Source organism: Ochotona princeps, chromosome 8 (assembly GCF_030435755.1).
Source record: "Ochotona princeps isolate mOchPri1 chromosome 8, mOchPri1.hap1, whole genome shotgun sequence".
Taxonomy (NCBI): domain Eukaryota; kingdom Metazoa; phylum Chordata; class Mammalia; order Lagomorpha; family Ochotonidae; genus Ochotona; species Ochotona princeps.
In genome coordinates this window covers 82,359,305-82,500,532 of record NC_080839.1, presented here as the reverse complement: position 1 = coordinate 82,500,532, position 141,228 = coordinate 82,359,305, and the positions used below count along the sequence as shown (strand labels likewise).

General features: G+C 56.8%; 3 protein-coding genes and 1 pseudogene across 6 annotated transcripts; 2 read left to right on the top strand and 2 right to left on the bottom strand.

Annotated features, from left to right (window-relative positions):
- Positions 1-13,423: 13,423 nt before the first annotated feature.
- Positions 13,424-19,524, bottom strand: TMEM18 (transmembrane protein 18). Of its 2 annotated transcripts, none has more exons than XM_004582821.3 (6): positions 19,351-19,524; positions 18,412-18,532; positions 16,600-16,654; positions 15,933-16,026; positions 15,765-15,849; positions 13,424-13,754 (listed from the first exon to the last, which is right to left on the bottom strand). In XM_004582821.3, the coding sequence occupies exons 1-5, from the start codon at positions 19,405-19,407 to the stop codon at positions 15,766-15,768; spliced, it is 411 nt and encodes a 136-aa protein (XP_004582878.2). In that variant the 5' UTR covers positions 19,408-19,524; the 3' UTR covers positions 13,424-13,754; position 15,765. The 2 variants fall into 2 exon arrangements, with proteins under 2 accessions (XP_004582878.2, XP_058523422.1); XM_058667439.1 differs by having other exon boundaries at positions 18,412-18,529.
- Positions 19,525-27,758: 8,234 nt separating this feature from the next.
- On the top strand, positions 27,759-52,905 carry TPO (thyroid peroxidase). Its single transcript, XM_058667378.1, has 14 exons — positions 27,759-27,809; positions 37,053-37,222; positions 38,694-38,823; positions 39,341-39,547; positions 41,613-42,119; positions 44,544-44,802; positions 45,848-46,018; positions 46,303-46,540; positions 46,924-47,132; positions 47,759-47,929; positions 49,906-50,037; positions 50,443-50,542; positions 51,455-51,551; positions 52,748-52,905. Exons 1-14 carry the CDS (start codon positions 27,759-27,761, stop codon positions 52,784-52,786), a joined length of 2,481 nt encoding a protein of 826 aa, XP_058523361.1. The 3' UTR covers positions 52,787-52,905.
- A 23,291-nt stretch (positions 52,906-76,196) lies between these two features.
- Positions 76,197-136,527, bottom strand: PXDN (peroxidasin). 2 transcript variants are annotated; one of them, XM_058668325.1, is made up of 23 exons: positions 136,192-136,527; positions 115,221-115,292; positions 114,381-114,452; positions 110,875-110,946; positions 107,150-107,221; positions 106,837-106,908; positions 105,132-105,301; positions 104,390-104,507; positions 103,223-103,392; positions 98,583-98,855; positions 95,078-95,194; positions 94,433-94,591; positions 93,350-93,462; positions 92,223-92,379; positions 91,359-91,467; positions 90,725-90,882; positions 88,509-90,012; positions 83,185-83,319; positions 82,295-82,503; positions 79,976-80,096; positions 79,596-79,734; positions 78,481-78,594; positions 76,197-77,936 (listed from the first exon to the last, which is right to left on the bottom strand). In XM_058668325.1, the coding sequence occupies exons 1-23, from the start codon at positions 136,389-136,391 to the stop codon at positions 77,817-77,819; spliced, it is 4,446 nt and encodes a 1,481-aa protein (XP_058524308.1). In that variant the 5' UTR covers positions 136,392-136,527; the 3' UTR covers positions 76,197-77,816. The 2 variants fall into 2 exon arrangements, with proteins under 2 accessions (XP_058524308.1, XP_058524307.1); XM_058668324.1 differs by lacking the exon at positions 110,875-110,946 and having other exon boundaries at positions 136,192-136,505.
- LOC105941674 (vacuolar protein-sorting-associated protein 25-like) lies at positions 128,827-129,916 on the top strand (annotated as a pseudogene). Its single transcript, XR_009246006.1, has one exon. The product of XR_009246006.1 is annotated as a vacuolar protein-sorting-associated protein 25-like (transcript).
- Positions 136,528-141,228: the final 4,701 nt, after the last annotated feature.

The following is a 141,228-nucleotide window of genomic DNA, read 5'->3' as shown; positions in this document are numbered from 1 at the left end:
AAAAGGCTGAAAGAAATGGAAACCTTCCATCTACTGGTTCGCACCCACATGCCTGTGATTGCGGGGCTGTGGTGCCCAGTGGTGGTTGGGGGGTGGGTGCTAGGACTCCAGGGACCAAGCACAGGGGCCAGAGCCCCCACATCCAAGACTGCGTGCACTCCAGGCCCAAGGGAGCTGGGACTCAGGCACAGGCACCCTGGTGCAGGCTGCAGGTGGCTCCGGGGCACCCTCATCACCACCCCAGACATCTGGCTTGCAATCACACCAGGGCAGACACAGCATGCGTCTCCTAGCGAAGAACAAGACGTGTATGTTGATGTGCGGGCTGCTGGGACGGGGCCTATCCACCCTCACTGTGGACACTGCTCAGCCCCACTCCGGGATTCCAGGCCAACAACAGCCAAGGAACCACAGGAGGAATGACCTGCTGCCCGCCAGGCCTGCTCCCAGCCCTGCCCTCCAGTTCTTGCTGCACCTAGGGGCTGAAAGCGGAGACCCTGACGGGGATGCCAGCTTCTGCCTGTGACCTCTTGACCCTGTTGGCGGTTGGACAGAGGGGGTTGCTGGTCCTGCAGGTGAGGCTGACCTGCCTTGGAGTTTGGGAGGTGAGCCTGTCCCCCTCCTGGCGACCAGAGGCAACATGTAGAAGCACTTCAAGCCCAGCTGTTATTTGCATTTAATTCTAAATCTTTGCAACAACTCGACATTTCTGTCCCTTGGTGGGGACTGAGTGCCTGGGCAGAGTGTGCCCAGAATTGAGTCCCCGGGGTTTCAGAGGAATTCCTGCCCATCTCAGTCTCATCCAAAGCGGCGTTTGAAGGATGACATTCTCCAGGTGACTAGCCGTTTATCCTTCAGAAATTCCAAGGCATAATTGGATCCAAGTAGTCAGAGCATTTTCTTCCATCTGAAACACACGAGGAAGTTTGAAAAGTTCGTGAGAAGTTTGCACTGTGCAGACACTACACAGAGAGCTCAAAGTTTGCTCAGCAAAATCGATTTACCTTTAATGCTGTTTTCCACACCTTTCTGGGGAGCCCTCCCACGGCCAGCAGGATGGAATAATTACGTTGCATGCACTGGTTTCCGTGTGCTTGGCTAAGGAAGAGTGGAGTGAGGCTAAACTGCCCACGAGCCAAGCAGGAGGTGGTCCCTGTGTCCATCATGCTTCCTGGCAGCCCTGGGTCCACACCACGAGGTTACATTTCCCAAATGGATCTAAGATACACTGCTAATGAATCTCATCCAGGCACAGTACATCAGAAACCAAGCAAGTGGGCATCTCCACTCCAGTATTGTGTGTACCCATGGAACACCTATTGCCTGGCATGGGTGGAATCCCCCAATGCTGAGCTTGTAAACTGCAAAAGCCCAGGGACAGGCAACTGAGGCTGCCACCTCTCACACTCGAGTGGCTTCCATCCATAGCCCATGTGGGCCTACATGTCCAAGGTCCATGGCATGAAGCTCCACACCCATGCAGGGGTCCAGAGGGCAGGGTCCAGGCCTGGCTGAGTCCCCTCCTGCCATGGTGGTGGACTGGACAGTGGATGGCCATCACTGCGAGCCACTGATCAACACTATCCATCCCGTCCCCCAAGAACACCCTGTCCTTGTTTCACCAAAGTAGGACTCGGAAGGTCCTGCAGTCAGAAGTCCAGCTCTGGTGGGTCCCGACCTGTCCACTTCTCCAGGCAGGCCACCAGACCTAGGGGTAGGCCCTGGAAGAGACAGAAACAACAATGTAATTTCACTGCAATGGAAAGAAGAGAAACAAGGAACTGACGGGGAAACAAGAGCTGGGTAGCCTGGTGGGGGAGCAAGCGAGGCAGCGGGGGGGGGGGGGGGTTTGCAGAGGAGGGTGTCCAGCTGCGGCTGGATGGGGCCCGTCCACACTGAGGGTGTGGGCTTGTGTGTTGCCAGCCCCGGGCCAGGCTGAGGGGCAGCATGGGTCAGGAGGGCAGCAGGACAGCCTAGAGGCAGGGGATGTAGGGCACCAAGGCCGGTGCCAGGGAGGAGGCACTCGTGCTCCCAGGGACTGTGCTGCAGAGTGAGAGGGAAAACTCCTGGGACTGAGTGAGGGCACACCCAGGCACAGGGGTGCCAGGGTGCACGAGGTGCCAAACTGACCAGGGAGGCCTTTCCTGGCATGTGGCCCATGTGACTGTAGGGTGACAGGGGCAGCACCTTGCTGGCGCAGCCCAGCAGCTTGTGTGAACAATGCAGCCCTGCAGACACTGCTTGCTGCTCGCAGGCAGGGCAGCCCCGCGGTCTGGGAGAGCGATTTTCTGGAACATGTTAGCAGCTCTGGGGGTGGTGTTGTCAGGCTGCTGGGCGGTAGGGGAGGGAGTGATGGTGGAGCCGGCAAGGCAGATGAGTTCCACATGGCGCTGCGTTCAAGCCGCTTATCACGCCTTTGCCACTAAGTGGCCCTGACACATGGGGCTCTGCCAGCCCTTCAGCAAGGGGCAGTGCAGGACAAGTCCCGGCTGTCCACGGAGCTGCCCCCAGTGGGTGAGGAGTGAGGACAGCTCAGACCTACCCCTGATTGGCTCTTCAGGGGCCATGTCACCCCTGGCTGCTCGTCCGGGGTGTTGACAGAGCAGGTGACTGAGGACCCACCTGCCTGCCCGTCAACCCGTTAAGAACCTGATCTGGGCAAATGCAGGCTTTGGAACACGCCCGGGGCTGCATTTGGACCTGTCCTGTGAGTGCCCCTATGCTCACAGCAGCACCACAGGGTCCTCAGCTTGTGTGTAGCTGCCGAGACCCCGACCCCGGGAGCAGGATTCACAGGCCGTTGCCTGTCTGAGCATGTCTGCGGGCACACGGGAGGAGCATGACCATCCTGGTTCCCAGCACAGGTAACACCACAGGCAAGGGGCATCAACCCCGGTTCTGGGCCAGAGACATGATCATCCCCACAGGCCCACGAGGATCCCTCCTGCCAGGGTTCACTCCATGCCCTGACCTGAGAATAGCTGGTGTCTGCCTCCCACCTTCCCCCAGCACTGCCCTGGGACGTGCTGTGGACACATCTCTATGTGGCATGAGGCTCCTTTATGACCACGTCACCCGGGGCTGGGACTGACTTCACCCCAGCCAGGGGACGAACTTGCCTATCCTGGCTTTCCTATCAGGTCATCCTGGAATCTGTCGGACAGGTTCAGGCTCCCCCTTGACCAGCGCACACACCTCAGCTGGTCAGCTGACAAGCCTGGCCGCCTGCTTCTCAGGGCCAGGTGTGTGGAGACTAGAGCTGTGCCAGGAGTTGGCTTGTTCCAGAAGCTGAGGAGATGCTGGGCCTTCTGGTCCCCAGGCCCAGCTCACACCACAGGGGAGCACCAGGGACTCTGCTGGCTCAGAAAGAGAAAGGGAGAGCTGAGGAGCCAAGGGGCAGGGCCAGGGGCAGCGTGTGCTGGCATTAGCCTCGCAATATGGGCAGGAGTCCCTGTGACGCGCTAGCAGGTTGGCGAAGAACAGGACAGCAGGTCAAGGCTGTGTTCCGGAGTAACCAAATACATGACACCATAAAGGGATCTGAGTCTGAGAGGGCGCACAGCCACAGCCGGTCCTGGAACATACCAGCCCTGGTATATGGTTGGAGCTGGCCATGGTACACAGTTGCAGCCAGCCCTGTCACACAACACACAGTTGGCCCTGGCACACAGCATGCAACTGGCCCTGGCATGTGGCATGGTGTTTGAGCTGCTCTTGCCTGAGCAGCTACTGGGAAGCCTGCACAGACCGCCCTTGGCCAAGTTCTCTTACCCCGTATCTGTCCTTCAGATGACCTTGAGATCGTACACCCCTCAGACCCTCTTCAGGCACACCACTGCTGTCTGTCCACACCTGGAGCTTTCTATGTGGAAACCCTAACCCACATCTCACTGGGAAGTTTTGTTTAGGAAACGACTGTGTGTGGCTTTTGGGGTTTCCCTCTCACTTCCAAGGAAGTCTGTGTTGTACCTATCTGTGTGTTCCTCGGATTTCTGTAAGAAACCTCCCCCAGACTCCCTCTGTCAGACACAGTGTCCCTCTGTGGAAGGCCCCACTGCTGGGCTGTGTGCAGGGTTCTCTGCTCCCCCAAGACCTCCTTTCCCACTGCCTTCCACGGTGAGTTGTTGGGGCCCATGGTCACTGCTAGGGATCCAGGCCACCACTCGGGGTCGCATGACCACTCGGGGTCCGTGGTCACCACCTAGCTCCCTGCCCCATTTCTGGCCACTCCCACCCTGCTTGGGTATCCCCTGGGTATAGCTCTTATCTTTGTCAGGTGTCAGGGCTAGCTTGATTTTTACTCCCTAGTTTTAGTATTTCTCACCCCCAATTTTTTTCCTGGTTTTCTCTTCAGGCACCCCGGGAGCTGCTCCAGGAGAGCTTGTGCCACGATGACAAAGCTCCAACAGAGCTTGTGCCCTGCAACCCCAGTGGTGAGGGTTGGTGGCTCCAGGACCACGGCCCAACCCAGGCAGCCCCGAAACACAGCATCTCAGGGATCCCAGAGCAACAGGGCTCTCAGTCACAGGGCCAGGCCTGACCTGGGCAGCCCCAGGAATATGGCTTCTCAGGGATCCCAGAGCAACCTGACTGCCCAACCAATCAGGCTCAGTGTGGCTCGGCCTCAGTGGACTTGAATTCTGGCTCTGCTCCTGAACCAGCAATCTTCTAACATGCACCTTGGGAGGTGGCAGCAAGGCCACGGTGTGGGTCCCCACCAGTCATGGGGGAGACCAAACAGAGCTCCCAGCCACGGTGGGTCCCCACCAGCCAACAGGGGGAGACCAGATGGAGCTCCCAGCTCCTGAGCGGCCCCCGTCTATCACAGGCACCTGGGGGATGGAAGGGTGAAAGCCTGTGGGCGGGCTATGCCACTGCCTTTCACACAAATACAAGGAGGAAGTGTCCGGAAGAACCTGGGGCAGATTTGAAAAGCAATCCATCAACTTTTCATTCATTCTCCACAAATGTGAAGGAAATGATAAGGGGCACCCAGCACAGAGCGATGCTGACCCTTCGTGCACCTGCTGGAGCCACGCTTGGCCCCGTGGTGAACTCCCTCCCGGTGGACCACCCCCACCTCACCTGTCCCGACTTGCAGCAGGCTGTTAGGAATGCTCAGATGGTAACTGTTTTCTTAGCTGTGGTGTCATCCAACTCACCCTCCTCTGTTGGCACTTGTACATAGGGACCCAGCCCCACACCCCACCTCCCCTCTGCTGGACGAGCCCCACATGCCAGGATCCCACCAGGCGCCCTCAATCCTGGTTTGGGGGCGACGGGGCAGCTTCTCACGGAGGCCACTGCGTGCCTGCTGCTCTGGCTGCCCTGGGTTTGCACTGCTTGGGGTTTCCTTCTGAGGTGACAGGCCCAGTTGACTGGAATGTAAAGGCGTGTGTGCTGAAATGCAAACACCGAGAGGATTAACCTGGGAACAAAGCACCCTTGTGCTCCCCCACAGTGCCTGCCAGGGCCCCTCAGGGCCCTTCAGCTTCCTGCCCCCTCTCCCCATCTTCTGTCCCCTAAGGGACCACTTGTGGTTATGTGACCTTTGAACTGACCCCAAGCTAAGGTGGGATGAAGTGCCCGTGCTTTGATGAGGCAACCTCAGCCCAGCCCAGCATAGACGACACAGAGTCCTGCCAGCCCTGGACTCTGGTACCGCTCAGCACCCACGCTGGCTGTGACCTCTGTGCCAATTTCCGCATCTAAAGGTGCCAGAGCCATTCTCATGCCCTGCAGCGGGTCGTCTCTTACATCAGCTTCCTCCGTCCCCAAGACGCAGGCAGCTCGATCCTGACCCAGAGCTCCTGCTTTGTCAAGGGAAGCCACAGGAGGACGATGGACCAGGGAATGGACAAGACAGACACACAGCAAGAGGCAGAGACACACTGGGACAGGACCAGCTGCCTGCACCCTGAGATCCAGGGCAGGCGAGGCAGCTGTGCCCTGCACAGGAGGGAACAACTACAGTGCCTGTCCTAGAGCCCAGGGCAGACCCCTCAGCCTAGGAACGTGTGAGCATATCCGACAGAAAGGTGAACTCAGGTGCCTGCACACATGTGCCTATGTCTGCAGCTGCAGTTGCTTGTGGCCACATTAAAGCTGATCCTACACATTCTGCACGTTAGCCTGCTACACAGTGACTCAAGACACCCACACACTGCTGACTCCAGGTGCTGCCCCTACCTCCCTACCCCATATTCCAGCTCACTGAGCTCAGTTAGAAGGACCACACTGTTCAGCAGGTGGCCAGACCAACTCAGGCCCTATGGCTTAGGTGACACGGTACTTGGGCGCCCCCTGGAGGCACAGTTGTATATGCGCTCTGCAATGGTGGAAGGGTAGTATCCAGAGATGACCTTGCAGCACCCAGGCCTCCAGGTGTCCACATTACGTACAGCTCAGGCGGCTGGCTGTGCCAACAGGCCAGCTCTCTCCCTATCCAGACATGGCCTCTACCCTCCAGAGGGGCTCCCAGAGACAGCTCATACACAGGCTGGGCCGGTGTGGCAGTGGGGTACCTTGTGAGCACCACAAGAGATGCAGCAAGTGTGGCAAATCTGACTACATGGCTTTCACAAGGGGAAACAGGTTCAGGGAAAGCCAGAGGTTTCTAGAAAGCTAGAATTGAATTCCCAGCACATCCAAGCGATGAGGAGGCAGTTTCCCAGAACTCCTCCAAGGAGCCTCGGGGCTATGGGAGCCTGAAGCTCCCCGCCCCACGCAGCTCCTGGACACTGTGGTGGGCCACGTGAGGGCAAGGCTGCGCTGTGACTGTCCAGGGTCGTCCCTGCAGGGTCTTCCCAGTCACAGGGTGGCTGTTTTCGAGAGCACGAAGATGTGCTGATATGCGCAACTCTGTGTGTGTGTAGCTTCATTATGGAAACCCAGGTCGCGGGGGGGGGGGGGGGGAGGCAAAGTGCTCGACTCCCTGAAGCAGTGGGAACCTGAATCTGCCCAGCCTGGGTTTTCACTTCCATTCTGTCTTGCTTCTGGAGTCCGTCTCTGCTCGGGATCTCCTGCCCATCACGTACATCTGCTGACTGGCCAAGGCCACACAGCTGGCAGAGGAGGAAAGTGCCGAGTGCCAAGCATGCTTGAAATTCAGAATTCACAACATTGTATACCACGTGCACTTTCATAAATCCGAGGCTAAAGGTTTCATCAAAATGTAGATAACCTAAACTACACTATTGATTTAATAATGATCACACTGGTAATTTAAAGTGCAGACAGCCCAGCTTGAATACATTTGCAGATAAATAAACCACACACTTTAGCAAATTATCAACAGGAATTCTGGGATTGTGTAGGCAGTCCTGGAAGCTGGTGGAGGTCATGTGTGTCACTGGGCGAGTGTGTGTGTGTGTGTGTGGTGTGTGTCACTGTATGCGTGTATGTTGCTGGCTGTTTGTATCACTGTGTGTGCATCACTATGTATGTGTACGTATGTATGCTGGCCGCATGTGTCTAGAATACTGTGTCACAGCTGTGTATCACTTTGTGTGCTACTGTATCACTGTGTGCATGTGTTACTGGACATGTGTCTCACTGGGTGTGCATGCATACTACTGGCCATGTGTACATCTCTGGATATTTATGTGTGTATGCATCACTATGTATTTTATCACTGTGTGTTTCTCTCAGTATCACTGTGTGTATCACTATATTACTGTGTGAGCATCACTGTGTGTGTGTATGCATGCTGTTTACATGTGTCTGTATTGCTGCTTGTGTGTGACACAGCTGTATATGCATGTATATCACTGTGTATGTGTGCTGTATGTACATGTGTATCATTGTGTGCTGTGTGTACATGTGTATCACTGTGTATGTGTGCTGTGTGTACATGTGTATCATTGTGTATGTGTGCTGTGTGTACATGTGTATCATTGTGTATGTGTGCTGTGTGTGCATGTGTATCATTGTGTGTGTGTGCTGTGTGTGCATGTGTATCATTGTGTGTGTGTGCTGTGTATACATGTGTATCATTGTGTGTGTGTGCTGTGTGTACATGTGTATCATTGTGTATGTGTGCTGTGTATACATGTGTATCATTGTGTATGTGTGCTGTGTGTGCATGTGTATCATTGTGTGTGTGTGCTGTGTGTGCATGTGTATCATTGTGTGTGTGTGCTGTGTATACATGTGTATCATTGTGTATGTGTGCTGTGTATACATGTGTATCATTGTGTATGTGTGCTGTGTATACATGTGTATCATTGTGTATGTGTGCTGTGTATACATGTGTATCATTGTGTATGTGTGCTGTGTATACATGTGTATCATTGTGTATGTGTGCTGTGTATACATGTGTATCATTGTGTGTGTGTGCTGTGTGTACATGTGTATCATTGTGTATGTGTGCTGTGTATACATGTGTATCATTGTGTATGTGTGCTGTGTGTGCATGTGTATCATTGTGTATGTGTGCTGTGTGTGCATGTGTATCATTGTGTATGTGTGCTGTGTATACATGTGTATCATTGTGTATGTGTGCTGTGTATACGTGTATCATTGTGTATGTGTGCTGTGTATACATGTGTATCATTGTGTATGTGTGCTGTGTATACATGTGTATCATTGTGTATGTGTGCTGTGTATACATGTGTATCATTGTGTATGTGTGCTGTGTGTGCATGTGTATCATTGTGTATGTGTGCTGTGTATACATGTGTATCATTGTGTATGTGTGCTGTGTATACATGTGTATCATTGTGTATGTGTGCTGTGTATACATGTGTATCATTGTGTATGTGTGCTGTGTATACATGTGTATCATTGTGTATGTGTGCTGTGTATACATGTGTATCATTGTGTATGTGTGCTGTGTATACATGTGTATCATTGTGTGTGTGTGCTGTGTATACATGTGTATCATTGTGTGTGTGTGCTGTGTATACATGTGTATCATTGTGTGTGTGTGCTGTGTATACATGTGTATCATTGTGTATGTGTGCTGTGTATACATGTGTATCATTGTGTGTGTGTGTGTGTATACATGTGTATCATTGTGTATGTGTGCTGTGTATACATGTGTATCATTGTGTATGTGTGCTGTGTATACATGTGTATCATTGTGTATGTGTGCTGTGTGCATGTGTATCATTGTGTATGTGTGCTGTGTATACATGTGTATCATTGTGTGTGTGTGCTGTGTATACATGTGTATCATTGTGTGTGTGCTGTATGTGCATGTGTGCTGCTATGTGGCATATGTGTCTCACTGGGTGTGCATGTATGTCACTAGCCACAGGTCTATCTATGGATGTGTGTGTGTGCCACTGAAATGTGTGTGTGTATGTGTGAGTTAAAGGGTGTGCATGTGTTGTTGAGTTGAATATTGCTGTGTGTGTGCACATCAGTGGGCATGCGTGTACGCTGTGGGTGTCATGAGTGAAGTGGGAGGTGCTCGGCCCAGCCATGCCTGCAGGCGCGGTGGCCTGTGAGCCGACTTTGCCATTACACTGCCCTTCTGCCAGTGCACGGAAAGGCAGGATGCTCACTTAGCTGAGCAGGGCACAGAGCCCAGCCCCTCGCTGCTCAGGATAGTGACTAGGAAAGAACAGGGACTTTGCCAAGTTTTATAACTTTCAAAAAACTATTCATTTATTTGAAAGGCAGAATTACACAGAGAGTGGACTGAAAGAGAACTGAGTGCAAGCCTGCTGAAATCGTAGCCACACCTTCAAGTGGTGGCACAAGGATGGCCCACCGGTTTCCTAACTGGCTAACAGACCACCACTGGGGAACCTTTTACTGCAGGTTACCGCCCAGCAGCAGGCGTCAGGCTTCAGTCCAAGCTGCTTCCTCCAACCTCCGGTGTCTCTCCTTTCCAAGGCACCCCACCTTGTGATGCTCTCTCTGGACTTTCCCTTTCCCTTTTTCCCTGCTCACCTGGTCACTTTACAAATAAAATGTCTGTCTGCAACTGATTCCCAACTTTTTATTTCTATGTTAAGCTGAGGAAAGAACCCACCGGGCTTTTCTGGTAACATCTCCCATCTTTTGGTTCAATTCAGATAACCACAATAACCTAGGCCCGGCCAAACCACAACCAGGGGCCAGGACCTTCTTCCAGGCCTTCCCAAGCACTCGGTGTCTTCCACTCCTTAGCAAAGAGCTTCACCAGAAGAGGAGCAGCCAGGACTCAAACCTGTACCCATCCGGGATGTTGGCACTACAGGCTGTGCCACAGCTCTGGCTCCAAGGCCAAGTCTAACCAGGCTGGAAATCTCCTACATGTGCTACTGAGTTTAACATGCAGAAGTAGAAATACAATTTTTAAATTGTTATACTGCAAGGAAATATGTATGAATTAATACAAAAATGTAAGATACCAATAATAATTAGAAAACATTAAACCTCACGAGTAGCGAGGGGCTGCAAGATGGAGCTCAATGTTCCACCTGTCAACAAGAAAACTGTTTTCAATGCTGCAAGGGTCACAGGAACTGTGTACAACATCCGTGCACACTTTCTGAACATCAAGTTAGTGGTGCTTACCAACTTAGAGGAGGAAAATCCAAAGCATCTGTGGACAAACAGCTTTAAAGGGCAGATAAAAACGTGTGTGAACTATTTCCCCAACACAAGCTTCAAGACACTTGGAGACCAAGACAGAAGAACAGAGCTCACCCCAAGCACCTGAGGCTCCTGAGCTCAGGAGCGGAGCAGTGCTCTGCCATCAACTCAAGAAAGATGGGGAGCTTCCAAAAGCTGTCTGAGAGGAAGAACAAGAGGTCAGAAGGGCTGAGGAAACTGGCTCACACCCTGGGTGTCGACACCTCCACACCTCCCTAACCTGGAGCTGACAACCCCCACGCCCATCTCTAACCTGGAGCTGACAACCCCCACCCTCCCTAACCTGGAGCTGACGGCCCAAGCACTCCTCCCTAACCTGGAGCTGACAACCCCCACCCTCCCTAACCTGGAGCTGATGGCCCAAGCACTCCTCCCTAACCTGGAGCTGATGGCCCAAGCGCTCCTCCCTAACCTGGAGCTGATGGCCCAAGCACTCCTCCCTAACCTGGAGCTGACAACCCCACCCTCCTTAACCTGGCGCAGGCAGCCCCCAACCCTCCCTAACCTGGAGCTGATGGCCCATGCACCCCTCCCTAACCTGGAGCTTCAGGCACCCCCACAAGCACTGCCACACTGCAGGTATCCGACCCAGGAGAGTCCACATCTCACTTGGCCTTCTCCACATGCGGATTCCAATCACCTGGCCCCTCTCGGCCCAGCAGCCTCAGGGAACTCTCCAGCTCCTCCCCGTTCCCCCAACAGCAGCCACCCCTGCTCTTCCTGTCCCCGTCCCTCTTTCTTGGCTAAACCCTTTACTCCCTGTGGCTGTGGTTTCCAGCAGAGGCCAGTTTAAACATTCTTTTTCTCTTTGTCAACTCCACCTCTGTACCCTTTAGGAGGGGTGTGCTGTGGGCCATTTAACATCTAACACTGACTTTCAAATCCTGCTGCTACTTACCCAATTTGTTCTCTCACTTGTTTTAACAGAGTCCACCAAAGCAATGGCTAATCAGCTCCCGTTACATATCCCCTAGAGAAATTTTTTTCAGTTAAAAATTAGATAAATGTTTTCTAAATGTAAACTTAAGAATCCTTAGCCTGACACTCTATGAACAACATTTGTGCATGATCAGTTACCCAAAGGTCCCAAACCTGCTGTAAATGTGAAACAAATTACAATTAGCAACTTAAATCATACCAAGGAAACAAAATGTTTACAACTTTTGCTGAACAATTTTAGAAACTAAACTATACATTAGAGAGCACAATGAGAATACAGCATGAACAACAGCAGGGAGCGGAGACAGGAGTAGAACTGGAACATTCTCTCCCAACATCAGGTGTCCTGCTCCAATTCTGTGGCCACAAGACGGCTCCACTGGGGCCACACCCAGTCCTGGTTACCCTGCAGATGCTGGGGGACCCTGGCGGCCTGAGCAGGGACAGTAGTGGAGGTACTCAACAGGGTACACATGGCAGTCACTGTATAACGTGACAGGGTGACCACTACGCAGCACACACCCGGGAGGTGCTCCACAGCCGGCAGCCAACAACCTGCATGTCCCAGGTCTGGACCATGGAAACACCTTGTTTTGAACCATGAATCTCCTTCCTCTACTTGGCTAAGGAACACTCTGAAAGTGCTGGTGTTAAGTCCATCAGAAGATCCCTCAGAGCCCTTCTGCTTTCATGGACATATTTTTTAAAAATATTTATTTATTTTTATTAGAAAGGCAGATATACAGAGAGAAAGATCTTCCGTCCAATGACTCACTCCCCAAGTGGCCACAACGGCTGGATCTGAAGCCAGGAGCCAGGAGCTTCTTCCGGGTCTCCCACACTGGTGCAGGGTCCAGAGGTTTTCCCAGGCCACAAACAGGGAGCTGGATGGGAAGTGGGGCCACTGGGATTAGAAGCGGAGCCCCTATGGGATCCCGGCAAGGCCTTAGGAGCTATGCTATCGTGCTGTGCCCATATTTTACAGAGCTTTTGTTTCAACCTTGCGTTTCACACATGTTCAAACTGAAGTGGGGCCCGTGTGCACAATCCGTGAATTTCAAGATAGTCAGATGTCTATTAAGAATGCAACCGAAGCCACCAACATGTGAACTGAAACGTCTGTTTGTCTGAAATGCAGAGTGGCTAGCTCTCTCCCTGAGCCTGCCACAGCGGGGCCATGGGATCCACCCAGAGCTCCACGGGCATCTGGGCACCATCTGCTGCTTCCCAGGCAAACCAGAACCTGATCAAGCATTCCAATATGGGATGCCAGGTGCCAAGGTGTGGCTCAATCCACCTCCCCACAACTCCCATCCCTGCCTTCATTTAAGTTAAAAAACAGTGAACACAGTAACTGCTCCAAAGCATGCACTCACAGAATGAAAACCGTAACATGCCCAGTGCACACCAGCCTGGCAGCTGGACAGGCTGACACCAGACTGGGCAGAACGAGCAACACGTCCCACATCTCCACAGGAAACCACAGGTCAGTCACAAGGTCCGGCGTGTGGCCCATAAACACAGTGCAGAGGGTGAGGATGCAGCACCGCCCGCTGCTGCACGGCCGGCCCTCTGCCACACTGTGCTCGGCGTTTCCACCTCTGTGGAACCAGTGTGCGCGCAGGAACTCCCACGGACCTGCACCTTTTGTGACCTGAGCTGCGAGAGCCACAGTGGGACCGGGTCATTCATTTAACAAGCACAGGATGTTGCTTCCATACCACTCTCTGCGTTTAATGAAAAACCAACCAAGCAAGACAGGAAGGAGAATTCCAGCCATAGACAGGTTCCACGGGTTCTTCCAGAAGGCTCCATTGTGCAACTCCTTGTCAAAACCAAGAAACAGCTCCCCTACCAAGAGCTTAAAATTACATCAAACTATAAAATATGACAAATGTGGACTTCAAGGAAATTTTGTATTCCATAAAACTGTCAACTTCCAGTCTTTTAAATCTAGATGCATTCATCTGCATATTTTTTAATTAAAGAACAATTTGCTTAGTAGAAAAAGCCTCTTACGCTGACCCTAACTAACCATAAATTGGCAATAGGTCACTGGACCAATCAGGAGTCGCTGGAGGTGGTGGTTGGGAACCTGGTGGGCAAGAAGGGCCTTGCCCCCCATTAACCACATGGTGCCTGGTCCTTGGGGGATCACAGGACATGGGATGGTGCCCAGGCCGCTGTCAGCCATGTGGTGTCCCTGGCTCCTATCAGTGGAGCACTTCCTGTGAATAAAATCACACATGATGCCTGTGAGTCAGAGGAAACCAGTCCAAACCAGAGGGAACTGCCCCAACGGCTACGATGCTAAAGCAGACGGGACAGGCAAGAGGCAGGGAATCACCCCATTCCTCCTCCTCCTCTCACCTCAGCCCTTCCTCCTTCTCTCTCACCTCAGCCCTTCCTCCTCCTCTCACCTCAGCCCTTCCTCCTTCTCTCTCACCTCAGCCCTTCCTCCTCCTCTCACACATCAGCCCTTCCTCCTCCTCTCACACATCAGCCCTTCCTCCTTCTCTCTCACCTCAGCCCTTCCTCCTTCTCTCTCACCTCAGCCCTTCCTCCTCCTCTCACACCTCAGCCCTTCCTCCTCCTCTCACACCTCAGCCCTTCCTCCTCCTCTCACACCTCAGCCCTTCCTCCTCCTCTCACACCTCAGGCCCTCCTCCTCTTCCTCCTCCTCTCACACATCAGGCCCTCCTCCTCCTCTCACACCTCAGCCCTTCCTCCTCCTCTCACACCTCAGCCCTTCCTCCTCCTCTCACACCTCAGCCCTTCCTCCTCCTCTCACACCTCAGCCCTTCCTCCTCCTCTCACACCTCAGCCCTTCCTCCTCCTCTCACACCTCAGCCCTTCCTCCTCCTCTCTCACCTCAGCCCTTCCTCCTCCTCTCACACATCAGCCCTTCCTCCTCCTCTCACACCTCAGGCCCTCCTCCTCTTCCTCCTCCTCTCACACCTCAGCCCTTCCTCCTCCTCTCACACCTCAGCCCTTCCTCCTCCTCTCACACCTCAGCCCTTCCTCCTCCTCTCACACCTCAGGCCCTCCTCCTCTTCCTCCTCCTCTCACACATCAGGCCCTCCTCCTCCTCTCACACCTCAGCCCTTCCTCCTCCTCTCACACCTCAGCCCTTCCTCCTCCTCTCACACCTCAGCCCTTCCTCCTCCTCTCTCACCTCAGCCCTTCCTCCTCCTCTCACACCTCAGCCCTTCCTCCTCCTCTCACACCTCAGGCCCTCCTCCTCTTCCTCCTCCTCTCACACATCAGGCCCTCCTCCTCCTCTCACACCTCAGCCCTTCCTCCTCCTCTCACACCTCAGCCCTTCCTCCTCCTCTCACACCTCAGCCCTTCCTCCTCCTCTCACACCTCAGCCCTTCCTCCTCCTCTCACACCTCAGCCCTTCCTCCTCCTCTCACACCTCAGCCCTTCCTCCTCCTCTCTCACCTCAGCCCTTCCTCCTCCTCTCACACATCAGCCCTTCCTCCTCCTCTCACACCTCAGGCCCTCCTCCTCTTCCTCCTCCTCTCACACCTCAGCCCTTCCTCCTCCTCTCACACCTCAGCCCTTCCTCCTCCTCTCACACCTCAGCCCTTCCTCCTCCTCTCACACCTCAGGCCCTCCTCCTCTTCCTCCTCCTCTCACACATCAGGCCCTCCTCCTCCTCTCACACCTCAGCCCTTCCTCCTCCTCTCACACCTCAGCCCTTCCTCCTCCTCTCACACCTCAGCCCTTCCTCCTCCTCTCTCACCTCAGCCCTTCCTCCTCCTCTCACACCTCAGCCCTTCCTCCTCCTCTCACACCTCAGGCCCTCCTCCTCTTCCTCCTCCTCTCACACATCAGGCCCTCCTCCTCCTCTCACACCTCAGCCCTTCCTCCTTCTCTCTCACCTCAGCCCTTCCTCCTCCTCTCACACCTCAGCCCTTCCTCCTCCTCTCACACATCAGGCCCTCCTCCTCTCACACATCAGCCCTTCCTCCTCTCACACCTCAGCCCTTCCTCCTCCTCTCACACCTCAGCCCTTCCTCCTCCTCTCACACCTCAGCCCTTCCTTCTCCTCCTCTCACACCTCAGGCCTTCCTCCTCTTCTTCCTCCTCTCACACCTCAGCCCTTCCTCCTCTCACACCTCAGCCCTTCCTCCTCTCACACCTCAGCCCTTCCTTCTCCTCCTCTCACACCTCAGGCCTTCCTCCTCTTCCTCCTCCTCTCACACCTCAGTCCTTCCTCCTCCTTCTCGCACCTCATTCCACCTTCCTCTTCCTCCTCCTCTCGCGCAGGCTCCTCAGGTCGGCCATCACACTCAGAGTCTTCCGGACCCACAGGACCTGGAAACAGCAGCGTGCTGGGTTACCAGTGGGACGCATTAACAGGAAGCAAGGCGAGCCGGTTGTGAGGTGAGGGTACATACCACGATGATCATGGCGTTGAGCAGCAGCGGTGCAGAGAACACCACCGAGATGAACATGCCCCTGGAATCAAAGTACTGGTACTTGGAAAATAACCTGTTTGAAGAAAAACAACCATATTTAGCATAAAAATAGTCCCTTCCATGCAGTGAGGAAGGGAAGATGAACAGCCATGCGTTAACATCTGACACCCATCACGGGCTGCATGATCAAGACCACTGATGGGCGACCCCAGGGCTTTACAAATGGCCAAACAATGGGTGCAGGAAGGAGAGTGTGTGGGTGTAGGGAGGAGTGAGCGGCTACAGAAAGCCAATCGGGAGGAGGGTGTGAGGATGCAGGAAGCCTCCTGATCCTCACAGGAGGCACAAGGAAAACTGAGACCACAGTGGAGGTGGTCACAGAAGGTCACAGGTACCAGAACCCAGGGCTGTGGGCCTCAATGCGTGGCTCTGCTTCTGCTCCAAGGGTCTGGAACACTCAGAAACATCTAGGATGACTGAGGGGCCAGGGAAGCAGGAGACACCCAGGAGGCCACTGCATAATCCAAGCCCCACACAGCTATGGGCCAGGGACTGTCCTGAGGGACAGACCCAGTCGCTCTGGCCGGCTCAGGCCTGTGCCATCCTCAGCTGCTCCCGAGGCCGCAGGGCAGGGATGTGACCTCACCTCCAGTTCATCGCTGCCACTTCATTGATGTACTCAGCACAGTAGACCAGGATCACTGCAAACAGAAACCCCGAGCTAGCCTTTCCAGAACAGAGCATGCATGCTTCACGGCATCTCAACAACCCCAGTTCCCAGACCACGGGAGCAAACTGCCCCACGTCTCCAGTGAGGACGAAGGCTGGCACTGTAGACTGGGGCAAGCTTCAACCACTGGTGTTCATCCGTCAGCTACATCAGGACGGGAAAACTTGCAGTCTTCCTGACCCAGAGATTCCTGGGAGCAGGCAGTGGGGTATTGGGGTTCAATGAATCTGAGCAAGACTCCAAGGCAAGTGAGATGATTTTAACTTCTAGTCCAAGGGGCAACCTCTTGCCGTAAGCAAGAAGCACCTGAACAAAATAATTGTGGGTTTTTCATAGTAAGAATCAAAAGCTACTGACATGAGCAAGTACGTGATCAGCGGCTGACAGTGACACCAAACAGATAGCATGCAACAGGAATTTACCACGTACAGGCCTGGGGTCCTGACCATATCACTTCAATGCAGACAGTGATAAAACAGCACGTCTCGGAGGCACCTGTCTTTCCCATAAATCCCAAAACTGCAAGGTTCTCCCTATCTCCTGCCTGCCTCCTGGTGCTTCAGGAAGCAGGAGCTTTGCTCCTAACAGGATGCAGGTGTCTCTTTGGAGATTCCAGACTTCCAGGAGTACAGTCACCTGTACAACTAACCCTTTCAGTGGGTGCAGGCAGCTAAGGGGTACTCAGTGAGAGGAGGCACGGAGGCCCGCCCCAGGGACATCACGCTGCTCTGTCTCTACACACTGCACATGTGAGATGGCGTGAGAGAGACCCAGCTCGGGGGCTGAGCACAGGACACAGCCCAGCGGCCATCCTTCTCCCTGGTGTCACAGCAGGTCCCACACACATCAGCTCGCGTGATGAGGCTGTTCTCTGGACTGCTGTAACATGACGCAAGACAAGATGTGACAAGCTGAAGGTCCAGTCTCGCCTGTGGCGGCCTAGGTAGGGCTAAGCCAATGAGACCGTGCGGCGGGATTGTCTCATCCACACTTGGGGCTCCCGGCAGCCTTGGCACACAGGACTCCAGGCATGGCGTGTGCACCCCAGGCCTCAGACACGGCCTGGCTAACTGCTGCATACCCTTGACCCCCGCGTAAGGGATGCTGCGCCATGTCCATCAGGCCTCGTCACGCCTCACTGCACTCCTCTGCCTGCTTAGGTCTTGTCATGGCAGACAAGAGCAAAATCAGGGCGTGAGTGTTCATGCATGCGGGGGAGCCCCGTGGGGCTCTGGCTCCACAGCACCATATACCAACACTGCTCTGCACACGTCTGCCAGACAATCCACACGCAGCAATGAGAACACGGCCGCCCTGTGTGCACTCGGGGCAGCGAGGTGATTGCAGTCACAGCCCACGCGCTGCGCCTCAACTTCTGGGAAATCTTCCCCACTACACAGCTCGGTTCCCGCTGTTTGGGCAATTTTTCATGCTCATGCTTGGCCTCCCAGTACCCTTCCTCCTCCCAGCACAGGCAGCGCAGGAGGAGTGGAGGAAACACCCTGGGTCAAAGCCCGTCAGTACTTAGTACGCCAAACGCCTCCCTGCAGAGCCAGCACTTCGCACCTGCCCTGGTGGACAGAAGGCACTCGGCAGATTCCCGCAGGTCACGGCTCTGCCTGCCCCGACATCCAACTGGACTCCTCACGGCCGCACTGGGAGGCCTGTGAGAGCACAGCATATCACAGGCGGGATGCACTCACTAGCATCCCGGGCGCAGGAACTCACCAAGACACAGGAAATGTCCGACCTGCAGGTTGTAACTCTGGGAGGAGCAGCAGGTGAGCAGCAGGCAGAGCAGGTGGAAGAGGAGGAGCCCCAAGAGCCATGGCTCTGTCCAGTCTGTCTGCTGCAGGACACAGACACGGGTGGGAAGGGGAACCCACCCAACCTGGTGACTGAGCAAACCCAATCCTACCTGAAAGTGATTCTCACGCACTGAGATGAAAAAGAAGTTCGGCCACTTGTCCCAGAACAAGCATTCGTTAGTCTGTGTCCAGGATCCCCAAGTGCCTCCTCTCAGCTCCAACCCTCCCACAGCACCCCGACTACTCCCCAACACCAGACCCTTCAACATGCTCTCAGCTGTCCCCGAGCGCCTGCTGGACAGGCAAGCTCCAAGTTGGCCTAGGGGACCAGCTGCCTTGGCAACCCAGCGCAGGGCATTAGCAGACCTGGGACACTCCCACCCATTCACTCAGACCCACCAAACTGACCCGCCCCACCACAGCCACACCTCAAAGCCTCAGCCCCGCCCACATAGACCAACAAACCCCGCCCCTAGAGCCAGCTCACCTTCCGACCCCGCCCCTGGCCCATATCAGTCACCTGGCCGCCCTCTGGCCCCGCCCATCAGCCCACAGCTCCGCCCTCGGGCAGGACCTCCGCCTGGTCCCGCCCCCGGGCATGACCGCTGCTGCCCCGCCCACCAGCCCCGCCCCCGGGCCGAGCCGCCGCGTGGCCTCGCCCATCATCCCACAGCCCCGCCCCCGGGCAGGACCGCCGCTAGCCCCGCCCATCAGCCCACAGCTCCGCCCCCGGGCAGGACCGCCGCTAGCCCCGCCCACTAGCCCCGCCCCCCAGCCCAGCTCCCGCAGCTCCGGGTCCGCCCCGCAGCGCTGCGGCCCTCGCGCCCACTCCCGGGCGGCCAGAGGGGCTACGAGTTACCGTGATCACAGCGGGGATGCTGACGGGGAAGGAGCTGACGGAGAACGCCGACGGCATGGCTCGCCACAAGCCCGCCCTCCACACTGCCCGCCGGCCTCACCAGGAAGAACGCGGTCCCGTCTTCTCGCGAGAAAACGACGGGCCGCCGACGGCCACGGGAGTACTTCTCGCGATAGTTTCTCGCGGTGTCTCGTGGTTTGAACTGGTCTAGGGGCGGCTGTGTGGCGCCGTGGACGGTACGTGGGTTCGAGTCCCGGCTGCGCTCCGCGACCCGTCTGGGGAGCGAGCGGGGGCGTGGGTGTTCTCTGCCTCAGCCTTTGAAATACAATGAACTCTAGTCACCGGACTGCTTAAATAGAGTTGTTGCGGCCGGGACACGGCTGGTCGGAGGTCTCGTCGCTGCGGGAGAACAGTGGCAGCCACCACACTGGCGCGCGGGCGAAACTGCCCGCAGGCTCCGATGCCGCAAAATCTTCCCGGACCGTGTTCCGCGGGACAGGCCTCCGTGGCTCCGTGGAGGCGTGTGTGGTCCCACGAGAGCTCAGAAGGGCCGCTCTGCCTATGGGCGCAGTGGACAGGAGAGTGACTGCAGCCACTCTGCTACTGTGGGGACTCCAAACGACCTTGCCACCAGCACAGTCCTAGCAGGAGGGCTGGGCAGGAGCGTGGTGTGGGGGGCAATGCGAGTGAGTTGGTTGCTGGGTTCTCTTCCAGCGCCTGAGCTCCTGAGCTCCTGAGCCCAAGCTTCCACCTCCGGGGAGCCAGCTGTGCCAGGGGCTGCCCTGCCGTGTCCTTCACCCTGACTCACACCCATTCTGCAGACAGCCTGTAGACACATGGACAACCCGGCAGGCCCACGCACAGCCCCTGCCCACCCTGAGCTCCTGTGCCTGGCAGGCCCACATAGCCCCTGCCCACCCTGAGCTCCTGTGCCTGGCAGGCCCACATAGCCCCTGCCCACCCTGAGCTCCTGTGCCTGGCAGGTCCACATAGCCCCTGCCCACCCTGAGCTCTGGTGCCCCTCCCTGTGCCCGGCAGACCCACACACAGCCCCTGCCCACCCTGAGCTCCTGTGCCCGGCAGGCCCACACAGCCCCTGCCCACCCTGAGCTCCTGTGCCTGGCAGGTCCACATAGCCCCTGCCCACCCTGAGCTCTGGTGCCTCTCCCTGTGCCCGGCAGACCCACACACAGCCCCTGCCCACCCTGAGCTCCTGTGCCCGGCAGGCCCACGCACAGCCGCTGCCCACTCTGAGCTCCTGTGCCCGGCAGGCCCACACACAGCCCCTGCCCACCCTGAGCTCCTGTGCCCGGCAGGCCCACACAGCCCCTGCCCACCCTGAGCTCCTGTGCCCGGCAGGCCCACACAGCCCCTGCCCACCCTGAGCTCCTGTGCCCAGCAGGCCCACACAGCCCCTGCCCACCCTGAGCTCCTGTGCCCGGCAGACCCACGCACAGCCGCTGCCCACTCTGAGCTCCTGTGCCCGGCAGGCTCACACACAGACCCTGCCCACCCTGAGCTCCTGTGCCCCTCCCTGTGCCTGGCAGACCCACACAAGACCAAGTCCACCTGCAGCTCCAGAGCCCGGTGCTCCTCCCTGTGCTGGCTTGTGCTCTGGCCAGGCCTCTGACCCTTCTGGGAAGCTCTTGGTCCTGTGCTGTATTTCCTGTGTGTTCGGTGTGCTGTGCTGTGCTGTATTTCGCAGTGTGCTCGGTGTGAGGTCTCCCACCCGGGTGCTGTCACCTGAGCTGCAGGCCGGCAGCTGGCCAGGAGGCATCCTTCTGCCTGGGCAGTCCTGTGGGGTCACCTCGTCCGTCCCAGGCATGGGTGTCAGTCACTGAAGCAAGTCACAAGGTTCCCACAGCTTCCCTGGCCTGTTTCTTGCTTCCTTGTGGGGTCACTGCAGTGAGGGTAGAAAATTGCACACCCAAGGTCGGTGTTCTCTAGGCTGAAAACTGCATTGTTTCTCCTTCACTCTGTAACTCTTCGAAATAATAATGAGATAAATCTTTAAATTACAAATGTGTCTCTCCCTGACTGCCTGCCAGGCTGTCGGCAGTGGCACAGCCAGAGGAATCATGCTCTTTGCCACTCTGGCCGTGGGTCGCTGAGACCTGAGGCAGGCTCCCTGACTGACTACCTAGCCCTATGTCCCTGGCCCCATCCAGTGTCTTCTCAGTTGTGACATCTGGTCGCCCAACATTTACATCTTTAGTATTGCTAATGCGACTTAGCCAACTGAATGTAATGAGGATTTGACGAGGCTGCTCTGCCAATGAAGAGCATGAATTAAAGTCATAAAATGTTGATGCCCATGCCCAGCCTGAGGCTGCCCCATGTCAGCACAAGTCAGCTCCTGGCGAGTACGTTTAAGATGACAGGGGCACAGAAGGGGCTGCACTTAACTTGATCCTTTAGAAATCCTCACTCTTGGGTCACCGAACGTTCGGTTGTTGGAACTCAGCGGAGGAAGAGCATCGTGCCTAGGGCGAGGACTGATTGACTCTGGGCTGGCTGGCAGATTTTAATTACCGCGGATGAAGACGGGACTCGTTTGGGGTGAACTCGCAGCCCAGTACTCACACACACAGTCCCCATCCAGCTGCCCCTTGGTCCCTTTCGTGCTGAGGCCACCCCGGTCCCAAGCTGTTACCTCAGCCACTCACCCATGTTACAAATAGCCCTCAGATGCCATGTGAACAGCTTCTCCAGCTTCTCACAGCTTGCCCTCCATTCCTTGCTCTAAATGTGCCAACGTGAGCTCACGAGCCTCATGCAAGTTCTCAAGTCCGTTCTTTCTCACATTTAATGAACGAAGTCCACCTTACTAGTCTGTGAGGAGTCGTCTGTGGCTGTTCCTGTGAATTACCATGTGATGGGTGGCAACACCAAAATAAATAGTCAATAGGAAAAATTCCTAATGTATTGTATTTGCATAAATATAAATCACAAGATTGCAAGAAATGTGGAAGTTGCTAGTCTAATTGTCTTTATCCAGGAATCAGATGGGGTGAAGGGCTACAAGTGGCCTCACAGCCAAGGTGGGGCTGGCACCTGCAGTCACACACCTGACGGACACTGGTGTGCACCTGAGCCCAGGCCCCCCGGGGTTGAAAACAGCACCCTGCAGTGCCTTCTGTTGATGCTTTTAAATGGTTTTGACACCAGAAATTGTGACTCAAGGAGCGAATACCTCAGCTTGATCGAGGGTTCAGTTTAGGCAGCAGCGTATGAGATGAGGATGTTGAATAACGTTCTACGCTAAGTAATAACTAGGGCTTTCTCCGAAAAGAAAGTTAAGCAGCTGTTTGAATATGTTTCCAAGGCTTCTTGCTTTAAGACTGTCTCCAAAATAGAGACAGTTTTAAAGATTTTGTTTATCAAAGTCTAGACATGCCATTCTCCTGAGCTCCTTAGGAAACGATTTTCTTTGAAAGGTTATAGAACCTTTTTTCCCTTCCATCACACTTCTCTCAAAGTGTTTGGTTTCAAAGAACAGACACATATTTCACGTGTGTTATAGAAACTCCTACCTTTAGCAACTGAGGTATTCTACTTTTATTGTTGATACCATTTCCCAGATGATATGACAGCCTGAAAATTCAAAATGGAGTCAGCTACGTCAGGCCCTCTAAGTCTGCAAGAGTTTCAGGGCAAGCAGAAAAACAAGTGCAGTTAGGGACACATATGCGGAACCAGGATATTAGAAAGGCACCTACTGTCTGCTTAAAAACTTGGCCAACTGCAAAACTGACTTGTATAAACCGTGCTTGCTTGTTTGCTTGCTTGCTTGCTTCAGCTGCTGGCTTCTAAACAGGATGTAGCTCTTAGTCTGTGTAAATAGTTGCCTGTCAGATAGTTTATAATACACGGTACTTATACTAATCGGCCTCCGAAAGAGGTTACAGGTGGGCCAGAGGCCACAGCAGACAGGAGACGGAAACACAAGAGCATGTCAAACAGTATGACCGTTTCTGCTAGTGGTGCCTGGCAGTGGGGTTGCAGGTGGTTGACTGTCCCCTTATCCTTGGATTAGCACTCAGCTACGAAGTTTCCCGACAGCCCAGGCCAAAGCACAGGTCTTTACAACCCTGGGAGGAAAGAGAGCTCAACCTTGACAAGAATTCCTGACTGTTCCCCCTCATCATGTTGCACCAATAATAGTTTATTGGATATTTTGTCTTGGCTGTGTGAGTTTAAGGGCCCCTAACTGCGGCCCATCTGGGCTGCCCCCCTCTTCCACACACAGTGAGGCAGGACAGTCTGCCGGCTGTTGAATAAAGGCTCCAAAGCTTCTGAGAGTCTACCTTTGGGATAGAATCAGTCCGCTCATGAACAGTGGCTATTTGTTGGTATTGTATGCTTGCAAACACACACACACACGCCCATGTCTTATACATTTGATTTTTAAATTGGTGCTTTTAGAAATTTAGATTTTTGGAATATAGCATTTCAATAAATCAAAACGTTCACTGTGAGTTTCTGAGTGGAACTTTACAGAATGCAACCAAGAACATGAAACAGCATTTTCAGCCCCTTTTCTACTCACTCAAGCCTGCACCAGTTTCTTTGTGGTTTCATAATATCTTTCCACAACTGGACCACCTAAGAGTGGAGGGAATAAAGAAGCGAAAGCTAGAACCACTAGCCTGGAAGGATTTCATCACCCGTAAACTTCATAATCAGCCCCCAGTCTGCTCTGAGACAAGGTCACTGGAAGAGCGAGCCCAGAGCAGACAGTGACACACCGAGGTGCAGCCAAAGCACAGGGCTGCTTGGAGTGCTGACTTGCCAAGGGCGTCAGGAGCCCGAAGTTCGCTCCCTGCTTTAGAAAGCAGGCACACAGGGCTGGCGCCATGGTGCAATAGCTTCAGCCAGCATCCGCATGTCTGCCCGGGAGCTCCAGTTTTCATTTTCTGCTCATAAGTCACAAAGCCCAGACCCACCCAAAATTTAAAATGTTCATCCATACTGTGGGAACTGTGAAAATGTCCTTATTAAAAACACCGTGTTGTAAAGATTCACTAAGAATGAGGAGAGGAGGAGTCCAGGGCACACCTGGGACCTCAGGTTAGCTTACATTTGTGCACATCCACCATATGTGGGTCTTTCCCAAAGCTGTGAAACATCTTCAAAGGGAAATTCTCCAAAGGTTTTTCTGTCAGGCCCTGGTAGAATGAACACCTGCTTGTCCTCCTGGTACTAGTGCCTGCCAGGTACTGCTCCCCATGCCAAGAGAGCTGGGGGGGCGGGGCACAGGGAGGCCTCCCTCCTCACTGCCTCAGCCTCCTCCATGTGTATGGAGGAGTCAGGGGGCGAGGGCACAAGCAGGGTGAGGGAGGCCGCCCTCCTCACTGCCTCAGCTTCTCCATCTGGGGGCCGAATAGACTCCTGTAACTGGAGATGATTAATCATTAAGAAACCGTGTCCCGGATCCTGCTAACCCTGCAGCTGCCTGGAGGCTCCGGGATGAGGGTGCACTTGGCTGTGGTCAGCTGCGCTGGGGCCGGGCCCATGTGGGAGGCCCACAGCCTTGCCAGCTACCAGGACTCCTGACCCTGACTCACCCCCCCATACATTGTGAGTCGTTCCCCACCCCTTCTTCACAGTTCGTATCCTCAGATGAACAAGAATTTTCTATGAGTTTAAAAACTTGCAACTCTTTTAAAAAAAGAAAAACCTTTTTATTAATTGGGAGAAATCTTAAGTGTCTGATTGTTCCCTCTTCTCTTCCTGTGGGTGTCAAACACCAACCTCATCAAGGTCTCCCCAGGTCAGCAGCCGGCCCTGCTGGCTCTGCTGGCCTGGACTCCAACTTCCTGGTAACACACAACTTTGGCTAATGCACTGGCCATGCTAACCTCACATAGTGCCATTCAGATGGCTTGGCTTGGTATGTCAAATGGGACTTTGGAAAAGATCTCTTCTTGGCTGAAGCAACATAAATAGCCTTCGAAACACCCCACTCTCAACTGTTCAGTTCCTAGAGTGACTGTGGATCCCAGGGTCACCACCTGTGACTCCGCTCAGTTCTTGGGGTGCTGTGGACTCCAAGTCATTGCATGTGAAACTCAGGGAGCCCCATCCACAGGAGGCTGAGGCGTCTTGCACAGCGTCAGGGCTCCATGCCTTCCAGATCGGCCTTGCACTGCAAACAGAGCATCCATCATGGACCCTCTGATGGACAGACTTCCAAGGAAGGGCAACTGAGTCCCTGTGGGCAGTGAGGACTCTGTGGATCAGGAAGAGCGAGAGCAGAAGAGGCTCCCCGAGCTCCACCAGTGTGTGAGGTCAAGATTTTATGTGCAGATGCCAGGCAGACTAGGAAAGGACATTTGGCTGGCTGATGGTTGTAGCAAGAGGATACAGGGAGACTAAGTGTGTTCTAATGGAGGTTTCTAAGGGGATCTCGGTGAGGGACAGTGCAAAGGTTGGCTTCAGGCTTGTACACGGAGGCAGAAGGAAGACTAAGAAAATCCATCTGTAGATAGTGGGAGGACGTGGAAGTGAGGTAGTGCGTGTTTTGGAGGAAGGTTTGTGGCAGAAGTTGGGGTTGGACTGAGTGTGTTTTCTTGTTTGGAAGCTGATAGGAGGAAGCAGATGAAAGACTAAGTGCGTTTGATGTGTTGGGGTTCACAGATGGAGAAGAAAAGATTGCGAGCAGGCAGTTGGTCTGCATCATAGGAGGAAGCATGTTTGGCTCGGTGGAGGTTTATCTGAGGACATGGAAGTAAGGCAAGTGGTTTAGGTGGCTGGAGGTGTGTAGGAGGGTGAGGAGATAAAATTGAGTACATTTGGTATTTGGAAAGTTTATGAAAGGATGAGGAAATCGGTCTAAGACTGTGCGTCTGTTTGGTTGTGGTTTATAGGTGGATGTGGGAGGAAGACAAAGAGAGTGTTGTTTGGCAAGGGAAGGTCCAGTTAGGGGCAGTGGGCAGTTTAATCAAGTTCTGCTTCCTTCTCCTGCTTACATGCTCTTGCATCTGTTTACACAGCAGCCAAAGCCCTGGAGTCTTCCCAGCCCAACAGCCTCCCAAATAGAGGATTTTCCAATCATTTCCAGAAATGCCACACAGCATGGTGAGGCCAGCAGCCTCCATCTCACAACCAACTTCTGTGTCCACAAGAGCAGAGTCTGTGTGGCCGCTGTCCCTCTCCATGCCTCCCTAAGGTCAGCTGACATGACAGCACAGGTGCTGCTTGGCATCTCAGAATAGGCCCTTGGCTAGGACCCTGCTGACTCTGGCCCAGGGAAATGCAGCAGAACACCCTGACTTACCCTTAACCCCCACAGCTTCATAAGCATCCCGTGTGATTGCGGATCTGCTGGGACACCTGACTCACCCCTTGACTGACCTGTACCTGGGATCATTTATCCAACTCTGAGGATGCATCCGGATTGAGGCTGAGACTGCTGGGGTCTGGGCAAAGCTTGGAGCCAGGTGGCAAAGCTGGCTTTCCTGATCCCTGGTCTGAGTCAGGGAATGGTGCATGGACTCAAGATGCAGGGACAAGAGCTGTCCCCACTACACCTTCTTTGAATTCTTGTGTTCAGTGAGAGGAAGCTAACATGTCTTCATATGTGGTTGACCCACATCCCACTCAGGGCTCACCAGTAATAGCCCTATCCAGCTTACTGGACCAGTATCATCCCCAAGGACAGGGAGCCAGAGGATGGCACTACACAGATGGCCCAGCATGCATGGTGCCAGTCATGCTGACCAGTGGCCTATACCAGTCCTGAGGGACCACCAGAAGGAGCAGGTGCTGAGTGTGTGGGCCCCACCTGGAAGTAGGCATGTGGGACCAGGAGCAGGAGCAGAGGAGAGCAAGAGGTTCCTGACCTGACTGGCTGCACTTGTGCATTTCAACAGCACCTACTGTCAGAGCAAGTCTTTCCCAGGAGTGTCACTTGCTTTTCAGTGACCCACCTGCAGGGCCCTCAAGTCGCTCCCCATAGGAGCAGAAATGCCCTCCAGGCCAGCCTGACATTTTCCAGCACGGAGCACTCACCGCTTCATTGTTTGTACCCAACTGCTGCTAGCCACTTTGGCTGTTGCTTTGCAGTGTGATGTTGGCCTTTCCAAGCCTCTCTATGCTCTGGTCTCCCACCAAGTGGGCAGGAAGTCATCTGGAACGCACCCGAGAGCACAGCTGGGCAGGAAGCCTGGGCTGGAGTGGGTCTCTCCAGGCAGCTCAGACACTAGATGCCTGTGGCCACTCAGCCACATCGCTGTCGGCAAAGGTGGAGACCAATAGAATGAGTGCAAGACTGAGCAGTTCTGAGGACCAAGGGCCCACAGCCCAGCACTTGCTGGGTCTCAGTGCGGGGGTGTGCCCACAGAGATGCCCTATACTGGGACGGGGTCACCACCACAGTCCACAGTGACCACATACCAACAGCAGCCATGACCCCTCTGGACATCCGTAGGTTCTGCTTCCCTGTGCTCTCAGAGCAGGTGAGGCATGTCCACCAGATGGACTTTACTGAGTGACACAGTCACTGCCAGGACAGTGCTGCCACATGCCAGCCTGAGCCTGGGTGGCCAGAGAACAGAGCCTCTGAAAAGAACTGGCACTGAAGCACAAGCCAGCCACCCCACTGACCTGCTCTCAGCTCCAGGTGACACACATGGTCTGGGGAGAGTCTGACCCTCCTACCAAGCATGAGGAGCTAGGAGTTTCCCAAGCACACATCATGGCTTGAGGTAGATGTGAGCAGCGTAAGACTGGGGCATAAGAATTAGGGTCAGGGTAACTCAGGAGACATGGGGACAAATGTGAGGACACAGAGCAATGGTGGAGGTCCACGTGAGGACACGGAGACATGGGGAGGACCACATGAGGACACAGAGCCATGGGGAAGACCACGTGAGGACACAGAGCCATGGGAAAGACCACGTGAGGACACAGGGCATGCCAGGGGGGAGGACCAGTTGAGGACACAGGGCATGCCATGGCACCCGTTCAGGAGACTTCAGGTGGATAATAACCCCACCAGTGTTGTTCTCAGGCTGTGGCCCCAGAGCTGTAAGGAGCCCACCTCTGTCACTTCTGCTGCCTGGCCTGCAGGACTTTGATAGGGCTGCTCCAGGAAACCCATCCCTCCTTCTGTCTTCTCACCTAGGAGGCCACTGTGCTGGTTTTAGGTTAATCCTTCAACCAAATCTATTTCCAAATTGCTACCCTTTAAATGTGATCTTCAACCTTTTAAGGTTAATTGTATTTATGTGACTCTTAATCATTTCCTACACAGCCTGTTCACAATGTTCTTGTTGGGCCTCTGAACTGCAGATGTCACTCATTCACCCACCTCCTCTCTTCTCTCCACCCACCTGTCTATCTCCACCAGTTTATTAACTGTCGTCTGTGTATTCTATCATCTATACATCACCTATCATTAACACCATCCACTTTCTGTGTGGGTCCCTGCACCCTTCCTGTGGGACTGTGTCCCCTGTCTGTGTGGGTCCCCACACCCTCCCCGTGCACACACATAGTCCAGCTGACATCACGGTGGGGCAAAACTGCCATATTGCTACTGCACAAAGGGTCTTGTGTGTCTGTGGTTGAGGACCCTGACTCCCCAGAGGAACATTCTGTGACTCTGATGTCAGAATGGAGTCAGCAGCTTGTACCTCCTTCAGCAGCTCTGTGAAGCGTGAAGAACCCTTTGTACTACTTCAAGCATTGAAGCAGCTTCTGTGATGTTGGTTACTCACATCCCAGTCCCACAGGAAGGGTACAGGGCCCCACACAGACAGGGGACACAGTCCCACAGGGAGGGTGCAGGGACCCACACCAGGCAGGGGCGCCTGTCTGCAGGACGGTGCATGGACTCCACACACAGAGGACCCAGTCCTATGGGGAGGGTACAGAGCCCCACACAGACAGGGGTCACAGTCCCACAGGGAGGGTGCAGAGACTCACACAGACAGGGGTCACAGTCCCACAGGGAGGGTACAGAGCCCCACACAGACAGGGGTCACAGTCCCACAGGGAGGGTGCAGAGCCCCACACAGACAGGGGTCACAGTCCCACAGGGAGGGTGCAGAGACTCACACAGACAGGGGTCACAGCCCCGCGGTGAGAATGCAGGGACTCCACTTCGGACAAGGGAACCTGTCTATGGGAGGGTGCATGGCCCCCCAACAGAGGACCCAGTCCTATGGGGTAGGCGCAGGGCCCACACATAGACAGGGAACTGTGTCTACTGGGTGTGTGCAGGACCCCCCCCACACACACCCACACACACAGAGGACTCAGTTCTATGGGGAGGGTGTAGGGCCCCCCTACATAGGGGATCCTGTCTACTGGGTGGGTGCAGGACCCCCACACACAGAGGACCCAGTCCTGTGGGGTGGGTCCAGGGTCCCCACTCCAGAAAGGGGACTCAGCCTCCAACTGCTCATGGCCAGCACCTTCAGCTGGTCCCTTGCTTGCAGCCTCCCCACACTCTGTGCTCACATGTGAACACGCAGGTGCCTCTGCTATGGCTTCAGGGCTCAGTGTCACTTCTCCAGGGGGAGGAAGCAGTCACTCACATGAGTGTTAAAGAAGGGAGGGAAAGAGAAGGAGGAACCGATGGGTTTCAAAACCGTCAGACTTTCACAGCCACAGAGAAGCTTGGAGTCTCTGATTAGCAAGGAGCTGGGATGAAACTTGCTACAGAGGTGGTGCTATGCCCCCGTACCAGCAGCTGGGCACACGACCACCAGTGTTCCTTAGCAGTAAGTGGCCTGAAAGACTAACTGGACATGGGCCCTCTCTGGCCCATCCTATCAGGCATCTATCAAGCTGGTGGCCTCTCTGGACTCCCTGATGGCACTTGTCACCCCCCCACACACACAGATTCACCTGTGGGTGACCAGAGAACAGCTGAATGCCATCCCTAAGCTGCCACAGGGTTCTGCAGGTCCCAGCTCACACTGGAGGCCCAGCCTCTCCCCGACAGGGTCTCCAACACAGCTGTCCCCAGCAGCCATTCTAACTGGCTTGTCCTTTGTTTCTAACACACGTGGCCAGGGTGACCCTCATGTGGCCCCAGTGGTGCTGCACCTGACTTTCGACCAGCCAGGACACAGCAGTACCAGCCAGCACTCCCTGGCCATGGGGATTGACGCCTCCCAGAGACTCGAACGGGCAGTGGAGCATGGCAAGGGTTTATATGGTACGTGGCAGGGTCCCGGGAAGCAAAGGAGAGTGACACTTCACAAGAGTCCCTGCCAGCAAGTGCGTTCCCAGCTGAGAAGACCAGGAAAGGTCAGGCTGCAAACCCTTCATTTTTCATTTCATGGTGTCTGTGAAGTGGCCGGCAGTGGCCAGTGCTGGGGCAGGCAGGGTGACTGCCCTTGGTCTTGGAGATGTCCAGGTGAGGACGGGGTGTGTGGCCCACAGGTACCAGTGCATGCTAGATCTGTGCCCCGAGGCAGATGCCACCTGCCCTGAGGCAGATACCATCGAGACAATGGAGACATCATCCCCAGCACCGTCCTTCCCTGCAAACCCTGCGGTGCAGGGCAGCCTCAGCACAGCGCGGGCGAGGAGGGTCTGCGAATGGACGTCTGTTGCCTTTCAATCTCGACTCCTGCTGAACCTACTGGAGCAGTGTAAAACTGCAGTGAGAAGTTTGGGGGCACAGAGATACTTGTTCTGTGTGGGCGTGCTGAGGGAGAAATCATCTCTAGTAATTTCATGTGATTGGATTGGCATTGCCTTGAGATGCTGCGGCAGCTGGAGCTGCTGAGCAGGAGGGATCCGGTTGCAAAGGGTCGCTCCAGGTCTTTCAGATAGCTTCTCCCATCTCAGGGGCTCTGGCCCCTCATTCGTGGGGCTGGGTGTCCAGGCAGCAGTGAGAGGGGCACAGTGGGGCAGATTCTCACTGGCTGGATGTCAGGAGCCGTCTCCACCTGCCCAGCCCCATAACCCGGCCCGCTGTGTGTTCCCTGCAGGCAGAATGAGAGGGCTCCGGGCGCTGGTCCTCTCACTGGCTGTGGCCTGCACATGTGTCATCTTCCCACTCCTTCTGAGACACAGACAGCTCCCTGGGGGTAAGCAGCAGGTGCGCCGTGGCCAGAGGCCACCTCGCGCCTGGGCAAAAACTTTTGTGCTCATCTATCTGTGTGCTATCCTTGGGTTCACATGAATGAAATGTACTTTTTCCTGGAGAACTAAGTTTGTGATGATTGCTCAACAGAAAATTTCCATTTCCTCCTGATCATAAATATGGCTGTTCCTGCTGCTGGGAAGGTCCAGGAGGCAGCAGGGTGCAGAGGTTGTGTGGAAGAGCAGGGTGCAGCCTCACAATGCAGCTCTGCTCACAGCCGAGTCCAGGGAGAGGGGGGCAGGGCCTCTGTTCTGTTCTGATGGCCACTCTGCTGCCCAGAGAGGCTGCTCCTCTCTGCACGGGCTGCTGGGGTCCCGAGGCCTGTGTCACATGGTCATGCACAGGAGGGCTGAGGGGGGTCCCAGATTCCTGCCCACACCCTGTGCTTCCGAAAAGTGGTTTTCTATTCCGAAGGGAAATGGTTCAACTCTAATTCGCTCTGTGAGGCTCTTGTGGTGCTTTTATTTTTTTTTTTAAGAAAAGATTATTTATTTGAAAGGCAGCGTGGGGGGGGGGGGGGATGAGAGAGAGCTTAGCCTTTGCTAAGCTTCACACTTCAGATGGCCGCAGCAGCCACAGCTGTGTCAGTCCAAAGCCAGGTGCTTCCTCTGGGTCACCCACATGGGTGCAGAGACCCAAGCACTTGGAGCACCCTCTGCTGGTTCTCCAGGAACATGAGCAGGGAGGCGGGTCACAAGTGGAGCAGCCAGAACCAGGATGCCAGTGGCACAGGTGGCAGCTTTACCTGCACAGTGTCCCCCCCGAACTCCTATTCTGGGTGCTGCTGCTATGGACGCACCTTTGCCAGGAGATGGTTCTGAGCAGGGTAGAGGGGAGCAAAGGACATGATTGTACGGGTGAGTGATACGAACTCAGCACCTGTCACCCTCAGCCCCCACCACCTTGACAGGCAGATGCTGCCACCCTCCCCTCCAGCCCTGCTCCCAGACCACAGGCATTCCGCTGGTGAGGTAATCCCGCAAGCTTACTCCTGCACGTGTCTCCCAGGGTGTTTGGCATGACTTGTCCAGGAATACCAAGATGATTCCTTCTGCCTTTGTGGACATGATTGTCTGGTGGCTGTTTGTTTCTGGATAAAGTGTTGCTGGGTACTGCAGTGGTGGACATAAATCCAGGGAACAAGCACCATCTCTCCTCATTACAATCCCACACTTCATCACAGTTCCAGAGTCTCGGCTATTAGGCATTTCTCACATGGAGACAACTACAGGAAAATGAGAGGGGTTATCATGAGCGACAGCTGCTGACGGTGACTGACAGCTGCTGACGGTGACTGACAGCTGCTGACGGTGACTGACAGCTGCTGTGGCAGTGACTCCGTATCTGTAACGTGATGGTGCCTTCTCTGCAGGGACACTTGACGTGGCAGAGGTGTTCCGTGTTGTGGAGGAAAGCAGGTCCATGGTGGACCATGCCCTGCAGCAGACTGTGCTACGGTAGGCATCCCCAAACCTCCCCACCCCACCTGTTCATGCACGGGTGCCTCTGACATGGGCGCACACCCCCACTGTCTACACTAGCCTTTCCAGTGTCAGCACTTGACAGAGCTGCGGTGAATCTCAGATTCTTTCTTTAGAAAGACAAAGGAAAGCACCAGGGCTCACCAAATAGTTACAAATGGCGCAGTTTGAAAACTGACAGCAGCCAAAGTGCTGACAGGTGAAGGGGTCCCTCCTCTGGAGCCAGCTCAGCTCCAGGGGAGGACCTGAGTCCCCGCCCTGTGCCTGGCAGGGTCAAGACTGGGATGAAGGAATCTATCCATCCTTTGTGCTTTTTAAATAATTGAAGCACTCCATGATTACAGTGTGTAGCAGACTCCAATGTTAAGGATAATGTGATCTTGTTTTAGATTTTTGGAGAATAAACAGCAGCAGTGAGCAGTGTGACACGCAGCTCTGGGTGGTCTGTGAGACGTTGACTGCAGTTACACAGGCTCTCAAGCCACAGAGAACCCTAAGGTAGCAGCCAGTCGGTGCCAGCCAAAACATGTCCTTGACCTTACTGGCTGCCGGTACATCTGCACTTACATTTTAAAATGTTGGTCCAAAGGGGAAAAAGAGAAGATACATTTCCTGAGTTGAACCATGTGTTAGCATGTCTGAAACTGTCATGAGTTATGTGGGAACAGTGGACTGGGGGTGGGGACGGATGTCAGGTGCAGAGCAGGGCTTCCTGTCCTGCTAACACACTTGTGTGAGGGAACAGCATGTAGAGGAGCATGTATAGCATAACCTTCCACGTTTGTACACACTCTATGAGACTGCGTGTTAATGTATAGATGTGCACATATGGAATGAGAAAGTTCCACGTTGTGTCTACACTCTAAGAATGTGTGTTAATGTACAGATGTGCGTGTGTGCGTGTGTGTGTGTGTGTGTGTGGGTGGGTGTGTACTTGCAGTGGCACAGCTGTACATGATTGCTGCCTTTCGGAATTGCTCTCCCTGGGGCACCTGCAGACAGAGCTGTTAGCTCAGTCCTGGCAGCTGAGCCCCGATCCCTAAGCGCAGGTGAAGGTGAGGATGAGACATGGACCCTCCCGCAGGTGTGGGGCTGCCCTGCGATGCTCAGGAGGCTGCTTCATCAGATCTGCCACCTCACACCTGCAGGAGCTTTGCAGCGGCTTCGAGCGCTTGGAGACTGAACAAGCAGCCTGAGAGCAGGGTTGATGTGAGGATAGGAAAGTGGTGGGACTGCCCCATGCTGTTGGACACTGCCTTCAGGTCCAACCCAGGGAGAAGTTAAACGATGAGCTCGGAGCTGTGTTGGCGGTTGTGGCACCTAGACACAAACAGGACAGGCATGTGCATGTAAGTGCGTGGTGGTTCATGTGCGTGCGCGGCCACATGTGCACATGGTGGCCACATGACGCAGGAGTGGGATGAACTTGTTGCTAGTTATTTAAAACAGTTTAAGTTGTAGTTCATAGGATAGTACGATATTTTTACGCGCAGCTAATTCCCACAACCTGGTTCTTTACCGTGAGCTGAAAACACCAGACGCAACGAGGTATCTTAGGAGGTTTATTCCAGCGGGGCAGGAACAGGGTGGAGGAGGTGGAGAGAAAAAGGCGGGAAGGGGAAGGAGAAGGGAGAGAGAGCCGCACTTGGTGGCCTTTTTGTCTGCAAGGTGAGGATTGGGAGGGATTGAGGGCAGGCCCCAGGGGATTGGCGACTGCAGGTGAATGCCTAGGGATGATTGGTGAGTGAGCACGGTTGGGGAAGGGGCTGGAAGATTGGGGGTGGGATTCTCAGGTGAAATGCCGGGTTACACCTGATTGGTGGATGGCTAGACCGATGCGAATTTCATGAGCTATGAGGAAGAGGAAATGGTGCCTGGTCCAGGGTGGGATATGCGAATAACTCCTTACACTTGTGGACTGTGTTTCTCCAGGGAGCCATTGTTGAGATATTGCTGAGGACTGGTAAGAATGTTGAAGCTAAATTATCTGCATTCCTTCCACACTGGGGTTCTTTGAACCTGCAGGGAGGGAAGGGGTGAGAGTGAATCCTGAGAGCAGCCATAGGGCACTGGTATCAGGCCAGCAGCTGGAGGCCAGCAGCTCTGAGAGGAGGGGTAGCCATGCCTGGGCAGTCACTGGGTCTCTGTGGCCCCGCAGGCACCTGGACCAAGGGGCCTGATCACAGATTCAGGAACTCGGTTGCTGGGTTGATGTTTTGTGGCGGCAGGGAGCAACTCACTTTCCGACATGCTCCGAGCAAGGTTTGTCCCCGAGTATGCTTCCCAGGCGAGTTTCTGGGAGGTCGGGTCCTACCAACTTCCGTCATCAAGCAGGGTCATATCTGAATGTTCTCCTGTTAGTAGAAGTCCCTTGCTGAGATGGGTTTTGGTTTCATGTCTGTTACTTTCACTCACCGGGATGACTGTGATTGGATAATTGTTAGTAGTAAAAAAGTATAAAGAATCCATTGACCAGCAAATGACTGGAAAGGGCCAATTGGGAGTTTCCTTCAAAGCCACAGCAGTGGAAGAGTTTTCTGGGTGGAGCTCTCGCCAGCAGGTGGGTGGTTCCCTGCCAGTCCTGCAGCTCTGCTGCCCTCAGCCACCTGCACTCTCATCCAGGCTTGCATTCTCATGCCCAGGCAGTGCCCACTATTGCCAGGTGAGCATTCCCCAGTGGAGATTAATTAACTTGCAATTATATCCCAAAGCAGCCACTAATGAGTGTGTCTGTGCCACAGAAACCTCAAGAAAAGGGACGTCACATCCCCGGCTCAGCTCCTGTCCCTTTCCAAACTCCCGGAGCCAACCAGTGGAGCCATTTCCCGAGCAGCTGAGATCATGGAAGCTTCGCTGCATGCAGTGAGAAGGGAAGCTCGCCAGTCCCAGCACACAACAGGTGGGCACCGGGGTGCCCCACCAACAGCTGGATCTGTGGCCTTGCTGGGGGGGGGGGGCAGAGACTCTGGCATGGGGGAGTGTTTCTTATATAGTTTTCATGTTTTTAAATTGAACATGATATTTGCATATGTATGGGATCCAGTATAATCCATAGACAGCGTGATGGATGATAACATCAAAGTGATTGTGTTCTCTCCTGGAACATGGAGTGTTGTGCCAGGAACCTTTGGCCTGTCTTTCTGTTCTGGGGTAGATCTCCACTGGACACATGCCACCTGTCCAGCTGTGCTGGGCCCTACCAGGCCCCCACCCCTCTCTCTTCTGCTCTGCTTGACATTCTGAGCATGCCTACCGTGAGAACGGTTGACGTGTGTCTCTCTACCTCCTCACCTCACTCACCAGCCTGCGGCTCCAGCCAGGTTACCACAGCGATAGGATCCTTGCTCTACGCGGCTGAGCCGTGTGCCACCGGGACAGGATTCATGCTCCACGTGGCTGAGCTGTGGGCCACCGTGATGGGATCTGTGCTCCACGTGGCTCAGCTGTGGGCCACCGTGACGGGATCTGTGCTCCACGTGGCTTAGCTGTGGGCCACTGTGATGGGATCTGTGCTCCACATGGCTGAGCTGTGGGCCACCGTGATGGGATCTGTGCTCCATGTGGCTGAGCTGTGGGTCACCGTGACAGGATCTGTGCTCCATGTGGCTGAGCCGTGGGTCACCGTGACAGGATCTGTGCTCCATGTGGCTGAGCTGTGGGCCACTGTGACAGGATCTGTTCTCCACATGGCTGAGCCGTGGGTCACCGTGACAGGATCTGTGCTCCATGTGGTTGAGCTGTGGGTCACTGTGGATTACTGTGATGGGATCTGTGCTCCACATGGCTGAGCTGTGGGCCACCGTGATGGGATCTGTGCTGCATGTGGCTGAGCTGTGGATATGCAAACACGACACACCCTGCCTCCAGAAGTCTGAGCCCTGGTCTTGCTGCTCTAAGGAGACTCTGCCAAGGAGGTTCCTGCTGACGCTCCTTCTGGGGCCATAGGCACTACATTCCCCTCCTGAAACCCGTGGCTTTCTAACTCAGCCTTAGTGAGCACAGAGCTCAGAAGCCTGTGGGAGAGCGTGGGCAGAGGGAGAAGGTGGCTCTCTAGGTGGCCCAGGCCCTGGCAGGTGGGAGGCTGCCATGGGAGTCGGCTGCCTTGTGGGCACTAGGGGCCAGAGCCCTCATGGCTCCTTTCTTGGTCCTCAGACGTCTTGTCAGAGGAGGTGCTGAGCATAATCGCCAACATATCTGGCTGCCTCGCTCATATGCTACCACCCAGATGCCCAGATACCTGCCTGGTGAACAAATACAGGCTCATCACTGGCGCCTGCAACAACAGGTATGGCTACCAGTCTTCCCCAGTGCCTCACAGGGCTGGATTTGAACAGATGTGGTTGCCGCCTGGAAGGGATCCTGAGGACTGCCGTGAGTGCCTCCCACCCCCACTGGACTCCTCCTTCTGACCTCCTACGCCCCAGGGGTATCCCAGTCCAGCCACTGTCAATGCTGTGCATGTCCAATGGGGTTGATGGGGACTGGCCTCTGGCACTGGGGTCTCCTCTGCCTCCCTCGGGAGTCTACCTCAGTCCATGCTGGTGTCGTGAGACAGAGTTATAGGGCCCCTCACCCAAGGTCACAACAGCCCCTCAGCTGCTGGACCCATGGGACTCCCACCTGTGGGCTGGCTAAGGAACATCACCAGATGTGGAGCCCTCTAGTGGACGCCCCACCTGCAGGTGACCATCTGCTGCTCCTGGTGGCCATCCCTCAGCTGGCCTCAGCGTGCTGGGCCCGAGCACTTGCCCATTCCTACCTTGGCCCTCCATGACCCCTGAGCTGACTCAAGCTGTGCCCTGGCTAGGACCAGTGCTCTTAAGGGTTCTTGGCACCTGTACTCCCACCTGTACTCCCATCCTGGCCTCAGCTGCTACTATGGCTTCCTTTGGGTCCTACTTGTCCTCCTGGGAGGCACCCAACCTCCATGGGCACTGCCTTCCTGCTGGGGCCCCAACTGCCCTGCCTGGCCTGGTTGGCTTGGCTTCTAGTTTCCATGGTGGTGAAATCCCCAGCAGGACACCCCAAGGCCAGTCCCCACGACAGTGTTGGGGGTTGCTGGACTGTGAGCATGGTGTGGACCTGCACAGCGCAGGCTGAAGCTTGAGCTTAAGTGAGTCACAGTACATTGTAGAGGTTCGCCTGTAGCTTCTGTTGGTATGTTCACTGTACTCTTCTGTAACTGCTTGTATTGTTTAAGTAATGGAGGCAGGCATTTTATCCTTTTTTCTAAACTTAGAAGATGTATTTTGCTTTTGGCTCACCCTGCTCCACCACTTAGCCCTCACATCATTGCTGGTGCAGGTGATCACTTTTTTCCAGCCACAAAGGGCACATGGCGCTCTGCTCTCTGAGATTCACTGAGGGTCAGAGTTGGATCTACTGACCATGGCCGCTGTCTCCAACCCTCCACCTGATTCTGAAACGTGTCCAGTGCTTGCTTTTCCTTGGGGACTCATTTCACTGTTGGCAGGCAGGGCTCCCAGGAGGGTGTGCTGTCTGAGGCATGTCCAGCCTGCTTCCTTTCTGCTGCCTGCCCTCACTAGTCTCGCCAGATGCTGGAATAGCCAGGTTGCTGGTTAGGCACCATGAACCCCCAACTGCAGCCAGAATCGGCCAGCCATACCCACAGACCGAAGGCAGCCTGCTCTAAGTCCAGGAGGCTGGGTCTCGGGCCTTTCCTTGGTTCAGTGCCTTGGGCTGGGACTTGGTGCTTTGCACTCCGGCCTTTCAAGTGCGTTTGCATGTTTCCACAGAGCCCATCCCCGGTGGGGCGCCTCCAACACAGCCCTGGCCCGGTGGCTCCCCCCCGTCTACGAGGATGGCTTCGGTCAGCCCCGGGGTTGGAACCCCGGCTTCCTGCACCATGGCTTTCCACTGCCTGCGGTGCGTACCTGGGGCCGGGTTGGGTGTGTTTCCTGGTGTGGCCTTGGGTGTGGCTGAGCTCTGACTGTGGGCTTGGTCCCTACACCAGGCGCTGCTGGGTACTGAGATCACTGCTCAGGCCCCAGTGTCCTGTAAGGTCACAGTCCCTGTTCTGATTCCGGGGAGCAGAGGGGAAGTGTCTGTGCTCAAGCTGTCTGGCGCTGTCCTCCCTGAGGGTCACTGAAGCGGTGTGCCTAGGCAGAAGCCAGGGTGTGTCCGTTACTTCATTTACTCTTGTCTGTGAAGGTGGAGATGCCTACTGCATGCCCAGAACTTAGTGTGTCTGTTAAACTCACACTGAATCTGCCCAACCTGCTGACCCAAGGGGTCATTTGTCCTATGTCTTGACCCAGACATGACCCCTGTGTCCTAACCTGTGGTGACCCCATGTTCTGACCTGGGGCCGTGCCCTGGGCCAGGCACCATTGTCTCCCATTTGTGGTCGAGTCTTGTGGATGACCTTCAGCATTGTCCCCAGGTTCGAGAAGTGACAAGACAAATTATTCAAGCCCCCAACGAGGCCGTGACAGAGGACGAGCGGCACTCGGACTTCCTGACAGCATGGGGGCAGTACATCAGTCACGACATTGCCTTCACGCCTCAGAGCCTCAGCAGGGCTGCCTTCTCAGCGGGCATCGACTGCCAGCTGACATGTGAGAACCGCAGCCCCTGCTTCCCTATCCAGGTAACAGGGCAGACTTCTGGTTGCCTGCTAAGTGGTCACACAGGAAAGATAGACAAAAGACCAGCAGCTCCTCCTTGGGTCCTGCTCCCAGCGGTAGCAGCCATTGTGACTTTCCTGGGCACCCCAAGAAACTCACCTGATTAATTCACCTGTGTGCATCTCACAGACAGGTACATGTGTGCATGTATCGGACGTGTGCTCTTCAGCCCATGTCCATCTCATACATACACATGTGTGTGTATGGATGTGTGCTCTCCATCTCACACCCATCTCACACATGCATACATACATGCATACACACATACATACGTGTGTGTGCATGTACTGGATACATGCTCTCTCCATCTCGTGTCCCAGTGCATCTGTCAAGGCCCTGAACAGAACATTCCCAGGATGCGGCATACGGAGAGGAAGAGTCTGGAGGAAGGGGGCTCCTAGCCAAGGCAGGACTGTTGGGGCAGACAGGCAGACAGGACCCATCCTCACCTAGGTGGCTCAGAGCCTGGACTACTGCAAACCCTCAGAGCCTACAGATGTGGTTTTAACTCCACCCTGCTCCTGGCGACCTGATACAGTCCTGGGTTCAGGTTTGTTCAGGCACTTCAGCTGTGCATGGCTTTTGTTGTCTAAAGGAGACTCGATTCCTTGGTCATGTGGGCAAGGGATTCCAAGCAGATTTGAGCTTGGGCTCTTGCTCCATCAGTAAGACATTCCCCTGGTGTTTCAAAATGTCTGTGGCGGAGCTTTAGTTTTGTATTCAGAGAAAAGTAGCAATGAAATCAGTTTTCAGACCCCACAAGGTATGGAGCAGCACCGGCTGCCTGCATGCTGCATCAGAGCAGCCCTTCGGAGCCCCGGCCCCTGCACTTGAGTCCAGCTTCCTGCTCTCTCCACCCTGGAAGGCCGAGGGATGTCCCTGCCACCCACGCAGGAGCCCTGCCTGACAGTCACACACAGATGAGGAGGGTACTGAGGCCGAGCACAGGTGGGAAGCCCAGGCCCTGTCCCCAGGTTGTGGGGTGTCCACTGCGCCCCTTAGGAGCTGAACCACAGCTGGCTGTCAGGGCAAAAGCATTTGCACCATGAGGGCCAGTCAGCAGCCCCAAGTCTGGCAGCCATAATAGCAGAAGCAGGCAGCTGTGTGAGCCAGGGCACTCAGGTCAGAGAGGAAGTAAGCAGGTTATGTTAAAGAGCAGAAGCCATCATATGGCTGGGTCAAGTTCCAGAGCCTCGGTGTGGACAGTCCTCTGAGGGTTGCTCCAAGCCCTGACCTTCTGGCCTCAGACCAGAGACTGGGTGTTACCAGAAATGTACGGTGGGTTCTTTCCTCAGCTCAGTATTAGAAATGAAACGCCGGGAATCTGTTGCAGACAGAAAAGTTTTATTTGCGAAGGGACCAGGTGAGCAGGGAAGGGAGACGGAAGGGGAAGCACCTCCGGGGAGAGACGCCAAAGGTTTGAGGAAGGTTCTTGGGATTTGAAGCATTCCCTGACCCCTCCTTGTTGGGCGGGGAACCTAGGTAATATGTTCCCCATTGGTGGTCTCTCAGGAAATGGGTGGACAATGCTGGTGCCGCCCACCTGAAGGTATGGCCAAGACCTCAATAGGCCTGGATGGTCTCACTGGGAGGACCAGTGAGGAGTCCACTTCCCTTGAGTCAGAAGGCCCAGACCTGGGCCCGCTGACTAGGGCATCCGCATGCAGCAGAGCTGTGCTGTGTGAAGGCGCTGGGAGGGTGCGGCTCTCACGTGGCCCAGACACAGTTGCGAGCACAGGGGAGCTGGAGCCAGACCCCGCAGCCCTGTCCCTCTGGCAGTCTGCGCACCCAGCGCTGATGCCAGCAAAGCCCTGTGATTTCCCACCTTCCCTTAACGGAAGCCCAGATAACTGCGCTGAGATGGTGTCCGCAGCCAGAGCGGCATGCCGAAGAATCTGCAGACACGCGCTCCTCCAACGGTCCAGGCTGACCCCAAAGGGAAAGCCCGAGCTAGGAGCAACACAAGAGTTGGGGTCGTCTCTGCCTAGGGCTGCAAATGGGTGCCCTCTCTGATCCTCTGACCCACAGCTCCCCGGGAATGCCTCACCCGCCGCGTGCCTGCCCTTCTACCGCTCCTCTCCAGCCTGCGGTACCGGCGACCAGGGCGCGCTCTTCGCCAACCTGTCCCAGGCCAACCCGCGGCAGCAGATGAACGGGCTGACCTCGTTCCTCGACGCGTCCACGGTGTATGGCAGCTCCCCCGCCTCTGAGAAGCTGCTGCGCAACTGGACCAGCGCCGAGGGGCTGCTGCGCGTGAACGTGCGTCACTGGGACTCCGGCCGCGCCTTCCTACCCTTCGCACCGCGTGTGCCCGCTGCCTGCGTGCCAGGGCCCGGCGCCCCAGCAGAGGCCCGTGCCCCCTGCTTCCTGGCTGGGGATGGGAGAGCCAGCGAGGTCCCCTCGCTGACGGCTGTGCACACGCTGTGGTTACGGGAGCACAACCGCCTGGCGGTCAAGCTGAAGGCCCTCAACGCACATTGGAGCGCGGATACCGCATACCAGGAGGCGCGCAAGGTGGTGGGAGCCCTGCATCAGGTGTGCGGGTGGATGGGCTGTGATACCCCTAACTCGGTGTAGGCAAGGCCTTGGGCACTCCGAAGGAACTCAGAGTCGCCCGTTTGGAGGAGTCCGGAATTGTACTCACTCCACACCACTTACCAGCCAAGTCACCACGGCGTCCCCCAGCAGCCATACTGGAGGCTATGTGTGCCCTGTCATCTGGGCGGTCCCGGGTACCCCCACAAAGTGCGGGCAAGGTCCGCTAGGGTTCGCTTCAGAACAGATGTGTGCCTTCCCAGCCCCTCCTCCCCACACTGCGGACCCCACGCAGCTACTAGTCCACCCAGTCCCAGACCCCAAGTGGCCTGTGACCCCAAGTGGCCATTTTAATTCCTGCTTCCTCTTTCGTATGGACTCCAACAGTCTAGAGTGGAGACAGTTGGCACACGTGCTATGCGGTATGAGGACAACACTTGGCGAGTGTTGCTAGATGCTTGGGGAAGGTGAGCATGTGGCTTGCATCAGTAATTCCAGTCGTGAGTGTCCCTTGCCCCACGTCCTGCCTGGACACCTGGTTTTGTCCCATGTCCTCTCAGATGCAACCCTTCTTCCAGAGAAGGGAGGTGAGTCTTGTCCAAGCACACGCAGTACAGGTCCAGGCACCCACCTAGAAGCCCCCATCACCCGGGTCGTAACCCCTAAGCTGCTGTGCGGTAAGGGGACAGTTTGGGCTGCTGCAGGGAGCCAGTCTGCCTAATGTGTAGGTGTCCCACACCTGCCAGGACAAGTGAGGCATGTGTGTGTACACACACGCGTGTAAGGGGACAGGTTGGGCAGCTGCAGGGAGCCAGTCTGCTTAATGTGTAGGTGTCCCACACCTGCCAGAACCAGTGAGATGTGTGTGCATGAGCATGTATGTGTGTGCACACACATGTGTAAGATGCTGGAGTGAGAAATGAAGGTGGGGAGAGCCTACACAGAGTCTGAACCCAGAGCGACAGTGAACATGGAGTTGAGAACAAGCATGTGGCTGACTTGGCAGGTGCGGTCAGAATTGTTGCCATGGGCGGCAGGCTGTGCTCTGTCCACTCTGAATCCTGGAGCCTGGGCTGCTTCCGCTGGCTGCACAGTTGTCATCTGACACCCAGCATGGGGTGAACGAGTTGAGCATGGGCGAGCAGCTCAGACGGGGCCAGTGGCATCACAAGCCCGACAGATCATCAGCTGGTCTGTGTTCCTGCCCCACATGGATGGGGCTCCATGGGAACGGACCTTTAGTCTTGGCACAGAATTCCACTCCCTAAACCCAGAATGTGGCTGATGTTCCTAAGAGGAGCTGAGACTGTGAAAGATGGGTAAAGCAGAGGTTCGCGGTCCCCTGGGATGCCCATGGCCCACCAGAGATCTGGGAACGTAGATCACAGATGGGGGTCTTCACCTGTGGTGGTTGGGCAGGCCACACAGTCTTTAGTTTGTCATCTTGGTATGGAGACAGGGGACCCTTCATTGTAGTGGGATAGGCCCCAACTGGACTCAGGCCAGACTTCTGTGCTCACGCCTACAAGAACACACTCGGGACAAAGGAGAACAGAGGAGCAGAGACAACCCCCTAGCTGATGGCAGCCTCCTGCAGCAGTGGGAGAGCAGGCAGCTTGGGGGACGGAGGGGATGCAGCGCCTTGGTGGGCTCCAAGAGGGTGTTGTGGCGTCTGCAGCCTTGTAGGGAGCAAGGCTCAGCTGCAGGGTGAGCAATGGATGCACCTGGGCTTGGGCCAGGAATCAGCCAAAACCAGCTGGAATTGGCTCCAGGGAGATGGTTTGGGGTGGAGCTTGCGGCCTTGGCCCCTTCTCAACCCCCCTGCCTCACACATACCACTGGCCTTGAACCGTGGGATGGGGTTCCCCTAACCAATGTGTAGAGCAGTGCAGAGAGCAACATGGGGCTACTGATGGTTACTTCTGGATCAAGGTTACCCCTAACATAGGTTACCCCTGGATCAAACCAGGAATATCCTCTCTTCTCACCCAGAAGAGGTTTCTTCACATAAAAGCAGAGCACTATTGAGCGAATTTTCCAGAGTCACGTGGCCACTCATGGGGCAGGGTCCTCTCAGTTCTGGATCCTGGGTGCCAGGAGGGATCTGACTCTAAGGTCAGGGGGACATACAGCACGGGTTGGGAGAGGAAGAAGTTGGCTCGTGATGTGGGGAGTGGCCAGTGCAGGACTGTAGGGCCTGTGTGACCACCTGCCTGGGAGTGTCTGGGGACAGCTGCAACAAACAGGGGCCAAAGCCCTTTGGGCTCCTCAGAGTGGCAATGACCCCGGCCCCGGGGTGCCTGTCAGGGACACCAGGAAGCTCTTCTTCCTGTTGGTGTTCCTCCTCCTGTTGCGCTGCCTGGCTCCCCACCCGGCACCTGGGCTTTGTGCCCACCCCGCAGCTCACCCGCTTCCTTCTTGCAGATCATCACGCTACGGGATTATGTACCCCAGATCCTGGGCCCCCAGGCCTTCCAGCAGTATGTGGGTCGATACACAGGGTACGACCCCACTGTGAACCCTACAGTGTCCAACGTCTTCTCCACGGCCGCCTTCCGCTTCGGCCACGCAACAGTGCTCCCTTGGGTGAGGCGGCTGGACGCCCGCTTCCAAGAGTTGCCTGACCACCCCCTGCTGCAGCTTCATGACGTATTCTTCAGCCCCTGGCGTCTCATCAGGGAAGGTCTGTGTGCCTGGAGTCGCAGCCTTGTCCCAGCTGGCAGCCGAGCCTGCTGCCCAGTGTCTAGCAGCAGAGAGCCTTGGTCTGCCAGGGCAGATAAATAGCTCAGCTGTCGTTCAGGCCACTGAGTGGTTTGGCTCTTGCTTAGGCCACTGAGTGGCTACAGTGTCACTCAACTCCAGCCTGCCAGACTCCCTGAACCCACAGTCCCACCCATGGTTGCCCTGGCAAGACCCCACATGACCCTTGGGCATGACCCCCACCCCAGCAGGTAACATGTGCCTGTCAGCCTGAGTTGTCCATCAGAAATGCCTGCTTTCTTGCTGGGAGGTCCTGGCGCTCACAAGTGAATGGGGCAGGTGTGGCTGATACCAGCCACGGTGTCACAGAAACCCGACCTTAAGCCCCGCTCTAGTTGACACTATCAGTTCTTTGCCAGAATGTGCCTGGCTGTGGCTGTAGCTTTGGCCAGCAACATGGACCACATTGGCCACCTCTGGGAGGGAGCCGTTTCGTGGGAGACTAGCCCTGGGCAGGCTCCCTTGGCCACCCTGCCAGCCCTTCTCCCAGGCCCCTCCTGTCAGTCCGGAAGCCATGGCACTGGATCCCACACACTGTTCCTGCACAGGGTTCACACTGGGTGGGCTGTGGGCCAGCCAGGCCTGATCAGCAATGGGCATCCTGAGAGTGAGGCTGACCCTGCGCAGACCTGAGTGCCTGAGCATGGACACTCACGCCTCGGAGCCTGCTTCCTGAGAGTGACTCTGCCTTCAGAGGCACTGGGGACAGCCCTGTCCCCTGCCCAGGACAGTCCAGACTCTAGTTATGTGATTTCTGCTGCTGAAAGCCAGTGGGCCCTATGTGCTGTGAGGAAATGGGATCTGCCTCACACGGCCCGAGCTGGTCCGCAGTGGTTGGGGGCACCCTGAGGCTGCGTGCAAATGGAGCTCACAGAGGGTTCTGCCAAGTGCCACCATGCGCAGTGACACAGAGGGCAGTCTGCGCTTGCACTTGGAGGCCAGTCTGGGGACCCTGTGGTGTCTTCCAGGGGGAGTGGACCCACTAGTCAGAGGCCTCCTCGCAAGACCAGCCAAGTTGCAGGTGCATGGGCAGCTGATGAATGAGGAGCTGACAGAGCGGCTCTTCGTGCTGTCCAGCTCAGGCACCCTGGATCTGGCATCGCTGAACCTGCAGAGGGGTCGGGACCACGGGCTGCCAGGTCTGCTTGCCGGGGTGTGTGTGTGTGAGGTTGGCTTGCCCATGTGTGTGTGTGTGTGTATGTCTGCAGGAATGAGGCTGAGCAGGGTTGGGAGAAAGTGAGACTCTGGGCATCCTGGACTGACAATTGAGGCCTGCTCCTGGCTCCTATGTGCAGACCCCCCACTGTGAGCCTACTGCCCTGTTGGAACATTCCAGAATGCTGAGCTTGGGGGCTGGAGGGGAGGCCACCACCAGCCCAGAGGCAGAGCTGCACCTTGGGCTGTTCACCCATGCCCGCCCCAGGTTACAATGCGTGGAGGGAGTTCTGTGGCCTGAAGCGCCTGGAGACCCTGGCCCACCTGAGCGAGGTCCTTGCAGACGGGCGCACGGCCCACAAGCTGGTGGAGCTGTATGGGCACCCTGACAACATCGATGTGTGGCTGGGTGGCCTGGCCGAGGCACCACTGCCTGGGGCACGCACAGGGCCCCTCTTTGCCTGCATCATCGGCCGGCAGATGAGGGCCCTTCGGGACGGCGACAGGTGCGGCCCCATGCAACGCTTTCAGCCTAGGCCACCTCCACAGTGAGTGGTGGGGTGGACAGCAGAGGCAGCATAGCGGCAGGCACCAGAGGGAGTGTGCAGGGGGGGAGCATGTGGCGTCCCAGGCGGGAGTCATCATGTGGACCTTACTCAGTTGCCGCTCAGTTCCCTGGTGGGGTCCTTCCACTGCTCTCACTCTCTTCTCCCTCTCCTCCTCTCCCCTGCTGTCCCTTTTCTCCTTCTTCCCTCCCCCGACCCTGGGCCCCTGACCCTGTCCTGCCCCATTGCTGGCCTTTCAGCCCCTGGCAGGACCTGCCATGTGACTGGGTATGTGATGGGCCAGTGGACCTAGCCCCGCTCACCCTGGGTCCCTTCCCTGGTAGGTTCTGGTGGGAGCACGATCCGGTGTTCACCGAGGCCCAGCGACAGGAGCTGCAGAAGCACTCCCTGTCCCGTGTGGTCTGTGACAATACTGGCCTGACCTGGGTGCCGGCTGATGCCTTCCGAGGTGGACAGTTCCCCCGAGACTTCAAATCCTGCGAGGACATCCCGGGTTTGAGCCTGGATGCCTGGCGCGATACCTTTCCTGCAGGTGACCGGGAGGGAGCCCTGTCTGCGCCACTTCCCGGCCCCATCCTGCAGGGGTGTCTCCCCAGGGCCGCTGGTCAGGATTTGGAGGAACGTGATTGCAGGCAGGGAGAGGCAAGTTCACAGCCTGGGCATGGCCTGGCAGCAGCCACCCTGGCAGAACCATGCCAGGACATGCTGTCCCGCGCCGCGGAGGAGGGTCGCAGGCGCCATTGGGGTGCAGCTCCCTTGTCCAGAGGGCTGGTCTCCACAGCAGGTACTGTGCTGGCTCCATGGGGCCCCTGCAGCACCCTCCAGGCCCTGGTTGAAAGCGGCAAGCAGGTTACAAACTTATTTTTAAAAGATGCTTGTTTATTTGAAAGGCAGAGCTAGAGAGTTAGAGAGGGGGTTCTATGAGCTGGTTCACTCTCCAGATGGCCACAATGGCCAAGTGTGGGCCAGGGTGGAACCAGGAGCTTCCGCTTTCTCTTCTATGGTTATAGCAGCCCAAGCACTTGGGCTATCAGCAGCTGTCTTCCCAGAACTTGAGCAGGGAGCTGGATAGGAAGTGGAGCAGCTAGGACTCGAACCACACTTCAGGTGGCTGCATCCCAGGCCTGGGAGCCATTCTGAATCCCCTACCTCACACAGATGACAGGTGTGGCCTCCCAAGCCTGGTGGACGGCGGGGACTTTGTGCTGTGTGAGGAGTCGGGGAGGCGCACACTGGTGTTCTCCTGCCGTCACGGATATGAGCTGCAGGGGCCAGAGCAAGTCACCTGCACCCCACAGGGGTGGAACTCCCAGCCCCCCGTTTGCAAAGGTCAGTCATTTGGCAGGAGCCATTTGGAGATGAACCCAAACTGGGGGGATGGGCAGGGGAGAGCAAGAAACATATCAATAGATGGCGCTATTGGAGCTTCTGTGGGCACATCTGTGAGTGCTTCTCCTGGTGTTCCTGTGAGTGCTCCTCCTAGTGCTCCTGTGAGTGCTCCTCTGGGTGCTTCTGTGAGTGCTCTTGCGGGCGCTCCTATGGGTGTTCCTGTGGGTGCTCCTGTGAGTTTGCCTGTGGGTGCTCCTGAAGGTGCTTCTGTAAGTCATGTCTGGACATACCTGTGGGTTTACCTCTGTTCAGAGCCACCGGGCACATAGGTTAGGGCTCCTCTGCCAGTGACCAGGTTGACCCTCAAATGGTAATGGAGCCAGAATTCCATCAGCCGAGCAGCTACAGCATCCAGTAGTGCCCAGGGAGAGGCCTGCAGATAGATGGAAGAGAAGAGGCAGTCACCAGGTCCTGTGGAACCAACTCCTCCACTGGTGCCCACGCTGTGAGACCCCTGCCACCTGCGGCCTATGACCTTGCTGTCAGCTTGCCACCCTGCTCACACCCAGGTGTCCAGGAGCTGCCCACAGCCACTGTGCCTATAGCCACTATTCATGTCTGCTTGATTTTCCCTGTGATGGTGTTGGGTAGGAGTCACCCTAGGTGTCTGGGCCACAGGTGTCAGGTCCCAGGTCCTGGGACAGCCATGCAGCGAGGTACTGCCCTCCAGTGGCCCCTGGCCTGCTGTACACCACTGACCTAAAGGAGCAGAACAAGATGAGGGAAGGCAGGGTCCAGCCAAAAGCTGAGCATACCTGGGGGGTCTAGGTCTAGCGCTTGGTGCACAGTGGCAGTGGGCAGGCAGTGGGTAATCCCGGTCTTTGAACGCACCATCAGGGGAGGTGCTGAGGCCCAGGGTTCAACTGTGGATTGTGGTGCTGTGCTGTGATCTGTGCATCCTGAGGCTCAGGGACCACGCGGTCTCCTCTTTATCTCAGGCTCTCATGGAGAGGAGGGCTAAGCTGCAGAGAGGCCAGGCCTGGAGCACAAGTTCAGGCACCTGCCTGTCCTGGGGACCTGTAGTGCTTCTAAGAGCCCCTGGGAACCCCCAAGACGAAGACAGGTCTGGTCCCACTCGTGGGCTGTGAGCATGCATCTGCAAGTTGCTGTGTGGCCTGGGGCTGTCAGTGGGTTAGCACCATGTGCTGTGATGCAGTGTGTGAAGGCGACACAGGAACACGGGCCATGGCTCCCCCAGAGCAGTGGGCACACGAAAATGCTCAGGTGCCGGTCATGTCAGCAGGGAGAGGTGGCGGGCAAGTGCGCTGTGTTGACACAACTCCATGCCCTCCTTTCAAGTCTTACAAGAACGCTATCAGGCATCTTCAGCTCCTAGGTTGGCTCCAGAGGTCACACTACCACACTCTGACACGGAGCCAGGGTCCAGGCGGGGACCCGCAGGTGCGGGGCTACTGCCCACCTCCATCATGTACAGAGGGGCAGCGGCTCCCCCTGAGCAGCAGGTTTGGGAGGACTGGAGGTCGGTTAGGGACCTGTCTCCAAGCCTACACACTAACTGTATTGCCTGAAGGGTGGAGGACAGGGCCTCCTGTGGCAGCTTGGATCACACAGGCTTGTCTGCAGTGTCGCCCCATCCTTCTCCCACCATGCCTCCGCCCAGTGAGACCCTGTGCCCAGGAGGTGCCCGCATGTCTACACACAGCTTCCCCAGCTGCTTGACCTGACAGTGGCTGTGAGTTCCACAGGGTCCACTGGGACTGAGGCTGACACAGGGCGGGCCCTGAGGTTGGGAATTGCTGTTCAACCCTGAGGTGCGCATGGTGACCACCTGAGCCGGGTCCTGCAGCTGAGAGGGTGGCAGGATGGTGGCCACATGTCACCACAAGCCCAATGGCAGGGCTGAGGCTGCCGGGCCACAGGCAGAGCTGGCTCACTGACCAGTGTCATCTGTACAGATGTGGATGAGTGCTTGGACCCAACACGCGCGCTTTGCCATGGCCCAGCTCAGTGCCTCAACACCAAGGGAGGTTTCCGCTGCATCTGCGCTGACCCCTATGAGCTGGGCGAGGATGGCAGGACCTGCGTGGGTGAGTTGGGGGCATGGCTCTGTGGAGTGGGAGAATGGGTCCCGATTGCCCCAAGATGTGTGCGGGTGCACAGCTCAGCCCGGGTTACACAAAGTCAAAATTCCCATGAGTGGATCAACATTCAGGTCTGAGCATCTCTCTCTGTCCAAGCCCCATGAATTCAGGGCAGCACCCATCTGTCCTGCAGTGACTGGGTCTCTACTCCATGGAGGGGACAGTGGGCTGACTCTGCCTCTGTCCACCCCCAGGGACACTTGGTTCCTGGCATGTTGGGGGTCTGGGTTCATGGCATGGTTTCTTCAGACACACAGGAAACCCCCAACAGGCTGTGCCATGGGCCTGGCTAGTTGGGAGGACAGACGCTGCCTACCTGCCGGCGCCTCACCCGGTCCATCCTGTACCCAGACTCCGGTAGGCTCCCACGGGCATCCTGGGTCTCCATCGCGCTAGGCGCCCTGCTCATTGGTGTCATGGCGGGCCTCACATGGACGGTGATCTGCAGGTGGTAAGTGGCTCCACGCCTGTCCACTCTCGCCTGGGTCCTGTGAGAACCCATGTCACTCCCATACCCCTCATCTCAGGAGTGCAGTTCAGAGAGAAGTCAGTCTAATACGGAAGGTGTCAATCCACAGGCACATGTCTCTGCAGGCTACAGGATGCCAGCAGCCCCCAGCAGCTGGAGAGGAGGGGCCCTGGCCATGGGCTGTAGAACCCACGTTCCTGTGATTCCGGTGGCTGCATGTGGGACATGGGCGGGCCTACCACACATGTCTGTACACATGCCACACAGATCACCACCCACGTCTGTATGCATACCTCACAGGGCCCACCACACATGTCTGAATGCACTGCACATGGACCCCAACACACTGTGCACATGCACCATGCAGGCTCCATCACCCATCCGCATGCTCCATCACCCATCCGCATGCTCCATCACCCATCCGCAGGCTCCATCACCCATCTGCATGCTCCATCACCCATCTGCAGGCTCCATCACCCATCCGCATGCTCCATCACCCATCCGCAGGCTCCATCACCCATCTGCAGGCTCCATCACCCATCCGCATGCTCCATCACCCATCCGCATGCTCCATCACCCATCCGCATGCTCCATCACCCATCCGCAGGCTCCATCACCCATCTGCATGCTTCATCACCCATCTGCATGCTCCATCACCCATCCGCATGCTCCATCACCCATCCGCAGGCTCCATCACCCATCTGCATGCTCCATCACACATCCACATGCTCACCTCCTTGCAGGTACCCCATCTCACCTGTGTCCTGAAAATCAGAGCCTGTCCAGGGCCAGTTTGCACCAAGGAACATGGGAGATGCTGCCGTTGCCGGGGCTCCAGGGCGTAGGATGTGTTGTGGTGATAGTGATGGCGACAGTGTGTGATGTTTGTCACAGGAGACATTCCAGTTCTGCATCCACACTGCCGATCACGGGGAGTGATGGAAGAGCCACTTCCCATCCAGGACGTGGGCGGCATCAGGACGTGGGGCAGGTAAGTGTCTGCCAGCCTCACACAGTCATGGCATCACAGCTTCTAGCATAGACCGGAAGCTGATGACACCCAGAGCAGCCGTGAAGTGAATGTGGTTTATGCATGCCCATCTGCACTGCCTCCCACATCGTGTGTCCTGCACAGGTTGTATATGCAAATGGCAAGTGCTGAATAATGTGCTCCATCAGAGTAACACAGACACACCAGGACCGGGCGGGGGGAGGATGGCAGCGACCTGCTACAGAGCCAGTGTCTACCCTAGGCTCAGCATCCACTCAGCACCCAGCGTCCAGTTCAGTGCCCACTCACAGGGCTTAGTGTCCACTCACAGGGCTTAGTGTCCACTCCAGGCTCAGTGTCCATTCAGCACCCAGCGTCCAGTTCAGTGCCCACTCACAGGGTATAGTGTCCACTCAGCACCCAGTGTCCAGTTCAGTGCCCACTCACAGGGCTTAGTGTCCACTCACAGCTCAGGGTTCAGCTCCCTGCCCAGCTCAATGCCCTGTGTCTCAGTCCAGCACCATGTCTTAGCTCAGTGCCCAGTGCCCCCATTTGGGTTACTGGCAACCAGTTTCTCATGCTGACAGAGCATGGGTCGCCACTGTCAGGAAACTGGGACCCCAAGAGAATGCCACCTTTCACAGTTGGCTCTTACCGTGGCAGTGCCATGCTCGGTGCAGGAAGGTCAGTCGGTGTTACCTCCTGGCTTCCTCACAGAGAACACCTGCTGCCACACACACACACAAGTGCCACCCTGAGCCCTCAGTCCCGTGGGGAGTGGTGGGGAGCGAATGCCAGCCTGAACTGGGCAGTGCCATGGGGAACAGCTGTGGACACGTTCCGTGCCACCAATGGAGCCCACTCTCCACATTTCACTGCAAACAGCTGCCCTGTGTCCTGCTGGCTGTGCCAAGTGACCACACAGTCCCCACGGTGCAGCCTCTGCCAGACTCAGGTGCCTTCACACATACAGACACCCTCATTCTAACAGTCAGAATTCAAATCTGGAGACATCCGTGTGTACCCCCAGGGTGCTGCCATGCCAACCACCTGGGGGACCACACCTGCCCCCCCAGAGCAGGGAGACACAGGGCCTGGAGGAAGGTCATTTGCTGACCACTGCAGTGAGGGTGCACCTGGGCCATCTGGGGCAGGAGTGAACGCCTCACACCCGCCTGTCTCCCCATCTCCCACAGGAGCCTGCCTGTGGGTCCCAGACCCTCCTGTGCAGGTAGAAGTCTCCTGAGTTTGCTGCCTCAGTCCCTGGTGCTCCATGGCTGCCCCGGAGCAGCAGACCACGCAGCTTGGAGCCACAGACTGAAGGGCAGCTGACTGACTCAGCCGCCAGCCTCGGTCAGCACAGCTTCTGCTTCGGGAGCCCCTGGAGGGTGGACGACCTCAGCTGCCAGCCTCAGTCAGCACAGCCTCTGCTTCAGGAGCCCCTGGAGGGTGGTCGACCTCAGCCGCCAGCCTCAGTCAGCACAGCCTCTGCTTCGGGGGTCCCTGCAAAGCACAGCCAGTGTCTATGAGAATTGTCCCTTGAAGCAGGGGTTGGGGGGGACAGGCTGCCTTCCAGGGACTGGGTGCTGTCTGCAGCCTGCAGCCTGCTGGGGGCACTGGCAAGCACCCACTCACTGCACCAGCCCTGCACCCCCTCTGTGGTTGCTGGGTGTCCTCACACTTTACACCCATAAACCTGGGGAGCACTACCCTACCACGGTCCTGCCTCGGTTGACCTTTGTAGCTGATATTCAGTCTGCCCTCCCTCCTTCTGGGGGGTGGGGAGGGTCCTCCCCAAGGAAGCGCAGCTGTACTTGCCCTGATCCTGGGGACAGCACCTGTGTGACCCTAAGGGAAGGGCTTGGGCTGCACGGGACCCACGAGGTGTTTTAACCCCCGATGTGTCCTCTTGGGCTCCCCTCACCTATCGCCTAGGGTCCTGCCCACTGTCATCCAGGGCACACCCAGGCAGCCCCCACCTGCTTCCTCATGTCCTTAGCTGGTCCTGAACCAGGCAGCAGAAGCCAAGTCACCGCCAAAGCCCCGGGCACAGGAGGTCACACCTGCCTGGGGAACATGGCTGAGGGGGTTGCAGAGCTAAACCCTAGAGAGCCATGGAGGATGGCACTGCTGGCTCTGTGCAGCTGCCGAGAGGGACCAGGCATCCCAGGCCGTTCCTGTCACTGATGGGCAGCCCGTGAGCGACTGGGGGATGGGTGGCAGTGGGACAGCCTACAAGCAGTGACTGCCCTGCCCCACTCACGGTATGCAGCCCAGGCTCTGGGTGGACATGCCCCCAAAGGGCAGCGGAGTCAGAGGGACCAGCAGCTTGTGCCCACAGTGGGAAAGATTCTGCTGGGGAAGGGGGGACAGACAGCGCCACTGGTCAGGTCCTTCCATCTGACATTGGTGGTCAGGGGACAGCTGTGTCCCAGTGCCCCGTGCACCCTGGGGAATGAGCTGGACACAGCACACTGGTCCCACTCACTTTGGGGACAATGCAGGTGACAGTTAACAGAACCAGCCGCCCATGTGGTGTGGGTCCCAGGGAGGGGATGGCAGCCAGCAGGGTCATGTCCTGACACTCTCTGGGACCCAGCTGGGTGTTGGCCACTTCCCTGACAGGACAACCCCACAGTGGCAGCCTGCTGCCGGGCTGGGGACCCAGCACGTGACAGGGCATGACCCAGGTCCCTCCTGCTGTGAATGCCCTTGCGTTGTCCCCAGAGAGCAGGGACTGACCTGTGTGTTAGTCCTGGAATCCCCCTCTGAGGGTGGACAGGATGTAGGTGGTCGCAGGCACAGAAATGGGTGCTGAGTCCTGGGAGACCAGCTCACCAGTGGCCAGGGGCCTCATCCACCCCGGTCTGGATGTCTCCACCATGCCGGGCCCTCAGTGTCTCATGAGCATCTTGTAGCTAGGGATCTGTAGGTACCTTCAGCTGTGGTTTCCAGGGAAGGAGCCTAGTGAGAGGAAGGACAGAGGCTCCTGGGCCCCTGCCAGTGCCACCTGCTGCCGGGTGGAGAAGCAGCAGATGTGACTTCTAAGTTGGCTTCTTCCGCTGATTCACTGAATGCTGTGCACCTGTGCTGAGCAAGGACTGTCTTTGGCAGCCTGGTATCCCAGGCAGGGGTGTGACCAGGCCCAGAGTCCCCCGGCCATGCCTCAGGCTCATTGGGAGTTGGCCAGGTGCTTTGGACTCATGTCCTCCATGAGCCAGGAGCCAGTCCACCAGGGCCTGGACACACAAGGCTCTCACTCCGGGCATGTTGCCCTGTACTCAACCCAGACTTGGTCCATGGCCTGTGTGGCGAGGGGACACTGTCTCCTGTGCCTGGTGCATCTGGCAGAAGTGGTTCCCTGACTCTATCCAAGGGGATGGTCGTCTTTGCTCCATGTCCTCCTGTCAGATGGATCTCTGACTGCTCAGTGTCCTGGAGCAAATCTGAGTCACTGATGACCATAGACCCTTCAGGTGCCCAAAGGAAAATGGAGGACAGTCCCAGGCCCCGCCCACTGCTCCCAGAGGTGGGAAGCATGACCAGGGCCACTGAGCATCCACGGGCAGGAGACAGGACCAGGTCCACTGAGTGTTCATAGGCAGGGTGAGAACTGGAGCCACCAAGAGTCCGTGGGTAGAGGCAGGGGGACTGCGGCCACCAAGAGTCTATGGGCAGAGGCGTGGTTCTGGGCCACCAAGTGTCCATGACCAGGCACGGGGGGGATGAGGCCCCGAGCATCTCTGGGCAGGGGCGGGAACCAGAGCTGCTGAGTGTTTGTGGGCAGGGGACAGGGGATAGCGGTCACTGAGCCCCTGTGGGCAGAGGCCGGGTTCTGGGCCACCAAGTGTCCATGACCAGGCACAGAGGGACCGAGGCCCGAGCATCTCTGGGCAGGGGCGGAAGATCAGAACTGCTGAGCATCAGTGGGCAGCAGCTGCCTGGCACAAGCAGGTAGTCTGGAGCCCAACCATGCACCTTGGCCTTCACCACTGGGGGTGGCTGTGGACCTTGGGGAAGGGTCTCTAAGCCACAGCAGGCACCTGGGCACTCACAGCTCTGCCCAGGCCCAGAGCCATGCCCAGGTCTGGGAACAGCTGGCAGAATGAACAACAGCAAGGAACACTGTCCTGCATGCACTCGGTACCCTGTCAGTGTCCAGTCAGCACCTGGCCGGCACCTGGCAGATCCAGCCTGGGGCTCCTGGCCCCTCCCTCAGGGCCCCGAGCCTGACCCAGGCCCTCACCTCTGTTCTGGGGCCCTGAGCTAGGCAGCCCTGCTGGACGGCCTCCAGGGCTCCTCCAGCTGCAACCTCAGGTCTTGCTGGGAAAGGACAAGAGGACAGAAGCACCTGCTTGTGTGACAAGGGCTTTGATCCCATCTCTGCTGCTCACACAGCTTCCTCGGGTTGTCAGGGTCTGTGCCCTCTAGCTTCGTGGCACCTCTGCAGTCATTCCCTGGCTGTGCCCATTTCCCGAGAGGCGGCACGTCCAGGTCCAGCCCCTGGCCTCAAAAGCAGGCATGTGGAGGTCACAGGGGTGTTCTGTGGGCCACAGAGCAGCCACACAGCACCTGCCCCAGTCCCCACACAGGGATGTTGATCTGTGACCTGGTCCAGCCAGAGAGGGAGCCAGGACAGGGTCCATGTCCCTGGGCACAGCCTCTCCCAGGGCAAAGCTCTGCCCCAGCTCACAGGTGCCGGGGGTCTGCCCTCTTCCTGGTACCGCAGGCAGAACCTGCAGTGTGAGCCCCAGTGGTCCCCTCTCTCCAGGCCCCTTCTGAACCCTGGGGCTGCTGGGAGCATCCCAGCCCTCCCAGCTCTGTGAAGGGTGAGGGCAGTGCAGTTAGCTCTCCTTTGGGGATCCTGCAGGGTCACAGCGGGAGGGAGAGAGACAAAATTTGGAGCTCTTACCCTCACTGGCTCACTGTTGGGGGAGGTGCTGTTGCAGAAGCAGAGAGGGCCCCTGCCTGGGCTTTCCCTGGGAGGTGATGCCTTTCATCCAACTGTCTGCCCTCCTGGCTGAAACCTGGCGTCCCTCCTGGGCTAGTGGACCCAACACCATTTCCTGTCTCTGGGTATCCCAGCAGCCTCAAAGTTGACCAGAAATTCCAACCTGCCGCAAAGCAGGCTCTACACGGCCACTATGAGAGGTGGCTCTGCCTGGGTGTCTGCCCTTTCCCCATGGCCCGTGGCAGGGAGAACAGCTCCCAGGCTGTAGTTTCGCTGGGGTGTCACCGTCTGTGCAGGGTATGTCCAGATCCCTCAGAGTCATGGCAGGACGTGGCGGTCCAGGAGACTGGAGCTCCCATGTACGAGCTGGTTTTACCTGTCGCAGGCTTCCAGGATGCTCAGTCATGCCACCCCAGGGAACAGCTTTCCTTGCTGGGCCACAAGCCCCAGGTCCCTTAGACCTGGTGCCTGGGGCCAACCAGAAGCTGGCACACCATGCTGGTTTTGTCTGCCTGGGACTTTGCATTCATGCCAGGCACCTCTGCTCCTGGCACACCAGAACAGTGTGATTCAGAACACCCGAGCCTACACAGCCAGACCCTCAGCACCATCACAGTGTTCTGAAAAGACACTCCTTCAGCCCTGGAGGGAGTGTGGCCCTGCTCGTGCCCTGGCCATGCCGTTGTCCTGGCCCACTGAGGTTGTGGCACTCTGTGGGAGAGAACACACCAACACCAACTGGGTGGGAGGGATGCAGCCAGGGGTGGGGTCCCTGGGAAGCAGAGTGATGGCAGCCAGCAGGTGGCGCTGGGGTGCCACCTGTGAATTACTAAGTGGCCTCTGGCCTAGGAGCTCTGAACAGCAGGGGCCCACAGCCAGGAGGGATTGAGAGACAAGGCCAAGAAATCACCTCAGACAGCCTGACAGGGGCACCAGAGTCACTCCACACCTGCCAGCCTTGCTAGGAGCTTGCTGGGCTTCCTCTGGCTCCCCCAGGCTGCCCTGAGACAGCCCGACACCTCATTTTTACCAGCCTGTCTTAGAGCAGTTGAGGTTGGACTGAAAGAGCTGATGATTTTGGAAATTTGGGAAAGGAATTCAAATAGAACCCGGGAGTATGACTACTAAAAAAAAAAGAAAGAAAGAAAGGAAGGAAGAAAATGAGACAGGAAGAAAAAAAGAAAAGGCACTTACTTATTTGAAAGTCAAGTTGCAGAGAGAGAGAGAGAGACCAAGCAGTTTTCTGTCTGGTGGTTCACTCTCTAACAGTGCACCGGCTTCCTTGCGGTCTCTCACGTGGGCGCAGAGGCCCAGGCACTTGGGTCATCCATGACTGCAGGACCGTATCGGGTGATAACCAGCCATGCTGGGCCTGGGGAGGGCGGGCCTCTGGGGTGGCCACGCAGAGCCACAGGGTCCGCTCCAGCCTCATTCAACAACCTACGTGAGTTTTACTTCAACATCTCTCAGTCTTCTTTCCTGAAGCTTTTTGAGAACTTACTTGAAAGGCAGATCTGTTCTCGTGTTCAGTGTCCAAATGCGTGCTGCAGCTAAGGCCAGGCTGGAACTGGACTCAAAGGCTCCCAGAGGCTGTCCTGGGACTGAACCGTGGACTCGAAGACAGGAGACGTGTATGAGTGCTCCCTGCAGGGTGAGTCACCAAAGCCAAGCGTGACGGGGACAAACATGTCGCAGGGAAGGGCTATTCCTCCCATCACCAAGGGCCAGGTAATCTTCGGAGGGCCTGGGACTGTGCAGACGGGAGGTGCGGGTCCCGCAGCCCAGGGAGGAGGTCTCCGACGTGGGCAGCAGGAGTCAGACCACACGGGGTCAGCACTGGCAGGAAGCTCATGTCAGGTTCGTCCTGGACTCCAACCCAGCAGTTCTGCCATGGGCGAAGGTATCCCAGCAGCCAGGCCGCGTACCCACTGCCCTCTGTCCCTCAGGAGCTCAGCTGGGTGGGGCTTGTCAGACCTGGACTTCCCAGAACTCGCTGGAAATGCAGGCTCTCTGTTCCACCTATGCTGGCCAAGTCAGGTTCATGTTTTTTGCATGAGAAGTGTCCTGGGGCTGAAGAGACATGTGCACTCCTGCTGCTGCCCTGACCTCCAGGAGCCTGGGGCTGTTTTGGGGGTGGCCAGGGTCCTCTGGGGTCGGTTTCCACACTTGGAAGCAGCACTGAATACCTGTCATCCAGTTGCAGAGGTGCCTCCCCAAGAGGCCCCTCAGTCCCTCCCTCCCAGGCAGGGCTGCGTGTCACCTGTCACTGCAGGACACCCCCCTTCCTGCCACAGTTCTTCCCACACCTTGCCCCACACAAGGAGTCCCTCCTTGCCGCTGGGTCACCCAGGAGAGGCCCCCTCCTTGATGTCCCCCTGTTGCTGGCCAAGGTATTCACTGCCAGCCATGGCTGCCATGCCAGGCTCCTGTACTGGCTCAGCATGGGTGCCCAGGCTGGTCTGCTTGCATGCCCAGGGTCCGTGCTTGGTGGTCAGTTGGGGCAATGCAGCCAAGGAAGAGTCTCCCCTCACAGGAAGGGGGCACGGATGGGCATACACCACTGACCGCATTGGCCAGGTCAGTTAAGGCCAAGCAGGGTTGCTCATCCTTTCCAAAACCTGAGGGGACTGTGGTGGCTATGAGTGGCAAGGTCACGGGCATGATGAGAGCCAGCCAGTGGGCATGGGCTCTGGGCACAGGGTGTGGGCAGGATGCAGCAGCGCCTCTGGGAGTGGGAGGATATGCTGAGCGTGGCTGCCGCTGCACAGGCAGGAGCCCGGTGGGACACGGGCTGGACACAGTGGGAACAGGAGAAGAGAGAAGAGAGAAGACAATAGCGTGAGAGAGCAGGGCCAGGGCAGTGTGGTGCTCCTGGGGCTTGTGTCCAACCTCAGTGCCAGCAGGTCCGGACCACGACTACAGACTGGCATGTTGAATCTGCTAGCGGCCACGGCGTGTCAGCCGGTATCCCACGCTGTGTATGTGTGTGCATGCAGGACAGGCAGCCGAGGCCGCCGGCAGTCCTGAATCAGTCATCATGTCTGCAGAGCAACACTGAATCAGCGTCTGAGTTGTCCTGAGGGGGTGTGTTGGAGTCAGCCTTGGGCAAACTCCAGCTGGCCAGGACTGAGCCTGCTCCCCGCCTCCCTCCCCAGCTGCCTGGTGGGGGCAGGGCCTGGGATGGCTCATCTCCCTGCAGTGGGCCAGTCGTTATCTCATTCCCACGGACCAAGGGGAGATGACGCAGCCGTTCAGGCAACTGGAGCATGAAGAATCCTACCCCGAGGGCCAGTCCTCCGCCCATGCCAGCCCAGCTGGCTGCTTGCTGGGCACGGCAGCCACTGAGCCACTGTCCCGTAAATGCTGCAGATCTGCTAAGGATGGCCTACACAGAGCCCTCAGCTGTGGGGGTGGTGAGTCAGTTGAGCCAGGGCTACAGAGGAAAGATCAAGATCTGCTATAAAAGTTGACAATGGCCAGGCCCAGGGCGACTCATCACGGCAATCACCCTGACACAGCAACATGAACATGGCATAGCGGTCGCAGGCTGTGCAGCACGTGGGGTGACAACCACTGCTGCATAACCCCAGATGGATGAAGAACTGAACCAAAGAAGCCAGAGGCTCCAGAGAGAAGCTAAGGAGCTAGAGCTCCTGGGGACATGCTCTGGCATGCGGTACGTTGCCTGTAAGTGCACAGTGGTACATGTGAGCGCAACAGTCAAAAACAAAAGGGAGAAACACACCTACAGTTACCACCACATGTTCAGCTGCAAGAAGCCCAGATGCAAAGAGCAAGAGACATCCACAGATGTAGTTGCAAATTTCTAAGTACTGGTAAATTTAAAATACAATTAGAATTTAGGGGCTTCAGGTGACAGAGTAAATGGTTTTAATCTAACCCTCAACAGAACACAAGGCCAGCAGCCACGGAGCGGACTGGCAGGTGGTGAGCTTGGCAGTGGCCCAGCCAATGGCCAAGCTGCACAGGCTCGCAGGGCTGATGTCCTGGGCCGAGGTGGAGTTGGGCTAAAGCCCATCGTAGGGACTGTTAGAACAGTCTCTAGGACACGCTGCTCTCCGTAATTCAGGGACTAACACCAGATCAAAATTGTAACTGGGAACATTTCCAACTCAATCCCAATGAGCTTATGAAACAGCAAGGCAAATGAATGTGGAGCAGTGTTGAATTAAACACCTATTCAACTAAATATAAGAATGAAAATAAATAATTCATGCGTTATCCAAAAGTCTCCGCAGAATGGCAGTCTCAATTGAGTGGAAGCTCTCTCTGTCTCTTTCCCTCTCTCTCACATACACGATAAAGCAGAACATGGGAGCACCCAGGGAAGTGTGGGGAGCCTCTAGCTGGATGATGGCCAAGCACACCCCACAAAGAGAACAGATGCCAGGTTCCAATCTGCAGAACAGGGGTGGGGCGTGACGGCACCGTGTACTGCGTGGACCAGCCCAGGTCCCTGCCACAGTCACGTGGGCACACTGGTGAAAGCCGCCACGTCCTTAGCACACTGGGGCCGTGCAGGGCCAGAAGAGGCAGACACTGTGGCCGCTTATCTGTGAAGACACGGAGTCCATGACTGCAACTCCCATGGGAGCCATGACTCACCCCCATGACCGGTGCCCCCTCACCTCAGTGGGTCTCAGGGACCCTTGGAGGTGTGGGAGCAGAGCAGGGGCCAAGCACCTGCTCTGGAGAGCCCAGCAGAAGGACCCCGAGAGTTAGGCATCACAGGCCTGAGGGGCTTAGCTGAGAGAAAGTGCAGACATGTGAGTCAGTCTCAGGCAGTATGTGAAGGGAACAGGCAGTGAAAACCGCCCAGCGGTGTCAGGAGTTGCAGCATCACCCCGAGGGATTCTGCATCAGTTAGCGGTTCACATACTGCTCTTCCAGTCCCCAGAGAGCCCCAGGCAGAAGGATACTGCCAAAATGCGACCCAAGTCCTCCTCACAAACACCTGTGCTGCCTCAACAGTGGGACACAGCAGGTCCACAACGAACCTGGGACCGGACGGGGTTCTGGCTCGTTTCCCACCCCAGGAAGAACCGGCAGGAGGCAAGGGAAGGGGAGCAGCAGGGAATCGCTGGGCCCAGCTGCACAGCTGAAACTGTCCATCCTGACAGACTCAATGTGTGTGCAGGGAGCCCAAAACAAGGTCACAGCAAGCTTCCCAGCGGGGCAGCCCTGGAAGGCAGACTCCCACACCCTGGCCTCTGACCCCAGCTGCCCTCCAACCTCATGTGGAAGACTGGGCTTCAGTTCCATGCTCTTGGCTTTAACTCAGTCCAGCCTGGCCACAGCAGGACTTGGGGAGTGAACCTGCAGATGGGCAGGCTCTCTCAAAAAGAAATTTAAAACTATACACTATGAGAGCTGCTAGAATGAGCCTATGGTTTAGAGTTCCATCTGCCGGGCTCCTGCAGCCAGCCCACCTGTTCCACCCGTTGCTGGGGCAGCAGTGTGGGGGACCTGCCTTCATCTTCACAGCCTCATGCCCACAGGGGCCTCTTCTCAAGGCAGCTCAGATGCAGGGCTGGTACTGAGCAGGGTGGCCGCCAAAGTGAATGTGGCAGACTGAGAGCCAATGGCAGCCCAGGCCTGGGCCCAAGGCCAGCATGGGCTCTGCTTGTTGGTCACAGCCTCCTGGGGCCACGGAATGCTGCAGACCCCCAGCCAAGCACCAGCTATTCGGGGTAAGGAATCCAGACCAGGCCACACACAGAAGCATGGAGTCGGTATGGAGACTCACTGGGTGTGCGGGCGGGGGTCAAGGTGGGAGGGGTGAAGGGCAGGCAGGAGTGGCCCACGGCTGGGCTCAGAACCCACAGGGGCAGCAGGCTGCAGTGCCCCTCTACTCATAGTGCCTGCCTCCTGGCCCCACACAGAACAGTGGGTGCCTCTGCTGCCGGCCCGAGGTCCCTCAAGGCTATGGCCTCTAGCTCCTTTGCCAGGTGTCCAGGCTTGTGCAGGTACAGTGTGCTGCTGCCACTTACATGGGCTTCCAGGGTCTTTCATGGTTAATGCCCACTCTATTGTGGCATCCAGCAGGTGGATGCAACCATTGGACAGGACCGATGCAGAGGAGGGGCAAGGATCACCTCTGCCCCAGCCATGTGTGTGACAGACCATGTCAGGTCCAATTCTCTAAGCCGCTAAGACCACAGTCCTCATTGATTCACCCCGGACACACGAGCCATGGCTTGCCCACACCATGCAGCCACACAGGGATCCCTGCTGGGCTCTGCCATCAACTGACTGTCTATGCCTGGGCCAGTGCAGCCCCTGGAAAGTGGACGACGAGGGGCCTGGCAGGTCAAGCTGACAGCGCAGAAGCAGGAAATGAGACTGCTGCTCCGGGCAGGAGGGCGAGGGGCAGGCACTGCAGGGTGGTCTTGAAAACCTCAGGAACCCAGAAGGGATGTTCGGTTTCTTTGAGAGCCTGCATGGAGCTACCCACTACATTGCCCTGTGGATGCTTGAGATCACCCTGACTGGGTGCAAAATGGCAGAGCCATCATCATGAGATGGGAGGCGGGAAGGAGGCGCAGTTACAGGGGACGCTGAAGATGGACTCAGCATGCTTGGCAGGTCTGGTTGGCCATGGGGTTGCCAATGTCTGCCCTGGGGGCCGCCCAAGCTGGCTGCCCCACTGCCTGCCAGGAGGACATTGGCAGGGAAGGACATGCGAGAAGAAGCCTCAGTGTCCCCATCCAGGGCTTCCTTCCATAATGGACTGCAGGGTCTGCCTGACTGGCCTTGCCCCGGTGGTGGGCAGGGCATGCAACTGACCCACCCCGTCCGTGGTGCATGGACCTATGACACCTGCAGACCTCCTGTAAAGGCTCGCAAATGGGCAGGTTCCTGGGGCTCCGCACCCTGTCCTGGAGGCTGCTGAGAGGACTCCCTCAAGAACAGTTCACGCTCCTGCTCCCACATCCGAAATAGAAAGGACATCCAAACCACTTCTTAATGGGCTTATATGTCTATGTGAATGTTGGACTCAGGGCGAGGCAGAGTGGGGATTCTGCCTGCCAGTTCACTCCCCAGATGGCCACTGTGGCTGGAGGGGATGGGCCAAACTGAGGTCAGAAGCTTCCTCTGGGTCTCCCACCATGGGTGCAGGGGCCCAAGGTCTTAGACCATCCTCTGCTGCCTTCCCAGGCCATTATCAAGGTGCTGGCTGGAAAGTGGAGCATCTGGGTGTTGTACCAGCACATGTGTGGGCTGCCAGTGCCAAGGTGGAGGTTTAGCCCGTATGCCACAGCCCTGGTGGCTGAGCGTGAACTTTACGGAAACCTCCCCTTGCTGCACCTTGCTACACTTCCTTATGTCCGTCCTGAAGGCATGAGCCACCCCAGACCACTCTGCAACCTCTTCACCATTGTAGCTGCCCCTCAGCCTGGAGAACACAGTGTGGCCAGCACCCCACAGGGTCCGGCAGCGGCAGAGGGGGCACAATTGCTGCAGGACTGCATGGAGGAGTGCCCAGGCAGGCTTGGAGGCAGCCTGCCTCAGTCATGTGCATGCAGCGGCTGTGAGCAGGCGGCCCCACAGGGCTGGGAAGCAGCCTTGGGATGGTTCCCAGGGCTCCAAGACCCTGCCCGGACAGACATTCCTGCTGTTCTGTGACCCATGCGAAGAAAGCAGCTCAGCCCAGAAAGAACCCCTGGCAAGCTGGAAGGTGATAGAAGAAAGTTGGCTCTCAGCAGGCCTCAGCCATCCCAGGATTGCCTGAACCACTCCCCCAGCTCGGGGCCCCACAGCATAGCCCGTTGTGGAAACCTGCACCCCTGGCACAGGCAGCGCCCACTTGCTGACTGTGGCCCTGGAGTCCCTAGCGGCTAGCAGAATAGATGCTGAGTTAACAGGAAGAGCCGAGGTTGCAGGGCTGCTCGGAAGCCCCACAGTGGCGCCATCTGCAGTGTGGTTGCCTGTAGAGGAGCTGCCCCGGCCAGGGTTCCGTGTGCAAGACAGACTGCGCGTCACCAGACCAGAGTGTCCATGGCTGAGCCCTGGTCTGAACGTCTGAGGCCCCTGGGTGAGGGACCAGAGGTGGCTCCTTGGAGAGGTGTTGAGGGAGGGCCCCAGGTCAGACCAAGCCCTCTACAGAGCCCCCTCTACCTGTCCCCGCGGCCCGGCATGTCCAGCTCCGCCCTGCTGGCCGTGACCTGACCACCGCGGGGACAGGTAGAGTGAGTCTGCACGCCCAGCTGTGTTCTGCTCGCTTCCTCCCAGGCTTCCGATGATTCTGAATCTGGTTTCCATCCAAGTCTCTTGAATTTCCATGGGAATTTTCTATAAGCTTGTCGATTTCTGTAGAAATGAGAGACTGGCTGGGGTCACCCCGACAGTACCAAGTCTGCTGCATCATGACCCAGACGGTTTCCCCATTGATTCAATCTTCTCAGTGCTGTTTAACAGTGGTCTGCTGTTGTTACTGTGTAAGTCTTGAACCTCACAGTCCGATTTCTCTCAGGGGCTGGGCGTGCTCTCGGTGGATTTAAGCTGCCCATGTCTCACGCTGGAATGTCTGACTGAGCTCCAGCTGCTCCGGGTCTCTGCTCCAGTTCCCTGCTCAAGTTGCTGGAGACAGAAGGCAACGGGCCGAGGCCCCGGGTTCTTGCCATGCGCGTGGGAGGCCTAGGCCGAGCTCCGGCTCTAGACTGCAGCCTGGCAGAGCTGCTGTGGGCATTTCAGGAGTGATCAGTGGACGGAAGATCTCATTTGATAGCACTCTGCCTTTCAAATAAATAAATAAACCTTCTAAAAATCTAAATAAATACATTCCTAAGGAGTTGATACACATACAAGAACATGCTACTGGAAATTAGAGACCTTTTTCTTTTAAAGATTTACTTTATTTGAAATGCAAAGTGACAGGGGCAGGGTTGAGAAACAGAATTTTTCCATCCTCTGGTTCATTCCTCAAAAGGGCTGCAACAGGCAAGGCTGGCCGGCCGAACTGGCTCCAGGAAGTCCATCCTGGTCCCCCAAGCCCTTGGGCCACCTTCTCTGATTTTCCCAGGTGCGTTAGCAGGGAGTTGGATCCAAAGCAGAGTGTCTGCGTCTAGAACCAACGCTCTGACACCAGGACAGCAGCTGGTGACTCGAGCCCTGCATGCAGCTCCAGGCGCAGAACATGCCTCTCTGCCTGGCCACAGCTGCTGCCCACTGTGCAGAGCCACTGGCCGTGTCCTTACAGAGCAGCTTCTCTTTCAGGTCCCTGTGTCTCCCTCAGGACCTCTATGGGCTGAGGGGTAGTGGGGATCAGGACTGGGAGTGACAGGAAATTGCTAGAAGGCTGGCCCAAGCAGTGAGAATGCCCAGCAAGGCTCGAGGCTGTTCTCATGGGCGAGGTGCCCTGCATGAACTAGCGTGGCGAGCTCCTGGCAGCGGGTTGCCCCAGCCAGTGGGTCCTGTGCCGTGCTGTGGTACAGTGAGAGCCAAGGCTGGGCTTGTATGAAGCATTTTCTGATGTTGTGATCCTGCGGTTTGCAACTTCTGGCTCCGCATGTGGTCCTGCAGTGCTTTTCATCCTGCGACCGGTGCCTCCCACCACATACCTACGGATTCACGGAAATTCACAGTGAAGGTGTTTTGTTGTCTGCAGAAGTGACACAAATCTTTAAATATGAGATTTGCAGCTTAGCATTCCTGTGTATGCATAAACAATATCCATATATGTAAATCATGCAGATCTATGCAAATCTGCACAAACCTGGGCCAAAGTTGCCTAGCCTGCTGTCCAGCTCCAGCCCCAGTTTCTGCTGGTGGGATTAGAGTGTCCGGTGCAAGGGCTGCTGGCCCAGGAACCGCACTTGGAGAGCCACTCGTCCCCACAAGACCTCCACGTCATCCGTGGGCTGAGCTGCCCGGAAAGTCCCTCTGAGGGGATTACATTCCTTCCGGACACGGGGATCCTCCCGGAGCGTGCTCCCTTCCAGCCTGCCGTCCTGTGGGCGGGCCCCTCAGCTGACCACAGCTGACCTGCTCTGGCCCTTGGCCTTCTCAGGGCTGCTATGACCTGTGGGAGGCCCACTGCTATCAGGGCCAGGCTTACTCATTTGTTTACCAAGGTCCAGCCATGGGGCTGGAAAAACAGATTAGGAGCACAGGGCACTGGCCTCCCCACCCACACCCTTCCTGCCGTCTGTGAACCCGTGACCCTGTCTGTGGTGCCAGCTCTCCCAAGCGTGCCCTGCCCCATGCCCTCCACATGGGTGTCACAGCAGGCTCCCACACTGGATGTTGCGGTGCAGCCTTGACGTCAATGGGCACAGGCACACATTGGCCGCCAAGCAAGTCCTATCGGCACGTGATGCCCAGCTGCAGCCCAGGGGACCTTCTCCGCTCCAGCTCTGCGCTACAACTCAGACTTGAAGCAGATCTTGCGTGGTGAGCAATTGCTTTGTCAGGTTATGAGTTCTAGGGCCCCAGAGTGGCACTGGTGAATGGTGGTGGAGTCCTTAGGGCACAGGGCACAGCCCTCAGAGCGGGTTCTGGGACCTGAGTGTGTTTGTCTTTCTGTGCCCTGGCTTGAGACATGACTGCATGCTCCAGCCATTGCCATATGGTCCTTGCCAGAACTGGCCTGGAGGGCCCAGCCTCTGCTGCAGCCTGCTCAGCGTTGGGTGTTGGAAGTAGGAAGTCAAAGCTCTTGACACCACAGGTATATTGGTGCCAGCTGGTTGGGGACAGGAGCATCCCAGGCAGAGATGTCCAGGCAAGCGTGGGCAGAGAAGAATGAGCAGAGCTGGCGAGGGTGGTGACCACCCCACAGAGCGGTTTTCCAGCAAGAATTCCAGCAGGACAGTGACATACCTGGCTTTGCTATTGGCACTGATAACCCGGCCAGAGCAGAGGGAAGACGGGAGCAGGAGGCTCTGATGAGGGGAGGGGCGCAAGGGGCATATGGGAACTGTGAGGAGAACATGCAGGGCTCGGTGGGCAGGCGGGAACCATGAGGAGAATGTCCACGCTGTGGTGGTGTGCGGGAACCATGAGGAGAATGTCCACGCTGTGGTGGTGTGCGGGAACCATGAGGAGAATGTCCACGCTGTGGTGGTGTGCGGGAACCATGAGGAGAGTGTCCACGCTGTGGTGTGCGGGAACCCCGAGGAGAATGTCCACGCTGTGGTGGGCGTGCGGGGACCATGAGGAGAATGTCCAAGCTGTGGTGTGCGGGAACCATGAGGAGAATGTCCACGCTGTGGTGGTGTGCGGGAACCATGAGGAGAATGTCCACGCTGTGGTGGTGTGCGGGAACCATGAGGAGAGCGTCCACGCTGTGGTGGTGTGCGGGAACCATGAGGAGAGCATCCACGCTGTGGTGGTGTGCGGGAACCATGAGGAGAGCGTCCACGCTGTGGTGGTGTGCGGGAACCATGAGGAGAGTGTCCACGCTGTGGTGGTGTGCGGGAACCATGAGGAGAGTGTCCACGCTGTGGTGTGCGGGAACCATGAGGAGAATGTCCACGCTGTGGTGGTGTGCGGGAACCATGAGGAGAGTGTCCACGCTGTGGTGGTGTGCGGGAACCCCGAGGAGAGTGTCCACGCTGTGGTGGTGTGCGGGAACCATGAGGAGAATGTCCACGCTGTGGTGGTGTGCGGGGACCATGAGAATGTCCACGCTGTGGTGGTGTGCGGGAACCATGAGGAGAGTGTCCACGCTGTGGTGGTGTGCGGGAACCATGAGGAGAATGTCCACGCTGTGGTGGTGTGCGGGAACCATGAGGAGAGCGTCCACGCTGTGGTGGTGTGCGGGAACCCCGAGGAGAGTGTCCACGCTGTGGTGGTGTGCGGGAACCATGAGGAGAATGTCCACGCTGTGGTGGTGTGCGGGAACCATGAGGAGAGTGTCCACGCTGTGGTGGTGTGTGGGAACCATGAGGAGAATGTCCACGCTGTGGTGTGCGGGAACCATGAGGAGAATGTCCACGCTGTGGTGGTGTGCGGGAACCATGAGGAGAGCATCCACGCTGTGGTGGTGTGCGGGAACCATGAGGAGAATGTCCACGCTGTGGTGGTGTGCGGGAACCATGAGGAGAGTGTCCACGCTGTGGTGTGCGGGAACCATGAGGAGAGTGTCCACGATGTGGTGGTGTGCGGGAACTCCGAGGAGAGTGTCCACGCTGTGGTGGTGTGCGGGAACCCCGAGGAGAATGTCCATGCTGTGGTGGGTGTGCGGGAACCATGAGGAGAGTGTCCACGCTGTGGTGGTGTGCGGGAACCCCGAGGAGAATGTCCACGCTGTGGTGGTGTGCGGGAACCCCGAGGAGAGTGTCCACGCTGTGGTGGTGTGAGGGGACCATGAGGAGAGTGTCCACGCTGTGGTGGTGTGCGGGAACCCCGAGGAGAATGTCCACGCTGTGGTGGTGTGCGGGAACCCCGAGGAGAGTGTCCACGCTGTGGTGGTGTGCGGGAACCATGAGGAGAGTGTCCACGCTGTGGTGGTGTGCGGGAACCATGAGGAGAATGTCCACGCTGTGGTGGTGTGCGGGAACCATGAGGAGAGTGTCCACGCTGTGGTGGTGTGCGGGAACCATGAGGAGAATGTCCACGCTGTGGTGGTGTGCGGGGACCATGAGAATGTCCACGCTGTGGTGGTGTGCGGGAACCATGAGGAGAGTGTCCACGCTGTGGTGGTGTGCGGGAACCATGAGGAGAGTGTCCACGCTGTGGTGGTGTGCGGGAACCATGAGGAGAATGTCCACGCTGTTGTGGGTGTGCGGGAACCATGAGGAGAGTGTCCACGCTGTGGTGGTGTGCGGGAACTCCGAGGAGAGTGTCCACGCTGTGGTGGGTGTGCGGGAACCATGAGGAGAATGTCCACGCTGTGGTGGTGTGCGGGAACCATGAGGAGAGTGTCCACGCTGTGGTGTGCGGGAACCCCGAGGAGAATGTCCACGCTGTGGTGGTGTGCGGGAACCATGAGGAGAGTGTCCACGCTGTGGTGGTGTGCGGGAACCATGAGGAGAGTGTCCACGCTGTGGTGGTGTGCGGGAACCATGAGGAGAGTGTCCATGCTGTGGTGGTGTGCGGGAACCATGAGGAGAATGTCCACGCTGTGGTGGTGTGCGGGAACCATGAGGAGAGTGTCCACGCTGTGGTGTGCGGGAACCCCGAGGAGAATGTCCACGCTGTGGTGGGTGTGCGGGAACCATGAGGAGAGAGTGGGTAAAATCTAGGAGAAGTAGGTGGGGAGAGTGATGTTTTCAATCAGTGACCCTCACACAGCTGCATCTGGGAGTTGATGCCCAAGCAGAAGGGCTGGGGGCGTCGTGGCCTAAACACGGGGGAGCTCATGGAAGAACCCCCATGTCAGAGCTGAGGCCAGGGGCTTACCGGGTCGCCTACCGCAGTGGTAACTCCCCGTAGTAGTCCCCAGTGCAGCCTGCGGTGGGGCCGGAACTGCCCCTGCGTCCGGGACAGTCAGCCAGAGGGCCCAGCTGTGGCTCCATGGAGACCTGACCTGGCTTGTGAAAAGGTCAGCACCAACATGGGGCCGGAGCTGGTGTGAGCCAAGTGCCCGCGGGACGCTTCCCGCCTGCACAGTGCACTAAGTCACGCTGACCCCGGGGCCTGAGAGCCACAGGCCATTCCAGTCCAATGGTCATTAGAAGGAGTCAGAGATTTTGTAAAAATCACAAAAATTGTTTATTTGGTCTCTCAAGTTACATGTGTTTTATGTGTATACGTGTTGTGTGTTTTGTCAATGTGGTAAGAAATTCTCCCCAAGCAGACTATCTCAATAGGGTTTCTCACACACACTGAGCTCACACACACACCTCTTGTATGACGGGAGCACGTTAGACAGGCGGCTTTAGCTTGTCGGTGGGAGCAGTGGCCCGTAGGGGCGAGGATTTTGTCTCGGGAAGGTTTCTGGTGTTTTCTGCCTTGGTTGCTCGGGCAGAGGCGAGGCTTGTCCGAGTGAACGTGGACTGTGAAATGCTGAAGCAGCTGCGCTCTCGTAGGCCCTGGCCCACAGCCATGGCTGAGAACTGGCATGGAAGGATTACTCTCACGATGATCTTCCTTTGACCACAGGTTTGAGCCTCTGAGAACGCCGTCAGCATGGAGTTCTGAGCTCACTGAGTGAGCGTGGGGCATGCATGGTTTATTCCAGGCTCTTGCCTCGTATTTAGAGAAGCATTCCAAGCACCCAGTGATCAAGTTTATCTAAAGGAAAAGAAAGCACACATAGTCCCATTCAGAAACACCTGTTCTGGTGTGCTGTGGGAGGAGGAGGGGGGGAACAGAACACCCCAGCACCTCCTCCAGCTGTGAGGGGCGCCTCTACAGACCGTGGACACCCCTGGTGTGAACTCCGTGCTGAGGCAGCATCCTGCAGTGGGGTGCTGGCCGACCCCGTGTCAGCCAGTCTGCTGACTCCCTGGAAGTTTGAAATGCTGGGATTCTAGCTAACAGGCTGTTTGAGTTGATGTGCATAAACTGAAAATCAAAGCTGGCACAATGCTTGCTAACACAGAGTTTTTCAAATCTGAGGTTACTGAATGGCAATGTGACTTGTTCATGTGCTTAATGCAAATGACCAGCCTGCTGTCAGACTGGACTTGGCTGACACCATTGTGGGTTCATTGTTAGGACCTCAGTTTTGTTCTACGTGTTCCTCTGAGTTTGACACCTGTGGCTCGTCAGAATTCTGCAGAAGCATGGCTCCTCACCAGGGGTGCTGGGTGATGCCCCTTCAGAAACCCAGACGTGCAAGTTTGTGGGTGGCGCAGCTGTGTGAGTTAGGGAGATGAGAACTTGTCTGTTCAGGACCCTCGGGGAGCGATCGCACTGCCATGGTGCCTCTGTGCCAACGGCTCAGCTTGCTAAGCCTTGAAAGAGGGAGGAATGGGCACTCGGCCTGACCCCGCATACTGCCGTGTGCCACTGGGGTTAAGGACACAGCAGCGTCACGGACGAGCCAGCGTCTCCGACTTGCTGCCCTGGGAAGGAGAGCTGTGGATGATGGACACCAGGCCGCCCTTGGATTCCAACCCTCCTCCACCTCACCTCCAGCCAGCAGGAAGCAGCTGGAATGGGCTTGACACCTTATTCCGTATGGAAGGGAAAGCTGACTGCGGAGAACCATGACTGCCACGGAGGTGTCTCCGCGCATGCTTGGCCGACGAGGACTGCCACTGGGCTTGCACTTACCCACAGTCATGAGCGATCTTTGCGTGGGAAGGTCAGGACCCAGCTGAGACAACTGGGGAAGGCAGACTTTACACCTCACCGAGGACGACGGGTGGCCCCGTGAGCTGCACACCGCTGACAGCAGGATGCCTCTGCCAGGGCCATCCCAGCAAAGACACAGAATCTTCACAGTCAACTGACACATCGTTTTTGTAGCCTCCACCTGAGCTACCTCGTCCATTACAAAACTCCTTGCTTGGGGCCAGCGCCATGGCTTAGCATACTAAGCCTCTGTTTGTGGGGCTGCGCCCCATATGGGTGCCAGTTCAACTCAGGTGCTCCACTTTCAATCCAGTTCTCTGTTAGTGGAGGATGGACCAAGTACTCGGAAGCTCCTGGCTCCTGGCTTAAGGCCGGCTTGGCTCAGCTCGGCTCCAGGCGTTACAGCCATTTGGTGAGTGAACCACAGAAAGAGGGTAAATTTCCCTGTTTCTGTGACTCTAACTTTAAAGTAAAACAGATACATCTTAAAAAAAAATCTTTTTGCTGGCTTGTTGGGTTTTAGATCCAGGGAACACACACACATTCTCTGCTTCTGAAGAGCCGGCAGTCCGGCACGAGCTGCCAGGGCTGCTCGTCTATGTCCTCCCCACAGGCTGCGTCCTGGAGGTTGAACCTGAGCCGTGGGCCCTGTCCCTGCCACAGTGGTACCTTGGAGCAGGCCTGTCTTGGTCACGGTGTCCGAGTGTGTGTGTGCATTTGCCTGTTGAGTCAACAGTATCTCCTGGATCTGGAATGAGGCCCAGGTCAGGCATCGAAGGGAGATCACAAGGGTGGTTTGGTTTTGACTCCTGGTGGGAGTCTGGGGTGGAGACGGTGAGGGGTCCGGAGCTACAGCAGGGCAAGAGGACACACCCCCTGCCACCCTCCACAGGCCCAGTCTCTCCACAGTGGGAGCCGCCATCCTGGGAGCGAGCAGGGCAGCCAGGGGCAGGGCTGGAACCACTCAGGAGAGCTGGCTCCAGCACATGTCAGCAGAGTCAGCTGAAAGCCACGGGGGCAGAGCCCGTGTGGTCACAGCAAGGGGACGGATGCGAGGAAGGGCAATGTGCTGTACAGGACACGCCAGAGCCTTGCCTCCTGGCTGTGGCTGGAACCTCGGACCCAGGCTCTAGCTCTGAGAGCCTGGGACAGAGAGTCAAAGGACCGACTGGACCAGCCCTGAGCAGCTGGAGGGGACCACCATGCTTCAGAAACCCTGAGAATTCAGCCCTGGCAATGGCAACAATCAAAGTTCTGGAAGCATTGTTTGCCCTCTGGGTATCTGTCTCAACGTCCATTTTCAGTTTCTTACAAGACAGTGTGCAAATCCTTAGTCCTCAGCTTGCTAACATGAGGAAAACCTGAGGGCCGAATTCTTAATCATGATCTTAATCACTCCTGAAGGGATCATAAACAGAGTTAAGCCAGCCCCTGGCCACAGCGGTGGGGGAGCCAGAGGAGCCCTGGCACTGGGCACCATGTGACTTGGGACCCCCTCAGCTGTAGAGGGGCTGCAGCCAGGAAAGAACAAGGGACGGGCGTGGGGGGGCTGCCTGGCACGAGGGATGGTATCACCACCGGTTTAGGGGAATTGACCTGAATGTGAAAAACCCCACAAGTAACCCGCATGTTCTTCCTCCGGGATCGTGGGACTAGCTGGTTATTTTTGAATTAGCAGAGTCTGGGCAGGCTTGGTATGTGGGTCCCAGGCTGAGGGGAGCCTTGACCTGGAGCTGTCCCAACCCTGAGGAGCTTGAAGAGGAGTGTGGGTCGTGTAGCCAGGAACAGGAAAGCAGAGTGGGGAGAGGCCCAATTCAGGGCTGCCGCATCCCAGGCTTCAGCTCCCAGTTGTGGGGCCGTCGCCAGTCCTGAGTCCCACTGTGTATCGCTGGGAGAGGCAGGGTGCAGAACTGCCCCAAGCCTCTGTAGGTCCCGGCCGGAAATGCTGTCTGCTCTTCCCAGGCAGGTGTGAGGGCAAGTCCACCTGCCCCCAGCACAGCACCCGTGGCCGGTGTTGTCCCACCTGTCCACACTTCACCCCTTTATTCCCGAGGGGTGCCAGGTGCAGTGCCTCTCACCTGCTCAGGGACATGCAGGTGTGGACGCCTGGCAACATGGCCCTGTTTCTGCAGGACAGACACTTGATTAGTGTTAGGGCGCTGCCGGTGCCTTAACGTGTGCTTCACTGTGCAAGAAGCCTCTGTGCTGCCTCCGGTGTGGCTGCGGTGAGCAAAGCCAGACCACCTGCCACAGCATTCTAGGGTGTCTCCGGGAGGAGAAATCAGACGTGGGGTGTCAGTGGTGGTGATGAAGGCGGTGACTGTAAGCACAGACGGGGCAGACACAACAACAGCCATGGTCAGCGAGCGAGGGAGGACAAAGCCCTCAGAGGCTGATGCTGTAATCCGACCAGGTTCTTGGGATAACCAAGCCAGCAGATGGTATGAGTGGTAACCACAGCTCTGCTAGCTTTGAGACACAACAGGAACCTCAGGGGAGTGGGGTCAGTACCTCCACCAAAGGCTGCTTCTCAGGAGATGTGTGCATCGTGTGTCCTGAGCCAGGTCTTTCCCAGCCCTCCTTCTTACCTGGACCACCTCACTGCCTCTCAGTCCGTCCACCTCCTCACATCCCACTCTGCTGCTTTGGTTTCCAAGCACAAGTAGGTCCAGCTCAAATCTCTGTGTGAGATGCCTAAAGAAGATGGAGTTTTTGCCTTGCTTCACTTGTCCCAACATGCTCGTGTCGCCGGGTGTCCACAGTTAACGGGCTGCATGGTGGCCTCTCCGGACTTCCCCGCCTGGTTCTGACTGCGCTGACATCATCATGATGCCTGAGATCTGGGTGTGAATCCTCCCGCTATCCTTTTCAGAAAACGCACACGTCAGTGTCAGGCCCAGGTCTTGTGGGGACTGTGTCTCAACTCACGCCCACACACAGGTGGCCTCCATGTGTCTGCCGCAAGCACCTTTGTGGTGTCAGGCAGAGGCCCATGATGCTCAGTGCAAAACAGCTGAGGCAGGAAGCGGTAGCCCCACATCCCAGGCCCAGGTGGCAGGTGTGTGACGCAGCAGGGGTCACAGCACTGTGTCCTTGTCCTTACATGTGTCTGGCAGATAGACACTTTCCTGTTCAGACCCAGTGAGCATTTCTTCGTAACTAGTCAGATCTAGACCACACCAATTCCGTAAAACACTCATACACAGAATTTTTCTCACACCCAGTTAGTATCTAGTCCATGCCCGCTCAGTAACTGACCCATACCCAGTCAGTCTGGAGAACACACCTGTTCATCAGAAAACGCAACAATATTCAACATCCCACTCACCTCGAGCAGGGTGAGTGGGGAGGTAAGGTAGTGCTTGCTGCGGCACAGGGTCCAGCCTTTACCTGTGGACATGAGATGCTGACATGCGGGCTTGGGGAAGAACTCAGCCAGAGCTGCGTTGGGGAACAGGGGAGACAGCACAGCCTGAGCAGCCTGCCATGCTGGGGCCTTTCTGGGCAGCCAGGCCTTGTGCTCCGGAGCACCGCACCTCCTCTTCTGAGTCCCAGACGTGAGCAGTGGCCTGCTGGCCACTCTGAGCTGATCTGCGGTGCAGCGACTTTCAGAGAACATAGAGTGGCAAATCGCCAGGAGCAGCCTGCGAGGCGGGGCAGGCGACAGCCGTAGCAGTAACCTCATGCAGCAATGTCACCGGGGCTGTAAACAGCGATTCTCTGTCAGGAGACATCTGGTTTTGGTAACACACAATGGAAACGACTGTGGTACTCTGATGCCTGATGTCAGAAAGGCAACACCAACAGACGCCGCCCCATCCCGGCCTCTCCTGGCCCCCAGAGAGGGGAGAGAGGAGAGGAGTGCCCCTCCCCCCAGCAGCAGCAACCCCGCCCGAGTGGCGTGGCTTCCTGGCAAAGCTCTGCGGGACACGCAAGTGGACTTGGAAAAATGACTTGCAGATTGAGGGAGACTGCAGATGTGCTGGGAAGTGGGTGGCTGCCTTCTGGATGCGGCCGCTAGGTCAAGGGGAGCACAGGCCCCAAGGGAGCAGAGATGAGCAACTGTTAGCTGATCTTAGACACAGAAGCAGCCGCTACTGGAGTACCTTGAACTTGGCAACTCCAGTTGTGCCAGCTGCTACCATGTCCAGGCTGTTGCGAGGGTAACCATGAACCTGGAGGGCACTGGGTCTGCCCATGGCGACCTCATGGGAGCTTTGACCCAGTACTCGGACAGCTCACACACCAAGGAAGACACCAGTGTAGGCCAGACAGCCTGCCCTCTCTTGGCTGAGGGTCAGCAACAGATGTCACAGCTGTCCCGGGAGCCCAGCTCACCAGTCCCTTCTGCCTTGCTCTGCGCACTGCCTCACCAGGGCTGGAGACCCTCATGGTCTCTCCCTCGCACCTGCTCCTGGCTTAGCGCCCACGCTCACCTGGGCACGCTTGGCCCGTGCCTTGTGGAAGGTGGGGAAAGGAAGACGCCTCCATTTGAAAACGCGTCATTTATTTGATCAGGTGGTGTTATTATAGCAAGGACATTTCTTTGGTAACATACTGCATACAATGAACATAACAAAAGCATCAGCAAGTTAGGAAAGTGAATAAATATGTACACCTCCTGTTCCAGCGACCTCGCTGGGTGGTTGCAAGGCCACATCTGTCCTGGCCGTGCCTGCCATTGGACTGTCAGGTGGGTATCCAACTGGCGACTTTGGGCACTTGGTTTTGACGGAAGGGACTTGACTGTGGGTCAGTCAGCTCCTGGCAGGTGCTCAGGCCACGTGCATGCCCCCTGGGCACACAGCTTCTGGGAAGCAGAACTGGCTCGTCTAGACACCAGAGCAGTGTACACAGCCATCAAGCCTCAGACAAGTAGACCCATTTCTCAGTTTGCAGAAATTGGTCCCTGGGTTGCATGGCTGCACATGGACCGACTTGGAAGGGAGTCCCAGGTGCAGAGGGATCAGCTGGCAAGTGGCCTTTGCCCTGTACCCGTGTCAGCCTCATGGTGCTCTGTGAGGAAGACGTAGACCGTGTGCAGAGCAGGGAAGACTGAGGGACCTTAGGGTGCCAGGTATGGCCCTGTCGAGCCCCGCACTTAGCCTGCGTGCAGCACTCATGTCCAGGGGCACATAACTGCTGCACTTAGAGGATCAATGGAAAGTCTGGGTGAAGTTGTAGGGAACTGAGGTGGGACCACTGGATTCTAAAACTATTTTTGCATAGAAGTGAGTTTCCTTCCCTATCTGAGCCTGAACAGTGGGCTCCTCGTGCATTTAAGAAGTACAGCTGAGGTATGGGGCCCCGTCAATGAACACTCTCCCCAGGTCCCCTGCATTCAGCTTCCTCCCACCCATCAGGAGGATTGGGAGCTGCCAGGAACAGAGCCTCAGGCCGCGGGGACGGCGCCACTCAGGGTGTTGGATGGAACTGGGTTCATGGCTTCACAGTTGGTTCATAGCCAGGCAGGACATGTGCGTGTAAGTGTGGTTCACACCATGGCAGGCAGGCAGGCAAGGAGCTGATGCAGCCCAGGGTGTGGGACAACTCTGAGTAGGGGCAGGGAGTGTTGGGTAACAGCAAGCTGACAGCCAGGAGACCAAGGGAGAGTGTTGGCTGGGGCTGAGCGGCCTGAGCCACGCCGTGGAGCCCATGGTCTGGGACATGTGCTGACAGATTCAGGCCCATCTGCCAAACACTGGTTTTCTTTCTCGACATGGTGAGTGGCGTGGCCAGGGCTTCTGTGAGCCTGCAGGCCCTACCCGTTGGTCAGTTCCTGGCCAGAGTCAGGCACAGCTGACTGCGGAGCCCCTGTTTTGCATAAAAAGAAACGGTGTATACAGGAAAAGGCCAACTTAAAGGCCTGGATGATTGAACTGTGCAATTTAATAGTAGCACCAATTCTTCCTTTTAAAGAATTAAATAAGAACCTGAGAAACCAGCCACACAATGGGGACACCTGCCTGCCTCTGTGCCTCCTGCAGTGGCACCAGCTGGATGTGGTCCTGGGACAGCGAGTCCTGGACATCCCCATGGGCTGTGGTGCCCTGGCCGGTCGCCTGAGCTCATGACTGCAGCAGACAGACCCTGCGGAGCCCGGCAGGAGCCTAGGGCCTGTCCTCGGCTGTCTTCTGTAGGCACAGCGGGCAGCAGGCATCTTCGGTTTTCACAGGTGTTGCACAGGTGGCTGGTGGGCAAGCTTCAACAAAGCAGGTCACCTGCCCATCCTGTGTGACAGATGGTGACACCATTACTGCCTGGGATAGCTGTAGGGCCCGTCATGGTGCCCTCCTCACCTGGATCCCTGCCTGGCTGCGAACACTAGGCCTGGGTGCAGGACTAGAACAAGGCAGCTTGTGTGCTGCGTGACAGTGGCAGACAAACCTGCACTAAGACTTCTGTCCCTCCAGCCCTTCCCACTGTCTTCCCATTTGGTGGCTGTGGGTCAAGGCCTGGCATCCTCTCGCACCCTGTACCAGTTCCCACTGGGAAGGAAGAGAGCAGGGATAAAGGAGGCAGGCTCTCCCTCTGTCCAGTCCAAGCAGACAAGGCCAGGAAGGCTGACGGGCCCTGATGTCCATGGCACAGGGGCAGGCTAGCATGGGGAGGGGCACACAGACCCTGCCAGGTCCAGCTCTGCCCCAGTCCAGGATGCTGCCTAAGCCCCAATCCCAGGGTGCACATACCAGGCTGGGCACCCTCTGCAAGCAGCTGGCACGGGTGGACAGTGGGGAGGGCCAGGGGCTCAAGAGGGGCCAGCCTAGTACTTACTCTGCATTCACACGCCGTGCACAAGTCTGCCTTCCACTTGGTGCCGTTGGCGTGAGAATCACCGTGGGCGTCCACGCACTCCGTGGAGCTGAGCCGGGACTCAAGGTTCTTTATCTGTAGCAAAGCACATGACAGACCTCAATGCTCTGGAGAGACAGAGCAGCTGCCGCCGTATAGGGTTCAGAGCGGAGGAACAACTTCCTCACGGGACAGCTGGCCTGCTGTGCAGTGGGCACACCAGTCAGCAGTGCCAACCACCACTCCCCAAAACCCAGAAAGAAGAGCTGCTGTTCTCCCAGGGGTGGCAGGAGGTCAGATGCCAATACATTGCACATCCGCAGTCCAAGCTGCCAATGACTCCCGCCAGTGCCAAGCTGTCCTTAGCCAACCAAGGACTCTCTGGAAGCAGAGCCCCTAAACAACACCCCATGTCCAGCCTCCCCTGCACACAAGACACAGGGGGCAGGAGGGAACCACCGAATAGAGCAGCAAGTGGAGCCAGCGGCTGCCCCATGCGCGGTTACTCTGCACTGTGTAGGAACAGGTGACCTCCTGGCTCCGGGAAGTCATGGCCTTGGGTTGCTGCCACCCGCACCATCCCAGCTCCTCTCATTAACCCTGCCAAGCCACAAAAGAGCCTCAAGTGACATCCCCGGCTCAGCCATGGACATGCTCCCTGAGCGGCGTAAGGGAGAGCCACATTGCACCACACACTAGGATCGCCCCATTTGGGGACAGCAGCCATTTAAGCTGGGTTCTGAGGGGTCCTAGTCATTTCTGTCCCCTGAGTCTTGGAACCTTCTAGTTGAAACCCTGAAGAGACAGGGCCTAGGGACTCCTGAGGCCTCAGGAACAGTAGCTGCCAGACCTGTTCTTCCTGAGACACCCCGGAGACATGGATATGACAGTCATCACAGTGAAGTCACCTCTACAGGGGTGGGTGTGTCCTCACTCCTCACGGACAAACAGGGAGGCAGCAAGGCAGTGCAGGGCCACCGGGAGGCTCTGCTTTCCAGGCTAGCCCTCACCATCAGGCAGCCCCGCCCGACCATCCCGCAGGCCATGGTGTCATGGTGCCTGGGGCCAGCAGGCGCGTAGACATGGGTGGTCCTCACCTGTCTCCTGAGGCCTGTGATGGTCTTCTGCATCTCCAGGACGAAGTCTCTGAAGTCGTTTGTCCCTAGTGCCTGGGAGTGCTCGTGGGAGGTGGACGTGGCATTGCCCAGGTGCCGGCCATGTTTCCCGACGCTGTGGCTACAAACAAAGCACAGAGTGAGGGGCCATCTGGGCAGGCGGCAGCCGGACCGATCCACTGTGCCCGAGTGTCCCCTCCCCTGGAACAGAGGCTACCCGTGTGCAGAGCAGCCACCGCTGAGCGCACAGCCAACCTAGCACACTGCCAGCGGCAGCCACCCTCGTCCAGGAGCTCTGGCGCAGTCTCCACCTGCACACTGTGGCCATATCTCAGGCAGGAGGCCACCATCTGCCCACTTACCTGAGGGACCCAGATGGCCTGGTGCTCACAGACGGCTCATCCTCCTGGTAGCTGTACTCCAGAGCCCGGCGGCCGCGGAAGTGGTAGGAGAAGGCGTTGAACTGCCCCCTGGTCCTGCAGTCTGTAAGCAAGGTATGAAGGCTGAGCTGCTGTAATCCTGATTGGGTCTCCTCACGTGAGACAGTGACCGACATGGCACTGGAGCCCATCCCTGCTACATATCTGAGCTCCTGCTCTAAGGCGCTGGGCCTGCCCTCAGTGTCCACCCCACAGCAGTGCCTCAGCATGTGTCCACCTGGTAGCAGGCGCCCTTATGGCCACATCTCCATCATCTCCCCCATGCTAGTGAGTTCCAGCCCTCCTCTTCGCCCAGGAAAGACCTGGCACAGATCTGCAGGCATCGGGCCTCCAGGCAGGAACCCTAGGAGCAGTAACGCATAGGAGGAACTTGGCAGTGGCCACACTGGCCCCTGTTCTCTGTCACCCCCAACTTCCTGTGCAGCATGAGCACCCTCAGAGGCTGTGTTCTCCCCACCAACTCCCACGTGGTATCACACACCAAGACCCTTGGTGGTCTGGACGCTTCCCTGCACCTGCCCAAGTATAGTGACAACCATCTCCACCCAGGCCTTGGGCAGGGGGCAGGTGGGGTCAACCCAGGGCCTTCCTGTGCCATGAGCCCAAGAGCCCCCTAGGATGGGCCTGCCCTTGCTGGCAATGTTCTGGCCAGCTCATCTTCACGCATGGGGGCACAGCTGGCCACGTCTGCCCTGATGCTCCTGACATCTGGCCTTCCTGGGCAGGGCCGCCTCCAGCCAGCACTGGGTGGTGTGGACACGGAGACGCACGGACCTGAAGGCTCTGCAGCAGTTCTGCAGTCGGCTGGCTCATTCCCCAGATGCCTGCAACAGCTGGGGCTGAGTTGAGCTGAATGCAGGAGCCCTAGGCTCCAGCCAGGGTCCCACATGCTGGAGCCTTAGCCTGCTCCAGAAGGCTCATCTGCAAGAAGCAGAAGAGGCCTGGATCCAAGCCACCCCAAGTGGGGCCTGCCCCCACACCCCACCATGGGCCTGTCCGCAGGTCAGGGATTGCAAAGCTGTGGGCAGGTAGGTGTGTGCTGGACTCACGGATCTGCAGCAGGAAGTCACAAATCGAACACTGGGCCTGAGAAGCACCATCTGCCTGAGTGGCTCACACACATGTGCACAGGTGTCACACTCAGACACACACCAGAGATGGCAGGCTGAGCGCCAGTGTGTCCGGCTTCTGAAACGCTGCGCCAAGGGGCGGCCCACACCTGAGGCCTGCCGCCCCCAGCGTCTTCCTCTCAGTCTCCTCTTAGCCTTTGTAAAGCGCCCAGAACATCACTGATGCCTGGTCAGTTCAGGGCATCCCCGCTGCTTCCAAGGGGAAGGATCCAGAAGGAATGCCTTCAGCAGTGGTGGCAGCCTAGACACCTCAGGAGGGTCTAAGAAGCTGGCGGCTGCAGCTTGGCGAGGAGGGTGAAAGGCTCACAGGATAAAACCCTCTGCCATGTTTGAGGAAAATCAGTTTGTAGTAGCGAACCAGTGGGAAGAAAGCAAGAGCCAACTAAACGGGTACAGAGTTCCCACAAATGTGGTACGAATATCACAATCATGTGACAGGATCTGAAAAACAGGGCATGCGGCATGTGCAGCTTTCATCAGCGCATTTATCCACACAGCACGTGTGGCATGCGTGCGACAGTGTTCCTGCACGCACAGGAGGGCCCGGTCACTGGTAGGCTGTCAGCCTTACCCTGCCCAGCGCGAGGCCACGGGGGTTCCGGTCAGCAGAAACCGACATCCACCTGTCAGAAAACGGAGACCGACTGAACCAATCCTGGGTGGGACTCAGGAACGCAAACACGGCTCCAGCGCCTGAACCTTGCGGGGGTGGCAGGAGGGGGCCGAGGCCAACGGTCAGGCACCGTTGCCCCTCCATGAGCCATGATGGATAGACAGAGGACACAGGCCATGCCTACACTTGCCCCCTCACCCATGGGTGCAGGGGAACAGCTCGCCTTCAGACACACACCAGATCCTCAGGATGGATCTGACAACCTGGTGGCCCTGCTAGGGCACTGTGGAGAGACAAGGAACACCAAGGCTGTCATGAGGCACAGCTGGGCCTCCCGCACAAGAGGGGCATGCTCCTCACCCCCACAGCCTCTTCCCTTGCCAGGCATGTGCAGCAGCGTGGGCCGCACCTGCAGCATGAGGGGCTGCAGAGCCGGCATGGGGCAGTGCGTGGCTGCCTTTTCAGACCCGGCAGAGGGCACGGTGGGGCCGCACCTACCTTCGCAGCAATCCTGCCATACCCGGAGGTCCACCTTGGGGATGTCATCGCAGCTGCTGTACCCATGCGGGAATTCCGCCACCCGGAACACGTCCCTCTGCACACGGGTGATGTTGTCTGCGTTGTCGCACAGGATCCGGGCCAGTGACGTCTGCCTGATCTGCGTCAGCTGGGCAGGGGATAGCACCCCCGGGTTTTCATACCACAGCCTGTAGCCAACAGAATGGGACAGGATTAGAGGCGGGCAGGCACCCACAGGTCATGGGGAGCTCAGCCAGCTTTGTCAGCACCTGCATGTGGCTCAGGTGGCCTCCCCTTACAACAGGACGTGAAATGCAAGGCAGTGTGCATTCTCCTGGCTAACAGAGGCCATGGGCCACACATGGCGGCGTCACCGTCCCAGGGAGGGGCATCTGCTGCCAGGGCGAAGCCACTATTTGGGGCACCCATGTCCCGCGCCCTCCTAGAGCAGAGCACCTGGCCCAAGTCCCGTCAAGGCCCCCTGAAGGGCAGCACATGGAGGCTGAGTGCTGGGGCTGTGCCACCCTGCGCTGCTGGCTTGTGGCCTCAGCAGGGCCCAGCCCTGGCTGGCTGCAGGCTGGTGCAGCGAGGAATGGCAGATGGAAGGCCTTGTCCCCGCCTTTCCCCACGTGCCTCTATTCTCTGCCTTTGGAATGAACACAGGTGAGTGCCGACAGGTCACAAGAGAAACCCTGCCCCATGGGCAGCCTGTCTGAGCTGGGAAGCAGTGAGCAGATCTTTCTCTCACCACCCCGAAAATGAAACCCAATCTGGCCACAAGCACAAGGCCCTCAAAGGCCTGGGGGTCCCACTGGGCCTAGGGTCCAAGCCAGGCTGACCCCCGCCCCCACGTGGGGCTCTGGCTTTACCTGTCCCCATCTCGGAGGCGCTTAAATTGGGAGCTGAGCAGGCACATGAGGGTGGGGCCGAGGCGGCTTCCAGGGATCAAGTCTTCCACCATGAGGGCCGGGAACAGGTCGATGTTGAGTGGGGAGCCATAGAGCCTGCAAGGTGAGGGCACTGGTCATCCCGGCACCCGTGGGCAGCAGACACAGCCGGCGTCACATCACCCCCCTGTATTCCCTTGAAGCACGCATTACTTCACTCTCAACACTTGTTCCTAATATTCCTTCTGTATGTAAAATGCAAACTGTTTATAGGACTCTAGCAAAGCCTGGATACCCAGGGTAGGGAGCTTGAGCCGTCCTTTCCTGCTACGAGGCCCAGGGTTAACCGTCCGCATACAGGACAGCACTTCCATAGTCTGTGTCTGTGAGCCACGAGAGCAGCTGTGGAGACATTTGTAAGAGAGCAAGCCTTCTGCCTGCCCGTCGACACCCTGACTTTCTGTAGTAACAAAGAGCCCACTAAGCCAAGAGGAGTGCATGTTCAGTAGCCTGTTGTCATCCACTTCCTCCAATCCCACAGCAGTGTGCTTTCAGTCCCCCAGCAACGGGGACATGCCCTCTCCACAGTCCTCTGGGAACATGGGTCCTGTGAGGCCAGCACTTTCCCCTGAAGCTCACACCAGCACACTGGGCTGCCTCCTGTGCTGAGACAGAACAACACCGGGCAGGCAGGCCCGACAAGCAGATGTCCCACAGGGACACACACGGTGTTCTTAAAGTTTGGTGGCATGCATGCTGAGCCTTTACTTGTCGGAGGTCACTGGGAGGTCAGTCTGAGTACATGAATAGTTGGGGCCATCTGGTCTGCACCAGGCAGGGTGCAGACTGGCTACCAGGCTCCCCTGCCCCTGCCAGGGCTGACTGTGCTGTGCTGGGTGGGGTACAGCCTGACCACCAGGATCCCCCGTCCCTGCCAGGACAGGACAGGGCTGGGAAGGGTGCAGCTGGGTAACCAGGCTCCCCTGACCCCCGGCTATCTGGTCAGGACTGGGTTGGGTGCAGCTGGGTCACTGGGTCTCCCTACTCTGGGTGTGTGCTTCTTTGGTCCCCTGTGGGAACATGCACCCATGGGTCTGGAATGACCCTTCCCTCAGACCCCGTGGGGATGCCATGTCCAGCCCAGCCACAGACACACCTTTCTGAAATGCAAGAACTTCATACCATAAACTCCCTTTTATGGCTGCTTTCACTTCCACCCATAGGCTCCGATGTCTCGTGTTTTCATTTTCATTTATTTCAAGACAATCTGATTTGCTTTTTAATTTCTTCAGTGACTCATTGGTCATCCACCATCATGGTGTTTGATTTCCAAGAACGTACGAGTTCCTACCGCTCTTGGCGCTGACGCCTAGCTTTATTTCTATATGGCTTGGGAAGATATGTGGTACGATTTCAGTCTTTTTTAATGTGCTGACTTAATAGGTGGTCTGCCCTAGAAAACTTCCATTTACTGACAAGAATATGTATTCTCATCGTATGCTTGTTCCACTTGCTTCATACTGTTTTTTGCTTGCTTGAAAGTCAAAGAGGGAGAGAGAGGAAGGGAGGAGAGGGAGAAGGAAGGGGGTGCGCAGAGAGGGAGGGAGGGAGAAAGGAGGGAAGAAGAGACCGTCTGCTGCTGACTCACTCCCCAGACAGCCTGGTCCCAGTAGCCAGGGCTGGGCCACCTGGCTGCATGTGGATGCAGGGGCCCAAGGACGCGGACAATCGTCCAGTGCTTTTCCATTAGCATTAGCAGGAAGCGGGATGGGAAGTGGAGTGGCTGGGACATGGGATGCTGTCACCATAGGTGGTGGCTTAAGCAGCAATACCGGAAGTGGGGCCCCAGGAGAGTATGTTTCTACCACTGATCCAGCTTTGTTGATTTTCTCTCTGGATCAGAGTGGGCTGTTGCGATCACCATCACTGTATTGCAATCTACCGCTCCCTTCAGGTCTAACAATATTTGCTGTGCTTATCTGGGTTGCATCGTATTGGATATGCATGTATTCATCATTCACGTGTCTTGCTGAATTGAAGTTTATCAAAATATAATGCCCTTCCTCATCTCTTTTTGCAGTTTGAGATTTACAGTCGGCTTTATCTGAAATCAAAGTAGCTGCGGCCGCTTGCTGTTGTCTTCCGACTGCCTGGTATGTCTTTGCCCGGCCTTGCACTCTCAGTTCAGTCCTTGTGTATCTTCGTGAGTCTTGTAGGCGCATACAGTAAAGCTGCGGCTTTTTATCTATTCTGATAGGAAGTCTTTTGGATGAATTGAATCCATTCAACATGAGAACTAAGACCTGTCATGTTGTTGACTGGAGGTGATCCCACCTGCCCTGTTGATTTCATGGTGACATTTCATGCTCAGTTCTAATGCTGATACTCAGCATTTCTTCTTAGGCTGACCTGGTGGTGGTGAACTCTCAGTTTTTGCTTATCTGGGAAACACATAATTCTTCTTTTAAAAGATAACTTTGCTAAATATAATATTCTGGCTGAAGTTTTTTAGACCTTGAATACATCATTCCACTGCTGGCTGTGGGGTTCCCAGTGAGAGGTCTGATGTGAGTATAACTGGCCCTTAATAATTAACTTGGTGCTTTTCTGTTCCTGTTTTTAAGATTTTTTTCATTAACATTTGACAACCTAATGACAATGTACCTTGGAGAAGACCTTTTTTGGTTGCGTCTGCTTGGGTTCTTTGAGCCTCTTGTATCTGGAGGTCCAAGTCTCTTTCAAGACCTGGGGGATTCCCAACTGTTACTTCATTCAGCAGGTTCTCAACGCCTCTTTCTTCTTCTCTTCCTTCAGGAATACCTTTAATATGAATATTTGATTGCTTAATGGTATCCCATAGTTCACACAGATTTGCTTCATTCTTCTTAATTCTTTTCCATTTTGCCTGATTGACTATTTCAAAAGTCTTGTCCTCAAGGTCAGAAATTCTTCCCTCCCCTTGGTCTATTCTGCTGTTAAATTCTCAACCATATTTTTAAGTTCACTGATGATTTCATCTCAAATTTCACTTGGTTCTTCTTAAGGAGCCCTACCTCCTTAGTAATATTTTCATTAATGTCACACATGGATTTCCTCATTTCTTTATCTATGTTGCCCTTCATCTCGTCGAGTTTCCACATGATCATTACTTTGAATTCTGCATCTGTCACTTCACAGCTCTTCAGTTCAGTATCTAATTCTGGAAGGTCACTGTGTTCTCTAGAGGCATCATGCTTCCTTCCTTCATAGCTGCTCTGGCCCACGTTCCCGGCTCCCCAGCCGGTGCGTTTGTCTTTTCCTTATGGAGTAAAGTTCTTTTTTTAATCAAAAGATTTATTTTTATTTGAAAGGTAAGTTTCTACAGAGAGAAAAGGACAAAGCGAGAGATCGTCTATCCCGCTGTTCACTCCGCCAAGTGCTGGAACCAAGCCAGTCTGGAGCCAGGTACTTCTTCTGGGTCTCCCATGTGGGTAGGAGCTCAAGGACTTGCATAGTCTTCTGCTGCTTTCCCAGGCCATTGGCAGAAAGCTGGCTCAAAAGTGGAGCATCTGGGATAAGCACCTGTACCTACCTGGGATGCTGGTGCCTGCAGGCAGGTCATTAGCCTGCTATGCTACCATGCCAGTCCCTCGAGTGCGTTTTACAGTAAAACAGTTTATGGTTTAGTTGGAGTGCAGCTCTGGCTCTAGGTTTGCCCAAGAGTATGGTCTCAGTCAGTGTCAGCCATGTGTAGTGAACCCGGGCTCCAGCTGGGTGTGGTTCATAGGAATTGAGCATGGCTCGAGAGGCTTGGGGTTTCCTGGGTGTGCAACTTGCCTACAGAGTCTGCTGCCTGTCTCCCTGGTGGCTGTGCCAGCCAGGGCTTCTTTCTCGGTGTTGAGAGAGGCAAAGGCGGATGCCCTGTCCTCCTGGCAAGCCGGACACACAGGGCTGGCGGCACCAAGCGCTGCGGCTCCAGACGGGCCCTTTCCCGGGTCTTGCCAGGACAGCCCAGACGCTGCTACAGGCCCAGGCCTGGGACGAGGATGTGACCGGAACCCTGCTCAGGCCCTCAAGGTGACCACAAGGTGTCCAGGAGGCTCTGAGTCCAGAGAGGGAGCACGCAGGCATGTCGTTTTGTATATCCAAAAGGCGGATGACAGAGAAACAAACTGTGACTGGCCAGGTGCTGTGGAGTGGGGTCAAGTTTGTGGGTACAGCTCTGGAACAAACGCCCCCGAGCCCCACAGCTGCAGAATGGAGGCGTCTGTCCTTCGCTCCCCACCTTGCCTGACTCCAACTCTGCTGCTGGCAGGAGCAGAAGGGAGGTGGGGGAGGGGAGGGGACCGAGGCTTGCCCACTCCAAGGCTGGCCGCTGTCCTGAGCCGTTTTGAGGGCAGTTGATAAAACGCAGCTGGGAACATGGTGTGTGTCAGCCTGGGCGGGAACAGAGGCCCTGCTGAGCCCCATGGCAGGACGGTGCCACGTCTTCCAGTGAGCCCTGGGCTGCCGGCTTCCCAGGACATGGTGTTCGCTGACCTGGGACTTGCAATGAAGAGTAAGTAAACACCCCGCTCTGGAAGGCTAAGGGCAGGCCCTAGCCAGGGAAGCTCGGGGATGAGGCTCGCCAGGACAGACCGTCCTTTCCAAGGGAGCCCTGTGAAAAGGGGCCACCTGAGGGCTGATCCACAAGGACCGCACCTCGCCCATGGAGTCAAGGCCCGCAGAGGCTGCCGGGGCAGTCGCCATATTGCCCCTAAGGAGTGGCATGAATCCCATGAAGGAAGGGGTCGGGAGTGAGGGATCTGCAGGGGTCCTCTTAGTGGGCTGCATGGAGCACTTGTCTACGTGGCTCTGTCCATTGGCTAGCCTGACCTTCTAAGAGCTGTAGCTACACAGTGTTCCCACTTCAGCCCTGCTTCTCTCCAGGAAAGCACCACAACTCACTGGGCACATGGCCCGGGAGAGTAGGCAGATGCTCCAAGATCCCTGTGGGCAGCCCCAAGGATCTGCCCTCTCCCTCCTCCTGAAGCAGGGAGCTCAGAGCCCCAGAGTGCCCCGGGTGAGCCTGGGGATGCTCCCTGTGGCCAGTTCCTCTCTCCACAGCCCTGTCAGACCCCCAGCCGCACCTCTAGCTCAGGTCTGAGGCTGGGAGACTGGGTGTGCGTGCAGGCACTGAAGGCCGCCAGCTGTGACAATCAACATTGACTCCTGGGGTCCTCCTGTGGCACTGCACTCTCAGCCTGCTGTCCATCAGTGTCTCTTATCCAGGTTCCCCCAAAACACAAGCTGGACACACCCACAGTGGGGGGCTCCCCCAGACTCACCTTCGAAGTTTCTCCCGGATCTCGGGGTTTTTGATCTCATTTTTCAGGTCCTCGAAGGTGTGGGCGGCCGACAGGTTGCAGTAGACCCTATAGTCGTGGTAGGGCGGGATGCCATGGTCACGGCCACGCTGGATGTTGATGGCAGCCAGATCGAGGGCCACGGCACGTGCCATGGAGAAGAGGCGCTCAGTGAGCTCCGTGTTCAGCAGCTGGGACGGCACACGCATCTTTCCTGCCACCCCAAACAGCCCCCGCAGCAGCGGGTCGATGCCCCCCTCGTTGACGATGCGGAATGGCGAGAAGAAGGCCTTGTGCAAGGGGAGGTGGCCCTGCGGGATCGGCTCGAAGTTCTCGTCCAGCCGGTAGAGCACAGGATTGATGAGCGTGTGGCCGAACCTGAAGGCAGCTGTAGCAAAGGCATTGAAGATGCCAGCATTGACGCCAGGGTCATAGCCACGGTACGTGCCCAGCATTTTCATGCCCACCTCACCCAGCACCTTGGGCAGCCAGTGCTGGTAGGTGATGTGCTGCATCTGGGCCCCCACGATCTTGCGGGTCTCGTGGTACACGGTGTCTCCGTCCCAGTGAGGGTTCAGGCGCAGCAGCTCGGTGGCAATGCGGTTGTGCTCACGGAACCACAGTGTGTGCATGCTGGTCAGGCCCAGCTGCTCGTTGGCACGGTGATCCCCGGCCAAGAAACAGGGGATGGGGCTCTCGTTCTCATCCCGCATGCATTCAGTAGGTGGCCCTGTGGCGAAGGGCAGCAGCGGCTTCCCAGACCTCTGCACGATGCCCTGGCGCAGGAGGCCCCGCTGGCTGGCCAGGTCCCGGATGCTGCGGGTCTCATGCTCCGAGCTGCCATACACATTGGAGGCGTCGATGTAGGACGTGAGCTGGTTGATCTGCTCCCGCGGGTACACAGAGTTCATGAGCAGCGAGGTCATGCCGCTGCCACACACGGGGCTCGAACGCACGAAGAACATGCAGCGGGCGCCGCTGCGGGCCCGGGGGTCACTGGGCGGGATTGCGACTGAGAAGCAGGGCGGGTCGTTGCTGCATGCCACGCTGCAATGCTGCCCATCAGAGAAGCGAGCCTCGCTCAGGGCCACCACTGTGGAGTCCAAGTCATGGTCTAGGAACTGGCCCCACTGCATGAGCATGTGCGTGAACTCTGCATCAGGGGTGATGGCCTCCGTGCCAATGAGCGTGGTGGACACCAGGCGGGGCAGCGGCAGTGTGTGCCCGTGGTACAGCCGCTGGGGGCTGATGCCCCGCGGCGTGTTGAATCCGTTCTCATAGACCGCGGTGAGCAGGCGCTCAAAGGCCGTCAGCGAGGCGCCCCACATGGGGTGCTGCAAGTTGTTGCAGGTGCCGTCGTGCGTCCGGTACTTCTGGTGGAAGCACATGTCGGAACAGTTGTCCATGCGCCGGTGGGCGGTGCATCCCGACAGGTTGGCGATGAGGCTCAGGTACTGGGGGGACACGAGGTCATTGTAGTGGTAACCTGGAAGGCAGGGGGTGGCTGGTCGCTGGTACGGCGCTGGAGACCCCGTCCCTCCCTCAGCCAAACTCACGGGCGCAGGCTAGTGTTTTCCGCTTTAAACAGTTCTGCACAGAAGAGACTACACGAAAGCCCAACAGCACAGGACACAGCACACCAGGCAGGATGGGCTGCCCTGAGCTGACAGCATCTGAGAGGGCGCTCCTGGCACCCGTGTCCTGGCTCTGCCCAACAGGGTCCCTGCCTGGCCTGTCCCCCGAAGCAGTCCTTCCTCCTTGTCATCCACTGGAGCCTGGGGGTCACAGACGACCAAGAAACCCCAAGGTGCTGGGCTGGGGCACCTCCCGGTAGGGAGGGATGGCACATAGCCATCTCCTCAGCGGCACACCAACAGCGATCAACATGATAGGTCATGTCATCCCCACAGCAGTGGGGGCCCCCACCAGTCTCCCACTATGGCCCCTAGCTCTGCCCTGCAGGGTCACCCCTCACTGTCCTGCCACGCCAGGTCTATACTCTCAGCATGGGGGAACCTGCTGCCCACTAAGGCGCATGACACCAGTGAGACTCCCTGGGCACCTGGAATAAGCACTACGACCAGGTCAATCAGTTTCAGTCTCAGCACCACGGGGCATGAGAGCTGGTCCTGCTGGGCAGCAGGGCGGCTGGGCCATGTGCATGTCCCAAGGGCCCTGCAGGGGCAGTGGCTCCTTACTTGTGCCATTCAGGTCCACCATCAGGCCGTGCCGCACGTGTTCCTGGATGAGCTGCAGTGTGCGCTCGAATATCTCCCCTGCCCGGGCCTGCTCCACCGTGTAGGGGTCCCGTGGGTACCGGAACAAGGCTAGCAGGTCATTTGGAGAGCGAGGGCGGCTGACGTGTTAGGGGAGGGAAGGACAAACAAGGGAGAGCCCTGTCAGCAGCTTCCACACCCACAATCACGCGACCAGCTTTTCTACAGCTACTGGTGCCCACAGGATGCTCCGTACCTGGCTTATCCAAAGTGGGAGGCAAGAAAACAGAAACAAAACAGACAAAAACCAGAGGACACTAGAAACAGAAAACCAGAGACTATGTTTTAATGAGGAGGCAGAGAATGGACCTGGGACTTGCAACAGGTGCCGCTAGCCAACAGCTTGTTTGCCAGACCACTGGGTGACAACATCCCGAAGGAGCGGCTGAAGCTTCTGGCACGTTCCAGACTGCCTGGAGGGGCACACTCCCGGGACCCCCATGTCTGGCCGGGCAGGCTTTTCCACCAGCCAGCATAGGTCAGGGCTTGGAGCCCACACACGATGCCCCCTGGACCTCGCCTCTCACTCACCAAGTGATGAGGAGTCACAAGATACCTGTCAAACAGGTGTGTCCGCGTGGAGTTGATGGCTCTGTCCACCGTGGCGATGGCTTCCACGATGGATGTAGCCACGAAGGGGTCCCCATTGCGACTGACGTCAGGAACTAGGGAGACACAGGGTGCACTTCACCAGCGGCCCAGGCAGCAGCACGCACACTGTGTCCCCTCGAGAGGCACAGCGCAGTCCAGCACAGTCTGTTTCTCCAACGGCAGCTGACTGCACATGCTCAGACGGGGTGGGGATGACGGGTGCCTACTGTCATTACGCTTGAAATGGCTCATTTTTAACATTTTATTTTACTTATTCAAAGACAAACAGCAAACAGATCTTGCATCTGCTGGTCCCTCAGGCGGCTGCAGCAGGAGCAAGGGTTTCCTGAGAGTGGCAAGGGACTCAAGCACAGACACAATCACACAACCTCCCGGGACGCATGGCAGCAGGACTGGGATTGCAAGAGGACAGGCAGCCGGGCACACAGGTGTGTGACGGGCACCTGCAGTGCCTCAGGAGCTGCATCAAAACAGCAGGCTCCCATGCCTCCCATCCTGGCAACACGCGGTGCCTGTGCCCATAAACAGAACATCCTGTAGGTGTGGACGCTCTGTCCCTTGAGGACACGGTCCTTGATGGGATGCTCTGTCCTGTAAGGACACACTCTCACTGGCTAACCCTGCTGCCCTGGATCTCCTCTTTTCTTGGAGTCTCTTTCTAGGGTGGGGGCTTTCCTTCTCAGAGCTTTGTCCTGTGTCACTTCCAAGAAGGTGCCCTGGGTTTCTAAGCCTCCCTGCCCCTGCCCCATGTGTTCCCGGCTGTGGCGGGCAGTCTGCTCAGGCACAGAACACCCCCTGTGGGCCTTACCACTGACACTGAGCACCATGCTGACAGAGGCGTGGCCGATGGTGTTCCGGGCAATGCACTCGTAGCGGCCAGCATCCGCTGTCCCCACATCATTGATGGTCAGGAACCCCTCAGGGCTGATGTGAAACTTTCCACTCTCTGTTACCTGGACTCCGTCCTGTAGAAAAACAGGAAAGTGGGCACAACCAGACCACGAGGAGACTGTTCTGGGGGTGTGGGTCGTGGGAGCCTCCCAGGCCCCCCGACTCAGACCCACCCCAAGGGGATGGTGCTGCCCGCTCTGGAGCACAACCTCCTTCCCTCCTCCTCATTGAGCCTCACTGAGGCCAGCTCTTCTATTCTGGGGGTGGGGCGACACGCTGTGACTCCCGTGGGCTACACACAGAGGGGTGGGGGGAGCACACAGACTGGCTCCTGAGGGAGCAGGCACTTGAGCAGAGCACCGATGCTCACAGTCAACCTGGGAGAGCTGGGAGCAGAGCGGAGAGAGGGATGGGGGGCTCCCACACTTGGCACTCCCCCTCAGTCCCCAAGACACCCCACATTACTGCTCTGCCCACACCGTGTCAGTTCTGCTGGCATGTGTGTGTGCACATGTGCATGGATCAATACCTGTGATCACAAGTACATGCATGCAAACACGAGCATGTGTGCACACATGTGCACGGATGTGCACAATCACACACGCACACACATGCTTTGTATATACACAGTAATGTATGTACAGGTGTGCATGCTTGTGCATGTATGTACACACACATGCTATGCAGAATTCACTGAGTAACTCCAAGGCCACGGAGCACTGCTGGTAAGTGACCACGGCTCCAGACAGGGCTGTTTGATTCCGCTGCTGGAGCAAGAGAAAGGTGCAAGTGTGAGTCCATGAAGACACCCTCGGCCTCCCCAGTCCCAGTCCCAGGGGAGCATCCTTCTGGCTGCAGAGAGGGATGGGGAGGTCCAGGACTGCCCTGGACCTCAGCTGCCCCCCAAACCCCCACCCTCCACACCGGCAGCTGCCATCACTGTGCCTGCCTGCACGGCGCCCCTCCATCCTGGACCCTTCCACAACCATGCCTGAGCCCTCGGCCCCTGCTCCCATCTGCACCCCTCCACACCCGTGTCCTCACCTTGTTCCAGGTGATGGCTGGCTCTGGCTCCCCCTGGGAGCTGCAGGGCAGCTGCACATTGGTGCCCACCTCCACCGTGAGGTCACTGGGAATCCTGGCAAACACGGGCGTGACTGCAAAGCACACAGGTGGGATTCAGCAAAGCTCCCACGGGGTCCTGCGAGCTCTGCCCACTGCAGCACATGGCTCCCACAGGGGTCCTGTGAGCTCTGTCCACTGCAGCACGTGGCATCGACAAAGAGCTCAGGAGGCCACGGCCATCTGCCTGCCCCTTGGGTCCCACTCCCAGCCTCCCAGGCTAGGTCTGAGTCTGCCCAACACCAGAGGCATGAGGGCCCACATTAACTAGGTCTTTTCTGCTCAGAGGCCACCATGCCCAGGCCCTGGGACACAGTCACTGTCCCACACCCACCAGGTGGCATGACCCACTGAGGACACAGTAGGGCCCAGAGGAGCTCCAGGGACAATAGCCCTCTCCTCCACAAAGCACAGCCTTGGAATCTTCACCTGCATGTCTGTGCCAGCGCAGGATACAGTCTGCCCAACTGGGTACCACAACACAAACCCACAAAACCTGCAGGTGGAGAAGGTCACCAATCTGCTGAGAGACCAGCAGGAAGTCCTTCCTGGTGTGCCACACACAGCCCCACAGGCTTCTCCACCAGAGTCCCTGCTACGGGCCCCCGTGCCAGCTCCCTGCCCCCCAAGGCAGCTGGGGCCAGCTCAGCTCCATGACCATCTCCGCATCTGGGACCTTTATGCTGGTGAGCCTACCTGTCATGAGAGACAAGAGGCCCTGTGATATTTGCAAGGTGATGAACAGGTCAGGGAGACACCCCCAGGGCCAGCAGGGCATTGAGCACCCAGTCCCTACATCTCCTGAGCTCTTCCTCTCAAGCACAAACCCACCAGGGAACTGGTGGGTTTTACGAGAGACGATCAGCACTGAGACCCCTGAGTGCCAGAGTGCAGAGACTCAGCGAGCTCCCACGCTCCTGGGGAGCACGAGCACAGAGAGGGACAGCAGCCCCAGGCTCCTGGTAAGTGTCACAGACAAGTGCACACAGCAACACCCACACGCACCTCTGGGCTGCACGGTCAGGTGGGCCACAACCTTCTGGGAGCCGATGATATTGACTGCTTGGCACTCATACTGGCCCTGGTCATGCAGGGCGACCCCCGAGATCCTCAGTGTCCCAGATGACAGCACCAGGTGCCGCCTGTCCACTGACAGTTGGCTGCCTGCAAGGAGCACACATCAGTCAGCAGTGCAGGGGTCTGGGGTTCAATGCAGAGTGCAGGACTCGAGATGCAAACAAAACTTCATGGGGCTGGCCTGCTGAGGCAGTTCCATGCCAACAGACATGGCTGTGTTTCTCTGAGGAAGTGGGAATGAGCCCCAGGGAGTGGCTACCCGCAGAGGCAAAGGCTAAGTGAGCTGTGATGGCCAGGCTGCACCTGCATCAGATATGTCAACCAGGGCTTGACCAGCGCACCCTGGTGTCAGATCATAGGGCAAAGGTGACAGAAAGTCTGGGAACAAAGGGACACAAGTTGCCTTGCTTTAATGGATTCATCAGCTGGTTCCAGAAACTCCCATCCCACAGACTATTAGATTTTGCTGGAGATGCTGATTAAAGGCGAGACAGAAGGAGGTACCCCATTTCTAGCCACATCATAGCTCCTTGGCCATGGCATCTTGGGAACATCCCCAGGACCAGGTCTCACCTCCCTTGGTCCAGGCAATGACTGGTTGTGGGTAACCCTGGGCCTCACACTGGAAGTCGACTGTCTGACCCTCAACAACAACTCTGTCCTGAGGAGTCACCGTGAACTGGGGCAACGCTGTGGAGGAAAACCAAGGAAACATTCATTAATTCCAAAACATGCATCTAGACTGCACAAGGTTATTTCTTGCCGTGTCTATTACCCATGAAATTAGGCAATGAATAAAACACATTCCGTAAGATAGTCTTCTTCAAGAGTCTCACCTACGGCAAGTTTTCTTATTTCTATGTGTGCAAATGAGACGAGCAGGAAGTCCTTAATACTCCATCTTAGCAACATCTTGCCCTGACTGCAATAGGCCTCTGCATGATCAATGACTTGTAACAGCTTCCTGCTTTCATTACACTGCAGGCAGGGCTGCATGTTCTGCGGACAAGCCAGGGGAGCGTCCTGCAGGTAAAGCAGCCGTCGGCACACGCAGGAGCTGGTCTTCCAGAGAGCAAGTTGGGAGGGAAGGCAGCAGCAGCCAGGAAGCAGAAAGGCAAACCCACGTAGGCATCGGGAATGAAAGCAGCCAGAGAGCGAGCACGCTGGCAAGGACAAGCCCCGAGCAGCACACATGGCCAGGACAAGCACATTCGGGGACTGCTGGAAGCAGCGCTGGGACTCGCTCGGGGAGACAGGATCCCTCTGCCCCAGCACGGTCAGAACTTGCACTGTATCTGTCCCTTTCACTCCCGTGGAGGCCAGACTGTCTGCGACTCATCTTCCTCTGGAGAATTCCCATCAATGATCAATGACCTGATTCTATTTTGTGTGAATAAAAAGGTTTCAGCAAATACAAAAAACAGAAAATTCTGTTTCCTTGTGGATTCATGACGAGAAGACACAGCTGATGTATTGTGTAAAGCGTGCCCGGAGGACTGCTGTAATTGCATTTCACACGGGAAAGACGCCACCTGTGTTCTTTGGCATGACTCGGAAATTCCACGCGGCTTTCTAAATCATGAGGCAAATGACTGCTTCCTGGTCATCCCCCCCAGCCGTCCCAAGCAGCAGCAAGCTCTGCTATGGGGCTGCCCATCCAGGCAAGCAGCAGGCAGGCCCAGCCCATGTCCTCCACCGACCGGGCCGAGACCGGGCACTGCCCTGCCAGCTGCGACAAGGGCCAGGATACTCTGGTGACACCTGGGATCTCTGGATGCCAAGGAGGTCTGGCTTGGAGGTGGGTGTGTGAGAGTGGATCTTCCTTCTGCTCTCACTGACTCCGCTAATTCAGCTCTTTTCTGGATCAAGACCAAGGCTTGGCGGGTCATCCTCACCCTGACCCAAGGAAAGCCTCTTCTGGTAATGCCAGACACAGAGATTTGCAGAAATAGGACATTTGGAAAATAGCACTGGACGGGTGTGTGGCACAGCAAGTGAAGCCACAGCTCAGAATGCCAGCACCCTCTTTCTTTTCTTTTCTTTTCTTTCTTTCTCTTTTCTTTTCTTTCTCTTTTCTTTTCTTTTCTTTCTTTCTCTTTTTTTTCCTTCTCTTTCTTCCTTCCTTCCTTCCTTCCTCCCTCCCTCCCTCCCTCCCTCCCTCCCTTCCTTCCTTTTTAAGATTTATTCATTTTTATTAGAAAGGCAGATTTACAGAAAGAAGGAGAGACAGAGAAAAAGATCATCCACTTGCTGGTTCGCTCCCCAAATGGCTGCAATGGCCCAAAATGAGCCATTTCAAAGCCAGGAGCTTCTTCCAGGTCTCCCACATGGGTGCAGGGTTCCAAGGCTTTGGACCATCCTCTATTACTTTCCCAGGCTACAGGCAGGGAGCTGGAAGGTAAGTGGAGCAGCTGGAACATGAACCTTGTGCCCACAAGGGATTCTGGCACATGTACGGCGAGGACTTCAGCCACTAGGCTATTGCGAGGGGCCCAGCACCCTGTTTCTGAGTGCCTAGCAGACCCCCAGTCTGCTGGGGCCCTTGCCACCTGCGTGAGAATCTCATCCAGCTCCTTGCTTCTGACTTCAGCCTGGACCAGTCCTGGCTGCTATGAACATTTGAGACGAACCACAGGATCTCCATCCATCTTCCATGTAGGTGTGAATAATTAGCATTTTTAAAAGAAACAGAACCAGGTAAAAGTGTTGCATGCAAAAGTGCCACCACTGTAATGCCAGCAATCCCAAAGGGCACCAGTTGGGGTGCCCACTGCTCTACTTCCAATTATAGCTCCCTGGAAAAGCAGCCAAAGAGGGCCCAAGTGCTTGGGCCCCTGCCACCCCCACGGGAGACCTCAATGGAGTTCCAGGCTCTTGGTTTCAACCTGCCCCTGCCCTGGCTGGCACAGCCAACTGGGGAATGAAGCAGCAGGTGCATGTCTCACTCTGGTTTCATACACATGAATCTTGAAAAACACAGTACCCATGCTATACCTCTCAGCAGGCTAGCACAGACAGACACTCAGGGGTTTCCAAACAGCATGGCTGCGCATCAGCCAAGGGTATGCTGCCCAGCTGAGAAGGGATGCCCCGGCTTCGCCAGCCCCAGTGTGGGCAGGCATGGCTGACGCCCAGATTTAGTCTATGAGCACAAGGCCCATTCACAGGAACGGATCTCATTTATCAACCCAAAGCATCAGAAACATCAGCTGGTGCAGCTGTGTGTGGGACTCAGAGGGCAAAGCTGAGGTACAGGACACTATTCCAGAACACAGCCATTAGTACAAAAGCCACAGCCTCTCCCTGTCCCTCCCCTCAGCAAAACCACAGAACATCACTGTGCAAAGAAAATTGGGAGGATGGACTCAGGACAGGCTGACCCAGAGGCAGACAGGGCGGGAGGGAGGCATGGGGAGCTTCAGGGTTGCAGGCTGTGCCGCCCACAAACAGCCCACATCGCAGCTTCAAGTCCAGTCGTGCCACCTGATGGTTACTAAAGCCATGTGAAAAGAAGGAGGGGCCCTGGGGAAACAGAGCTTCGGGAAGCAGCATTCAGGTGCCTCACAGCCACATGGACACGCAGCCAGCCCACACTGACACAGCCACGTCAACACAGCAACCAGCCTCATGGCCGCGTGGACACAATTGTCAGCCCATGCTGACACAGCTGTGTGGACATGGCAGTTAGCTCGTGCTGACATGGCCACATGGACACGGCAGCCAGCCCGTGCTGACACGGCCACGTGGACAGGCAGCCAGCCTGTGTTGACACGGCCACGTAGACACGGCAGCCAGCCCGTGCTGACATGACCATGTGGACAGGCAGCCAGCCCGTACTGACACGGCCACGTGGACAGGCAGCTAGGAGCACAGTTGCGCCCGCACGGACATGGCAGCCCCACACCATGGTCCGCTCCCCGCCTCTTGTGCAGGACATGAGCAACTGGCTGCAGCACAGGAACTGAGCATCATGGGTGAGAAGAGGATAAAGCGGCACAGAGCTCGAGGAGGGGGTCGGGAGTGAGGCACCAGGAGCAGGGTGGGCACAGGCAGGGCCCCCAGTCTCACGGACACCTACCCTGGACGATGATGAAGGCCGTGGCATGGATGCTGTCCACACCATTGGATGCAAAGCATGCATACTCCCCACTGTCACCTTGCGTCACATCTTGAATGTAAAGTCCGCCAGACGGCGTGATGTTGACCCGCGGGTCAGCGGGCAGCGGGGTGTGGTCACCGCGGGTCCAGGAGATCCTGGGCGGTGGGTGGCCCGTGGCGCTGCACTCCAGGGTAACGCTCTCGCCCACCAGCACCTCCGTGTTCTGTGGCTGGATTACAAAAGTGGGCCGAGCTGTCACAGACAGAAACCCTCAATTAATTTCTCCACCTCAGGTTTGCTCTTAACTTTCTCTACAGTCAGGCTACGATTCTGTTTTCCTTCAAAACAACTACACAAAATAATTGAATCACATACCTTTGTTACTTTGTTTCAAACAAAAACACAGACAACAAAATGGCAGCTCAGACAGCAGAGCCTGACGCCTCCTCAGAGACGTCCTAAGGCAAACACACATTGTAACCTCTGCTTATGCCAACACCCTACAACCCTCACTCAACATGTCAGTGGGTATGACTGGAGAAAGGATGCCGGCAGGTGCACTGACAGCACCTCAGCTCCCTCAACATTAACAAGTCACAGAGAAAAAAGCCTGAATAATCTCATTCCAGAAACAAACCCATATGCTGCTATGATTCATGAGAAGGTTCAGTGGAAACATCTTCACACTGTGTAGGGTAGGGACTACCAAGCAGCACAGCAAAACCCTGACATGGAACACACAGACTACACGGCACACGTACACACTGACATGGAACACACACTACACGGCACACGTACACACTCACACGGAACACACAGACTACACTGCACACGTACACACACAGAACACACAGACTACACTGCACACGTACACACTCACACGGAACACACAGACTACACGGCACACGTACACACTCACATGGAACACACAGACTACACTGCACACATACACACTCACACGGAACACACAGACTACACTGCACACGTACACACACAGAACACACAGACTACACTGCACACGTACACACTCACACAGAACACACAGACTACACTGCACACGTACACACTCACACAGAACACACAGACTACACTGCACACGTACACACTCACACAGAACACACAGACTACACTGCACACGTACACACTCACACAGAACACACAGACTACACTGCACACGTACACACTCACACAGAACACACAGACTACACTGCACACATACACACACAGAACACACAGACTACACTGCACACATACACACTCACACAGAACACACAGACTACACTGCACACGTACACACTCACACAGAACACACAGACTACACTGCACACGTACACACTCACACAGAACACACAGACTACACTGCACATGTACACACTCACACGGAACACACAGACTACACTGCACACGTACACACACAGAACACACAGACTACACTGCACACATACACACACAGAACACACAGACTACACTGCACACGTACACACTCACACGGAACACACAGACTACACTGCACACGTACACACACAGAACACACAGACTACACTGCACACGTACACACTCACACAGAACACACAGACTACACTGCACACATACACACTCACACAGAACACACAGACTACACTGCACACGTACACACTCACACAGAACACACAGACTACACTGCACACATACACACACAGAACACACAGACTACACTGTACACATACACACTCACACAGAACACACAGACTACACTGCACACGTACACACTCACACAGAACACACAGACTACACTGCACACGTACACACTCACACGGAACACACAGACTACACTGCACACGTACACACACAGAACACACAGACTACACTGCACACATACACACTCACACAGAACACACAGACTACACTGCACACGTACACACTCACACAGAACACACAGACTGCACTGCACACGTACACACACACATGGAACACACAGACTACACTGAACACGTACACACTCACACAGAACACACAGACTACACTGCACACGTACACACACAGAACACACAGACTACACTGCACACGTACACACTCACACGGAACACACAGACTACACGGCACACGTACACACTCACACGGAACACACAGACTACACTGCACACGTACACACTCACACGGAACACACAGACTACACTGCACACGTACACACTCACACAGAACACACAGACTACACTGCACACGTACACACTCACACAGAACACACAGACTACACGGCACACGTACACACTCACACGGAACACACAGACTACACTGCACACGTACACACTCACAGAACACACAGACTACACTGCACACATACACACTCACACAGAACACACAGACTACACTGCACACGTACACACTCACACAGAACACACAGACTACCCTGCATAGATACACACTCACACAGAACACACAGACTACATGGCACACGTACACACTCACACAGAACACACAGACTACACTGCACACGTATGCACACTCACACAGAACACACAGACTACACTGCACACGTATACACAGAACACACAGACTACACTGCACACGTACATACTGACATGGAAATACAGACTCTGACTGTTTAGAATACACATTGAACAAGCCACATGCCTGCTACCAGTGTAAACCAGACATTTGTATACAGTATTACACACACACAAATCTGACAGTAAGCTCAACAGTTTTTCAGTTTGATTGCCTGCAAAATTTGATCTCTTGCATGGAGGGCCTCTGTATTTTGCTGAATCTGTGGTGCATGGTGTTACAAGCAGTGACACAGTGGCCACCGGCACTGTGCAGGGTCAGTCCCTTGTGGTGGCTGGCTTGGGCAGACTCTCTAGGTTCCCCCAACACTCCACTCTACCATCTTTATCTATCCCAGGATGGGACTTAGAGCATTCTAAATGAAGGACATGGACCCCTGAGAACAGAAATGCCTACAGTTCTGGACGGCCCCCCACTCAGGCCTAATGGATCATGGGGCATCAAGGGGTGGACTTCCACGCAGCTACAAAAAGGGAAAGTGTGTAGGGCCAGCAGATGGGACGTGTCCTGCAGGTGCTTGTTCTGGCAGAAAGACATAGAGCCAACCAGGGAGCACGCTGGGCTGTGGGCTGGGAGAGGAAAGGGTGGGCAGCAGACCAGGGAGGGCCATCCCTATGTTTCTGTCTTGGTCAACACGGCAGCTGCATTAATCAAGTGTCTACTGTGGTGGGAAGGTGAAGAATAAACATAATCATCCTCTAATTTGATTTCTTAATGAGCAAAGGTGTTATTCAACAGGAGAATTAAAGTTCTCAAGTCCTGTGCCCCTAGAGCGCATCAAGTCTGCATTTATCTATTCCCTCCCTAAGGAGACTCACAGCTACTTTTACTGGGTGGTTAGCAAGTCCTGGCTCACACACTGGTCATGAAAAAGCCCGACTTCCGTCCCCCTTGAGGTGCTGGTCCAGGCTTTGCTGCCACAACTAGGTTAAGTGCATAGCTGCAGACAGTGAGGGGCAGTGAGGGGCGGTTGTCTCCCATAAGAAAGTTCAGAGACTGACATGTGAATTTTATAGTTATCACATGCCATAAAATATGATTTTTCTTCTCGGACTGTTAAAACCTATTCCCAACACAGAGATGGAAGAACAGGCCAGAGGCCAGGGTGGCCTGCAGAGGCAGGAGCGGTCATACCACAGCAACATCTGGGCAGCCTGCCACCTCCCAGTCCTCCTAGCGACAGGCGACAGAAGTCCTTCTTGTATGCCCCAGGGGGCTGTGCCAGCAGCTTCCCAGAGGGAGCTACACCCATATGCCACCCATAGAAAAGGCAGGATTCCACACCCACCCAGAGGAGGCCAGCGAGGGGTGGCCCCTGCTGTCCGGGATGCAGGCAGGCAGCACACATAGCAACTCTCGGGCTGCGACTCTCGCGGCAGCATCCCCCGAGCTCCCCGTTCTGTCGGCAACCCTGCCTGGCTCACAAGGCTCACACTTAGCACCAGGTTAAAAAGGCCTCTACCCCAGAGGCCAACAGCTAGGACTCCTCATCCACTCAGATGTATGGCGTTCCTGCCGGCAGGCAGCAGTTCTGCTCATAGATGTGAGTCTAGGCCGCGCAGGCACACACTGTTGACCCTATAGCCCTGGAGTGCCTCATGAGGCTACAGGCAGAGGCGGCATCACCCAGGTGCCAGCGGCAGACTGGCCTGGAGGGAATTTCAGAGCAGCTGGCAGGGTCACAGCGTGGAGCCCAGCTGGGGGCAAGTTGCAAGGACCTGGCCTCCTCTTCCAGGAGACAGGCCTGCCACCTGCTTGAATGCACCAAGAACAGGGTGCATGGCCTGTGTTCCGACGCCGTGGTTTTGCCAGCCACCCTCAGCCGTGGCACCTGTTTAGGTATCAGTGTTCTCAACAAGCTGGTTTCACAACACCAGGATTTCCATCTTTCCAAAAACGAACTCCCTGAGGGACACAGACTGAGGCCCCAGTCCCTGCAGGCTCCAGGCGGTCCCCTGCCCGAGGTGCCCACACCAGGGATGTGTCCCAGAGCAAGGCCCCATACTGCAGTTCTCAAGTCACTGACTCGGGTGAAGGAGAGGGAGAGGTGGACAGAGGGGTTGCCCTTCACGTACCTGGAGACCCAAAGTACCTGAGGGTCACCTCGTGTGTCTTCACCTCCCCTGCCACGTTCTTGGCCATGCACTGGTAGATGCCCTGGTCCGTCTCCTGCGTGTTCTGGATCATTAGTGTGCCATCATCCAGCAGGTTTAAGCGGGAATCTGTCTTCATGCTCAGCTCGTTACTTCAGAGACACAAAGTTGCAGGCATGAGGGAATGCCATATTGTCAGTGAAGCCCTGCTGTGCCAGCTGTGGCAGGCTGCACGTGGCACCTGAGGATGGTGTGGTCTAGGCAGGCAGCTGGTTCAGGGTCACACATCTTAAAGCCACACCTCCTCAGCCTGTCCATGACTTTCTGCCCACCAGTGGGTCAGGGAGTGCCAACTCTACCCGGGACTTGGGGCAGCGGGTGGTACAAGGTCACATCACCAGTCACACCCCTCTCAAGCTGCACGAAAGCCTTGGAGGACAGGCTCATCCTTTTGGCCCTTCTGGACACTACTTCTTCCTTGGTTGGGTTTCCTTTCTCTCTTCACCTCCCACCAGCTTTGGCACACTCTCACTTCCTGCAGGCATACCCTAAGAACAAAAGGGGGCAAGCTCTCTGCCTAACCCTTCCGCTCTCTGGCTCTGGTCCACGTCCTGACCCTCTGAATAAACTTGACCACTTGCTTAAGCTGTGTTGGTGTCTGCGCTTAAAATGCCTTTTAAGTAAAAGACAAGAACCTAGGAAATAAATATTTGGTCCAAATCTAAACCACAACATAGACACAGCCAGTACAGCATCTGCCCCCTCAGGTCCTGCTCTCTCACCCACCTGAACTCATGCCAAGCCTGGCAATCAGAGAATACGCTCAATCAGAGAACCCCTGCATACCTCACTTGTTCATGTCTGCCTCTCATGTGTTCAGTGTAAATGGCTCATGTGTTCCTGATTGTCAAAGGGAAGAAAATTCCTAAAACACCAGGGTAGGTCCTGGACGCAGGGTACCTGCCTCTGGATGGGGGCGGAGGAGGAGACGGGGCATCCCCTCTCAGTGAGGGGGAAGGGGGCTCATCCCCAGCACTATCTGACTGGAGGACAGGAGGGCAGCAGGTGGGCTGTGCTGGGGCAGTGAAGCTCACAGCTTGGGGGTCTCAGTGGCACAGGGTGGGTGTCAGGTGACCCAGCCCAACTCACTTGTTTCGGAGCCAGATGATCTCGGGCTTGGGGTTGCCCTCGGCTCTACAGGTAAAGTACACGGTGTTGCCAGATGTCACATCGGCGTCCTGCGGCTCTGACGTGATCCGAGGTCGCTCTGCAACACAGGATACTGGTGAGGCTGTGACTGCCGGGCAGAGCAGGTGGCAGCTTGGACACCTCCACGGCCGGGTGGGGCCATGGGCATCCCAGCCAGCCCTGTGGGAACCACCGATGTGGGGGGATGTGGGGGGTTGTGGGGGGTGGCACCCACGCAGCTACTTCAACCCCCTGAAGGAAGCAAATGCAGGGGCCACTGCCTCTCACAGGAGGGGAAATGTGGAATGCGGCCACATGGCTGAGGACGCCCCAGAGCCCAGAGCCCTGAGAGGCCACACAGCTCCCATCCTAAGCCACACACACAAGGACGGGACACCTCCCAGGCTGTGAGAGTCTTGGGCTGCAATACAGGGATGGCCTGCAATCACCCAGCTAAGCCCCAAGCTGCCCATGTTGCGACCCTGCCAAGGGCTCCATTTGCTTTTTTCAGGACACAGCAGGAAACTGGGTGGAGAAGCAGAGTGCCTGGGATGAGAACCAGCACCTGTTGCCAACGTTGGCAGAGGCTCAGCCCACAGACAGGCGCTACTGCACAGCCAGGCTCCAATGAGCAAAGGCCAGTCCTGGCTCCCCCAGGTGCTGCTTCTGGGGGTGCTCACGGGGCCTGACAGGGTCCACTCACCACAGTTCAGCTCCTCAGGGGTGATGGTAGCCACGGAGCGGCCCTGTATGCGCCTGGGAAACTCGCAGGTGGCGGCTGCTTGTGTACTGCCCTCCTGGGCATAGGTCCGCAGCAGGTCTGCCAGCCACAGGATGCCACAGTCACAGTGCAGTGCATTGGAGTCCAGCCGCCTGGGGTAGAGGGGGTGGTGGTGAGGCACAGGGGTCACCCCCCAGAAGCCACAGGCATGCAGTAGGGGCAGCCAGGCACTCAGCAGCCTGGGAGCGGCCACATTTCCTGTGACACAGTCCCAGTCCTGCCTGAGGAAGGACAGGGACGTGTGGGTACAGAGAGAACCCAAGGGGCCTGGGCTTGCCAACGGCAGGGAGACTCCCTAGCAGTCCAGCGACAAGGTGCCAAGCTGGTCTGTGTATCTGGAGGGTGAGCATCCCCCATGGCTGGCACTGTGTTCTGAAGCATCCTGATTCCCCGGCCCAGGCCTCCCCATGCAGAACTGACCAGGGCAACAGGGCTATAGGCCATGTCCAGGGACACCTGATGCCCCCTTTCAGCAGGCGTACAGCAGGACTGACCAGGGAAGTAGGGCGGGAGGAGGAGTTTCAGCAAGGGACACCCGTTCTTGGACAGACCAGCAAAATATGCCCTGGCAGATGGGGCTGGGGTCTTGGGAAGGGGCACACCCACAGTCGCTGAGGGTAGAAGGGTGAGGTGGCATCAGGCTGCCACCGTCACAGCCAGGCGCTAGTCCCAGGTCACAGTTCTGAGGGGCTGTGCACAGAACAGGTACATTGAAAAGCAGGACTGCACCAAGTGTATATGGGTGAGAGGATGGACAGCTGCCAAAGCACCCGGACCCTGAGTAGTGGGGACCAGGGTGCACACAATTAGGGGGCAATGGCCATCCTTCTGGGCCCAACAAGCCCACACTGGGAGAGACCAGATGGGGATAGGGCGCTAGAGGCAAGGGGGAGGAACAGGCAAAGGGGTGCCCAGGGCTGGGGTCCCAGCAAGGCCCAGTTGGTAACAGCTGCTGTCAGCTGCAGCGGCCCGGACAGGAGGAGCCCTGTGTGTGTAGTGGTAAATCTCTCGCTGGCTCTCTCCTGGGTTTTGTGGTTGGATGAAGGGAAGAGATCCGGGAACACAAAAAACTCAACTTCAAGGTCAATGGACGTGTGCCGTCCAAGAGTCCCAGCAGGCAGGGGCGGCTGCCAGGGTGATCCGGCCCTGGCCCAAACAGCCTGAGCACTTCCTGGAGCCTCGTGCAGGGTTTCCAGCTGCACTTCACTCCTCCCTGTCCAGTATGGAGCTATGATGGATTTCTGTATCCCAAGGAGAAAAACCAGCCATCACAGAGGCCTGCTCTTTGCTCCCCAGCTCACCCTGAGCAGTCAAGCTATGGGCACTCAGGGTCTGGGGCCCGGTCCTCAGAGCCACATGGCCACCACTGGGTGCACACGCCTCAGGCCCGACAGAACATGTGGCAGAGAGAGGCCACTATGGAGGCCAAGATATGGGCAGATGTGGCAGTCACACAGGCCCTACTGGGGGGCAGAACCAGGCCAGAGGTTCTTTACTTCCCAAGCAAAGGATGCGGGCTTGCGGAGTCTGTAGACCCCGTGTTACAGGTGGGCAGCGCCCACGGCCAAGCCAGCAGTATTCCCCCACTTCTGCATGTCCCCGGCGAGGGGCTGGGCAGGACACTCACAGTCTTTTCATGGACTCCAGGCCAGTGAACGTCCCAGGGACCAAGTGTGTGATCCGATTGTTGTGCAGGAATCTGCAGAGAGGTCACATGGCAAAGCAGATTCTCAGACACGCCAAACAGCTGGAGCTGCCAGCAATCAGCTCTGCAACCCTCCAGTAGACACAAGCACCTGCACAGCACCACGCAGCCAGAACAGAGCTGGGTGCTGCCCGATTCTCAGGCCCTCAGCCCGGGGACGTGGCCTCTCGCCGCAAGGGCATGTAGGCCTCCGACAGTGCTGCCCCGCCTGCGGGCCAGGATGGGTACCACTTACAGCCTTTCAAGCTTCGGCAGGTGCCGGAAGGCCTCGGGTTCCAGCGTCTCAATCTGATTGAAGTGCAGGTATCTGCAGGGTGGGAAGCAAGGAGACAGAACTGAAACTCACACTTTCAAAATCTTGCAGCCAGAAGCATTTTTTCCCCAAATACACATGCCAACTCTGACACTGCCTGGGAAACGAGTGAAAGCAAGGAGAAGCGCAGCTGGTACATCCGTCCAGCAGCGGCCTGAGCCTCCAAGGAGAAGCACAGCTGGTACATCTGTCCAGCAGCGGCCTGAGCCTCCAAGGAGAAGCACAGCTGGTACATCTGTCCAGCAGCGGCCTGAGCCTCCAAGGAGAAGCACAGCTGGTACATCCGTCCAGCAGCGGCCTGAGCCTCCAAGGAGAAGCGCAGCTGGTACATCTGTTGGGCAGTGGCCTGAATCTCCCTGACACCAATGGCTGAGGGTGGTACCTACCCTCTGCCATTCTGAATTTCAGAGCGAACCACACATTGCTGTCTCCCAGCCACAGCACCTGCACGGGTACATGAATGGGGACCCTGCAGGCTAGATCCCGGATGGGAACACCTGCACGGGTACATGAATGGGGACCCTGCAGGCTAGATCCCAGATGGGAACACCTGCACAGGAGCATGAATGGGGGCCCTGCAGGCTAGATCCCGGATGGGAACACCTGCACGGGTGCATGAATGGGGACCCTGCAGGTCAGATCCCACATGGGAGCACCTGCAAAGGTGCATGAATGGGGACCCTGCAGGCTAGATCCCACATGGGAGCACCTGCAAAGGTGCATGAATGGGGGCCCTGCAGGCTAGATCCCGGATGGGAACACCTGCACGGGTGCATGAATGGGGACCCTGCAGGCTAGATCCCGGATGGGAACACCTGCACAGGAGCATGAATGGGGACCCTGCAGGTCAGATCCCGGATGGGAACACCTGCACGGGTGCATGAATGGGGGCCCTGCAGGTCAGATCCCGGATGGGAACACCTGCACGGGTACATGAATGGGGACCCTGCAGGCTAGATCCCGGATGGGAACACCTGCACGGGTACATGAATGGGGACCCTGCAGGTCAGATCCCGGATGGGAACACCTGCACGGGTACATGAATGGGGACCCTGCAGGCTAGATCCCGGATGGGAACACCTGCACAGGAGCATGAATGGGGACCCTGCAGGCTAGATCCTGGATGGGAGCACCTGCATAGGTACACGAATAGGGGTCTGCAGGTCAGATCCCACATGGGAACACCTGCACAGGAGCATGAATGGGGACCCTGCAGGTCAGATCCCGGATGGGAACACCTGCACAGGAGCATGAATGGGGACCCTGCAGGCTAGATCCTGGATGGGAACACCTGCACAGGAGCATGAATGGGGACCCTGCAGGCTAGATCCCGGATGGGAACACCTGCACGGGTACATGAATGGGGACCCTGCAGGCTAGATCCCGGATGGGAACACCTGCACAGGAGCATGAATGGGGACCCTGCAGGTCAGATCCCGGATGGGAACACCTGCACAGGAGCATGAATGGGGACCCTGCAGGCTAGATCCTGGATGGGAACACCTGCACAGGTGCATGAATGGGGACCCTGCAGGCTAGATCCCGGATGGGAACACCTGCACGGGTGCATGAATGGGGTCCCTGCAGGCTAGATCCTGGATGGGAACACCTGCACAGGAGCATGAATGGGGACCCTGCAGGCTAGATCCTGGATGGGAACACCTGCACAGGTACACGAATAGGGGTCTGCAGGTCAGATCCCACATGGGAACACCTGCACAGGTGCATGAATGGGGACCCTGCAGGCTAGATCCTGGATGGGGACACTTGCACAGGTGCACGAATGGGGACCCTGCAGGTCAGATCCCTCATGGGAGCACCTGCACAGGTGCATGACGGGGACCCTGCAGGCCCAGCTCTTGGATGGGGACACATGCTCTGGGATTTTCCACTGCACAGAAGCCAGGACCCACACACAAACTGGGAGTGAACCAAGTGTGCTCTTGTCCCACACACTCAGTTTCCCGCTTGGAGACCCAGGAAGCAGCAGGGCCTTCCTGTACCACCACACCCCGTGTGTTTTCCCTGAGTTGTAGCAGTCCACATGTGCCACAGAAGCAATGCAGTGTTCTGTCAGAATCACACACGGCCACTCCAGCATCCTGCCCAAAGGACTCTACCGCCACATGCTGCCCTGGTGGTTCCCAAGGCAGGCCTAGGGTAGCCCTGGGCATCTGAGGTCCTGTCTGTCCCAGCCTGGGCTGTGCCCACCTTGTGGAGAGAAGTGGCTTGTGAGGACCCTGCTGTGGGCAGTTTAGGAAAGTGTCTGACCAAGGCAGCTAAAAATGTCCTGTGCCATCACACACAGGCTCTGGCTCTATGGCAGTCAGCACCTCCCAGTCTCTACTGCTCTGAGCCCTGGGGTTCATGCAGGCGGGTCAGATCCAGACAGGCAGGGCACAGTGCCCAGGCCTGCCCAGGGAGAACCCATGGGCTGTGCCAGTCCCACGCACAGAGTTTTGTCTTGACCCCTGCCCTGACTCAGCCACGTTTGACTCCAGCCACTCTGGGCATTCCCTCCTGGCAATGCCTCGGTGTGTGTGGTCGCAGCCGAATGATAGCCCCTCTCATGCATGCTTGGCACACCCTGGGTGGCACTGTCCCCCCCAGCCGCCCACACACAACCCAGAGCATGGGACGCTCCTTGGTGTCCCCGTAGCTTCCAGGCACTGGGTCTGAGCAGGGCTCCAGGGGACAGGGATGAAGATGGAGCTGGCGGATCCAGCGGAACCACCCTCAGAGGTCCCAGCCCCCCGCACTGCCCATGAGGGGACAGGAGCACTCGTGGTGCACCGATGCCTCCCTACACGGGGCCCTGCCTGGCTGCCCTTTCCCCCATCCCTGGACACAGCCAGGGCTCAGCAGAGGACCTGTGGCTTTGGGGCACCCAGAGGAGCCTGGAATGCTCCCAGGCACTGCAGACTGCTGTGTCTGCCAGTTCCCATTCACCCCTCTTACCTAAACCTAGGGCGAGAGGCAGACTGGGACCCAGACACACTCTAGAGATGCAGCATTACCCCCATCCCTACCCCTACACATCTGTTCTCCCAGCATCTCCCCAGTGCCTCATGCGCTGGTCGCTAGGAGAGCCCAGCCCTCCCTCGGGCCAGGCATGGTATGAGCAGAGGCAGCACAGACTCGGCCCAGGCCAGGGCCCCCGTGTGAGGGCCACACTGAGTTCTCAGCACAGTCATTTCCAGCTGACTGCACAAGGACTTGAAGCCCCTCGGGAGTGGGTCCAGTTCCCAGGAGAGAGCAACTAGTCAGGAGCAGAGAAGGTCACCTATGCCGAGTTTGCACTGTGAGACCAGGACATAGCCCAAGCACCCAGGACTTTGTCACACTCAACAACCACTAAGTGGAACCACATGGGCGGCACCACACAAGGCTGAAGCAGTGCAACTCTGCCAGGAGGCACCGCCTCACCCCGTGAACCTGGGAAGTGCGCAGTCTACAGATCTCACTGCTCTTGGTGCCATGGAGGCTTGGCCTGGAGGACACCCTGTGGATACCCATGGTCAGGTGCGCTGTGACCTAGGCGTGGTCATGCACACGTGTCCGGCACCCCACACACGGCAAACGTGCAACATGCAAGCAGCACACAGAAGTCCACCATGGCAACGGGCATGGGAAGGAAGGGCACTTACAGTTGCTCTAGAGAGGAAAGTCCCTTAAACGCTTGCCTGTCAATTGCCTGGATCTCATTCTTGTACAAATAGCTGAAACAAGAAACATGGCGTGTTAGCACACAGACAGGCAAACCTGAGATGGACAAGAGAGATGTGGACCACGCAGACGGCACCTGCAGCAACTGTGGGTGCTGCTGGGGTCTCCCAGCTCCGAGACCTCAAGCGAATGCCCCACCGGGAGGCAGAGACGACCCCTGTCCTGTGTGGGCACAGAGCTCCCAGGCTCTGGACAGCTGACTGCCCACTCATGCTGCACAAACACGAGGGATACACTGTGCTGAGACAGCGCCCCACCACCAGAAGGAACTTAAGGAGCAGTCCCCACAGCCCAGGTGGGTCCTGGACCATGGCCCAAGCAGCCTGTTCTTGCTGAAGAGAAGCCATAGGGCTGTCACCTGTGTGTGTATGGTGCGTGGCCAGCCCACCTTAGCTGGTGTGTCTGTTTTTAAAGGCGTGGGAATTTTAAAAGTGGAATAACATTTTGCCGAACCTGGAAATTAGGTGACACCCAAATGCCGGCGTCCACAGCTCAGGTTTCAAGGTTTTCTGCACCATCTCTGGCTGCAGGCAACTGGGGCAAGCAGCCTTCAGCACCTACAACCTGGTCTCCTGTCAAGGAGCTTGCTGAGCCCTGCCTTAACCCACTGACAACCATAACTCACACTTGCAGTCTCCAAGTGGGTGCACCACCTCTGAACACGATCTCCAGGCACTGCATGGTGTCAGGAGACGGCACCATGCTCCACGGCACTCCTGACTAACCACTGGCTCTGACGTAGCAGCTGCACGCTGCCCCGTGTCCCGAGCGTGGCGGAAGGTGGAAGTGCAGCCACCTGTGCCTCCGGAATGGATGCCTGTGGCACAGCATTCCACTTGTGAGGACAAGGCGCTGATTGTATTTGAATTCATAATGGGATCAGTCATTTAGTTGTAGTTAGCAGCCCCACAGCCCACATGGGAAGCATGTCAGTTCCAGGCTCCCAGCTGTAGCCCAGTCAGGCCTAACTTCCGTGGGTATTTGGGGAATGAAGCTGTAGATGGGAGATCTGTCTGTAAAACTTCCAATGTCTGGCACACAGCGGCTATTTCTTGTTGCTTCCTGGCAAGCCTTACCAGATCCCCAGACACCTTAGCACGACAGTCCGAAGTTCCACAGTGCCTGCAGTGCCCCGCTGCCTAGCAGCTGCCACCCAGAGAGCTCACTGGCCCTGCAGCATGAGTCCAAGTCCCTGGCCGGCCACCAACTGCCTGCTGGACCCTAAGGAAAAGATCAGCCCTCCAGGTGTCCACTTTGCCTGTCCCTTGCACAGAAGCACTGGCAGGAAACACAAAGCCTGCAGGACATGCCCAGCACCTGGTCCCACTGGTCAGGCAGCATGGAGGGCACTGAGCATCCCAGGACATGCCCAGCACCTGGTCACCACTGGTCAGGCAGCATGGAGGGCACTGAGCATCCCAGGGTCTCTCTGTGGAGGACTCCAGGCACAGGCAAGGTAAGAACAAGGGGCAAAAGATTCCCTTTAAATACAGGGGACCCTTTTACATTTAAATACTTTAGGTTCCTTTAAAGAACATGTAACAGGGGACCAGAGTGAGGGCTCAACCGCTTAATCCTCCACCTGCACATGCTGGGCCCCCAGTCCTGTCCCGGCTGCTCCACTTCCCATCCAGCTCCCTGCTGGTGGCCTGGGAAAGCAGTCGAGGACGGCCTAAAGCCTTGGGACCCTGCACACACATGGGAAACTCAGAAGAAACTCCCGGCCCCTGACTTCTGCCCTCAGATCAGCTCAGCTTGGGCCGTTGTGGCCGTTAGGGGAGTGAACCAGCAGATGGAAGACCTTTCTGACTTTCCTTCAATCTTAAAAAAAAAGTAAACAACAGAATTAAACTATAAATATGAATACATGTTTACAAAGATATGGGAGTATAATTTGTTTTCAGAATAATAATCTTTTAATAATACGCTATAAATTGCTACTTAATCACAGAGTTGAACTGTTCCCATAGCAGCTCTTACTAACGAGAATTCCAGCATTAGGAAACATGAATTAACGGAAGCCTCATAATTGTGGTTATAGCGAGCGAAGACTACTTGACAATCACTAACTAAAAGAGTACTTCAGAAAGACTATGGAAGATGGGATTAAAGACAAATTTTTTTGGTGTAAAAAATCTGTAAAGCCATGCAAATAAGGGAACTTCAAAAAATCATGGAAATCCTCATTATGACAAAATTATGTAGAGATTTTTGGACACCAGTGCTTATCAGAGTTATTCTGTCAGAGAGCCAAGGACACAAAGATGCAAAGAACATCACGCAGCTGTGCAACGGTTACTGCAGGATGCACTGGGGAGCTCAGCCCTCGCTCCGCTGCAGATCTCTGCCTTGTGACTGCGCCGGGGTCTGCCCTGTGCACCCAGGCAAAGGAGGGCAGCTGGAGCACAGCCACCCAGGCGGAAGGGCAGCTGCAGCGCAGCCACTGGGAGTGAGGAGGGCAGGATGGAGCACAGCCACCCACAGAGGCAGGGTTCACCAATGGGGGCCAGCGAGGGTCACTTGGAAGCAGCTGTGTGGCACATCCCAAATACTCCTCACCAGCTTTGCCAGCAGGGGACACAGGTAGCTCTGGGACAGCCCAAAGCAAAGCAAGAGACAACAAAAAGGAGAAAAACCACTCACACCCACACACCCATGCAGAATGACAGCTGCAGGCAGCGAATCCACAGCTCCCGTCCAGATCCATACGGCTCTCCTAGCTACAGCAGCAACAACCTCCTCAGGGAACACACAGAACGCAGACCCGGTGCCCTGGGAGTGAGCGCCCCAGCTCACACAGAACGCAGACCTGGTGCTCTCAGAGTCCCCGCCCCGGCTCAGCACGGACAGACTGACAACCACCTCAGGGGACACACAGAATGCAGACCCAGTGCCCTGGGAATGAGCGCCCTGGCTCAGCACGGACAGACTGACAACCACCTCAGGGGACACACAGAAGGCAGACCCAGTGCCCTGGGAGTGAGCGCCCCGGCACACACAGAAGGCAGACCCGGTGCCCTGGGAGTGAGTGCTCCGGCTCAGCAACACCCACAAGCACAACAAGAGATACATGTCCTACTCCCGAAGAGGGAGGAAAGTGGCTATAAAACAGGCTCAAGCATTTCACTGAGCAAATGATCTAAAAGCGTTCATAACAGCTCACGAGTCATGAGTCCCACTGCCTGGAGACGGCGAGCGTCGTCAGGGAGGCCACCACCCCATCACCTGCAGAAGGGGCAGTGGTGCTCCTGACCGCTCGGCAGAGGCCACCAAGTTCAATGGGCTGCAGCAATCGACACACAGAGGTGTCCCCCAGCAGCAGCTCCTGCAAACCCCTAACAGACTCCCCACGAGGCACTAGACCCAGTACTCCACCCCTCCACCCCGTCCCTGCCACCGCTGAGGACTGGCGGCCTGCGGCACTCACAGGTACTTCAGGTTTTCCAGGTCTTCAAAGGCACCGCCAGGGATCCGCTTCACGTGGTTATTGTTGAGGAGCCTGCAGGAAGTTTGAGCACACATCAGAATATGCCCTATGGCCGGGAAGAAGCCCTACGGCCAGGAAGAAGCCATGGACAGGCCAGACAGCAGCCACACAGGCTGTGTCCAGGGCTCAAGGTCACACATCTGTTCACATGATCAGCAACCACCCTGGAGCTAGTGTAGTGGTTCAGCTGGCTGTTCCTCTGCCTGCCAGCACCAGTGTCCCATGGAGGTGCCGGTTTGTGTCCTGGCTGCTCCACTTCCCATCCAGTTCCCTGCCTGTGGCCTGGGACAGACAGTATGGCTTGTGTCCTTGAGCCCATGCACCCACATGAGAGACCCAGAAGAGGCTCTTGACTCCTGGCTTCGGATTGGCTCAACTCTGGCCATTGCAGCCATCTAGGGAATTTGCCAGTGGTTGGAAGATTTCTTTCTTCCTCCTCCTCCTCTCTGTAAATCTGCCTTTCATATAAAAATAAATCAATCTTAAAAAAAATAGTAAGACAAAAGATTCCCACACCGTGCAGAGTGACAGGTAAGGAGAGAGGAAATCGGCTGTGTAGGATGGGCGGCGTGATGTGCAGGAGGCCTCAGAACGAGGCGCCACTCATTTTTATGGGGCACAGTGCCAAGCTTCCTGCCGGTGAAGGCTGAGTATATACCCAACCCTCACACCATATGGGACGGTAGTTTGGGTCCTGGTTTGGTGGCCCTTTCCCTACAGCCCGTGGACACAGTGGCAGTAGTCCATGCACAACACCTCCCACAGAACATGCCCACTTACAGCGTGTTCAGGTTCCTCAGGTGCCGGAACGTCCCCGGCTGGATCTCTCGGATCCTGTTGAAGCGGAGGTCCCTGTGAGGAAACAGGTATGAGTGTGTCTGTGTACGAGGCACAGCGAGGCACGGCCACACCTCCCCCTGGCGTGGTCCACACGTTCAGAGGTGATGAGGCCATCTGTCTGGAGGAGGCAGCAGACCAGCGACGCTGCGTCACGGACCATCCAGCAGCCTTGTGGGAGGTGGATGGCACCCTCCCCTTGACCAGAGGTAACAGGCTGAGGCTGGACTGGCCCACACCATGGGGGTCACAGCTACTGCTGCACACACTTGAGAAGAGCCAGTAGCCTCCCGGGATCGAACCGCTGCTGACCAGCTGACCACCCTCAGCACTGATGCCAAGAGAACGCCGTGGCCACTGGCCACTGCAGGGCCAGATTCATGAAGGCGCTGCGAGGCCTGGATCCCCCGCCACACACACACACACACACACACACACACACACACACACACACACAAGCTCCCTGCACGCTTCCCAAGGATCTGAGTGCTTAGTGCTCCTGGCAGCTCAGACCCCCTGGCATGGTGGAGCTCACCACGGAGGTCCCGCATCTCCCACTACAGGAGAGCCGTGGACAGGACAGGAGTGTGTGCCAGGCCCCAGTGTGATAGTGTTGGTCTCTGGAGGTGATGAGATTGGGCTGAGCCCCTGACACAGGACTGTGTCCATCTGAGAGGGAGGGATGCTGAGGACACAGCGAGTTCTGAGTCAAGAGGGGATGCTCATGGCACCTGGTCACATGGGCACCTGACTGCACAGGCAACTGACAGTGTGGCCACCCAGCTGCATGAACCCTCGGCCTCACAGTACCCAGGCCGTGGGCACTTGGACCCATGGACACCCACCTCCACTCAGAGACAAAGAGCAACTGCCATCAAGTCTCTGCTCCTGGAGTGCGTGGGTCCAGCCCTGGCATGGCTCAAGTGCAGGCAGAACACACACTGTCCACTTTCCCTGGCTCAGTTACCCTGTCCCATCTCCCTGGACCAGCTGGATGTGGCCCTTTCTGCAAACAAAACAAAGCGAGAACATCCAGCTTTGCTGACAAATTGCAATTCCCAAGGTGGGGATTCGGCCTAGTGGCTAAGCCAGCCATGTCCGACACTGGAGGGCCTGGGTCTGATTCCAGCTGATGCAAACCCTGCAGGTAGCACTCCTGGCTATAGTCCTGGGGTGCCTACTGGCCATGTGGGAAAGCAGATCAAGTGCCCAGCTCCTGGGGCAGCCTAGGCCCAGTCCTTGCAGACTGCGGCAAGGAGCCACAGGGTGGGAGCTCTCTGGTCCTCAAACAACACATTTGGCTGGGGGCAGGTGCTGCTGCCACATGCCACGCTAGTACTCCACATCAGGGTGCCAGACTGAGTCCCAACTGCTCCATTTCCAATCCATTATCCTGACAAGGCAACAGAAGACAGCCCAAGCACCGGGTCCCTGTCACACACATGGAGACCCAGAGTTCCAGGCTCCAGACCCCAGCCTGGCCCACCCACTGCTGCTGTGGGCATTTGGGGAGTGAGCTAACAGACGGACAAGCTTCCCACCGCCATCACTCTGCCCTTCAAATACATCTTACAAAATCATCCCTGGCTATGGTAAGTTTGGTCAAACCATTGCTTGTGGAACTTTAATCACAGGAAGTACTCTGAATTAAGTCCCCCCGCCCCCAAATCTGGTCTTCCTGTAGCTGAGCTTTTGAATGTGACTCAACTCCATGTAGTATTTGCCAAGCAGTTCTGAATAAACAGGAAGTCAGATAGCATCACAGGAGTTTAATGTACGGTGACACATTAAGTTCTACTTTTGTTCACATGCCGGCATTCTTTTTCACAGGAAGCATACAGTGCGCGCACACACACACACACACACACACACACACACACACGGGTTAAGGAAGTAAGGAAAAGGGGAGTGAAACAAGAGCAGGTACTGGGACGGGGGGCTCTAGGTGTCCAGTGACTGAGGCCAGAACGGGGCTGCCCCAGGACGAGCACCAAGAGACTCACAGTGGTCCCAGTCACGTGTACGAGGGAACAGAAGCACCGCCCACTGGGACCTCCACCGACACCCAGCAGCCGGCCCCGCAGGAGAGTGGACAGCCATGGGAAGGACACTCCTGCGCTTTCAGGGCCAGCCTGCATGACTCCAAGGCCAGCTGTGCCGACCCCAGCCTGGCAGAGCAGCTGCATGCTCCTGGCCCCACAGGTCTTCCTGGACACCTACCTGCACCTGAGTACTGGCTGAGCACAACAGGTGTGCACCCCCTCCATCCGGGTGGGGAAATCACAGAATACACTGGGCAGCCAAAAACAAAACGAGCCACAGGAAGCTGAGAGCCCGGGGCCATGGCTTCATCAGGCACTCCAGCATTCATACAGGGAGCCTGGCACACAGCCCCTTGCCCACAGGGTCAGGGGCACCAGGCAGGGCTGCCTGCAGCTGCAAGCTACCCAAGGTAAGGGGCCATCCGCGAAAGCCTAGGACAACAGCCCAGGACCCAAGCCTTCCTGACACGGTCACTGACAGCTCCTCTGCACACAGGTGCCTCATTCTGTAACAAATAAAATGCAATCAAAGAACACACAACATGGGCACAAATACCACACATATGAGTGGAAATCAGGGGTCACAGGCCGAGGACAGGCCGAGGTGGCAACCACTTGGGCCACCACCTCCTCAGGGAAGCTCGATAAGGAAGCCAGCTTGGCCAGGACCTTGTCAAGGGGAACAATGAGAGAGAAGCCTCTGAGTAGGCACAGATGTGTGCACACACGGCTGAGTATGCACACAGACCAATACACAAATGAGCAAGGTACATAAGATATAAAGACACTCACAATCTAAACACTGTGGAGGTGTGCACACACTGTAACCATGACACACAGACACGGCTCATACTGCACACACAACGTTAACAGGCATGCAGTATGCACACGCAGTCACTATAGAATATCAAACAGTCACGGCTGTGTATGTGGCACACTCCTCGCAGCAAGGCCATCTCCAGCCAGTAATAAGGCTTTCCAGAACAGTCAAGGGGACTGGGGTGCAGACACAAAAGGCACGGCAGGAACTGCTCCCCCGAGACCTGCCCCAGAGAAAGGACTCTGATGTGCAGACAGCTGCAAGGGGACTTCCCTGTTACCTGTCAAGGTCTCCTAGCCCAGTGAGAACTGGCACAATTCCAGGAACAGCCCAGGCCACAACGTGGCAGCTGGTGACCCATGAGGTGCACTGGGCACTCCAGACCATCCCTGTCGCTCCTCCAGGGAGGAGGCTGCAGGCCCTAGGGCTGTGCGTGGCTGGCACGGACCTGAGGACTCCCGTCCAGGGGCTCTCAGGAGGCAGACATGGGCTCCTCCCCAGCTCCCCGTGCACTTGGGGTCCAGAGCAAAGATGAGGTGGGGTCGCAGCTGTTGCCACGCCGTGTCTAATAACCATGTCCCTGTGAGCACAGTGTGTGAGCAGTGACCTCAGAGGCTGCCCCAAGCCACCTCTGCCAACCCCTCTTCTCAGCTCGGCAATCAGGTAACTTCCTCAAAAAGCCTGGTTTGTGAAAATACTGAGCAAGACATATAAATAAGTAGTAAACAGAAAACATAAATGGAATAAACCAAATTTTTTTGCTCCCCTCCAAAGCATACCTTAAAACAAACAAAACAAACCCCTCACCCCAAACCCCGACCAAAAAGCAAAAAGCAAAAAAAAAACCTGAGCTAAGGAAGGACACAAAACACAGGCCAGGAAGCTTTGTTTCGGAAGTCGACATTTGGGAGACACACCGGGGCCAGGGGTGTCACACCCAGGCTCTGAATGTGGCTCTGGACTCGGGGGTTTCAACCGAGCAATGTGAGAGTGCAGAAACAGTGTGACCTAGGGACACACTCGCTCCATTTTTTTTTTTTTTTTTTTGGAAAGTCAGATATAAGAGAGAGGAGGAGAAGCAGAGAGGAAGATCTTTCATCTGCTGATTCACTCCCCAGGCGGCCACATCACTGGAGCTGTGCTGATTTGAAGCCAGGAGCCCAGATGTGTTTTGGGCCATCCGCGACTGCTCTGCCAGGCCACAAGCAGGGAGCTGGATGGGGAGCGGGGCCGCCAGGACTAGAACCAGCACCCCGATGCAATCCAGGCACATTCAAGGTGAGGACTTTAGCCACCAGGCTACCACGTTGAACCTAACTCCCCTTCTTACTTAGTAGATGCAACCACTGCATCTGATTTTGGATCAAAACACTGAAATGATGACTTTACCACAAACCTTGCTTGCTTTGCCTCATCTCTAGCTGGGACTTGTAGACCCAGCAGGGCCAACCTGGGCAGGTGGGGCAGGGCCGACCTGAGGTGGGTTGCAGCAGAGCCCACTTGGGGCAGGCAGGCAGAGTAAGCGGAGCAGGGCCCACCTGCTACAGCTGGGCCAGGGCCAACCTGGGGCAGATAGGCCGACCTGAGGTGCATGGGGCAGGGCCAACCTGGGGCAGGTGGGGCAGGTGGGGCTAGACGGGCATGGTGCTGCTCAGCCACATCCCACATCAGAGCCTGGTTCCTGTGGCAGCTACTTCCCTTTCTATCCACACAGCTTCCTGCTAACAAGCCTGGGAGGCAGCCAATGATGGCTCCAGTACTTGAGTTCCTGTCACCCATTCAGGAGGCTGGCAAGGAGTTCCCACTCCTGCCTCAGCGTGGTCCACGCCCGACTGTTCTGGCCACATGTGGAGTGCACCAGGAATGGAGGATACCTCTCTCCCTCCCTCCCCATCTTCATCTCTTTGCCTCTCATTAAGGCTTTAAAATAAATGAATAAAGACAACAGGCCCCTTGGGCACACACCTGCACAAAACCCCCCACCACGTCCCAGTCGCCCCTAGTTTTTCTCCTCTACACTCAGGCCCTGGAGAACTGGGGGCTCAGCCTACTCGCCAGCGCCCTCCGGAGGGGGACCCAGTGCTGCAATGCCTGGCCCATCACCACCACACAGACCCAGGGTGCTGCCCGGCTGCAGCTCTGAGCTGCGCTCAGGCAGGCACTTCTCAGTTTCCATAGAACTAGACAGAAGCAGACCCAGAGGAAGGGCATGAGGACTCTGCCTCCCTGCAGGCCCACAGCAGAAGGCTGCCCTTGCCACCTCCTCACTGCACAGACACCCTCATGGTCCCCTGGCTCCTGCAGAACGAGCTCAGGCAGTGCTGCCTGCCTAGAGTATGCTCAGGCCTCGTCCATCACCTGATGTGGCCAGGCCAGCAGGAAGCCCGAGTCAGACGGCGCCAGTCTCCTCCAGACAGCTGCATCTAGACGGCATGATTGCACCATTGCTATCTTCATCTGGGGAGGAGAGCATAATGAAAAGACTCCCAAGGAAACGGCCTAGAGGTCCAGTGAGCGAGGGGCAGCAGCAGAAGCCCCAGAGGCCAGGGATGGGAACGACAGTGAAGACTCAGGTAAGGCCAAGTGTCACCAGCTCGGCAGTCAGCAAGTGGATGTATAACACAGCTAAACACAAGATGAGCACCTGGATCCAGGGACCCCAGAGAGACTCTTCATAAGCTGAAAGCACCCCACAGAAGATGCATGTCACAGCTGTGCAGGGAGACCACGTCACACAGCTGTGTTGGGAGACCCACATCACACAGCTGTGCCGGGAGACCCACATCACACAGCTGTGCCGGGAGACCACGTCACACAGCTGTGCCGGGAGACCCACGTCACACAGCTGTGCCGGGAGACCCACGTCACACACATGTCCCAGGAGACCACGTCACACAGCTGTGTCGGGAGACCACGTCACACAGCTGTGTCGGGAGACCACGTCACACAGCTGTCCCGAGAGACCACGTCACACACATGTCCCGGGAGACCCACATCACACAGCTGTGCCGGGAGACCCACGTCACACAGCTGTCCCGGGAGACCACGTCACACACATGTCCCGGGAGACCATGTCACACAGCTGTGCCGGGAGACCCACGTCACACAGCTGTCCCGAGAGACCACGTCACACAGCTGTGTCGGGAGACCACGTCACACACATGTCCCGGGAGACCATGTCACACAGCTGTGCCGGGAGACCCACGTCACACAGCTGTCCCGAGAGACCATGTCACACAGCTGTGTCGGGAGACCACGTCACACACATGTCCCGGGAGACCATGTCACACAGCTGTGCCGGGAGACCACGTCACACAGCTGTGCCGGTAGACCACGTCACGCACCTGTCCCAGGAGACCGACGTCACACACATGTCCCAGGAGACCACGTCACACAACTGTGTCAGGAGACCCATGTCATGAGACCCACGTCATGCACCTGTCCCAGGAGACCCATGTCACACAACTGTCCCAGAAAACATCTGAGTCCTGCTGACTTTTTTGACAGAGTAGTTTATTTGCGAAGTGACTTGGTGAGTGAGGAAAGAAGGGGGAAGAGCAAAGCCTCCCCGAGAGAGAGCCAGGAGGTGGGATGCCTTTAGAAAGGAGAGAGGGAGAGACATGGAAGGTTAGAGAAAGGCTCTTGGGACTTTAAGTGTTCCCCTCCTTACTAGGCAGGAACCTACAAGTAATAGGTTCCCCATTGGTGGCCTGTTAGCCTGTTAGGAAATGGCTGGGCCATTCTTGTGCCATTGACTTGAAGGTGTGGCTAAGATTTCAGGAGCCTCACTGACATTAACAATAATGTCCATCAACAAAACCACTGCTGCGCAAACTCAGCAGCACAGACCCACTTTTAATAAACACTGCACATGCCATGGATGTTACACACAGTACAGAACGCTTTCCACGGAACACCTGCTGCTCTTTTACATTGGAGAGTTGGGAAACATGCAGCTGCACCGCCCTAGGTCAGGGCCGGCTACGCTGGACCGAGCAGCTTTGGGAACAGCCCTCAGATGGCAGTGCCCAGCGGCTGCTCTCACAGCAACAAGCCCCACCTTGCATCTTCTCAGCTGGCACTTACTGTGGGTCTGCACGCTCAGATGGGTGCTGGACCGTCCGGGCTCAGCCTCGCTGTGGGACACTCAGCCTCCTCCACACAGTGGGATCACTTCTGCAGCAAAGACCCTAACCTGTTCTAGAATGTCACCCTTCCTCATTGCCAGAGTGCTGGGCCTTCCCATGCAGCCAGGAATGACCCTATGTGGTCCCTCGAGGAGCTCCTGCAGAGTCCTGGGACTTGGACCTCACCGACTGCTTACTGCTCTGCTCATCAACGCATGAGCAGCAAGGCAGTCACGCTGGACCAGGCCAAGGCCTCAGGGTAGGGTGTGTGTGCCTACTGTCCCCGGGGGCTGACCCACACGGGAGCGCCTCGCTCAGGCCACACGCAGAGCCTGCCTCTGCCTTACCACGTGAATGCCCCGTTCCCTGACAATGTCCAAACTCCGGCTGTGCACGCAGCATGACACTGCCATGCTTCCTCTCCATGTGGCCAAAACTATGGACACACAGACTGCTCCCAAGGCCACTTCACTCTGTTCCAGAAAGTGCCTCAAGGGAGAAGGACAGTACGCTCCATGCTCACCCCCGAGCACAGGCGGGCACAAAATCGGCCTCTCCAGTCACCAAGCCAGCAGGCAGGCTCCTTCCTCAGAAAAATACCATGACCACAGCCAAGCACTCATGAACCATGCAAGCACTGCCCCAGGATCCCCATACCAAAAACCCAGGCGTCTTCCTGTTATGAAAACAGGACGCACCGGGATGCAGCAGCATCTCAGCTTCCCTCCTGGCACACCCAGTGCGTCTTGGCACGCTCCTTGAGCCTCAAGGCTCAAGACAGCCACACGACCATTCAGGCAAGACAAGACAGGCTACCCAGAGAGAGTGGATGCTGCCATGTTTAGGCTTCAGGGACACATCCATGGACACAAGGACACCTGAGAACACGCGCATAGACAAGGTTGCCCTGCATCTGCTATTGGCAGAGGAGGCAGTGGGCAGCCGGGTTCAGTTCCCACCCGCGCCCCCTTCCGGCCGGGACCTCCCCGAGCCTCGGTTTGCCTGTCTACAACCTGCGGCTGACGGCAGGACCTGCTCCTGAAGCAGCTGCGAGGACTGACGGCGGCGACGCGCGTGCAGCTGTCATGAGCAGCAGAGCTGGAGGCAGCGGGCTGCGCCCTGAGAGGAAGGGCACTCAGTGTCTTCATTCACACAAACCATGTGCAACATGGTTTGGCTGCTGGGACAGCAGATCTCTGCGTAAACCCTCACACACGGGGTCCCGGCTCCTTACTCATCACCAATGCAGCACTGCTTGTCTGCTCCTACACTAACCTACTTACTGCCTGTATACCAGCCTGCCATGCTAACCCCGGGCACAAGCCTACCATCCACACCCCAGACAGTCTGACCCCTCCACACTACCTCTAGGTACCAGGTTATCACATCTAGGCACGAGTCTACCAAGTCCCCATGCACCAGCCAGTCCCATCCACACACCAGCCTGCCACTTTCTCACATCAACCCATCACATCCACACACAGCTGGTCACACACCAGCCTGTCTTGTCCACACATCAGGCCATCACATCCACACACAGCAGGTCACACACCAGCTTGTCTTGTCCATGCACCAACCCGTCATGTCCACAACACCAGGCTGTCACGTCCACACACCAGCCTGCTCCAGTAATCTAGTGCACTAGCCTCATCACATCAATCACCAGGGTGCTGGGCTATCACGCCCATTATACCACACTGCTCTGCTAAACCAGCACACTAGCCTATCCCAACAACACGGTACTGTCGGAAGACACTAATCTGCACTAACGTCACTGGTATGTACTGCTAACCTGTTTTACCATCCTGAGACTAGCTTGCTCAACTAACCTAGTGTGGCAATACAGCACACTAACCTACCATACTAACCTATATCATGCCCTACCACAGTACTCTACCCTAACTAGACTAACTAAACCAGCCTAAACTACTATGCATGTAACTGTCCTACCATAGCAACCTGCTCTACCAACCTAACAGACTACCCCACAAAACTAACCTACTGCTTTCATGGTCCTGGTGTCCTTAACCAGCAAGGGGAGAGGGTCACGGTCGTGTGACCATTTGCCAAGTCATGGAGTACACCAGAGGCAGCATCCGGCTTCTTCAAGCCCCTCCAGGTGCCTAACACCCTGTTCTGCCAGAGCACCCTCTGGGGAGCCCCAACTCAGTTAACTTGGCCAATAGGCAGGTGCTCACAGCAAGACTAACTTGATGTTAACATAGTTGTTGAAGTACCAAAATCACTCCACACTGTGATGGTTGGACACGCGTGAAGTTCCCTGTATAGCAGACCAGCAATGGCAGTTCAGAGAGGGGAGTGAATTCCTTCCCAGCCTGAACAATGGGTCAGCAAGCAAGTGGCAGTGGAAAGTCTGACCTGGCGGATTCCAGCTGTCTGTCTGCTATTCAAGGCCTCTTTGTTTGGCACTCAGGCGCCTGTGGATCAGTGCAAATAGCTCTGCCTGGGGCCATCTGATTCTCATCTCAGCAACTCTCCTGGGAACAATGGGCTTCACAGAGCCAGCCTGCACCAGGCGCTCCGGCACCCCTATCAATTCCTGCTTGCCAGATAAAGAGCCGCTGCAGCAGACTCAGCTAACTCCACAAGGGAGAAGTGAACAATCAGGTTGGTGGGAGAAAGTTCTTTACTTGGGGCTGGTATTCTAACACACAGCAGAAGGAATGAGGGGGTGGTCACCAGGGCTGGGAAGCCCCCGTCTGCTCCACCCATCAATCACTTTAGCCTGCTACTTACTGGTCAACTCCCTTCACCTACTCACTGCATAGACCCCAATACTTGCTCCTGTGGACTCCCCTGCCCACTACACTAACCTACACTCCAATCCACCATAATGCCAACTCCCCTCACCCACACTAACCTACCACACTAGCCTATTGTATTCCCCTACCTACCTTATCGTCTATACTAACCACCACACCACCACACTCTACTGATACTTCACTACCCTATTAGATTTGCCATACTAATACAATGCCTAACCTACTTTACAGATGGACCACACCACCCTACTTTGTAAACCTCCTGGAGGAATCTACCATCAGGCCTCCAACTCCATTCCACCAACCCGCTGCATGCACTAATCCACTACACCAACCTACGGGACTAGTCTACTAAGTTACTGAGCCACCCTACTCATATATCGTCATCTTCCACACAAGCCTACTTGGTCATCTCTTGGGGAGTCCCAGGTTGTTCCTGCATCCATTATTCATTGTATTTTTGCAAGGTTTCTGCAAATGGGCTGTGCTGGTCCCACCCAGGAAGCTGACTGCAGTCTCTTGGGAGGCTGAGTACATGTGCTTCCATGGCAGCCAACCACAACAGCGTCTACGAAGGCTGGGAGCAGAGAGGAGGGCAGCAGGAAGGTGGGTGCCCAGGGGCAGCACCCACTGTCCTTCACCCCGGACACAGGCCACAGACGGCTCAGCTGGCACCTGGATTCCAGCTCCTCCTGTTTCCCCTTATAGTGGGCATCAGTCCAAGTGGACGCCACAGTCCGCTGCTCCTCAGCCAGCTGTCAAACTCGCCCACCACTTCACCTGCGACGTGAGAGGCCAAGCCCAGGTCTGTGGTGAGAGTTCCTGCAGATGAGGATTTTGCCCTCAGAAAGAAACAGCAGAGTGTGTGGGTAGGAGCAGGCTCGGGGATCTGCTGAAGTTGGTGCAAGTCCTGCTCAGAGGGTGTCCAGCTGGGGACCATGGTGCTCACACACTGTCTCAGCCTCAAATGCCTGCCAACGAGGCAAGAGCTCTCGGGTGGCTGGGCCTCAGGCACTCTCTGGAGACCCTGGATTTGGCCCAGCCCCAGTAGCTGCAGGCATCTGGGGAGTGAACCAACAGCAGGGAGGTTGACCTTTCTTTGTCTTCCAAATAAACAATCTTATTTGGATTCTAAGAAAATCCACTGCACAGATCTCAGTCCACAACAGAACCAAGGGCAGCTTCAAGATCCCCCGCCCCACCCGAGCAAAGCCAAACCTGCTTCCTCCGTCTGACTGTCCCCACGCAGCGACCTCTGGCTGCAGTGCCCACGGATGGATGACTACTCATTGATATTTTCAAGTTTCCAAGAGATAGCACAGGTCAGGGTTGAGTCTGAGCCCCTAAGTACTGGGTGGCATGGGGACCTGTGAGGGCACAGTCACGGGTGACGAGTGTCTGTTGGCCCCAACAGCAGAATTCACAGCATGTGAAGGCAGCAGGTGGGATATAGATGGGGACAGCCACACGAGTCCGCTGGCTCATGCCCAATCACACACTGAGCAGGGTCCTGCATCCGCCTCTGCCTCCATCTGGGGCTCAAGCCTTGCTCTCAGCCAAAGTCCCTTCACAGCAGCATCTAATCACATACGATGTTGGGGACCAGCCCATGTCCCAGGATGCATGACTCACACAACCCCACAGGCCCACCTAGCCAGGTACAGCTACTGCTCAGGCGTTCACGGGCCCGTGGAGCTGGGTACAGTCATGCAGTCATGGCCCAGGCATCCCAGTGGGCTCTGGGCCTCTCCAGGCACTCACAGCTGTAGATATGCCCACTCCACAGGTATTCAGTGAACTCACTAGGTTTGAACCTTCCAGACACACACACAGGATTGGTCACGCCAAGCACCTACTTAGTGCTGGGCAGCAGGAGCCAGCTCCATTGTTCTGTAACAGGTAACAAGGCAGAACACAGGGCCAAGGGGGTGGTAACTCATGGATGTGCCCACAAGCACATGGCTAGGTGATGGTTAGGGCTCCAGCCAGGGGTTCACCATGTGGATAACACACACAAAACCTCATGGGAACTAATGAGTCTGAGCCTTCCCTCAGGCCACACCAAGTGGCCAGTGCACCGTGCTCCCACCTGCACCATGGACAGGTGGTTTCTGAGATCCCGTGACCAACAGGGTTTCTCTGCCATGGACATGAGCCCAATGGCTGTCTGAGTCTAATAGGGCCAGGCTAGCACCCAGATGCTGCAACCATAGACCATTCCCGACTGGCCAGTGATCACTGCCCACAGTTAGGAGGGCAACTGCAGTTGCAAAGGAGAGTGAACTGTTGTGCAGCACATGGGGTGGAAGTACAACAAATGGGAACAGTGGGGGACAGAGGCGCAGCACATGGGGGACAGTAGGGGACAGAGGCGCAGCACATGGGGGACAGTGGGGGACAGTGGGGGACAGAGGCGCAGCACATGGGGGACAGTGGGGGACAGTAGGGGACAGAGGCGCAGCACATAGGGGACAGTGGGGGACAGTAGGGGACAGAGGCGCAGCACATGGGGGACAGTGGGGGACAGTAGGGGACAGAGGCGCAGCACATGGGGGACAGTGGGGGACAGTGGGGGACAGAGGTGCAGCACATGGGGGACAGTGGGGGACAGTAGGGGACAGAGGCGCAGCACATGGGGGACAGTGGGGGACAGTAGGGGACAGAGGCGCAGCACATGGGGGACAGTGGGGGACAGTAGGGGACAGAGGCGCAGCACATGGGGGACAGTGGGGGACAGTAGGGGACAGAGGCGCAGCACATGGGGGACAGTGGGGGACAGAGGCACAACACCCCACCTGTTTCCATACCAACAGAAACTTCCTGGATGGGAGGGCCAGGACAGGGGTCACTGCACCACTGGAAAGCACCCTGGCCAGCAGGGACATCTGCTTTTCTCTAGCAGGTAGCAAGGCCCTTGGAGCTCCCACGGAGTCAGTCGGGGCCCAGAGGCCGGGGGTCACACTGCTGGGACTGGCGGCCCCTTGGCCCACATTCTGTTGAGAGCCGGGACAGTCTGAGGAGAAGAAACCCAGCTCGGGGTGCATGTCCTCTGCCACCACCTGGCCAGCTACCCTGGGCCTGATGGACATCTCTGCTCTGTGGCCCCTCCAGCATGGCCAGCACCCCAGCTGGCCACATCAACACAGGGCTCTTCCAAGCTGGCTGTGCTGCTAAGAGGGTGGACCCCTGTGGAGGCGGGGCGGGTTGTGGTCCTGGGAATGGAAGAGGTAGGTCCCCACTGTGCAATCCTTGCTTATGGACAGCCCCAGCAACCCCAAAGGTTTGTTTCATCATCTGTGGGCAGCTGCAGAGCCCTGCTCGGGCATTTAAGTGGTCAGTGCCAGCCTTCTGATTTCAGGCCCTGTGGCAGGGCCAGGGCTCTCCCCCTCCCCCGGGCCATGCTGGCTGCCTTTGCTGTTTCCCTGCCAGTAATTTCTCTGGATTTGGGGGTCCCCCACCCAGGTTAGCTGTGAGGAGCGGGGGACCAGGCGTGGCCCGTGCTGCTGGCCACAGGCTCCGTATCCATGAGCAACACAGAGAAGCATCATTAAATAGGCACACGGAGAGGAAGATCATCCAGGGATGAACTGCTGGAAATGCCAAGAGCAGAGCTGGGCAGGGACCTCACCTTGGGCTGTGCAACGTGACCTGCAACAGAGCGCGTGCTCAGCTGCACTGGGAGTCACAGACTCGCCAGCTGGGTGCTTGGCCAGAGCAAAGTCTGGCCGGAGGTTCCAGCAGCACCGTGCCCTGAAAGAAAGTCTAAAATGGTCCGGGTTTCCTGGGCTACAACGATGGCGATGAGTTTCGAATGGCCCTGGCAACATCGCTTCCCGCCCTTCTTTACGTTGCAGCCGAACATGGTCACGCGGCAGAAACAGCTGGCCGCGTGGTGCTCTCTGGTGCTGTCCTTCTGCCGCCTGCACAAGCAGGCCAGCATGACGGTGATGGAGGCGCAGGAGAGCCCGCTCTTCAACAACGTCAAACTGCAGCGGAAGCTTCCTGTGGAATCCATCCAGATTGTGTTAGAAGAACTGAGGAAAAAAGGGAACCTCGAGTGGCTGGATAAGAACAAGTCTAGCTTCCTGATCATGTGGCGGAGGCCGGAAGAATGGGGAAACTCATCTACCAGTGGGTTTCCAAGAGTGGCCAGAACAACTCCGTGTTCACCCTGTATGAACTGACCAATGGGGAAGACACAGAGGATGAGGAATTCCATGGGCTGGATGAGGCGACCCCCCTGCGGGCTCTGCAGGCCCTCCAGCAGGAACACAAGGCCGAGACTATCTCCATCAACGACGGCCGAGGCGTCAAGTTCTTCTAGCTGACCTGCTGCCCTTCACTTCCCACCTCCCGCCTTCCCAGGGCTTCCCAACGGAGGCAGGCCCAGGATCCCTGCAGCCTGGATCTGTCACGCCACCAGACTCAACAAGGGCTCCAGTCCTGAAGCCTGGGACCCAGGGACGGGTTTCTCACATACCTATGTCTGTCTGTCTGTCCCCTGGGTAGGATCAGCCGAGATGCCAATGAGAAAACATTTGCTTTTGTTTGCCCTACCTCCTCCCCGATCCCAGACTGCCCCTGAGCCAGGGCTAGGAAACCTAACACTTCACACGTGCTCACACACCTGAGCATAGATGTGTGTATACACACACACGCACCCCTGCTCAAGCTTCTGGCTCTCCTCCTCCCCCCTTAGCTGCTGTGGCCTCCTGTGTCTGGCTGGTGCTGGATCCTCCTTGGGGATGGAGGAAGCTCTGGCTGCAGGCAGCCTCCAGGCTTTGCGAAGGCCGGAGGGCCCAGGAGCAGACTTGGCTGTGAGAGGCAGGGCCTGACACTAATTTATGATATTAAAATCTCAGCTCCCTCGGTCAAAAAAAAAAAAAAAAAAAAAGAAAGTCTAAAATGGCCTAGAGCCGGGCACAGGGTACAAGCACCCAGCAGGACTGTGGAAGTTCACCACCACAGCACAGAAGTCCCAGCCGAAGTACCTCCGGGTGAGCCTCTGGCTGAACGGCCTCTGCAGTGGCCATCCACAATGGAGACACAGGCTGCCCAGGGAGGGACAGCTCCTTCCGGACCAGGACACCTGTGGGGACAAGCAGGTGAGCAGATGACAGCCTGACACGGCCACTTGGCTATGTACCCACATTCAAGCAGGCGACCCTGTGTGCAAGCTAGCTGTGGTCTCTGTTGACAGAAGCTGAGTACATCATTCTGTATCACAAGCTTACCGCTCAGGGCCGCGAACATGTGCCATGCATATAAAGATGTTCTAAGAAGCCCGGGATGGAGCAATCACTGCAGGAGAACAGCTGTCACAATTCCCCAGCTCATCGCCGAGGTGGGAGACAGGCAAGAAAGACGGGGCATGCCAGCCCGAGGCAGGCCTGGGAATGCAGGCAGCGGGGCTCACTTCCAAAGGCCTTACAAACCCTTACACGGCTTCAGAATTACGAGAAGTAAACAGGAAGTGCCGGGGAACCTCCTGGCAAGGACTGGAGCCACATGTGCCACGGCCTGCAGGCAGCACGGGCCATGGCACACATCCTGCCCACTGCCCCAGGGCTCGCTTCCTGGAAGTCCAGGCTCCTCCACCCCGGCCCCACCAGTGGCTGTGGGATCACCTAGGGCCAAGGTTGCCGAAGCGCACAAGTGCCGGGCTGCACGGGGGCAGATTCTATCCTGGTAATAGCAGTGTCCAAGACAGCTCCGGGGCTCCACTTCCTGCCAGGGAGAACCACACCCGTGACCCGCTACTCCCCAGTTACAAACAATGCAGGCTGACCAGTCGCCTCGGTGTCTGCCCCTGCCCATCTCAGGGCTGGTCTGCAACAGAAAGCAAAGGAAGCACAGACCCACTCTCGGAGCCACGCTGAGCGCGCCACGACCCCTGCACACCGGCACGCTCAGCCCCGTGGAAACCATGTCCTCCTGGACACAGCCACGCCTCACCCCACACACAGGACACAGACCTAACAGAGACCCAGGGTGACTCGGAGCAGTGACCTACTACCTCCCGGGCCTGCAAGGGTCAGTGGCTAGGAAGGACAGCCTTGCTGGATCTCAGGGGACAGAGTGTAACCAGTGCGGTCTGTGACAGCCACTCAGCCTGTCCCAGGAATGTGGCACACTCCTTCTGGCCCAGCTGGGCCAAGGGGCAGGCAGCTTTGCTGTGGGCCACATCCCAGGGACTGGGCTGGGCAGCACAACTAAAGACGCAGGAACCGAGCTGGCTATGCTGCCTGGACACTGCCCACGTCTGCCTAGCACCCCTTGTCATGGAGAGCTGTACAGGGGCAGGGCGGCACGGTGAGGTAGGCAGGGCAGGGCGGCACGGTGAGGTAGGCAGGGCAGGGCGGCACGGTGAGGTAGGCAGGGCAGTGTGGCACGGTGAGGTAGGCAGGGCAGTGTGGCACGGTGAGGTAGGCAGGGCAGGGCGGCACGGTGAGGTAGGCAGGGCAGCGTGGCACGGTGAGGTAGGCAGGGCAGGGCGGCACGGTGAGGTAGGGAGGGCAGCGTGGCACGGTGAGGTAGGCAGGGCAGGGCGGCACGGTGAGGTAGGCAGGGCAGCGTGGCACGGTGAGGTAGGCAGGGCAGGACGGCACAGTGAGGTAGGCAGGGCAGGGCGGCACGGTGAGGTAGGCAGGGCAGGGCGGCACGGTGAAGTGTGCAGGGTAGGACGGCACGCTGGGCCTCTTCCCAGTACCAGATCTGGTGGGGGGCTCCTCTGCAGCCACCTCACAGGGAACGAAGGGAACCCCAAAACAGAGAACTTACATCATTCATTCAGTCCTGACCCACAGAGAGAGCCTACATCATTCATTTAGTCCTCACCAACACAGAGAAGCTGCACTGTTACTTGATCTAGTCTAGTACACACTGAAACTGCTTCACTTCATCCCATTCCAACCTGTGGAGAGAATATTATATTACTTCATCCTGCCGTACACAAAACTTCCACAGGGATTTATATCAGCAAACAGAAACCCATAATTGCTTTTGTGTTTAAAATGTTAATAGAGGCTGGAAGTTTCATTACAAAGGCCCCCGTTTTTCAGATGTGTAAAGTTCAATACCTAAACTGAAAATCTCAAGATTAGTGGCAACATGGACACAGCAAGAAAGACAGGGATTTTGAAAATAGAGGAAAACTGCCCAAAGCCAAGTGCCAAGAAGGACAATGACCAGCAAGCTGCACACAGAGCCCTGACCTGACGGGGGTGCAACATCCCACTTCTCCAAATGGGACGCAAAGCATAACCCGCAGCCCTAAAACGTAAGTCGGAATCAAGCACAAAAAGAGCTCTTCCAAGCACATCCTTCCAACGGCTCCAAACAAAGGTTAAAGGCTGAGGGCCCTGCACACGAGATGGGTGGGCCTCGTCACTGGCACTACGTGGGGCGGGCAGCCTGACAAGTCATCATTGCCACAGCACCAACCTGGACTGAAGCCCAGAAGAAACACCCAGAAATGGGTGCACAGAAGCCTTGAGGCTGGCACTGGCAGAGCTGCACGCCCACAAGCACGCTGTCTCACAAAGGAACACCCAGCAGTGGTGAGAATGAAGTCTCATTCTGCTTGTCCACCCCTGAGCAGATACCGGACTGCCCAACGAAAGCAGAGTATCAGTACAGTTACCACACGTGAGCAGTCTCCAGCTAGCGACAGGAGCAACGGACGTGTCCTACCGGAGTCTTCATGCTGGGGCCAGTGTGCGGCACACAGGTTAAGGCTGGTAACACCAGCATCCCATACAGTCAACAGTTCCAGTTCCAACCGCTCCACTTCTGATTTAGCTCCCTGTTGATGGGCTGTGAAAGGTGGAGGATGGCCCATGTGGGAAACCTAAAAGAAGTTCCTGGCTCTGGCCTGGCCCAGCTTGGCTGCTAGAGCCATTTGGGGAGTGAACCAGCAGACTGAAGAACTTTCTCTCTGTAAACCTCCATTTCAAATAAACAAGCATTTTTAAACATTCATATGTTCACAGGTTGAGGCACATGATCAGTCTGGCAGTTGGACCACCTGTTAGAATGCCTGCGGACACTTGGGTTCAGTCCTGAGCTCCTCGCTCCAGCAGCAAGAGCGGTTCAGGTAGCCACTGCCGCCTGCCACATGGTCCTGGATGCCATCTCTGGATGTTGTGAATCCTGCAGGAGCCAGTGCACTCTCTCATACACAGAGATTGCTATTAGGTTACAAAAATGTCTTCACAGTGTATCTTCAGAAGTATGCCATGAACATAATCTGTAATGAATGTAGATGACTATATAAATTCTAAAATAGCCAAGGCGGAAACAGTAACAAAGAAAAAGTGAACAGCTAACAACATAAATATTTAAAATATATGTAATCGAAAGGAAAAAGAACTGATAGGACAAACAGCAAGATTTAAACACAACCATGACAATCACCAAATTACATGTAAACGATCTAAATATCCTAATTAAAAGGTACAGATTGTCCAGCTGGCTTTAAAAAGCAAGGACTACCTACTTTGCGTGCAAGAAATACATTTTGAATAAGAAATTGAGTTCACAACAGAGACAGAAAAACACAATACAAACAGTAATCAACAGAAAAATGGAGTGCTATGTTAACCTAAGTTGGAGACTTCAGAGCCAAGATCAATAAAATGAATCACTTCTTGGTGGAAAAAGAGTCCATTTCTGCCTCACAACAGCCCCAACATGCAGGAAGCAAAAACTAGTAAGACTGCAGGATAAATATGCAAACTCAGTGACAGGGATGTTAGTCCTCTCCTCTCAGGAGCTGGCAGGACAGGGAGCCACAGAAGCGCCACTGAGGAGGCTGGGCGGCGGCTTCCCTCAGCGCTGCCTGCCGAGGCGGACAGCACAGCAGCCACAGCAGAGCAGGCATTTACAGAGAGATGCTCCAAGGGGTGCAAGCCCAGACAGGGGTCGTGTGGCATTGCGCTTCCCAGCTTAGGGTGTGCACAGGACCGTTCTCAAGACACCATCGCCTGTGCCACAGCCAAGTCGACAGCAGAACAACCTCTGGAAAAATCTCAAATATTCATCAACTGGACAGCACAATTCTAATTTAAAAATGAGGCAGTGAAGACTCAAGAGAGAAGTGAGTAGGAATTCTGACCAGAATGGAAACGCAAACAGTGCCTACAGCATGCAGCATCCACACCGGGGCACAGGTGCCTCAGCCACTACCCTCATGAGCTCAAGAAGCTTGTCCCACCCCGTGCATACAGGAGGCCAGGATGACTGGGGTAGCAGTCAGCAACATCAAGCACAGACCATGAGAAAAGGAATGAATCCCAAAGCAGGGGGTTCTTAAAAACACACAATGGGTAGACATTTGGCCAGACAACCTAACCAAGGGAGAACACACAAGTTTTCGCGGAATGGGAGAGGTGATGCTAGTTGCCTCTGGAGACAGCACCAGAGCAGGGAAACTGCTGCTGTCATCCCAGTTCATCCTGGAAGCAGCACCTGCCCAGGGGTGCTGGGGGCAAAGCTGGACACACAGCACCCCTGGGCATAAAGGCAGGGCAGCTCCCTTTGCAACCTCAGGGAGTAGGCACTCCGGGGGTGGCAGACACCTGCACACTGTGAGGGTCCTGGGCCTTGAGGCCCAAGCCAGGAGTCAGAGCACTCCTGGATGCCCAGCCTACCCTGAGACCATGCTTCTGTGGCCCCCTCTTTGAAACCAGAGAACAGCAGTGAGCACCAAGAACGGCCTGCAGAGTGGCTGCAGACCCCACTTCTGCTCTGTGTGTCCTGAGTAGGCTACACAACTCAGACCCCATCCTCCCAACCAGGGGGCACCTGCCAGGGAGTCTCCCCTCCCATCACCACATCACCACTGCCCTGTCCACACCAGCTGGCTCCAGACCCTCGGCCCTGACCAGGAACCTGATTTGCTTGGTCACCAGACAGGGCCCTGGACTCTATTCTGGCCACTAGCTGGCCCTGCCTACCTGGCCACTGCAGGCGACAGGCAACAGGCAGCTGCTCTTAGTGTTGCCCACCTGTTCATCTCTGCTAACCTGCTCAGCTGGGGCGGGGGGGGGGGCGGGTGAGGTGTATTCAATCATCTACCTCTCTCCTTGGGACACTAAAAGCCCGGGAAAGCCCTCCAAGGGCTGCCCCCTCATCCTCAACCACACATTTGCAGGCATAAACTGTAGTTTTGCTCCGGCACAGGCACCTTAAACCACGGTGCTCTTTATTAGCGATTAACACCGTTAAGCATTAAATGGCTAATCAGAGCGGAAGATGGCTTCCAAGTGAGCTTTCCCCAGGGACTTGCTGCAGATTGTACCTACTCCTGCCCACCTGAGGTCCTCGAGTGCCGAGGTGCTGCTCGCTGCGGCTCTCTCGCCCCCGCGGGCTCCCCAAGGCCCCCAGGCGGTAGGACCGCAGCTGTCCACCCTCCCCAAGCGCTCCCCAAGTTGTTACGCCCTTGGCAGGTTTCTGGCGGTGCCAAGAGTTCTCCGGCTCCGCCAAGGAAAGTGGAAACTATTTTTGGCACGCACACAGCCAGCTCCGCCTGAGTTGTCCAGCTGTGGTTGGCGCCCAAAACGCAGCCGACCTCGCCGAGTCGCGAAGCCCGCAGTCCCCGCAGCGGGCTCCGGCGGCCCCGCGTGTCCAGGGAGGCCGCTCCGAGGCCAGGGGTCCGCTGGGCTAGGCGCAAACTCGGACAGCTCGGCGGGGCCGGGGCTCCGCGGCGGCCGCAGGGGAAGCCCTCGGGACACCCGGGCGGGAGCGAGCGCCGCCCAGGGCCCACGAGGGGGTTTTCCCGGGCAGGGCTGCGGCGGGCGCGGCGCTCCAGGAGAGGGGGAAGGGGGAGGCTGGGCGGGGAAAGGAACGAGCCGGGGAGGGCTGAGCGGGGCGCTCGGAAGGCGCAAGGACGGAGATCGCAACGGAGACAAGCAGGCGCGGGACGGGCCCGAGGAGCGGGCGGGCGGCGCGGGGCTCTCCCAGGCTGCTCCAGTAACTTCCCGGGCCGCCGGGGATTCGAGTTGTGAACAAAGGCAGCTCCCGAGGCCGCGCTCTCGGCGCTCAGGTCGGCCCCTCGCGTCCCGCCCGGGCGGACAAAGGCCGAGGCGTCCGCGCAGAGCCCCCGGCGCCCCCCGGCGCCCCCCGGCCCCCGGCCGAACTCACAGGATGGAGGTCTGCGGCGCCACGGCAGGCACGGCCTCCAGCAGCAGATGCATGCAGCGCACGGTGGTGCGGAAGCACAGGCAGCGGCTCGGACAGCCGGCGCCCGGCTTCTGGGCGAGCGCGGCCAGCGATCCCCAGCCCCAGCACAGCACAAGCGCCAGCAGGCAGCGGCGCGCGGGGCCCCAAAGGCGCGCGGCCATGGCCGACGGCGCGCACGGACGCTGGGGCGCACGGAGCGATAGCGGAGAGCCCGGCGCGTCCACCGCCGGCGCCCGACTGCACCCTCCCGGCCGCGGCCCACGTCCCAGCTGTGCGCGGGGGGCGGGGGGCGCCAGCTGTGCACATGCGCGCCTCTGCTCCCTGCCCCCTCCAGCCGCCGGAGGGCCGGGGCGGGGCGGGACCCGGGCCGGCGCTTGGCGTAGGGCGCTGCACCCCCTCCCCGCTGCGCTGTCCCCCCCCCCGGGAGCGGCGGGGAGGGGCAGGGTCCAGGTGTGAGTCCACGCTTCTGCACTTGGGGTCCGAGACGCCGTGGCTCGTGGTGCGGGCGACGCCGTTCCCGACCCCTGGGAGCGTGCACTGTGTTATGGGCGCTGCTCCAAGCCGCCCTCGCGCGCCTTTCTCCTCTGTGCACTGAATCACGCAGCTTCCCGAACAGTCCTGGGTCTCCGGACAGAGGATCGAGACCAGCCCTCGGGGCCTGCTAATCTCGCTGCCTGAGCCGGCTCCTCCGGGATAATAAAAGGGTATTTGCGGGGAGCCCTTGGCGCCCGGAAGTTCCTGGCGAATGCTGGCCTGTTCACGCCTTCCCTGTTGGTCCACCAGGAAGGAAAGCCGCGCACCCACCCCAAGTCCAGTTTGTGGAGACTGCAGAGGCCCGGGGGGGGGGGGGGTCAACACAGGACCTGAAGGTAGCGCCCTGCGCAGGCACCAGACCACCTGTTTCTCGTTTCTGCATCTTGCCCTGAACTCTTCAGCTCCCATCTGCAGCCCTTGGGACACATATCTCTTCTCTCCCCTCTCTGTTCCTGTCCTGGTGTGTTTGAGGGCATCCGGAAAGGCCAGGGGAAGTGACAGGTGAGCTTCTTGATGCCAGTTAACAAATCAAGGCGACTTCAAAGCTGCGCTGCTAGCGAGGTCTCTAAGGGTCAATGTGTGGACACAGCAGAGGAGTGTGGAGTGACTGGGTCTGCTTGTGGCAGGTGCCATCAGCTCTGCGCTTCCAAGCGTGGACACCTCCGTCCTCCTGTGGCTCCACCCCTTCCTGCAGGTGAACTGTGGCCCACGACCTGCTGGGGCTGGCAGCCAGAAGAGGAGAGAGAGCAGGACAGGAACCCCTGTTCTCCTGACCTCTCCCCAAGGGTGCTGGTCCCCACGCCAGTTTCAGCTCATTCAGCACAGTTCCTACCCCGCTGTTGGGGAGCCCCGTGATCACACCAGAGAGCTTGCTTCCCATGCAGCTTCCTGCTGATGCGCTTCAGGGAGACAGCAGGTGCTGGCTCAGGGGCTTGGCCCCTGCCACCGAAGTGAGAGACAAGTTGAGTCTCGGGCTCTGGGCTTCAGTCTGGCCTAACATCAACACTGGAACTAAAAAGACAGGGGAAAATCTTGACTGCCCTCTGACTGCCTTCCGCTCCACACCTTTCTTATAAAATGCGGTTAAAAGAAGGCTTACTGACTGGACCTGCTGGGGCTACCTGAAACCATGGCTGCACTAAGGAGGGATGGCTCCCTGTTTCCCTAAGGGCAGGAAGTGAGGCCGGGGGGGGGTCACAGATGGGGTGGGGGTAGCATCCAGCAGGGGTCCAGGCTTGTGCACTGAGCAACACTTGAGACTTAGTGTTGTGCCTGATTTTGTGATCCCCGGAAAATCATCAGGAGTCTGAAGCTGGTGCTAAGGCATAAAGGGCAGTTTATTCAGGTTAACCTAGGTCTCCCAGCCACCCCATCCCCGCCCAGCAGCCAAGGCAGGAACAGCAGGGCAGAAAAAAAGAGAGCGAGGTTGAACAGCACAGGGTTCTTACACATTTCAGGCCAATTCCATGTAAGTATACAGTCATGATTGGTCAGTTTAACTGTGAACTGTTTTAAAAGGAACAAGTTGGCAGGCTTCTCTTGGTGGGTTTGAAGCAAGCAACTTTCAAAAAGTACAGACGATGGGCTATAGGGCAGTGGGTCTTATCAAACACCAGTGACCTCCTTCCTGGGGAGTGGTCTGCCTACGTGACCTGCCAGGTGTCCTGCTGGGTGTCCTGCCAGGTGTCCTGCCGGGTGTCCTGCCGGGTGTCCGCCAGGTGTCCTGCCGGGTGTCTGCCGGGTGTCCTGCCGGGTGTCCTGCCGGGTGTCCTGCCGGGTGTCCTGCCAGGTGTCCTGCTGGGTGTCACACAGGCTGCCAGGCCTGGAGTTCACACAGCCCCCAGCTAAGCAAATAAGGGAGAAATCACAAAAGCAGAGAACACTTAGGCTCTTCACTAGCAGAGCTGACCATCTGCAGCATGGCAGCCATATCAGGGTCCCCAAGTGCTCATCACTGTGACCGCCTGGTTGCAATTCACAGGGTTCCAGGACCCCCACCACCGCGACCACACACATTCCAGTCTCGTGCCTCTTGGGCACTGCTATCCCGTGAGATCAGAGCTGAGCCTGCAGTGAGGTGACATGGCTGAGGGTTAGGGCAGGATCCCAAACACAGTCTGTGCCTGCACCTCCGGTGGGGGCAGGATGGACCACCATCAAGATGGCATCCAGAATTTCTACCAGGGTTTTGGGTAGCAAACCGAGCTCACATCCCAGGAAAGGCCACCTGTCCCTTTTCCCTGTCTGGGGCCCCAGAGGCTCCAGCTCAGTGTCCTGTGTGCTGTGGAGTCATGGCACACAGCAGGCTACCGGGACTTGCAGGCATCTTCCTGAAAGTACCTTGTCTCCTGGCTCCCACAGTCACCCTCCAAGCCCCTGGCACATAGCTGTTAGCACAGGAGTTGCCCTGGCTACCTGTCTGAGTTGTAAAACCCTGCTAATCCCTCTGGATTCCCCACCTGCCATGACCTGGACTATCCCCAAGACCTCCCCGACCACACTTGCTGTCCCTGCAGGGGAGGAGTGGGTTGAGCCCAGCTGCCCTGTGGGTCTTCCCTCCACCCTCATAGCCCGTCCCTCCAAATGCCAAGCTGCTTTACCAGCAAGGTACAGTTTTTAGCCCCCAGCCCATGTTGGCTCCCCTACCCTGGCCGCTGTCCCCGCTCCCAGTTCCTACCCAGAACCGCACCCACTCTCCACCAAGTGCAGGGCACTGTCTGCCCAGCTGCTCCTCACAGCCCAGCACATTTGCTGCTGAAAGAAGGGTCACAGTGGCTCTCGAACAGCCTTAGGGTCCCAGACTTGCCCTGGCACTGGCCACAGGTGGGTGACACCATGCAAAGAGCCAGACCTCAGCATCCCATGCCTTGGGTCTGTTTGGGAATTGTGGGAGAACTTCACCATGAGGTCCTGTTGCTTGCCGTGATGGGGTCTTCTCAGCTCAGCTTGAAGTGCAGCTCTGGGTGTTGGGGGTCCCGCTGAAGAAGAAGAAGAAACCGAGGCTGTAAATACTTAGTATTCAGAAGAATGTCCAAAGCCATTACACAGTGCGCTCCTCGGCATCGCCTGGGGCTCCTGAGCGCCGGCTGCCACGGCTTCAGCCGTCCTCACTTGCCGTGCACAACCTCACATTTGACTGCCACCACAGAAAAGGGGTCATTTGGGGGCAGCACAGTCAGTTGGCCATCGGCATCTCTTAAGCTAACTGTCCATGAGAGTCAGCGTGCTGCTTTGAGGTGTTATGTAGCTACTAACTTCAAGGAGACTCAGTGATGTGGGTGCCCCTGGTCTGATTGGCAGCAGTCTAAGGACCAAAACCCAAGGTTTTCCAGAGAGGTGTCTCCCTCAGCTGAAGGTCCAGTCGCAGCCTGCCCTGCAGATATGATACATGCCACCTCACATTCACAGGGGCCATGTCCTTAAACACAGTATGTTCTCCTACTCACCTGTTTGCTTATCCATCCATCCATCCATCCATCCATCCATCCATCCATCCATCCATCAATGCATTAACCCATCTACCCACTCACCCGTCCATCCATCCATCTGTCTGTCCACCCACCCATGCATCCATCCATCTGTCCATCCATCCTTCCATCCACCCATCCATCAATCAAACCTTCAATGCATTGACCAATGCATTCATTCATCCACCCACCCAGTGATATATCCATTCATTCATGCATCCAACCATCTGTCCATCCATTCATCCATCCACTCATCCATTCACTGAAAACATCCATCCATCCACTCATCCATCCACTAAACATTCATCTAACCATCTTTCCATCCATTTATCCAAGTGTCAATCATGTATCATCTGTCATTCACTCAGCCATCTATCCTGGCATCCTCCCACCCACCTAATCCACCCAGCCTATTGGCTCTTTTCCTATGCAGACCTGACTAGCACAGTTATTTGTACAGCACTGGGCAGTAGGTATGGTGAGGAGCTGGAAGCCAGTTTAGTCACTTTGTCCTGGAAGAATTTGAATTTATCAGTTGTTTTGACTTACCTTGAGCTGCTCCTCTCTTTGGTCCATCATTGCTGAGTCTGCCCTCTAGCGGCCCCTGGGAGCCTCACATTTGCTTTAGCCTGAGTACCAGGAGGATGGGGGCCCCTGGAGTTTTAGTTTGCCAGATCCAGGTAAAATGCGGCAAAGCTCTGCAGATCCGCTGATCGGCCCTAGATCCGGCTGCCTGTCCACAGCGCTCAGTGACAGTGCGGGGGTCCTGCCGTGGCTGTCTTTGGTTGTTTGTGCATGACACAGACAGGCTTTCAGAGTGCTCTCAGCACTCCAGCTCCCTTCTCTGTAACTATGCCTGCAAAGGGCTGCCCAGCGGTGCAAGACCTGGACCTGCCATGGTGCAATCTGTGCTCTCAGTTCCAGCGAGGCTGGGCTCCTTACACTCGACCCCACCAGGCCTTGTGTGCAAGCAGTGTGACCCCACACAGCCTGTAAG

Coding starts and splice junctions, on each gene's coding strand:
- TMEM18 (XM_004582821.3), bottom strand. CDS start 19,407: ATGCCGTCGGCGTTCTCCGTCAGCTCCTTCCCCGTCAGCATCCCCGCT. Junction 16,655..18,411: donor CGGACATTTCCTGTGTCTTG/GTGAGTTCCTGC, acceptor TTCTGTTTGCAG/TGATCCTGGTCTACTGTGCT. Junction 16,027..16,599: donor GTGGCAGCGATGAACTGGAG/GTGAGGTCACAT, acceptor TTCTTCAAACAG/GTTATTTTCCAAGTACCAGT.
- TPO (XM_058667378.1), top strand. CDS start 27,759: ATGACCCCTCTGGACATCCGTAGGTTCTGCTTCCCTGTGCTCTCAGAG. Junction 37,223..38,693: donor ACTGGCGCCTGCAACAACAG/GTATGGCTACCA, acceptor ATGTTTCCACAG/AGCCCATCCCCGGTGGGGCG. Junction 42,120..44,543: donor TGGTGGGAGCCCTGCATCAG/GTGTGCGGGTGG, acceptor TCCTTCTTGCAG/ATCATCACGCTACGGGATTA.
- PXDN (XM_058668325.1), bottom strand. CDS start 136,391: ATGGCCGCGCGCCTTTGGGGCCCCGCGCGCCGCTGCCTGCTGGCGCTT. Junction 98,856..103,222: donor CAGGTACTTTGGGTCTCCAG/GTACGTGAAGGG, acceptor TGTCTGTGACAG/CTCGGCCCACTTTTGTAATC. Junction 91,468..92,222: donor CATGGTGCTCAGTGTCAGTG/GTAAGGCCCACA, acceptor GTGTCTCCCTAG/TTCCTGACGTCAGTCGCAAT.